Below are 144,179 nucleotides of genomic sequence, written 5' to 3' on the forward strand. Positions count from 1 at the left end.
TGGAGATTAAGAAGGAAATTGAATTTAATAGGTAAAAAGGATTTGAATACAATCCTATATATGTATATGGCATATATATAGTGATTATAAATTGAATAACTTGAGTTCATACGATGAAGGTGTCTATCTGGACAGCAACCATTTGAACCAAATCGATGTATCTTGAATAAACCATTGCCCTCATGAGTGAGTGTTAAAATGTCATTGTGCTCGAGGTAATTGTCATAGACGAAGTCGGCCAAATTTCGTTCAAAATACCAACATCCTCCGGATCTTGTCAACCCTACAGTCCACGACAAGCCATTTATCATCTCCAAGGTGCATTCATGGGCTAATTCGTTCCCATAGAGCGCCACCCATTCAGCTGGTAACACCTACAAGCAGATGCCAGAAAATTTTCAAGAATGTTTGCTATATTACATAACAGAAATACCTAGAAACCATATAAATGTAAAATCTCTAAGAATTCGTTATTGGAGTTTGATATGTGAAGTACACTTACAAATCCGTTGTAACTCTAATTGGGCACGAAAACCTTGCCGAACACTGGCCGGACATTCATGTGAAGAACACGTCAGGTACATTAAGAGTTGTATAAATCTGGTCGAGCTAAATTAGTGATGATTTTTAAGCGACACCCGGGTAGCAAGTCCATGGAACGCTGCAGATTTCTATCCCTTCGTTCTACTTGTGCTTTTGATTCTTGCAAGTGACCTACTAATTCATATATGTAAACGCAAATGCGTCGTTGCTTTAGTTGTTTTTACTATTAATTACTACATCATTTAACTATTGACCAAGTTACTTTTTTGTCAAAAAAAAAAGAATCTATTGATAGTGTACTACTTTTTTTGCACAGCCTGCATACATACGGGAACATATTTCTCACCCGTAATCTGAATTAATTGCCTTGTGAAGCGAATATGCATGATTGATGGAGGAGGGTCAGTGTATCGGTAACACCCCGACTATTTCTACTTTTTTTTATGTTCTTGAAAGGACCGTGAATCAAACTAATCTAATTAAATCTTTTCCTAGTTGACTTGGTCACCAAATATTCCTTAGTTCAAATTTTAAATAAAGATTCTGCAGAGATTTTCGTACTCCGTAATCTGCAAATAAAATATCAAAACAAATCCAAATTTATCAGAATCACGTTCAAAAAAAAGAGAGAAAATCGAATTCCACGCCTTTCTCCACGTTGAAAACCGCCCCTCCTCACTCCATAAATCTCTCCCATATCTATCAACCACCTTCCCTCTATAATATTCCTATCACAAAATCATTATCAACACGTAATCTTCACATCAAAATTCTCACAAATTCATCTCTTAAGATTATTCTATTCAATACAGTCCAAAACAATTAGCTTTCTATAATCTCAATTCCGATTCCAGGATATTCATCTTGATCGCTATCTCTCCATCTTCACTGTTCCAACCTAAATAAAAATGGAATATCTCAGATTTTATGCTCACGTCAGCACTCCAGCGGCTGACTTTCCGGTCACTCGCAGGGCCGTGCTCGCTCCGAACCGGGACGGCTTCAGAGTATCAATCGATAAAATATTTAGGACGTTGTCCTTATTTAAAAGAAATACCCCACCTCAATTGCTTAAAATCTCAAGTACTCTCTTCCCTTTGGTCTCACGATTCACTTGCGATGATTCACTTTTAACATTTAGATAATACATATATCAACATAATTTCCAATTAAATCAATAAAATGCATGCACTCTACTTGAAGTCTTTTATCTTGTTCTCTCAATTTTTCGCTTATTCGGCCGCTTACGCCAATAATCGCTCCGATGGCTCCTCGTAATTTTCTTCAAAATGTAGAGATAAAACCTAATATTTAAGCTCGTAATTAAACCCCCCCCCCAATTATTTCTCTTCGAATTAACTATTTCCGACTTAAGATAAAGTTATTCCCTATTTGAATTATTGTGGAAATTAATTAAATATTTCTCACCATTAAAGTTATTCATTGGCCTAAGTATTTAAATTAATTCCCAGCCCACTATTAGTCTTCAATTTAATTGGTGAGCCCAATTAGTAGCCCAGATCTTTAAAAAAAAAAAGGAAGGCCCTTAAATAAAACTAAGAGGCCCAATTTCACCTCTTACCATCTCCACGCCACCTCTTATTCTTTCTCCCTATTCTCTTTCTCTCTCCCGTCGAAATAATCAGAGCTCTCCACCTTCGAAATTTTCTGTCGTTCTTCTCCGATCTGGCGTCGCCTTCCACCTCCGCCGTCGGCCGCTGCTCTTCGCACGTCGTTGTACCGTCGGGAAGAGCAGCTTCCGACCGCGCCGCTGAACCGACGCCATCGCTGCTGTGCGGTTCAACCTTCGCCGCGAGGGGTGCCGCCATTGGTCGGCCCCAGTGGCGATTCGCCCACCGTCGTCGCCGTCGGAGTGGAGGGCTCTGCCGCCGCTGCCGTCATCCAATTCATCCACCGTTCATCACCGAACCAACCCCGAACAAATACCGCGCAGCCCCGACTAACTCCGAAAGATAAGTTCTCATTCAAAGTATGTTTCTTTTCGTTCTTAATTTGATTTTGATTCTCAGAAAGGTTCGATTGGTTTTGATTGAGCGATTGTTATTGATTAGTCCTTTGTTTGGGAGATTGATGCGGCGTATATGATATGAATGCAGAATGCGAAAATTCTTGTTTCAAATCTGTGTATGAAATTACCTCCGTGAATTGAGAAATCAAAACAGCAAGGATCTGAAAAGATTGGTTCTTGAAGCTGGAGAATTTTGATTACTGCCAATAGCAACAATTTGATGTTAGATTCTGGAGCAGGAGAAAGTTTAGATACAAATCGATAGGACTTAGTTTACCTTGAGTAGAAGTTTTGAAGAATTCCTCTGTTTGCTGCAGGGATGAGAGGAAAGAAAATAAGGTAGCAATATTATAGAGGAGTAGGAATTTAGAGGATGAAGATTTGGTTGAGAAGTTGGAGAGATTTGTGGGATAGATGGGAGCGGTTTCAACGTGGGATTAGGGAGTAGATTTTCGAATTCTACATCTTTTTTTTTGTTGAACTTGATTTAGTCAGAATTAAATTTATTTTTGGTATTCTATTTGCAGATTACGGAAGAGGAATATCTATTTGCAGAATCTTTAATTAAAATTGGAATCATAGATATTTTATTTTAATTAATTTAGTTTAATTCATAGCCCATTGTATTTTATTTTAATTTATGCAGTACACAATTTATTTATCACGGACTGGACTTTCATTTTATTTATTTAATTTATCGGATCCAACACAGAATTGAGTCCAATAAATATTCCTCACGGAAAGGAAACTATTTAAATTCGCATTGTAAATTATTTCATAATTTCTACCTCTCATAACAATTAATCGATTATTCAAACCTTTAATTTATCCCCGCATTCAATTATTCAAGCAGCCACGTCACATATTCGACAATGTTGACCCAGTCAAAATTCCAACTCAAAATTAGGTCACGAAAGGTATCAAAAGCATTTATTCGCGGAACTCGCGATATCAAAAGCATTAAATACATGTACTTTACGGTTCGAAAATTAGGGTTCAAAAAGTGGGGCTTTACATCCTACCACCCTTAAAGGAAATTTCGTCCCAAAATTTGCTACCCTCAAGTAAAGAGTTCTGGGTACAATTCCATCATTTTATCCTCATTCTCCCACGTGGCTTCTTCATGCCCATGATTTTCCCATATTACTTTCACACAAGCAACTTGTTTATTCCTCACATTCTGGACCTTTCTGTCTAAAATGGATTGGGGTCTCTCCTCATAGCTCAAGTCTGGATTCAACGTGACTTCCTCAAAACGGATCACGTGCTTTGGGTCGAACATGTATTTTCGTAACTGCGACACATGGAAAACGTTGTGCACATTTCCAAGGTTTGGTGGTAGCGCCAATCGATATGCAACGGGGCCCACTCTTTCGAGAATTTCGTAAGGTCCGATAAATCGCGGCTTCAATTTGCCCTTGACGCCAAATCGTGTTATCCCTTTTGACGGAGATACCTTCAAGAAGACTTTATCGCCAGCTTGAAATTGTAAGTCGGTTCGTCGGACATCCGTGTATGATTTCTGTCTGTCTTGAGCTTCTTTTATCCTCTCACGAATTTGTCGAACGATTCCCACCATCTCTTCAACTGCATCAGGTCCGAGTATTCTTCTCTCGCCAACTTCATCCCAGTAGAGCGGCGATCTACACTTTCTTCCATATAATGCCTCGTACGGTGCCATGTTTATCGTTGCCTGAAAACTGTTGTTGTAGGCGAACTCGATCAGTGGTAGTGCTGCCTCCCAACTTCCTCCTCGGTCGAGTACCAGGGCTCTCAACATATCCTCGATGGTTTGGATCGTTCTTTCGGATTGTCCATCGGTTTGCGGGTGAAACGTTGTACTGAAATTCAATTTGGTTCCAAGCTCTTTCTGTAGACTCATCCAAAATCTTGAGGTGAATTTTGGGTCACGGTCGGACGTGATATTCAATGGGACTCCATGCAATCGAACTATCTCCCTTATGTAGATTTGAGCCAGTTTGTTGGACCCATAGCTTACAAGAATCGGAATGAAATGCGCGCTCTTAGTGAGTCGGTCTATAATTACCCAAATGGCGGTGTTCCCTCTCAGAGTCCTTGGCAATCCCGTCACAAAATCCATGGCGATGTGCTCCCATTTCCATTCAGGAATCTCTAGTGGTTGCAACTTCCCATACGGTCGTTGATGTAGAATCTTCACTTGCTGGCAGACTAGGCATCTTTCGACAAATGATGCTATGTCCCTCTTCATACCATTCCACCAAAAGGATTTCTTCAAATCTTGATACATTTTCGTACTTCCTGGGTGGGCGGTGTAAGGAGTTTCATGCGCTTCACTCATAACCTCATTTTTGAGCTCCTCGCTATTCGGCATGCATAATCTTCCTTCAAAAGTAAGGGCATTGTCGCCTTCTTCACTAAAATTCCCAGATTCACCGGTTCGCACTTCTACACGAATCTCCTCCAACTTTGCATCCATCCGTTGTGCTGCAATAATTCTCGACTTCAGATCCGGTTCAACGGCTAAAGTGGCGATTCGTGCTTCCACTGTTTTAGGTGCTCGTACCACTTCCAAACACATCTTGCTGAACTCGCGAATCAGGCTTTCTTCCTTGGTGATAAAAGTAGCCAGCTGGGAAGGATCTTTCCGGCTCAAAGCATCCGCCACTACATTTGCTTTGTCGGGGTGATAATTGATGCCACAATCGTAGTCTTTCACCAACTCGAGCCATCTTCTTTGCTGCATATTCAAATCTTTCTGCTCGAAGAAATACTTCAGGCTTTTGTGGTCTGTAAAGATCTCACATCGAACTCCGTAGAGATGATGTCTCCAAATCTTTAAGGCGTGAACTACCGCTGCTAACTCCAAGTCGTGAGTTGGATAGTTCAACTCGTGTGGCTTCAATTGTCGGGATGCATAAGCAATCACCTTGTTGTTTTGCATCAATACACATCCAAGTCCCACCTTTGAAGCATCCGTGTACACTATGTAGTTCACTCCAGGCTCTGGCACAGCTAGAATCGGTGCACTAGTTAGCTTCTCCTTCAATAGTTGAAAACTTGCCTCACACTCGGGGGTCCAATTGACTTTCACCCCCTTCTTGAGTTGTTGAGTCATGGGTCTCGCTATCTTGGAGAACCCCTCAATAAACCTTCGGTAGTATCCTGCCAAGCCTAGGAAACTCCGAATCTCGTTTGGTGTTGTAGGTGCTTTCCACCATTGTACCGCCTCAACCTTAGCAGGATCCACTCGAATACCTTCTGCCGTCACGATATGACCAAGGAAATTTACTTCCTTAAGCCAAAATTCGCACTTGCTGAATTTAGCATACAATTTCTCACTCCTCAACGTCTCCAAGGTAATTTACAGGTGCTCTTCGTGTTCCTTCTCATTCCTCGAGTAAACGAGTACATCTTCTATGAATACCAAAACGAATTTATCCAAGTATGGATGGAATACTCGGTTCATCAAATCCATGAATACGACAGGTGCATTCATCAATCCAAATGGCATTACCACGAACTCATAGTGACCATATCTTGTGCGAAAAACAGTCTTCGGTAGTCCTCTCCTCGGACCCTCAATTGATGGTATCCGGACCTCAAGTCCATCTTTGAGAACACACCGGCTCCCCGAAGTTGATCGAATAAGTCATCTATTCTCGGCAGTGGATATTTGTTCTTGAGAGTCATCTTGTTCAATTCTCTATAATCGATGCACATTCTCATCGATCCATCTTTCTTCTTCACAAAAAGCACGGGCGCGCCCCACGGTGACACACTGGGTCTAATGAAACCTAAATCCATTAGCTCTTGAAGTTGTATCTTGAGTTCCTCTAACTCTTTAGGTGCCATTCGATATGGAGCCTTAGACACTGGTGCCGACCCTGGCTCTAGGTCGATCGTGAACTCCAATTGTGGATCTGGAAATTCTCGTACCACCGCGACATCCTCCACTTTCCTTTCTTCCTTCTCATCTCCTTGTAGATAGACCAGATAGGCAGGACACCCTTTCCTCAACATCGTAACGGCTTGAAGTGCGGAGATGATAGATGTTTTTCTGTTCATCGTGATCCCATGGTACACGATTGGTTCCTTTCCAGGGGCTTGTAATGTTATTTGCCTCTCCTTACATCGTATCGTCGCAAAATTCGCAGCCAACCAATCAATTCCTAAGATTACGTCGACATCCTTCATGGCCATAACTCGTAAGTTGTGTGCGACTAGCCTAAGTTCTCCCATGGAAATTTCTACGTTCGAGCATGTCCGTGAAATCTCTATTACCCCTCCCACTGATGAGGTCACCATCATCTTATGTTCAGATTTATAAGCAGGCAAACTTAATGTGTCCACACATAGTTCTGATATGAAAGAATGCGATGCACCCGTATCAAACAACACAACAATAGGTGTATCGAGGAGTTCGCCCATACCTGCCAAATTTCCACTCTCGTGATTCTCTTGTTCAGTCTTGGGTTGTCTATAACTCAGCGCATATGCTCTAGCCTGGGAGGGTAGTCTCGGACGGTGAGGTTGTTGTCGCGGAGGTTGATCACGATTCATCCTTGGTCCCGCCGGTGGTGCCCTCGTTTGCGGACGAAATCCTTGGTTGTTCGGCCTTTAACCCATCCCCACGTTCTTGCTCAGGCACTCTCTAGAGAAGTGACCATTTCCACCACAGTTGAAGCACTTGGTGGTGTTCTGCATCCTACACTTTCCGAAATGGTACTTGGAGCACACATTGCATTGGGGTGGTCTGGGTCGGAAGTCACCCCTTTGGCTAGCGAAATTCTGTCTGCCTCCATACTGTGGTCGGTTTTGAGTAGGTTGGTATCTCTTGTTGTCATAGTGGGTCCTGTTCCCATCCCACTTCCTCTTCTCCCAGGAATGATGTGATTGAGTTAAAGCCAGTGTAGTGTTCTCCGTCACCCTCTCCTTAGACATAGCTGCCTCAACATCTAGCGCGAGGGCCAACGCCTCCGCATATGTAAGTCTTCCACGGCTAGCCAAAGCCATCTTTATCTCATGCCTTAAACCTTCACAGAATTTTTCTGCCAGTTTCTCATTCGTGTCAACTTGTTCGGGTGCATACTGGGTCATATCACAGAGTGCGCGATCATATTCAGTCACTGACATGCACCCTTGAGTTAAGTTGTAAAACTCAGCTGCCTTAGCCTTTCGATAGCTCTTTGGCACGTACTTGTTATATATCGCCTCCTTGAAATTCTCCCAGGTCATTCCATTCACTTGATCTCGTGGCGTGGTCTTCATCTTGGTATCCCACCAGAAGTCAGCTGACCCAGTCAACTGATAGGTCACACAAAGAATTGTAAAAATGCGCTCCAATGCGCGTATCCAACTCTCAGCCTTTTCCGGCTCTCCCATTCCATCGAAGACAGGTGGTTTCTGTTTCAAAAACAACTTCACAATTTCTCGGTCCACTTGAGGTGGAGGTGGTGGTGGTGGTGGTGGTTGTGGGGTTGGTTGTGCCACACTCTCGACTTCCGTCGTCTGAGGTGTAGGCGCCCGGTTCGCATTTCTTACATTACGTCTTGGCGGCATTCTGCTTTATTACCAATCAAACGGGTTATTATCGCACTTATCCAAATCAATCAATAGTCATGTTGTATAGTTGAAAAGGTCATGTAATATGTCACAAGTGGGGATCAAGGGACAATTGTACAAAAAAACAAAATATAATTGTATCATGGATAGAGTAAGACCATTGTACCATGGAGAAGCAAAAGATGTTCGCACAATAGGATAACAAAAGATGTTTGCACGATAGAATAGAGCGAAACAATTGTACCATGGATTAACAAAAGACATTTGCATAATAAGTTGGCACAAGGTAGTCGCACAATGGGATAGAGAAAGACGATTGTTCCATGGTTAGTAATAGGTGTTTGCACAACAGAATAATAAAGGACGATACCAAAATCGAATAGCAAGATCAATTGCACAATAGGATGTCAAAAGATCAAGGTAGCAAAAATATAAGTTTCCATAGCCGTCAAAATGTTGCCTCCAAGAGGTCTTAGTATCAATCACAGCAAACGAAGTAGGAAAATAGAATGTGGAGATAAAACAATAAATAGTCTTAGCAAAAAAACGGTATCAAAACAAAAGGAAACTAAAATGAAACAAACTAAACCATGACTATTAATCCCGAATTTCTCCTTCCTCCCACTCCTCCTCCTCCTCGGCCTCACCATCAGTCTCCATATGCGAGTTCTCTTCCTCCTCGAGGGGTTCCTCTTCTTTCTCCTCGTCTTCTACTTCAATGCAAACTGGGGAAGGAACTGTCGTGATTATTTTCTCGACCTCCCTCTCTATTCTTAAAGGGGCCGAAGTGCGCATCCCGAGCCTTGTTCTTCGGGGCACACGTGAGACATGTGGCTCACTATCAGATCGAAACTTCCTTGCATGTGCTTGCTCCGGCGGATAAATCTGTGGTGGTGGAGAACGTGGTGGACCGTCAGCTGCCCTTATTAAGGCCGGAAGTAGTACTTCCAGAAGACCGGGCAAGTCCCCACGCGGCGTGTATTCGGGTAGGCTATACCACGTAAACGATTCTGCCGCTTGAGCTACCCACTGACTCCAGAGGAGCGGTAGAGTGTGAATAAGCTTTGTGATTCCAGCATGGTGGGTGGCTCCCCCGAACGCATAGGCGTCCATCCAAAGATTCCAAAATTCAGTGACGTAACCCATGAGGTCAGTCCTTCCATCCCATTCATAATCCATATATCTCTCCACGGGAAAATTTCTATTTTTGGCGTATCTATTACGCATCTGGGCAAAATATGATCCAGCCATCTACATAGAAGGAAAATCTCAACATCAGCTCAAGATGGGAAAGAACAAATAAGATATATGGCTCTGAATGATGTTGAGAGTATGAAATGGGTACGTATAGATGTGTATACAAGATAAGGGTATGCTGATTGCATCATGCCAAGAATAAACTTGGGTGCTCAAAGTGGATGGTTCACTCATTCTGTTTGTTTTCGCATTTCATCATGTCACAGTATGTCAACTTTTATTTCCCATAGGCTACTTGCCTCGTATTTCGTACTTCCACATTTATTTTCGTCGTGAAATTATATATTACGTATTCTATAGGTACGTATGGTTACACGCAAGAAGTTAATCGTCATAGGCATTGTAGTTCGTATCTCTATCTTAGTATCTATCAAAATCAATACTTCTTACTCGGCGTTTAATGACTCTCAAAACCACATAAAATTCCACCACATATAGGTAAGATACGAATTAAATTCATCCAACACTCGTGAAAGTTCAACATTTAATCATATATTTTCCTCAATTAGACTTATACAGTTTCTCATGCTTGACAATATTCATGGTACTTAGCAAAATCATGCTTCACAATCAAATAGTAACATCCTTATATATATATCATACTACATTTTTGAAGTATATGCAATTTTTTTCCAAAACTAACGTATTGACTTCCATCACCAAAATCAAAATTTTCCATTGCAACTGTCAATACTCAATAATCCAATCCCATAGTCACCAAAATACTTTTACCTCTTTCTTCACGGTTGGGCGTGACGAGTCGTGGTGTTTGTTGAGCATAAAAGTGAAGAATGACTGTCAAATGTCTAGAATATGTTGTGTCTTCATACATAGCATTATTCTACTCTCGAAATGCTTCCGCTAAATATTGTTCCTTTTGAGTTCGTGTATTGTTGAGATATTTTCATTTGGAGTTGTTGAGTGTTGAGATACTCTGATTTTATTCGAGCCATTCACATTTGTTTCGAGCTATGGTCGAGTTGTGTTGTTTTTCCCCTTTCTTTCCCGCTTCTTTAATCCCCCCTAGTCGCGATCAACCGTGTTTTCTATCCTTAGAAAATGCGGGCGTGACAGTATCCGTGGATAGCTGAATACATTATTCTTTAGCACAACCACCGATCTACCAGTTGTCACCTTCCTGGGAGAACTTATTTCTCACATGTGATCTGAATTGATTGGCTCATCAAGTGAATCTGGATGAATGGAGGAAGAGGGTCAGTGTTTCTGTAGATAAGTGAATAATTTATTCTTTTGCACAACCACCTACCAGCTGTTGCGGCTCCTTCATGGGAGAGCTTATTGTTCACATGTGATCTGAATTGATTGGCTAGTCAAGTGAATCTGGATGAATGATGGAAGAGGTGCAGTTAATCTCTAAGCACGCTACGCTACCATCTACAAGGAGTCACGGGCACAAAAGAAAAATTAACTTATGCGACTAGATAATGAAAATAAGTATGCAATTTATATTCATAATTGAGCTAATGGTGTCCATATAAAGTGATTTCATTTGTAGAATTGTTCAGTGCATTTTCTATCTCTCTCCTCAATGGCTTCGTCTAATCCAAGTCAGGGTGCATTCTTTTACAGAAGACATTGGACACGTGAAGTCGATGCCATTATGGTCAATATAATTGTGAAGGCAAAGCAAACATTTAATTGAGAGGGGATTCTCATCCCAATTACATTCCTCATCTAGTCCTCTGAAGTTATTGAGGCTGATAGCGGTCTGCAATTCACAGTGGTTGAGTTAAATGAGAGGTTTCAATTCTTTGAACATCGATACCATGCGTTTAAGGAAGTCACTAGAGCTCCCGGGTTTTGAATGTCAACTCCAACATCGTCATAGGCACAAAGCCAGTTTGGGAAGAACTTTTACAGGTAAAATTTGATCCATATATTCGTATTGTTGTATTTTTTATGTATAACCGACATTGTGTCTAAGTATATACTTCATCCGTTCCACCTCAAGTGATCAACTTTCCATTTCGGGTCGTCCCATTTCAAGTGATTAATTTCTTTTTTTAGCTAAAAATAAAACTTCAATCATCTCTTACTTTATTCCATCTCTCTTACTTTATTCTCTCTTTCTTATTTTATTCTCTCTTTATCTCTCTTACTTTTTCCTCTCTCATACTTTACTCTCTCCACTTTAACCAATACATATCATTTTCTTAATTTCCGTGCCGAAAAGAAATCCATCACACGAGATGGGACGGAGGGAATATGATTTTTCTCTTTCTTTCTAGAAAGACAAGCTTATTGCTGCCTATTACTATTTTGGTGAACCTGAGTTTAATAACTTGGAGATTTTGATTGTTACAACCGAAATAAAGAAGGAGACTAGCAAGACCGTGCTCGTAATCTCTGACACGACGATCCCTCTTGATGACCTCATTGATAGTGGGTTACTAAAGGTAAGGGCTGAAACTGTGGAAGGTGAAGCAAGCGATTCAGTTAACTCACTAATTTTAGCCCCGAGTGCGAAGCTACGTCACAAACTATTCGATGAAGATGGAGAGAACGAAGAGGATGAGTGCAAGACAATCCTAATTCCCACTACTATATATGTGCAAGGATTCGATGGAAAGATGCGACCGAAGATGGCAAAGCCCCGTCTACCAACGCAGAAGAACTTAGGCGTTGGCCCATCAGCGTCGCCACACGGGAGCTCTGTTGGCTCGACAATCCCCAACATATGGAGGATGAACCATTTAAAATGAGGCGTGGGTTTGAAATAGTAGTTGTGCATTGTCACATGCATTGGTGGTATGAAACATTTGGTTTGTGGTGTAGTATTTGATAGTAGTAGTAGTAGTAGTTTCTGTGAAATTTGGTTCTTCCTTCGACCAAAATAATATGTAGGGTACTCATCCTTCATTTATTTTCATGCCTCTATGTACTTTATCGAATTTCTATCAATATTTCCCCTCAATGCAATGTATTGTAATTGCTAATTGCTCTGTTTTTTATGTCCAAGATGAATTAGTTATCAAAATGAAACAACACAAACACATAAGATATGAAGAAAACACAGCATAGCATAACCCTCTCACATAAAGTTTAGAAGTCAATGACTTCACATTAACCCCTAGAAACATTCAAGTCCGCATGCTTATATTACACAATCCAGAAGTTCTATACAAACTTAGACAAAAGCATAAAGCATACTGCATATAGTTTGATGCATCAAAAGACAATTAATTACATAGCAGCATATATACAAGAGCTGCCACAAAAAAGGCTCAAGTTTAGTCAGCTTCAGATGGGCTTCCCTTCATCAAGACGTACTTCATTACTTGCCCTACTTCTCCAGCGCGTGCTCAACATAACCAAGTCGACCGTCTTCAAGTATGCCAAAGAAAAAGTCCAAACGTTCCACTTTTTCGAGTATGACATCGCCAGCCTCATACCTCTAATACGCCCCAACACCGCGAAAACTTGCTTACGGGCCTTGCTCAGGTCGTACTCTTACCCTACTGGGGTTTGGTGCCCCTTGCACAACATAAGACTTGTTCCCAAACTGTATTTTGATATCAGAGTGGGCTGATCTTATCAAAATAATAGTTTTTTAATAAAGAAGAGACAGAAATCCCACATATTGTGGGAATGGAAAATCATGTCGCCCAAAGAGAGAAAGGGGACGGTTTTTCTCTGTGTGTTCAGCATATACATACTGTCTTTCATTTATTCTCCTATTTATTAAGTTACATAGTGGGCCCAGTTAGGGATTTATGGAGGTTTGGAAGCAGACCACACCCATTTGGCTTAAATTAAACCCTAATTTAATTTAAACACAAATTGGAATATTATTATCAGCCACACTACATTAATAATACTGAATCACCTATCCAAATCCAAAATTACAAGTAATCCGAGTTTTCACTTTTAAATAATTATTTTCCGCGCTTAAGATATAAATGTCCATTAATTAATTAACGCCTGCTATGGACTTAGTATTTATGTCAAATCGGTAACCCTAAACCGTAGTATTTACTCCAAGTGTGGAGGGAGTATATTATTTACTCCAATTGTGGACTCAGCAAGAAACGATTATTCATTATTCATAGAATAAAATTCAAACTGACCAGTTTCTGAATAATAAAACTTTGTTTCGAGCTCCTCTTGAGGACATTATCAAATGGTCAAACCATACTCACCAGTCGTGCAATTCAACATAATAGCAATCCTAGCACTGCTAGATATTAATTACCACTACCCAAGATATCGGGATTATTGAGTTGCGAAAAACCCGCACTATTTGGTAAGTCAAAGTAATGCATAATTAATAACTTACGCTCAAATCTAAAAATTGATTAAGAAATGGTAGTTTATCACAACCTAGTGTTTCAATAAATAACTTAAAGACACGTCTGGCTGTTAGATCCATTCAGTGTTATACCACACCAATGTCATCTTATTTCAGTAAGGCTTAGAAATATGTGGACTGACATTGGAACCTTTCGCGATAGGTAGTCAAAGCCTATCTAAGTTGTGAAATACTGTTTTTCCTTTGTTTAGAACTGACCGTGTTACCTTAAAGTAAACGACGCCCAAAACCGGTCTACTAAAATAAAGACTTGGACTTGTTTGCTTCTTATACATATAAATGATGGAAAAACATCTTATAAATGCACAAGCATACGCAATGTAATAATAATACTGATTCTTTTCTTGCGAAACTGCTCGAATAATACTGAATCGGGTTAAAAGTGGATAGTAGAGTTTTTGTATATCTGAACAAACCTGAACCCGACCCGAACCCGACGCGAACCCGCTACCCTCAAATCTGTAAATCTGAACACGAACCCGACCTGCTACCCTCAAACCTGAACACGGCCCGAACCCGACCCGAACCCGTTAACGACACTATATAATATGGGTTGACATGACACGATAACGACCCGAATCCGATATTACACAATTAAAACCTGATATTACATGATTAAACATAATGTAAACAAATAAACCTAATTTTTAAACTTGATTTACATGATAAAAAATCATTTTCCACGATTTACCTGATCTACAAGAAATTAAATAACTAAAGTAAAACATTATTTTTTTAAAAACAATAAAAATAATATTATTAATACTTAATGGGTTATCCGTATCTAACCTGCATCCAATCCGAACCCAACCTGAAATTTTTGGGTTCTTAATGGGTCGACCCAATAAGGACACGAACCCAATAAGGCTGGACACAAACCCATTATTTTCGCGCATATTCTTGTGTCGGGTCAAAAATTGTCAGCCCTACATGATGCAAGTGCAGACAATATATTTGCATTAATGCCTAGAATAGAACAATCATAGTAAAATACATATATTAGCATCATACACCTTCAGATGTGGTTGTAAAACAAAACCATCTAACCACAAAATACATGCCATTGTATGCACACTGTGGCATTAATAACGAAACCGTGAAACTACCATATGACGACGACTACCCAAATAAAACGAAGAACAAAATATGGAAATGGTTGAACAAGAAACCGGAGAAGCACTTGCAATTTTCTCTCTGGTTTGTTCAAGGCGACGAGAACAAGAATGAGAGAATTCCCTCTTATATTTTGACTGCTAGGGCTTGAAAGGTTATAAGCGTCATTTCCTGAATTGATAGAGGACAAATTCGTCATTGTAATAATTTATCAGTTATTAAATATGTCAAACCAAACAGCTTACCCAGAAAATGAAACAATAGTTTTGTCAAATGCTTTTATGGCTATTGTCTTAACTTATGATTGGGTTTCACTGAAACCAAACGACTCCTAGATATGACATCTTTTATGGGATAAACTAAAAAGGAAAGTGTGACATCTATATTGGACGGAGAGTATACATAGTTAAACTTATTCCTTTTCTTTTAATTTTTTTTCTCAACATTTTTTCTTCTACTTGTCTCTTACAACTGAATCAGTTTGATGCAAAAATAAATTTATTTTACATTGTGATTTATAATATAGAGTTTGAAACATCACATTAAACTTTTGTATCGTCATCGAAGAGGTCAAGGAGGAGCTTCTAGTTGTGCCAATGGTAGAAGAGATTTTCGTTTGTGGCAATGGTAGAAGAGATTTTCGTTTGTTCTTTTATCATGAATCTCTTAGAGGTTGTGTAATGTACAAACTCATACTCCAAATCACTCCATCACAATGAAGGAACATCGTCTTTATATCCATCTGATGTAACAATAGATTTATACAACTATCATATTTATGACTAGACGAGTAGCCGTCAATTTCATAACATAAGTGAGGACTTTTGTATAATCAATACTGTCTCGTTGCTTAAATCCCTTAACAACCAGCCTAGTCTCATAATACTTGCTACCATCAACTTTACCCTTTGTTTCGATTGATCCACTTCCAATGTAATGTTTTCTATTTTCTTTTTTGGAAGTTCCACAAACTCCTAAGTGTCATTTAAAAAAAGAAAGAATAACTTATCGTCCATGACAATTTTCCATCTTAGAGCATCCACAATGGGACACCCGATGGCACGCCCGATGCGTGCCATCGTCCGCGGGAGCCATCGTCTGCCCTATTGTGGGTGCCCGCCATCGTCCGCGCCCTACACCCACGCCCGATGCATCGTCCGCGGTTGAAGCGCGGACGATGGCCTATCGTCCGCGCCATTGTGGGCTCGGCGGACGATGGGCGCGGACTATCGGCCATCGTCCGCGCCATCAGGCGCCCCATTGCGGGATCGGAGGACGATGGTCGCGGACGATGCCACGAGTTTTTGATTTTTTTTCTATTTAAACCTCGTTTCTCATTCACTTGTTCATACGAACATCTCGCCTCTCTCGTTTCGCTCCTCTCTCACATTTCTACCTATCTCACATACCAAAATGAACCACGACGATGATACCACTAGTTCTAGCTCCTCGGAGTCGGGTAGTTCGCACTCGGAGACCTCAGCAGCCTTAGATGCAGCCGTTGAAGAGGCCATGGCGGAATGCTTACTCGAACTACAGCGCGAGGAGGCGGCGGCAGCGGAGTAGATCCCCAGGCCTATTCGACGTCAACCACGCGGCAGCTCACCAACGTCTGGTTGAAGACTATTTTGCCGATCAACCACGGTGGGGACCGACTGTTTTCTGCCGGCGGTTTAGAATGCCGCGTTACCTATTTCTCAGCATTGTTCGGACGTTGTCGTCACGTGATGAATACTTCACGTATCGGGAAGACGGCATCGGCAGACCCGGCCTTACACCGTTGCAAAAGTGCATGGCTGCACTCCGTCAGTTGGCCTACGGCACCACGGTGGACATTTTCGACGAGTACCTCCACGTCGGGGAGACAACAGGCCGGAAGTGCTTGAAGAGATTTTGTAGGGGAGTTGTGGAGGCCTACGGCGACACATATTTGCTCAAGCCGACTGTCGCTGATTGCCTGGGCCTGATGAAGATGCACGAGACGGCGCACGGCTTTCCTGGGATGCTAGGGAGCATCGACTGTATGCACTGAGAGTGGAAGAATTGTTCGAAGGCGTGGAGAGGCCAATTCACTAGTGGATACAAGGGCAGCCACCCGACTTTGATCCTCGAAGCTGTCGCTGACCATCGGCTCTGGATCTGGCATGCGTACTTCGGCTTAGCCGGGTCGAACAACGACATCAACGTCCTCAACTCCTCCACCCTCTTCGCCGAGCAATGCAACGGCAACGGCAACGGCCCGGCCACATAGTTCACTACCAACAGGCGCCGATACCACATGGGGTACTACTTAGCCGATGGCATATACCCACGGTGGCCTGTTTTTCTGAAGACGATCAGCTGCCCAATGGGTGAGCAGAGGGTTTTATTTGCGCAAAAGCAGGAGGTGGCGCGGAAGGATGTCGAAAGGGCATTTGGTGTGCTCCAAGCACGGTGGGCAATTGTGAAAGGGTCGGCTCATCTCTGGTTCAAGGAAATCATCGCCGACGTCATGTATGCGTGCATTATCATGCACAACATGATAGTCGAGCATGAAGGTGGGAGCATCACCGAGTGGAACGATGATGACGGTGCATCTAGCTCGTCCAGCACGGCGACCGAGCCCCCCGCTAGAGGATTGCCGTCAGGCTTCGACGAGGTTCTAGCTAGACAGGCCTCAATGCACAACCAACAAGACCATGCGCAACTCATGAACGACATGATTGAAGAAGTGTGGGCCCATAACCGCCGTCGTTGAATTTGCGTATTTTTTTTAATTCATATTGTAATGTATTAATTTTTATATATAAAATGAAGTTTTTTCCTAATTTTTTGTTATTTAAATATTCAAAAAATATTAAATGCCGCCCCATTGCAGGTGGGAGGGTAGGATGATAAAACTGCTGATGTGGGGCGTCATAGGGCGCGCCATAAGGCGCCCCATTGTGGATGCTCTTATATTAGTATCTTCTTCTGCTACTACATATACTTACCATAACCATGATTAAATGTTTGGTTAACCGCTGAAATGAAATTTATTGACGTGACAATTGGAATACTGAATTGAAAAGTTCAATCAACAAATTTTATAATCTCTATTAACCCCGTACTTAGAGCATCTCCAATGGCGGACGTCCGGTCGGACATCCGCGACGGGCGACCGGGACGTCCGCCATTGTAACGAAGCAACTCGGATATGGACGTCCCGTAAGGACGTCGGATGTCCTCGGACGTCCGGGCGGGCGGACATCCGCCATTGTGGAGTGGGTCGGACGTCCGGGTCGGACGTCCGGTATTAATTTTTTTTTAAAACTCTATATATACGGCTCGTTGAACGCGGAGGGGTTGACGTTGATGTGATTAATTTTTTTTGTTTTATTACTATGTAATTTTTTTTCGAATCATGTATGTTTTTTTTAATGAAGTTGTTAATTTTTCCCTCGTATTCGTGTTGAAATTTTATTTCCGTAAACGTAAATTGCTTTATTTGTGAATTTGTGATTTTTTTTTTGCGGGAAGTCTTAGTGGGAAGGGCGATGGGAAGAGCGGATTGTGCAGGGAAAGTCCTAGTGACGTGGCAGTGGGATGGGAAGTCCTAGTGGCGTGGCAGGAGGTGTTTTTCGGAAGTTCTAATGGATGTCCGAGTGGGACATCCGTGCATTGGAGATGCTCTTACAGCATCTCCAATGGCGGACGTCCGGTCGGACGTCGCGACGGGCGACCGGGACGTCCGCCATTGTGGCGTTTAGGTCGGATACGGACGTCCCGTGAGGACGTCGGGTGTCCTCGGACGTCCCGGCGACGGGCGGGCGGACGTCCGCCACTGTGGCAAGGGTCGGACGTCATGGTCGGACGTCCGGAAATTATTATTTTTTTTTAAAAAAAAAACTCTGTATATACGGCTCGTTGAACTTCATTTCAACGCGGAGTGGGCCGGGGATGTTGGATTATGTAGAGGTTTAGGATGAAACGTTGCATCCCTTCATTTCACAACCGAAAATAACTGATTGTTGGCAGGTTATAAAATTGCAATTTGGTCCTTCAATTATCGAAAATTCCATTTCCGGATGAAGATTTCTGCACAGTAACTTTAATGGAAATAAAAAAATTCCTGGACCCCGCTCTCGGGGGCGCTGCCCCCGAACCCCCGTCTAATCATAACGAATTCAAATAAGTGTGCACTCCGCACTTCCAACTTATTTGATGTCTCGTTATAATTATATTGATCAATCAAGTTAATCCAATTACACTAAAATATCCAACAGATTATGTATTTTTCTTTTTTCGAATGACTATGTATTTTGCTTTTTTCTAACTATGTGTTTTTTATGTTTTATGAATATGTATTTTTGCCCGTATTTTGCTTTCCCGTATTCCGTGTCAAAATTATATTTCCGTTTTTACGTGATTAAATTATTGTGATTTTTTTTTATTGCCGGATGTCCTAATGGGAAGGGCGGATTGTGCAGGGGATGTCCTAGTGACGTGGCAGTGGGATGGGAAGTCCTAGTGACGTGGCAGGAGGTGTTTTGGGATGTCCTAGTGGATGTCCTAGTGGGATGTCCGCCCACTGGAGATGCTCTTACATAGGGATGTCAATGTAACCCGAACCCGCGGGCTGACCCGAATAACCCGATAAAAATACAGGGTTAGGGTTGTAATTTCGCAGCCCGAATATAAAATCGGGCCATTCGGGCTGACCCGTTCGGGTTACGGGTCGGCCCGTCGGGTTGAAGGCTTCTGCACAACGAGCAGTTTTTGTAACGATCATAACTTTCTCTACAAAGCTCCGATTGAGGCGTGCAATATATCCACGCGAAGCTCTTTCGAAGACGAAGAGAATGATATGTATTAGAGGTTTATCAGACTTCAAAATCGTGAGAAACATTGACTCAAACAAGGCTGCTGCACATCCACATATTTTGTGTACAATTTCTAATCCATTTTCTATCATTTCTCAACAAACATGTAAACATACCAAAATATAGAAATATAATCAAAATAATCCAAGACAACCCTCTAAAACCATGCAAAATCCAAATACGTCAACCGTCTATATAAGATCACAAAAAAAATCATTATGTGGTTCATGGATTCATAAATACTCGTATATAAAAGCTTTCTTTTAGTATATTTCCAATATAATAGTGCAAAGTGTTTTGACGCTGCTTCGTCATTGAATTATGCGTACTTTGATGATTCTTAAAACAAAGATAAATTATTATTTGACTTATTTACAGCTGGAATAAATTAAATTTGACCAATCATAATTCAAGAAAACTTAGAGTTATTCCAATTAGCTAGCATCTTGATAATTCACTCTTTAACAATTCAAAATATTTTTGTTACATCTACGATGCACCTCTCACGTTATGAAAATTTTATTTAATATTTTACGAATTGATTTATGTTTGAATTTTGAAACAAAGTGTTGATTTATGTTTTAAATACATAAACATAAACATACTATTGATAGATATTTTGTAAGTAATTATGTAATGAATAAGTTATTTAAATTTAAATAACTTAATCTTTTTTAAAAATATTAAAGAAAATTAAAAATATGTATTTCATTGTTGAATGATTAATTAAAAATATGTATATAATTAAAGAAAATTTAAAATACGTATTATTTTTTAAAAATATTAAAAGAATTAAAAATACGCATTGGCCCAAATAACTCGGTGGGTTAGCCTGAAACCCGAAGGGTTAGGGTTAGGGTCGGACTTTTATAACCCGAAAAAATCATAACCCGAATAGCCCGTACCCGAATGGCCCGACAACCCGAACGGGTTGGCCCGATTGACATCCCTACTCTTACATAAATTTGAAATTTGACGTCACTTGATCAATAGTTTAACATGCAAACAAATAAAAAAAGAATGGGATGTTCTTGTTTGACTGCCATTAAAGTATGCGTTAAATTAAATAGAATTCCCTTTCCCAAAGCATATGTAAGACACAAAACACGAGCTCAAAACACAAAACACGAGCTCAAAATCTCTCTCCTCCGATCCGATCCGATCCGATCCAATCCAATCCAATCCAATGGCCGCCGCCTCCTCTTTCACCATTGCAGCGCCACTCGCCTCAAATCCAACCGCGAAACTCACCTCTCTCTCCTCCTCCACCCCAGTATTCTTCAGCAACAATCTCAACAACCGGGCCGGGCTCGGGCTCGCTCTGGATCGCCCCTCGAGACCCCAAAAACGCGGATTCTCCTGTAACTGCATATTCGGGCTTGGAGTGCCGGAGATCGTCGTGATTGTCGGCGTCTCCGCACTCGTTTTTGGCCCCAAAGCACTGCCCGAAGTCGGCCGCGGCATTGGCAAGACTGTCAAGGGCTTTCAACAGGTCTTTTTACTTCTTTCCCCATTTTATCTTTTGTTTTTCTATTTATGTTCAAACTTATTTTTAGAAACAACTAAATGAATAAAAATCTGATCTTTACGTTTTTAGTGAATCGAATTTGAGCAGAGCTTCAAAGTCTTTGGAATTAAAAAATGTGTTCAAAATGACAAAATTTGAATAAATAACTGATCTTTAAGTTTTTAGTGAATCGAATTTGAGTAGAGCTTCAAGGTCTTTGGAATGTATTTGTAAAACAAATAAATGATGTGATTGAATGACAGATTTGAACTTAAATAAGCGAATGTTTTAACCTGTATCTGTTTTGGATCAACAATATTTTTACTTCTAGTTATCAAGAGCTGTGGATTTTGGGGAAACATTAGTACTTGACATCTGATCAAAAGTAGAAAAGCATTTTTACATCGGGAACGTCTCCGTTTGGTACTCTTTAAAAACTTAGAGCATCCACTACGCGTCGCGCCGGCGTCCCGCGATCCGTCCCGGAGACACAGGTCCGTCGCGCGACGCGTTGCAGCTCGCCGTCCAGTCCCGTCCAGTCCCGCGTCCCGTGTCGCCGAGACAAGCGACGGGCCGTCTCGCCACGCGCCTAGGCGACGTGGCGAGACCCGACGTCGTGCGTGACGCCCACTCGTCGGCCCGCGAGTGGGCGTCGTCACGCTGACGCAATAATTCAATTTTTTTAAAAAAATCGAATTTTAAAAAAAAACTTTTTATTTATAAAAATTGTTTTTATATTTAAAAATAATTTTTACAAATAAATAAATACAAGAAATTCATAATAGCCCACATATATTTGTTGGGCTTGCAAATTTATGAAACTCATTCTTGGTTGCTTCTCTTTTATAGAGACAACCTTGAATGTTTTATGTTCCACTTTCGATGTGGGACAAAGTCATTCTTGGTTGCTTCTCTTTTATAGAGACAACCTTGAATGTTTTATGTTCCACTTTTGATGTGGGACAAAGTAATTGTTGGTTGCTTCTCTTTTATAGAGACAACCTTGATTGTTTTATGTTTCACTTTCAATGTGGGACAAAGTCATTCTTGGTTGCTTCTCTTTTATAGAGACAGCCTTGAATGTTTTATGTTCCACTTTCGATGTGGGACAAAATCATTCTGGGTTGTTTCTCTTTTATAGAGACATCCAAGAATGATTTTGTCCCATATCGAAAGTGAAACATAAAACATTCAAGGATATCCATATAAAATTGTATTTTAAATTATATCATTTTTATTTTTTTAAGATTTTAATTATGTTTTTTTTTTAATTTTAAGTTGTATTTTTATTTTATGCTGTAATGTTATTTTAATTTTAAGAGTAAAGGCCAAAATTGGTCCTGAACATATAGCCATTTTACGATTTTGGTCCTAAACATTATCTTTTGGATTTTTTGGTCCTGCACATATGGACATTTGATCATTTTGGTCCTGCACATATGGAAATTTGATCATTTTGGTCCTCCGTCAATATTTTCGTTAAAAACTAACGGTCAACATTATTTTTTGGATTTTTTGGTCCTGCACATATGGATATTTGATCATTTTGGTCCTGCACATATGGAATTTTGATCATTTTGGTCCTCCGTCAATATTTTCGTTAAAAACTAACGGTCAACGGCCGATTTTTGACTAAAACAATGGGTTGGGTCGGGTCGTGTTTGGGTTACACGTTAAGAAAAAAAATAATTATTTTTTATTAATTAAAAAATTATAAAACTTTAATTTTTAGTTATTTTTGTTGATTATAAATATTATAACGACTAAAACATGATGTTATTATACGATTTAAACATGATATTACACGATAAAATAAAAAAAAATTACCAAATTAAAATAATCATTTTTTAATCAAAATAATAAAATTAAAGTATACTAATATTAAATCTATATAATAAAATTAAATAATTAAAAATTATTTTTAATAAAATCTATACTTTAATTTTATTAATTAAAAAATATTAATTAATTTTTTAAGAATATTATGCTTAGATTTTAACGAAAATATTATGCTTAGATTTTAAGAAAATATTATTTTTTTCTTAACGTGTAACCCAAACCCGACCCAAACACGACCCGACTCAACCCATTGTTTTAGTCAAAAATCGGCCGTTGACCGTTAGTTTTTAACGAAAATGTTGACGGAGGACCAAAACGATCAAAATTCCATATGTGCAGGACCAAAATGATCAAATGTCCATATGTGCAGGACCAAAAAATCCAAAAGATAATGTTGACCGTTAGTTTTTAACGGAAATATTGACGGAGGACCAAAATGATCAAATGTCCATATGTGCAGGACCAAAAAATCCAAAAGATAATGTTTAGGACCAAAATCGTAAAATGGCTATATGTTCAGGACCAATTTTGGCCTTTACTCTAATTTTAATGAAGTGTGTTTGTTTTAATTGAATTGTGTTGGAAAAAAAATAAAAAATGAAATTGAATGAATAGTAATTTAAGGGACGGAGCGTTGCAGGTTCCGTCCCTTAGTTGAGGGATGGAGGAATAAAGTACAGTGGGATCCTCAAATAGTAGTTTAAGGGACGGTGTGGGACAGCGTAGTGGATGGCTCTTAGGCTTGTGCCTTCTTTTGAATTTTCAAATGATCCGTCATACGTTGTGCATATTGTAATTTGCATAATATAGCAATCGATTTTTTTCTTCCCAAATTGTCGTTAAGATGCCCAAACGGCATTAGCAGATTTAATGTTGTTCTATCGAGAAGAAAGAAAGGGTCGTCTCGCACATGCATTAACTTGCAGCTAGAGGTTTCCCGATGAATCAGAATTACATATTTTTCCTTTCATCAAAGTCTAGCATTTAAGTTGATCGAGCTGTTCCTACTATATTTGGAATAAAATGTTGGCTTGGGCCAATGTTTAGATTGCTAACACGACCTCCGTTCATGCTAGTCATGTGTGGTAGCAGAAGTACTCTCCTTTTGTCTATTTGCTGAAATGAACCCGGACTGGTGGGCTATGATAGGATATGATTGATGATACGTAGATTAGCAAAAAGTTTTTGATGCACCCCTTTTAAAACTTGAAAAGAGTAATGGAAATATACTGAAAATAAATATACTTTCGAGTGTATAGCATAGTAGAAAACTGAAGAATAAGTTTGAAGGTAAAAATGAAACCTATACTAATTCTTGTCATAGGCTTTTAAGTGAACCTTATGAACCAGTTGATTCGGTGATATGCAATGCTGAAAAAGCTGTGAGCCGAAAATTTGGATAAGTTAGTCTTCTCCATGACCTCATTCTTATATTTTATTTGCATCTCCTGTCTCTTGGAATTCTGCAAAGTTTATTTTGGTTAATAAACTGCTACAAGAGAAAATTTGCATCATTGTATGATTATACTTCTACAAATGCAGCCCACTTCATTTTATGTATAGTTTCTCATACATAAATGCAACGTGATATGGTTTTTCCTCATCACTATAGTCCCTCTATCACTACGCTTCTTAGTTTCTCATACATAACTGCATGTCATTGTTTAAATCTGAAGAAAATTTTTTGTGTATGCTAAGGAAACTTTTGCTTATTCTTGAATATATATTTGAGCTAGTTTCTCGAGGCTTTCTCGAATCCTAGGTTCCATCCAAAAACAGCATAAATTTGCAATCACTGGAACATTTCTGCCCTGTCTACTGGATACATGCTAGTGATACCTTTTTCTTGATTGCTTCTCAAACTTACCCCTCGCCTATTAATAAGTGTTGCATTCCATAACGTGTGGCCTTGACAAGAGTTGTTCGATTAAGAATGACACTGTCTCTTTATCATGCTAAATTTGAAACATTTGAACTGTAGGCGGCCAAGGAGTTTGAGACCGAACTGAGGAAGGATCTCGAGGCTTCAGAAGAGGCTTCTGACGAGAAGCTTGAGACAGTGAAGGAAGGGCAGAAGATAGAAGCTTAAGTTTCCAGCACAAAAATGAGGTCGTTCAGTTTGAAGTTATAGCATAGCAGCTTCATTACTTACTTTAACTACAGTTTGATGTTTTTAACACAGATTAGAAAGGCTATGAGTTGTGTTGGATTATATACTGAATTTACAAGTATTTAGCTCCCTTTTAAATTCATTTCTTTTCTGTTTCTTGATTTTTCAGCATAGCATCATTCCATTACCAAAACTATGCTAATATACATGCGTAGCAGGTAGAATTAGAGATTTCTATTTGATTTGGTGTTAACTTCTTATACAATTTGCGTGTAATATGATTGCTAGAAACAAATCAATGCCACCAAATGATAGAGACATGTGAAAGTGCTTTGCCTTCAATCATTAAAATTAACATCATGCCTTTAATAAAATTATACTCTCGGTTACATGCTATTCTCATTTTTTGCCCATTAACTCTAAACAAAAAGGATTTCTTTTGTCTTTTTTTTTCTCACTTTTGTCTCTTTTTTTCTCCCACAACTTTTTCTCCCTCTCTCTTCTCTTTTTACATGCAATACTATTGGCTGAACAACGTCATTTAACACAATCTTAAACCTCAAATTATACTTACTCTGATATATAAACATAAAAAAATCTATTTTATTCTATTTTTCTGAAAAAGGAAACTTTTCATTTTAGAAAACTTCTCTCATTCTCAATAAGGTGAGATTAGTAACGGAGCTAGAATTTTGATTATGGGAAAGATTATTATTCTCTCTGTTCCATGTTAATAAAGGCATATCTTTTTGCCATAGAGATTAAGAAAGTAGATATTTAATAGTACGTGGGTTGAGGAGAATAAAGTAATAGAGATAAAAAAGTATGAGAGAGAGTGTATATTGCTTTTTACCTAATATAGAAATGACTCTATTGTGTTGGAATGTCTCAAAAAAGAATACGACTCTATTAATATGGAACGGAAGGAGTATTAAATTTTGTTGAGTTGTTCAATGTTGAGTTGTTGAGTATCTACGATATGGAATCAACTCGAACATCAGTAATAACTAATAGAGGGATGCACGCCGAGAGATGTATAGTGAGCTAATTAGAGGATCATAATACAAATTAGAGATACAATGATAATGTCAACGTCAAAATAATTAAAGAATATATATTTTTATTATAATAAAAAGCATGACATCGAAATAATTAAAGAATAGGTACAACAAAAAGCATGTGTTAAATTTATTTTTGCTAATATTAGTACTTAATTTATGAAATAAAAGAACTACGAGTATTTTCTAGTAGATTTTTAATAACAAAGAGCATATCATTAAAATTTATGTGAAATAATACTCCTTTCTTCCCACTCAAAATATCCATATTCTTAAGTGGTATGAGATTTTAGGAGTTGTTAAATAGAGTAAATAGAGAGAAAAATGTAGTTGAATATTTACACTTAAAATATTTACTCATTCTATCCCATAAAAATATATGAGCATTTGAAATGAAATGAAATTAATGCACAATTAGTAAAGTAAAAGCGATGAGGAGAAGGATAGTTATTTACACTAAAAATCAATTCCAAAATTCCAACATAAAATGAAAAGTGTGAGTAACATGAAGCGGATGGAGTACAAATTGAGTGAGAAATAAATAATAAGATAAAAAAAATAATATATACATCTGTCACGATCGCCCTTACTAAGAGCATCTCTGAAATTTGTCTCCCCGTGATCCGTGGTGTGCCTTCCCTTCTATCTCTTTTGCATTTCTTCTGTCGTTGTGAACTGCTCAAGTTAGAGTGTCAACTTGAGCCAGGTAGCCAAAGGTATGCCTTCTACCTGCGAATACCGGGGAGTGGATCCAGTGGAAGTTCAAACTGGTCAACTTGACTCAATCCGACTTGAGTGAGATGGATGGGGGGACTCGGGGCATTTCGAAACCTTAACCCACAATATTATTAACTAGTATAGGGAAGTAAAGATTGATCTCATAGAGATGATGTGTTCTACATTGGTTGCGGACAAAATGGGGTTGGCTGCTGCCACTCTTCACTGCAGTGGGTTAAGTTGAGATTGCTAAGGGCGTGACAAACTGAGAGATTCACTAAGCTAAACTGATCAACTCATTTTGATATATGAACGTGTACGATGGTTTCCTGAAATAGCCAAACAGCATAAAAGTAACCGGTGTCAGGAATCTGTAAAGTGTACGATAAAGCAAAATTTAACTAACAAACTCATCTTCTCCAACAACCAAATCAAGGAACAGAGTAAAACAAATCTGCAGAGGCTTTCATCAAAACAAACTTGGCAAGAAGGCACAAACTTATAAATCTAACGCATAACTCTGAATCAAGCTGAGAGCAACTACTTTGAAGACGTAAACAAACTGACCTACTCATACTCATGCAAATAATAACATGAAACTTCAGATCTACGACTACCGAAACGAATCAAACGCGATCGCATCTTCGATCAACGCAAACATACTCAGATCTATACTCTCATGTTGCCAATTAGCAGATCTAAACGTCCTAACGCATCCCATCCATGATTACTTCATAACTGAGCAAGATTCATAGACAACGCAGCAGATCCAACAGAATAAACAGCAACAAAACATTTGAGCTAAGATGCACGGTAAACAACTTCCACAAAACATTGGTCGTTAAACTAAATTCACTGAGTCAACACATCCAAAGTCTGAAACGTCTAGCATAAACTAAAAGTGAACAATACTAAGAGTACAAATTGTTTCATCGCTTCTTCTCGAAGCGGAATTACAGAACCAAAAGATAGAATTGATAAAACCAACACCAATACCCTCCTGACTAAACTAAACTTAGAACTAAGTGTGCATGTGTGACAGAAGTTAAGTATGTGAAGTAGGATGAGCTCTCATTTCAGCTCTAGAAGAGAACTGAATTCTAAGATGTATCTTGTGTACCCCTCTTTCCGTCCTCCTCCTACTCGCGTTAGGCTTTCTATATATAGAGAGGCGTAGGGCTCAAATCCCTAGGGTACCGTCCTCTCGAAAATTCGCTTTTGCCCTTGGCTTTTGGGGTCTTCGGGTTATGCTCAATCTTCCATGTGGAGAAGACTCCAGCTGGCTCCACTTAATTTTGACTTGATCAACTCAGCACAGCAGTTTCTACTTCACTCCTCTTGTTCTGTCTTTCCGCCCAGTTGATCCATTCGTTCTCTGGCTATGGCAGAATTCACACACACCTGACTCACATTTACATGTTAGATTACAGAATTGGGTGTAGTTTTGTCACAAAACACATGCATGAAACGAACCTTATCAATCTCCAGCCATTTAAACTAAACTCAAACTCATTTTAATGTAAATGTCACATCAAATATGATTTCACTCCAACCATTTACACTAAACTCAAACTTAAAAGAATATTCTTTATATTATGTTTTTTTACTCATAAAATTTTAAAAACTTTTGAGTTTGGGAAAACAACGACATAAATCACTAAAAAGTCTTCATATTAATTCAAAGCCTCAAGAAGGAACATTAGGGAAATGAATCAATATAGTGGAATCAATATAGTGGAATCAATGTCTTATATGAGGAAGTAAAGTATGAAGACTATTTTTTTTTTGAATATCTCAAAATGATAAAAATGAGATTAGTTGGACGGATGTAGTACTACATTTGTCGTACAAATGTACCTTTGTTATTCTTTGGGATTCTTTCGATGCGTTCCTTTTTTTTTATTCCTATAGTTACAATTCCAGAATGTGTTTTAATCTATATTGAAATTATTTTAATTATAAAATTATTATTTACTTTCTTTATTTTAGTATAAGATTTGGATAATGACATAGAATTTGGATAATTACATAAGATTTTAAGAGATACATTTTATAAGTTAAATATAGAAAGAAAATATTCCCTCCGTTCCATAGTAGTGGAGTCATTTTGCCATTTTGGTACATTCCATAGTAGTGGAGTCATTTCCCTTTTTAGTAAAAGTTAACACATTTCTTCTCACTTACTTTACTCTCTCTTACTTTATTCTCTCTTCATCTCTCTAATTTCTTAATCTCCGTGCCGAAAAGAAATGCCCCCACTACTATGGAATGGAGGGAGTAATATATTTGTATAATATAAGAGAGAATATTTTCCTAAAAAGAAAATATTACTATGTTAAACTTGACTGTTATTTTTCACAGTTAGTTCTTCATCTAAATTCTTTCTTTCCATTCTTGAGAGAGAGAGGGGGAGGGGGAGGGGGAGGGGGAGAGGGAGAGGGGGAGGGAGAGGGGAGAGATGAGGAGAGATTTCGGAAAAAAGGGTTAAATTCGTTGACATTTCGAAATTTGACATTCAATTCGCTGTCCTTTCAGAATATGGAATCGGGCATGCGAATTTTTTAGAATAAGAGATTTTTGTATTTTTGTATTTTTTCTATGCTTTTATCTTATTATATCTCTTATAACATTTATGAATTGACCAAATTACCCATATGAAAATTGAATCTCATTGGGAAACTCCTTGGGAAATTTGTCGCGCCGCTACAAACGATCCCCCTTCTCCTCCTCTTTCATCCATTGCTCCGCCGCTCCTCCGTCTTCACTCGATTATCAAATCCTCGATAAAATATCCTCCAATTCGAACTCGAAACCAGCTTCAACTTATTCCAATTAGACTTTAAATATTCGAATCACGATACAGTGACACTCAATGCGGAGCTAGCTGGATTAACCGATCCCGATTCTTGAGCAGTTAGCTATCAACAAAAATGGAGATGGCTTCGTTAGGATCAAGATCTACAATACACCAATCGAAGGACAAAAATGAATTAAAAAAACCTCTGCAGTTAATTGGCATTATGCGCCTGAATATTACATATTATGAGGAATGTTGATATTCTCGTGATTGTATCAGCTTCTTCAGGCCTTCAGATATAATCGCACTCAGGTCACCCTCCCACTCTCTATATATATGTAGTACTCCCTCCGTCCCGAGCTACTCGCTCATTTCCTTTTCGGCTCGGAGATTAAGGAATGAGTGTATAGGAAAGTCAAAAATGACGGCTGTAAGTGAAATTTTTTACTAAAAATGGAAAGAGTGCAAGTAACTTGGGACGCCTAAAAAGGAAATAAGTGCGAGTAGTGCGGGACGGAGGGAGTATATCGAAAACTATGTGAGTAACTGAATGCTCTAATTATGTATAAGTATATTCCTTTAGATTTATCTCTTTAACTGTAGAATCTGGCCTTCTGCCGGTGTAGTTTCTGTTGAGTTTGGTGGTGGCCTACGTGTCTGCTATAAGAGAGAGGGTGGAGAGAGATGAATTATTTTCCGAAATTTGGAATTACTATGATCTGGCATTTAGAATTTGGAATTTAAATTTTACGTGGGTAATTTGGCCAATTCATAAATGTTATAAGAGATATAAGGGTGTCCACTATAAGGCGGACACGCCCAATAGCCCTCCCCAGTTTTTATCCATAGCCCCAATTTTGTTGTCCATAGCCCCAAAATTCTATTTCCGCCACTATAGTGGACAACTCCAATAGCCCCCAAATTTTATAATCAATTTTCATTTTTAAATATTTTTTAGTTTCAATCAAGTGTAATTTAAATAATCGCAGTGTAAATAACTAGAATACGAGGTAATTAGGGCCGAATATTAGGGTGATTCGTCGTCTCCTCGGTGCATTTTTTAGAGAGTGGTTGTGTAGACAGTGAGTGGATGGATTTTGTGAAAATGGTGAAAAATAGATGGTGGGAAGTGGTATTTATAGAGGAAAAAAGAAAAAAAAAATTTAGTTCACGCCGCATGCGCCGCGGCGAAACTTCTCATCACTATAATCGTCGCGCCTATAGGCGCAGCTATAGCCTCCCCCGCCGCATCCTCGCCCCGCACCCGGCGATTCCTCGTCCGAAGCCCCTCCCCCCAGCCGCCGCGTCCACCCCCGCGGCGGACACCCTTCCCACTATAAGCCGCCCCGCTTCCGCCCCAAACGCGGCTATAGCCGCGTCCTCATTATAGTAGACGCTCTAATAAGATAAAAGCATAGAAAAAGATAAAAATACAAAAATCCCTCATTCTAAAAAATTCGCATGTCCCGATCCCATATTCTAAAAGGGCAATGAGTTGAATGTCATATTTCGAAAGGTTAGCGAATTTAACCCCTTTTTTTCCGAAATTTCTTGAGAGATGAGAGAGATGGAAAGCGTTTTCTCAGTGGATGACATATCCGATGGATTCTGGTCGCCCCACGCGCCTCCCGTTTTCCTTCAGGACGATGCCGACGCACATCACCCGACTTCCTCCGCCGCCGCCGGGATGAATCGCAGCCCATCGGAATGGGCATTCCAGCGCTTCCTTCAGGAGGCCACCTCACCCGATCACAGCATCACCACCTCCTTCCCCACCGACGACGTTGTTAAGACCAAAGCCAGCCATCACCATCGAATTGATAATCACCAGCCGGCGCCGGCGCCGGAAGCGCCGCCGAATATTCCGATCGATTCACAGGAGTACCAGGCACTCCTGAAAAGCCGCCTCGATTTGGCTTGTGCCGCCGTCGCTTTGACTTGGGTAATTTTCATCAATTGATTTTGTCCTTATCGTTTGAGTCCACTTTTTTAGGGAAACAGTAAATTACTTGAGTTTTCTATGTGCAATTAGGTTTTAGCTAATCTCTTACTGTTTATTAGCTGATAGATTGTGCCTTTGTCGAAATTTCATACTTCTTCCCTCTTAGATAATGTTTTGTTAGTATAATTTAGGTTATTTATTCTGTTTCTGCACTAGTTGAGCGAGTATCATATGCAGTACTGAGATTTAGGCATTTTGAGTTGCTTATGTATTGCTTATATATTGTTAGGAAACTAATGGCAAGGCTCCGGGATCTAATGCATCGGCTCCAGCTGTGGCTGACCTTGGATCTCAGGTTTCCAATTTGTCTTCTTCTAAAGGTTATTGAAAATTCTATTGTGCTTCTTATTGAAATTTGATCAAGTTCTTTTCACATGAACATAAAATATTCTCTTGATGCGTTGACGTGCGCAAAGTGTGACATGATTTATGTCATTGATTGTGTCATGCATGTGATAGTAGGTAGACCTGAAATATAGTGGGAAAAGGGGAATGAGGAAATTACAGTAGTAGTATGCTTAACATTACATACGCCCCTGCTTCCTCTGTGTTACTACTGTTAACGATCTTAACATTAATTGGTTATTAAATTTTAAGTACTTCTATGTTCCTGCCTATTCAATACTCCTGTTAAGCTAGCTATTTTCAAGTTTCAACAATAAGGCACGCCTCACTTTTGTAAGCATGCTAGTAGTCTATCTCTTGAACATCATATGAGAAAGACTGAAGTTTGCTACCCGCAAGGGTCAGAGCGAGATTCATGAAAAGTAGTTTTAAAGAATAAGAATCTGAACTCAAAACTCAAACATCTTTAACTGACTAGATACGATGAAGTGCTTATTCCTTATCAACCGCAAGTTTATCGTTTGTGGTACTTTGGTTCCAATAATTCAGCTCTTGTTTATAGATGCAATGGTGTTCAGTTATCTGCCACTGCAAGAAGTATTTCATGCTAAATAGTCGAATCAATTACATGCAATGATTAAGTCAACTCCTTTCTGGGTCATACTATAAGTTATTCTCTCTTTTCTTTGCTTCTCTCTAGATTTCAACAGTCATCTATTGTTTTTAGATGCATCATCCATCTATTTATGCATGATGCAAATGGGAAAGGTATTATTGTTCTTGTATAAAATGGTAACTTTAACAGTTGGTGACTTCTTGATTGATATTCCGAAGTTCACATGCCTGAGGGTGGTAGAAGGGTTCATTACCAGACAGCGTAGTTCATGCAGTGTGGTTTACTCCTGTTTTTGTTCTCCTACTTTTCTCAAAATAGTGAAAGGATACCTTCATATATAAAACATATGCTAAACTGAAATAACACCATATATCTACTGCTGCAGATGTACTATGCAGTATGGAATGCTTGGTTTGTGAGTAGGCTGCTGAGGAGTTAATGGAATAGTAATTGAAAAAAATTACTTTAATATTTGAAAAACTGAACCTATATGTAACATAATCTTTGTTGTTTTTACTCTCTTTAGCAAGCGGAATGGATTTATCAAAGACACAAGTTGAGGATTTTAGTGAAATGGTTGGTGTACCACCCCTTCTTTCAAGCTCAACCAAATCTGTTGCTCAAGTTAGATCCACCTCAAGTGGTTCTTCTGGGGATCAGTCTGATGACGATGAAGCAGAAACTGAGGCTAGTCAGAATATGGACCCTGCTGACGCTAAACGCATGAGAAGGTATGCTTTTTTATCCTCTGTTTATTGCATGATTACATCATTATCAAGCAGTAAGGAGTATATATTATTCCCTCCGTCCCCAAAGAGTATGAACTTTGGGTTCGGCACGGGTTTTAATGCATTATTGGTAAAGTAAGATAGAGATAGATAGAGAAAGTTTTTTAAGTATTGTTAGTGGAGAATGGGTCCCACCTCATTAGAGAGAAGAGAGTTTCCAAAATTGGAATGTTCATACTCTTTGGGGAAAGACGAAAAAGGAAATAGTTCATACTCTTCAGGGACGGAGGGAGTAATGTATTATCCCCAAAATAATACTCCCTCCGTCCCATAAGAGTATGCAAGTTTGATTGAGCCTGAGTTTTAATGCACAATTGGTAAAGTAAGAGAGAGGTAGAAAGAAAAAGTAATTAAAATATTGTTTGTAGAAAATGGGTCCCACCTTATTAGAGAAAAAGAGTCCAAAATTAGAAAGTGCATACTCTTGTGGGACGGACTAAAAAGGAAAGAGATCATACTCTTGTGGGACAGAGGGAGTAGTGCATTTAAGCTTGAAGTTGTTGATTATCCCAATCGTATATATCTTACAAAGTTTTCATTTAATGAAATCTTATATTAAGAGTGGATGCAGATTGTTGTTAAACATGCAAGGTACAGAGAAGTTTGAAAAGAAGAAATATCTAATGGGGAAAGGGGATGCTGGGGTACATATTTGTCATAATATATACTCCATATAAATGATAGTGACAATGGGAAAAGTTAAAATGTAATGTTAGCGGATTAACTTTGTAGGACCTGCCAAAACCACTGAGTTCTCTGAGAATATAATATACATATGTTGTTAGAATAAGAATGTGCTTTCTTTTTCTGTTTAATCTTTAGGATAATTGAGAATATCACTTCTGGTTTTCACCTATACCTTGGAAATAATCAAATCTCCGTTATACTAATCACTGGCCTTTGAGCTGATAGCATCTAATTATGTGTGACAGTCTTCTATAGTACAAAAGTTTACAACATTTATAAGCACACATGACCGTACTTTCTTTTTCTCTTTTTAAGCTTTGAGATGATTGGGAATAGCTCTGGTGGTTTGAGCTACATATTGTACTTGATGAACTGTAATGTTAAATACACTATCCTAGCAGCCAATAATGGCCCACCCACATGATCTACCCACCTGTATTTGAAAAAAATATGTGATATAATAGGGATTCTCTGCACTATGCTGTAAGAACAGAATTGTCATAGCCTGTTTTTAATATTTTATGAGAAGTTTCTGATCAATAAGTCAATATATATCTTTAAAATATCTGAATAAGGATAAAGTAAGTTTTTTACTCAAATGACACTGTCAGGATGGTGTGAAAATATCCAGCATAATAATATATACAGCTTATGTTATAGTTCCAAATAAATTCTGTTATCTATAGCTTCAAATAATTCGTGTTATCTAATAGTACTAATACAGTAATATTGTTGAGTATTTTCAGAATGATTTCAAATAGAGAATCAGCTCGTCGCTCAAGAAGGAGGAAGCAGGCCCATATGTCTGAGCGTGAGACACAGGTACAAGCTCTATTCATCATTTTCGTTTAGAAAGTCATTCCACTAAAGGTCTAATCATATCTTGGCCTTTCTTCTCCCCAGGTCTCTCAATTAAGAGTTGAAAATGCCACATTAGTCAAGCGCTTTACAGACATAAATCAGAAATACAACGAATCAGCTGTTGACAATAGAGTTTTGAAGGCTGACGTTGAAACCCTGAGAGCTAAGGTACGTTAGATCATTGGATAGCTGAAGTGCTGTATTGTTTGAAATGGAAGATTTCAAGCGACCCATTTAAGATGCTAAGACACTCCGCCTACTTTCCCTGGATTATTGTTTTATTACACATTTTTTAATCTTTTCCATCACTCACTATTAACTTTGTTAATTAAAACTGAAGTCCTACACTTTTTATCTATATTAGATTCGTGCTTTTCAGTACGATAACTCTACTCTATTATGTAAGAATTGGATATTTTGGCCACTGATTGTAGCTCGTTAGTCGTGAGCTTAGCTGGAAAGTTCTAAATTAATCGTCACTTGCCTCTGTCATCCATCTTTCTGTGTTCCTTCTATGTGCATGTTCCTAAGAGTTGGAAAACTCATATATTACATGAGTTTTGGGTGAAGGATCCGTTGCATCTCTTTTTGTGAGCCTTAGTACATGTGGTTTTACTAAAAATGAGTATTTTCTTCTCAAACAGGTGAAAATGGCGGAAGAAAGTGTGAAAAGAGTAACTGGTTTGAACTCAATATTCCACGCTATGTCTGAATTATCCACGACAGGCATGCAATCCTTCGGTCGCAGTCCTTCTAAAACATCAGCAGATGCTGCTGTACCATTACAAGATCAGCGTTACTATCTGTCATCTTCTCATAATCACTTAACTAACCTTGGAATTCAAAACGATTTGGTCGATATTCCACCAGTGGATAATGTACCATCAAACACGACTGCTGCCATTGGGGGTAACAAGATTGGAAGAAGTGTCCCTATGCAGAGACATGCTAACTTGGAACATATGCAGAACCACAGCTGTGAAGGAATGGGTTCTTCTGGCACTCGAGGTGCTGGAGAACTGTAAGGCTTCACCGAAAGATCGTGCATAAGACTTTGTTGTTTCATTGTACGGAAGATGACTCATTATTGCCTTCATTTTTATGTGTGAAAGTTGCTGGTGCAATTGGTTAATAATTCTAAGTTTCTGAACAATGAAGTCTATGTCATGTGATTTTGCGAATGTTATATTATATAAATGTATTTCGTAGGGATGCATCATTTTATTCTTTTGACACTTTTTTGAAATTTTTAGGCAAATGCCAAATGTAATGTGGAGCAAAGGTGCACAATGTATTTGAATAAAGATCTGAATGACGAATATTAAATCAAACCATCAACTCTCCTCTTTCGAGGCCACATAAAACTTCCGAGCAGAATGATCTCGGCCTTCCTTTGGTGCTTGATCGGTATTGACTACGTTCGTTCTACCCCTTGTGTAGACCCGCCACAAACGATCGATATCAATTGCCTCGTTGATTGAAACAGCCTTGCCCACAAGGCTAAAGTTGGGAAACCTCCCATTATATCTTTGACATCAACCCATGCTTCCTCCTTTGGTAATCATGCCCACTGAATAAGGAATTGTAAATGTAGCACCGTAACATTATCGCGTTAAACTGAACGAGAATCAAGACTTGGTTCGGTAAGTAAGGTGGTTCCACACGTATAACTTATAGATCCATTGGTATTTGTAGGCGATATGCCACTGGACTCACTCGAGCTACGATTTCAAGTGGCCCAAAGTAGCATGGTGCATGCTTGCGGCTCTGAGCTTGGAACATGGTGGATTGGTGATATGGGTGAAACTTAAGATAGACCAAATCACCTACTTGAACTCAATGTGGCATCAGTTTTCGTTTGCAGCTTGAAGCATTTTCATTAGTGCTCGTTCAAGGTGATACCGAAAATGGGCCAACATGTCAATCCTATTTCCCCGGCAACAATGGAATGTGCCGCCATCGGAGTACAATAGAGAAAGTTATAATCATTCTAAAAAAAACTGTGAGGGTTTATAAGTAATTAAATTTAATGTTATTTTGATTGCTTTTTTAACTTAGATAGTACTTTGACTATGTGATAGATGGTTGAATGATTTAATATTCAAGATCTGATTTAACTTTTCTATTCTTGTTTCTAATGCTTTTGATTATTAATCAGACCAAGAATTGTATTCCATCCCATCCATGCCTAAAGATAGCCACATTTGCCATTTTAAGATTTTCCTTAAAATTAGACCAATTCTATTTAAAAAAAAACTTTTTTCCTGTCTCATTCTTTACTAATAATATTCCAATCATTTTTCTTTCTATCTTTCTCCTACTTTATCAATTGCGCATTAAAACTCATGTCGTTTCAAATGTTGTCTATTTTTTGGGACGGAAGGAGTATAAGACATTAGAATTAGGATTAAAATTAGGATAGAGAGATCTCATGAGTTGTTAGGAGTTACAGCCCTCATGATTCCTCTCTATACTTGAACTTCTACCTATTAAATTTATGCTATTTATTTGTTACTCCAGTTAATCAATTCAAATAAGATTGTTTAGTTTTAGAGTTGCTAAATAACCAAAATATGGACAATCACACAAGGACAAATTAATAAATTTTTATGTTAATTAATAGATAAAATATTGATTGTAGTTAGTGAACAAGTTAAAATTACTCTTTATCTCTTTCTTATCCTTTTAAAGCTTGGTCTATTAAGCTTTGACTTCTTGGGCAGCTATTATGTAGGAGACTTTTTTTTTTAATTGTATTTTAAGGTTGTGATCTTGGAGATAAATTAGCTCACTGGAATGAGCTTGATGTTGGAATCTTGTTTTAAGATGTCCGGTCAATTAAGTTTGACCAATAATAAATATGACGAGACATTTAATTTTAGAGAATTAAATGATATAGCGTCGATCTACGTTCCGCGTAGATGACCGTAGTATATTCACTTTTCTTAAATCCGATTCCCGGTGAGTAAGAAATAGTGGATTAAAGTGGGTCACATTGTAGCTTTTAATAAAGCTAGGAGTTGAAAGTGTAGGGAGTAATTAACTAGTGTTAATTATCCCACATAGGAGATGAGACACATCTTTAAATGTGTATTTATTAAGTGACTAATTACACTTAGTAATTATCGTGGACTAAGATGGGTGAAAGAGCCCACACGCGCGCCGAGCCGAGCCGCGCCCGTGCCCTTATCCTTGCCCTTGGTCTTGGTCTTGGACTTGGACTTAGATCTTGACAATTGGTCTTTGAGCTTGGTTCTTGGTTCTTGGGCTTGTCCCTGGATCCAGACTTAATGTTTTGGACCACCTAAGTTTTGGGCAACAGCCTGATCAACTTGACATGTTGCGCCTTGATCAGCAGTTTGATCAACTCGGCCTGCTGCGCCTTGAGCGATGGCTTCAGTAGCCTGATCAACTCGACCTGCTGCGCCTTGAGCGATGGCTTGATCAGCGTCTTGATCAAGTCGAAGTCCACATGTGACGGTTGAACTAGGGCGTGTACAGTGTCTAGATTCAAAGTCGACCACTCCAGCTTTCAAACTCGTAACGGTCGGCGGTTACAACCCCGCCATAATGAGCCATGATGACAGCCTTGATGGCTGTGTTGACCCCCTGCAGTGGACTAGGCCTATAAATAGGCTAGTCATTCCTTGCATTAGGAACACTCATACATACACACACAAGCATCATACTCTCTGCATTGTCTTTTTTTCCGAAGCTCTGCCCTCTCCTCCATTCAGTTCACCGGAGCTCTGTTGATTACGGTGCTACTTCATCAGAGACGTAGCCGTTTTATCTTTGGGGATGACACGCCAAACCGAGAGCACTACCGGGGCGTATCTCGTCTTGCGGAAAAAGGACTCCTCGACTCGGCTAAATGCTTTTACGGTTTTACAGTTTTGATTTTATTGTAATTTTCAGTTTTAGTTCTTCCTTCTTGGGTTGTATTACGCCCGGTATTGTTTATCTCTTGTAATTCCAGCATTATCCCCAACAATCGCAAGACGAGATATACTTGCCGTTGAAGGTTTCAGACCTAAACTAAACTTAAAACTATCGAAACTTAATACCTTTGCTGGAGATGTCAACCAACGCCAACACTTCCGCTGCCACTACTCCGGCAACTGCCGCCGCAACTGTTCAGGCCGCCGCCGCCACCACTGCTGATGCTCACTCATCAGCCTTGATGGGTCAAGGCACTCCCACTCCTGCCTCAACTGCCCCTTGGGTATGGGACAACCCCTTTGGGGCGTCCACTGGATCCACCTTCGGATCCTTTAATGGATCGAGTGTTGGGGTCTTCGGGTCTCACACGAATGCTGGGGCCTTCGGGTCTCATGCGGGTGCTAGTTCCTTCGGGGCTGGTACGACCATGGCAGGCTCCATGCCCAACATGAATGGTGGGGGCTCTATGCCCAACCATGTTGTTGGCTCCTTCGGGGGCAACGAAATTGGTTCCTTCCATGGACCAAGTACGGTACCTTTGGCACCAAGAATGATGTCACCTGCCGAGAAGCCACCAAAGTTTGGAGGATTTGACTTCAAAAGGTGGTACCAGAAAATGTTGTTCTACTTGACAACATTGGGGGTCGTGCACTTCCTCAAGGAAGATGAGCCACCCAGGCCAAGCGATCAAGAGACAAGACTTTAGGTCTTCTCCGACTACGACACATGGCAAAAAGGAGATTATCTTTGTAAAAATTTCATTCTAAGTGCTTTAGATGATAGTTTGTACAATGTATACTCCGTTGTAACCACATCAAAAGAGATGTGGGAAAGCCTAGAAAGAAAGTATAGCATAGATAATGCTGCAGACACTGAACAAGTTGTAGCATCCAAATTTATGGACTACAAGATGGTCGACTCTCGACCCATTCATGGAGCAAGTTCAAGAGCTCCAAATGATCATCCACGCACTAGTGGCTAAAGGGATGACCTTGCCCGACGAATTCTTAAGGTGCACGATCATTGACAAGCTTCCTCCTAGTTGGAAGGACTTCAAGAGCTATCTCAAGCATAAGCGAAAGCAGATGACTCTTGAAGACTTGATCGTGAAATTGGGCATTGAGGCCGATGTGCGCAAAAGCGACCAAAAGGCTAAGGGCATTAGCCCACTTGAAGCCAAGGCCAATCTGTTGAAGCGGGGCGGTCTCTCCAACAAACGCCCTCGCCCAAGTCAAAAGGATAAAGGGAAAGGGAAGCAGACTGCAAAGAAATTTGAAGGTGAATGCTTCAAATATGGCAAAACTGGCCACTTTGCCAACGACTGCCGCAGCAAGAAGAAGAAGCCGACAGCCCACGTCTTTGAGAAGGAGTTCAAAGACTGGGATGAAAGCGACCTCATTGCTGTGGTCATTGAAGAAGCCAACTCGATTGAAAACAAAGGAGGCTGATACATTGACACTGGAGCAACTGCTCATGTTTGTGCCGATAGGAGTAAGTTTTCAACTTACAGCCATGTTGATGGGAGGAAGATCAACATGGGGAATCAAGCATCCTCCGAAGTCCTTGGCATCGAAAATGTGATCCTCATGATGACGTCTGACGTCACAATAACGCTGAAGGATGTGCTGCATGTCCCGGACATCCGCAAGAACCTAGTGTCAGGATCAATACTAGTTAATAATGGGTTTAAACTTGTATTTGAGTCTGATATGTTTGTATTGTACATGTTTGGAAAGTCACTTGGAAAAGGCTATGTAACCGATGGGTTTTTCAAGCTTAGTGTGGCAACTCGCAGTGTTGCAAAGCCGTTGGCTAATAATAATAAAACATCTACTTCCTCTTATTTGATTGAGTGTTCAAATTTGTGGCATTGTAGATTGGGACATGTAAATTCAAAAGCCATTAAAAGATTAGTGAATTCAGATTTACTAAAGGCTAATGAAGTGGATACCCAAGATAAATGTAAAATTTGTCTTGAAGCAAAAATGACTAAGTTGTCGTTTCACTCGGTGGAACGAAGCACAAAACCCCTTGAATTAATTCACACGGACGTAGGTGATTTAAAGATGGTGCAAACTAGATGTGGTAAAAAGTACTTTATCACTTTCATAGATGACTGCACATGGTATTGCTACATTTATCTTTTAAGAAGTAAAGATAAAGCAATAGAAGCGTTCAAAAATTATAAGAACGAAGTTGAGAATCAACTTGGTTGTAAAATCAAAACGATTCGAAGCGATAGAGGAGGCGAATATGTAGCCCCGTTTGAGGAATTATGCAACGCAAGTGGTATAATCCATCAAACGACTGCACCATATTCACCACAATCTAATGGTGTTGCAGAACGCAAAAACTGAACTTTAAAAGAGATGATGAATGCATTGCTTCTGACTTCAGGATTACCACATAACATGTGGGGGGAAGCTGTTTTGACAGCCAACTATATCTTGAATAAGATCTCTCTCAAAGGAAAAGATATTACTCCTTATGAGTTGTGGAAGGGAAGAAAGCTATCCTACAAATACCTCAAAGTGTGGGGGTGTTTGGCAAAGGTGATGGTTCCTCCGCCCAAAGAAGTACCTAAAACGGTTGATTGTTGCATCTTCATTGGATATGCACTTAATAGTAGCGGATATCGATTTGTTGTCCACAAGTCTGAAATACCGACTGTGACCGTAGGAACAACAATTGAGTCAAGAAACGCGGTATTTCTTGAAAGTACATTTCCTTGTAAAAGGAAGGAAAACGTAGCATCCAATTCTGAGAGAAGAATTGAGGATGAAACCACCAGTTCTAAATCAGCGGATGAGGAACCTGAATCGCGCAAGTGTACAAGGCCCGATCCAAAGGACACAGTACTAAGACGTGGTAGTAGGGTCAGAACACCAAATACATTTGGTCCTGACTACATTGCTTTTATGTTAGATGAAGAACCGATATCTATAAAAGTAGCCTTCGATGGCCCAGACGGGTTACATTGGAGAGAAGCTGTTCAAAGCGAAATTGATTCAATTTTGCTAAACCGCACTTGGGTGTTGGTAGATCCACCTGAAGGTGCGAAACCTCTAGGTTGCAAATGGGTACTTAAAAGGAAATTTAAGGCCGATGGAACAGTGGATAAGTATAAAGCCCGACTAGTAGTAAAGGGTTTTAAACAAAAGGAAGGACATGACTTCTTCGATACCTATTCACCTGTAACAAGGATTACATCTATCCGAGTGCTTCTCGCTATTGCTGCATTGCACAATCTTGAGATTCATCAAATGGATGTAAAGACCGCGTTTCTAAATGGTGAACTAGAAGATGAAATCTATATGAAACAACCCGAAGGGTTTATAGTACCTGGACAAGAGAAAAAGGTATGCAAACTGGTTAAATCCCTCTATGGATTGAAACAAGCGCCTTTGCAATGGCACTTGAAGTTTGATAATGTGATGTTATCAAATGAGTTTAAAATCAACGAGTGCGACAAATGTGTCTACATCAAGAGCACTAATAACGACCATGTTATAGTGTGCCTATACGTTGATGATATGTTAATCTTGGGTAGCAACACTCAAGTAATTAACGATACAAAGGCCATGTTAAAGAGAAACTTTGACATGAAAGACATGGGTCTAGCCGATGTAATTCTTGGAATGAAGATTCTAAGAACGTCTGATGGAATCATCTTAACACAATCACATTATGTTGAGAAGATATTGAATAAATTCAAAGCCTATGATGGCGCACCGGTTAAGACTCCAATTGAACTCAGCGTTCACTTGAGCAAGAACAAAGGCGAGCTCGTTGCACAAGAAGAGTATGCACGGGTCATCGGGTGCATTATGTACTTGACTAATTGCACTCGACCTGACATTGCTTGTGCCGTGAACAAGTTGAGTCATTACACGGGCAATCCAAGCAAGAGCATTGGAGAGCTCTTGTGAGGGTTTTGAGATATTTAAAACATACTCAAGATCATGCGCTACGCTTCTCGAGATACCCTCGGTACTTGAAGGGTACTTTGATGTAAATTGGATATCCGACAATAGAGACTCACTCTCAACAAGTGGATACGTCTTTACTATTGGGGGTGGTGCTGTATCGTGGAAATCCACAAAACAGACATGTATAGCCCGATCAATAATGGAATCGGAGTTCATTGCCTTAGATAAGGCTGGTGAGGAAGCCGAGTGGCTTAAGAACTTCCATGAAGATATTCCATGTTGGTCTAAGCTAGTGCCACCAGTGCTGATCCACTGCGATAGCCAAACGGCTATTGGAAGGGCAAACAATGGCTTCTATAACGGTAAGTCTCGACATATACGTCGACGACACAATACCGTGAGGCACTTGATCACAACTAGCGTGATTACAATTGACTATGTGAAGTCAATAGATAATCTAGCGGATCCGCTAACCAAAGGGTTAAACCGTGATCTAATGAATAAGTTGCTAGAGGGAATGAGTTTGAAATCCACAAACTAAAGAATTATCATAGTGGTAACCCAACCATGATGACTGGAGATCCCAAGAACTTGGTTCAAAGGGACAACTAAGCTATGAGAGTTCATGAGAAACACTCAACTATATCTATTCCCTAGAGAGCAATAGAGTGTTGGAGAACTTGCCTAGTGGTAAAGGATAAGTCTATGAATTTTAATGGTTCTTAAGGATCTCAAAGAGATGGAGTTCTCAAAGAGACCAAGTATGGCAAGGTACTTGACTAAGAATCACCTATGTAAGTGCGAAGTGTGGTCGCTTCATAAAACACACTTATGAATCTAAAGTGGTGTCCAAGACCGCAATGGACACAAAACGTGAGAACGGATGAGGTTGAGGTGTTTAAGCGTTAACACCATTGTCTCGGTGCATGCCGTGGGGGATTAGTTCAAAGCATCGCGCTACTAAGCCGTCTGTATATCCGATGGTGTCGACTATGGAGGGTTCAAAGCCAACAACTACCTATCCTTATGCTTATATACCTCGTGAAGGTTGAGCTTGTGTCTGCATGCATATGCATTTGGCTATTTCCACTCATGTGGGGGATTGTTGGAATCTTGTTTTAAGATGTCCGGTCAATGAAGTTTGACCAATAATAAATATGACGAGACATTTAACTTTGGAGAATTAAATGATATAGCGTCGATCTACGTTCCGCGTAGATGACCGTAGTATATTCACTTTTCTTAAATCCGATTCCCGGTGAGTAAGAAATAGTGGATTAAAGTTGGTCACATTGTAGCTTTTAATAAAGCTAGGAGTTGAAAGTGTAGGGGGTAATTAACTAGTGTTAATTATCCCACATATGAGATGAGACACATCTTTAAATGTGTATTTATTAAGTGACTAATTACACTTAGTAATTATCGTGGACTAAGATGGGAGAAAGAGCCCACGCGCGTGCCGAGCTGAGCCGCGCTCGTGCCCTTGTCCTTGCCCTTGGTCTTGGTATTGGACTTGGACTTGGGCTTGGGCTTGGACTTGGATCTTGGCAATTGGTCTTTGGGCTTGGTTCTTGGGCTTGTCCCTGGATTCAGACTTAATGTTTTGGACCACCTAAGTTTTGGGCAGCAGCCTGATCAACTTGACATGCTACGCCTTGATCAGCAGTTTGATCAACTCGGCCTGCTGCGCCTTGAGCGATGGCTTCAGTAGCCTGATCAACTCGACCTGCTGCGCCTTGAGCGATGGCTTGATCAGCGTCTTGATCAAGTCGAAGTCCACATGTGACGGTTGAACTAGGGCGTGTACAGCGTCTAGATTCAAAGTCGACCACTCCAACTTTCAAACTCGTAACGGTCGGCGGTTACATCCCCGCCATAATGAGCCATGATGACAGCCTTGATGGCTGTGTTGACCCCCTGCAGTGGACTAGGCCTATAAATAGGCTTGTCATTCCTTGCATTAGGAACACACATACATACGAACATACACACAAGCATCATACTCTCTGCATAGTCTTTCTTTCCGAAGCTCTGCCCTCTCCTCCATCCAGTTCGCCGGAGCTCTGTTGATTGCGGTGCTGCTTCATCAGAGACGTAGCCGTTTTATCTTTGGGGACGACACGCCAAACCGAGAGCACTACCGGGGTGTATCTCGTCTTGCGGAAAGAGGACTCCTCGACTCGGCTAAACGTTTTTACGGTTTTATAGTTTCGATTTCATTGTAATTTTCAGTTTTAGTTCTTCCTTCTTGGGTTGTATTACGCCCGGTATTGTTCATCTGTTGTATATTAGTGTGTTACCTTGCTTGGTAATTCCTCTCGATTGTGGCTATTGCTTGCTGCCACTACTTGCTTGCTCCCACTCTTTTCTCCTCTTCCTACTTTCACTCCTTCTCGGTTATATGGTGGTGAAAAGGATTTGTGTATCCAGAGAAACAAATTAGAGTTGTGCACCTAGATATACTGAATTCTGTTGGAAAATTGGCAGATAAACATGTCACTCCTTTTTGGTGTTGTAGGGTGTACAAAGGAGGAGTGTTACGGTCAGTGTTGTTAAAATCGCGCTCAGGGCGCGCCCGGGGCGCGGATCGCCAGGGTCGAGGCCGGTGATCGGGGCGCGCCTGGGGCGGTAGTGGCGAGTGGAGCGACAAAGGGGGCGACGAAGGGGAGCGATTCCTTTCTCTGTAAAGAGAGAAGCTGAAATCTTTTCTTTTTATTAGTATTTTAATACTATGAAGTCCTTCTTTTGATAAAACCTAGGCACCCACCACCGCCTCTTTTTACCTCTAATCATTCAATTTTTTACTTTTTCACTTTTCTATAATATTAATTTATTATTACTGCCAACTTTTCATCTTTCCTCAAAATGAATTAATTATAAAATTCATTTTAATTATCAAAACAAGTAAATAGACTATAATTCTTTCAATAATTATTTTCTACCCAAGGTAAAGATTGAAATTTAAAAATAATTTCTTCATGTTATGTAAGTATAAGTATTTATATATTAGTGAATTATATTTAATCATTATTATTACTAATATATAAATGATAAATAATTTTGCACCCCGATTCGTGGGCGTGAGAAGAGCAGGCACCCACCAGCCGCAGCGCCCCGGACCGACCCGCGACCCTAACAACACTGGCTACGGTTGATGGGAGTGAGAGGAGAGAGGAGGCGGTCCATTTATTCAACATACTCTTTATTGAGTTGCTTAACTTGTTACTAATTCTCGCTATCACTTCAACTAATGATTATTGATAAATCTCTCATTTATTCAACATACTCTTTCTAATTCTACTTGTTATTGCATAGCCATTATTAGGATGATCCATAGGGAGGTACTAGTTTGGACTATGACAACCAGGATATGAAAAGCCACCAGAACTTGCCCTGAGATGCTCACCAGCAGTCACAGAATATAGAATATTGAGAGAGATAAGAGGTAAAAGGCTATATTTTATTTCATTGGTTGGTTATTGAAAAGAATTACATTGCTATTTATAGATGAGATTGCACAACTGTTAATCTTCTAGACTTAACTCCTCTAAACCATTCTAGTATAATCACTTCATTTCCAGCCGTTGATCATCTTCCACTTATCATAATCGTCCATCATCTTTCTTCGTTGTATAGTCATGTACTCCCTTCGTCAGTGAAATGTTTTCTAGTTTTTCCATTTTGGTCTGTCCGTGCCACTTTGCTTTTTTTTTCTTTTCTTTTTCTTTTTTTTTTCTATTTTTGGTTAATGGACCATACTTTCCACCAACTCTTTACACTCACATTCTATTATAAAACTAATATATAAATGTGGGGCCGTCATTCCACTAACTTTTTCAATTCACTTTTATTCACATTTTTTAAAACTCGTGCCGAGTCAAAATTGGACAATATTTCATGGACGGAGAAAGTATCATGTTTCAAGTGGTCCATGCCTATCGGTCTCCGGCTAAGGGGTAGAGTGTGTGCAAGGTTCTGAAATATGTGGGGATGGTTAGACAGTGTGATCGAATCGGTCTCCATGTCGCACACTCTGGCTGGCAATAATAAAATGAGTTGGCTCCAATGTTTTAAAAATCGGACCGGCAAGCGAACCAGTAAGGCTATCGGTTCACGGTTCAACTGTTCGGACCTGTCGAACCACTGGTTGAACCGAAATACTGTAGCAATAATATATTTATTACATAAAAATATATATAACTCAAAATAAAGAATTCAAAATATTTATCTTAGCGTAATCCTATGTAATACTACTAATTGAATATAAAAGCATGCCTCTAGTATAATTTTAATAAAATAGAATATAAATTAAATGCTTCCCACCCACCCATACATCACGTAACCACTTTTGTTAAATACCCAAATCCTATTTTCAATCCCCATACCCGTCGCCTTTCAGAAAATCGCCCTCCCCCTCCATCTCCATTATGAAACCCCTCACTTCCTTCGTGGTTTGAGATATTCTTGTGCCAAGTCTTTTTTAATTCTCTTATTTTGTCACTCAATCTTGTGAGGTTCACTGCTTTACATCTGCATATTTTTAATCTATTGGAGTAGGGGAAGAAATAATGCACAGGGCAAGTGAATCTCATAGTAGCTGCACGGGATATTCTCTACGATTTGCAGAAATATTTCAAAAAAACGATTCAACCAGCCGCCGGTTTCCGGTCCGACCGGCCGGTTTGTCCGATCTAAAAAGGCTCAACTAGCTCACGGTTTAAATGACCAAACCGGACTTGAGAACCTGCCGGTTCGCGGATGAACCGGTCGAACCGGCCAGTCTGGTCCGATTTTTTAAACACTGGTTGGCTCTGATGCCATCTGATATTATTTGGAGTCAACTAAAATTAGGCTAAAATATAACAATTAGCAAACAATTAAAAACGCCGAGACTTGATCTGCTATTCAATCAAACATTCTGTTATGATGTTGGTGTGGGAGGTTTCAATAATGACTCCTCATTTACCCAAGCTCGAACCATTGACCTATTGGGTTTAGGCCTAGAGAAAACGTCTAAAATCGGCTTCATCATCATCAAAATATAATCACTGGTAGGATATTTCTATAAATCACATGGATTAAGAATACAGTATCATGTTGTATACATAATGGGAGGAAGAAATAGGATAAACCCACCAAGTGCATTCAGCGCAAGAGTATATAATTCAGGCTTCTTCCAGCTGTGAGAGCTGAATATCATACAAAATCGGGTTGGCTTCGAGCTTCTCTGCAATTTTCTCAAGGATTTTCTTCAGAAACACCACTGAACTGTCTCTGCCTGATTCAGCTGCATCATTCTCACTCTCTACCTCTGTAAATATTTCATCAAAGAGAGCCGTCATTTCAGGCAGTTGTGAAGGTGGTAAACCGAAATCATCCTCATGGTTCTTGAGGTAAGACTTGATTTGCGTGGCTCGTGACTGGTCACCATTGCATTCGAACTTTTCCTCAGTGATCTTCTTCACAGCATCATCAAGAAGCCTCTCCTTGAACAGAAACTGTAGAAACAGTGAAAGCAGCACTCAAAGATATGCAATTAACCTCCTAGAACAAACTAAACACTCAAAAAATCTGCAATTAAATACTCAAATGATCTGTAAAAATCTGAAACATCTATACCAACTAATAATAGTATCACCAAATGTTAGAATTTCATCACTGTGACAGGAAACCTTTTCTAGCAAGTATAAATATTGATCCTCTCTATTAACTACCCAAACTTATGTAGCAATTGAAATTTTTGACAGTATGACCATGGCATGTACCAAAAGTTTTGAATCCTGGAATTTAAGGAAGCAAATCAGGAAAAGTAAGTTACCTTTCTAAGCTTAGAACCATTCGCCAATTTTATACTCCTTAAAACGACGACAACAGATTTCTTTTCAAGACTATCAGCGAGTTCCTGTAGCACATGTTGCAGGAGTTGAGCAAATTGTGCTTGTCCCAGTTCTTCTTTTTCAGCTGCTCCGTGTTTCTTTAATATATCATTCAACTGTGGATATTCTGTTAAACAGCAATAAGTGCTCAGAATTACAAGTAGTGCAATTGATTTGATGACGCAGTCATGAAGATATTCAAAAAATTTATGATTTGTCAGGATTTAGGCCAGTTTATTAAGGAGAGTCTAAATTTATCCATCTTGTACAATGCTAACAATGACAAATAGAGTGACACAGCACAAATACTACTAATATAACTCTTCATATTATATCAGCAACTAAAAAGTACTACTACTAACTACACAGAGCATCATATCATATCTTCTTTCTTTCTGTTTTTCCTTTATGATTATAACTAGCTATTTCAGGTTATATCCGAATTGGAACCTAACCAGCTTCTGAATAAAAAATGCATATGGAAAAAACAAAAATCTCATCAAACTTTTCTGCATATCATAGTGTCTGACTGAAATGGACAAACAAATAGCACAGATTTTTAAAAAGGGGGCAGAATTAGTTCAAAATGGAGTGTTTAAAGACAAGACTAGTTCAAAATCACCTACTTGAATTGATGTAATCAATCATAAACACTTAAATTGAAAGAGTAAGATTATGTTCAACTATAAATGTTCATGATCTTCCAAAACCTCATATTGTATGGCAGAGAGAGTGAGAGTATACCTGATACTGAAGGAACACCGGATTCGATGCCCATATGAGCCAGAGCACTCTGTATCTCACCCTTACTGATTTTTCCTGTATCTTCTACGTCTAAATCAGTGAAAAGATTCTCTGCTAGCATTGCGAAATCATCTTCATCTTCCAAGAACATATTGAGAGATCCGCCGTCCAATATTGTCACAGCAATAGGATCATCTGAATTGAAACAGAAACAACCACACATTCATACTATAATTAACTTTTCCTTGTGAAATTCCATCGCAGCAATCTCTCTCAACATCACAAATTGATCGCAATTATAAATTTCTAGGTTTCATCAACAAAAAGGAAATAACTTATCGATATAGTGTTCGACTAAAACTACTGATTGAATGAGTCAGAATTGAAGTCAACAAACGCAAAACTGACCTTTGAGTTCATCGGCAATGGCGGAAATATAATTTCGAAGATGTGTGCAGGCATCGGTGTGATCGAGCTTCTTAGAGAGGAATCCGGCGGTATCAGAGACGCCGATCCGGCGAATAGCGGAAGAGTTGAGAGTTTCCGGCAATACGAAACCGAGAAGGGAGAGGGAGGCCCTAGTTTCAGCCAGCTCTAGGACCTCTGCGCCTGTGATCGGAGTGTCGACAGGTGGAGGAGGCAGTGAAACATCGACATCTGAGAGGTGAGATCCGTCGAAGATCGTCAGTCCTGCTTCCGCCATTGATAGAAATTTGGTAAGGACTAGTGTGAGAAAGAGAGACAGAGAGAGTTGAATGTTTCAAGAGGAAAGGAGTGAGACCAAGGAAAAGAAAACCGCGTGGCGCGTACTTGAAGTTTGGAAAATTCAATTTTGCAATTAGACTATGGTAGAATATGTTATGTTAGAGCCTCCACACTATGAATAGTCCGGCCATAACCTAGCCACAAACTTCTCCTGCCACATCACATCATCAAGACAAGCAAATAGCTCAGTCATAGCTCAGCCATAGCCTAGCCACGTCACTCAAAATTATATAAAACAAATAATTAACAATCACACAACATACAGAATTAACAATCACACAACATACGGAATTAACAATCAAACAAGATAGCCTAGCGACCCCCCTCGCCTCCCGTTGCGCCCGCTTTTGCCCAGCCGGGCGAGGTCGGCGAGCGAGTGAACGAGGGGTGGGGATCACCTGGGCCGTCTCGGGGAGGTAGTGGGAACCACCGCTGCTGCCGTTGAAATCACCGGTGTAGTTCAGTCGTTGCTTCTTCAGCCAGCCATCGTCGACACCTGCTCGAAACTTCTCGGATTCCTTCAACACCACAAAGCAGTTCCAGTAGGTGAAATCTTTATACAACCCGGGCTGTGGGAAGGCTTTCTCCTCTATCCTCCTACAGTCATCCTCCGTTTGGCCACTGCTCTGCATGCAAAGGGCGTTGGTGTACAAGCCTGAAAATCGGGATACCGCAGCCCTGATTCGGTCCCACGCCTTCCGGCAATCCTCCCCGGTGCGTGGCCTCCCCTCCGGGCAAAATGTCTTGTAGGCTGCTGCTATTTTAGCCCACAAGTTGACGATCCTCTTATTGTTCAAAGTGAGGGGATCATCGCAAACACTCACCCACGCCTTGGACAGCGTGACGTTCTCCGCATCCGTCCACCTCCTCCGTACTGAGCAGTCGTCTTCACCCGGCTGCGACGACTCGCCGACCCTCTTCCCCTTGCCCTTCTTCTTTAGGACGGCACGACCCCGCACTGCTCTCCCCGTTTGAACGGGAGTATCCGAAACTCCGAGAATATCAAACCCCAACTCCTCTAAGGAAAAAGTCTCAAATTGCGTGAACTGCGCCTCCGTTGGGGTTGATGTGTGCGAAGAAGCAGTCGAAAAATTAAAACTAGGGCGATAGACGTTTTCCTCCTCCGGCATCATCTGCATCCCGGGCACCTACCCCGGCATCATCTGCATACCGGGTTGCATCCCCGGTACCCCCTGCCACGCCGGCATACTCCCCCCAGCTGCCATCCCGGGCATATTCCCCCGGCTGCCATCCCGGGCATCATCCCCTGCCACGGGTACATGTTCTAGTACCCTGGCATCGGACCCCATCCACCTCCCACGGGTACCAGGGGAGTTTGAGACCCGCTCGTCACTGGAGTACCTTCGTTGTTGTTCTCCATTTCGCGTTGTTGCTCTTGTACAGAAATTAAGATAGAGAGAAAACTCGTTAAAACAAGTGGTGTGAATGAAAATGACGTGCAAAGCGCGTATATATAGTGTTTCGAAAATTTAAAAAAAAATTCACTGGGCGATGCGCTCGGCGATCCGGACCATGCAATGGCGCCGAGCGGATCGCCCAGCGCATCGCCGAGCGCCCGTATATCGCCTAGCGCTAGGCGATTTTTTTTTCGGAAAACCGCTAGGCGGTTGCAATGGTTCGCCAAGCGCACTGCCTAGCGCCGGGGCTCAGCTAGGCGGTGCGCTAGGCGCCATTGTGGATGCTCTTAGAGATTTCGGAGAAAAAGGAATTAAATTCCCTAGCCTTTCGAAACGAGAGATTAAATTCGCTGACCTTTCGAAATATGGGTCTGAGGCATGCAAATTTTTCAGAATAAGGGATTTCAGATTTTTTATGCATTTTCTCTTCCTTTTAATGATTATTTTGTTCCTAACATTTATTAATTAACAAAATAACCCTCCATAAATTTTAACACAATTTATAAAAAAATCATCCAACCCCCCACCCCCACCTCCAAACTACACGCCTCTTTCCACGAACCTGCCCCACCATGTTCTCTTCTTCATGGCAGCGTCTCTATAAGGGACCAAAAATACATAGATATACAAACTTTTGAGAGCTCAAATCGATAAAGCTTCCGCCTTTGAGAGCTCCAATTTCTTCTCCTCAATCTCGCTCCAGCCAATCTCCAGAAACTCCACCACCACCGTTAAATCTGTCCCGCTCCTCAGAAATTCCAGCCCGATCTCTGGCCAAATTGAGCGTAGATTCCTCTCCGGCCTGATCGAGAGGAATTTCATCTCTGGCCCCTCGGAGAATCAGTAAGATCAACAGCGGCAGAGGTACAAGCCCAAATCAAACAAATGGGCTTTAATCAAGAATTTCAAGGGAATTGTGTCCTATTCTTTCAAGGGTTTCTCTAAAGAATTGAGAAGTAATCTGTTGCAATCACAAATTATCATCATAAATGCAATGAGCAAGCTGAGGTGGAGAGGAATAAGCCACGTCGACAAGTGAGTGTAATTGTCTAATATGAGCTGGCGGGATTGAGCTGACTCAATGGAGTGTGCAGCTATAAATAGAAGGCAAAGGGCAGTAGTTAGGGGTCATGAAAATTGTGTGCGTTGAGCGCTTGGGCTAGGATCGTAGATCCGATGCATTTACCTTGGTTACTTCTTCTATCTTGTTTATCGTTATCAATTCCTATTGTATCGTCATTTCTTATCGTTGATTATCACTTCAATATCATTCAGTTTCTGCATTTTGTCTTTGTAAATTGTTGTTTTGGTGTGCTCTTTGGTTGTGGTGTGAAGTGTGGGAGAAGTGTTGCATTTCAGCTGAGATTGAGCTGAAATCGCAACAAGTGGTATCCAGAGCTATTCATCCTTGGACATAACGGCGACGCAAGCTACGGAGGTGAAATCGTAGGGCGATGGAGGCTGGGAGGAAAATTGGGGAAAGGTTGATCGATGAGGCTGAGAGGCGAATTGGGAAAAGGTTGATTGAGTTGGTCCAACGGCAGGAGAAGATCAGTGCTCGATGTGACGAGATGTTGAAGACAAATCACGGTTATTAAAGATCGATTACAGGGGAGCGGTGGGGCAACTGCCATGGTAGATGTTGAATCCAACCGTGAATCACTTAAGGAAGAAGATGATCCGATTGTTCAATTGCGGAGTCTAAAACAGGTATCACATGTTCGAAGTTATATCGAAGAATTTGCTACATTAAACTCTAAGGTTGGTATACAAGAGGATCAAGCATTGAGTTTATTTTTGTCGGGGTTAGTAGATGAAATACGGGTACCGGTTTGTTTGTTTAAACCAAAAACATTAGATGAGGCTTATGTCCTATCTAAGCTTCAAGAGCTTACATTAACTGGTGTATTTTGGTGTGACCGTGAGGAGAGTAATCCTTAGAGAAATGAGAAATTGGATGTGAACTCTAAGGTCGAAGGACTTAATTATGAGTTTGATGAGTCCAGTGAGTTTGCAGATACAATGGAGACTGATAAGGAAGTTTCTGAAGGGGTTTCAAGTGGTTCCGATGAGGGTGGTGATGCCTTGTCGATTTTGGCAATTCTTTGAATTTTTTCTTGCATTGTTATGTTGACGTGAAGGATAGGAAGAGGCTCAATCATGACAAGATGAAGGAAACTGAGTTAGGGCAATATGTTGCTGATTTTTCAGAGTATAATACCATTTCACAAGAAAATAAACTCAAGGAAGCTGAATGTGTGCCAAGTGTTCGACAAATTACCACAGTGAAGGATATTGCTGTCACTTTGAATGTGGTGAGTAATTTGACGAGGCAGCCAGTTCGCTTTCCTAAACCCTTGGTGAAGATGAAGTTCACGGTTCAACATGATGAAGAGATGGGTGGTGAGGACAATGCGCAATGGGTATCGGTTAAGGCAGGGGATGACCGAATTTATGTGGTAATCTTGAAGGAGTTAGGTTGGTCATGTGATGGAGATTATGGTGCTTATGCTCTCTCTAATCTTCAAGAGCTTACAGTGACCGGTGTTCTAGGCTGTGATCGTGATACACAAAGTAGTTTTGTGAGAATGGAAGAATGGGAAAATGATAAATATGAAATGAAATTAGGAATTGCTAAGGATAGTGTTGATGATCTAATTGTCCACTGGAAGACATTGCCAAATTTGAGAGATGATTCTAGGGAGTTGGTGCAATTTGGGCAGAGAATTGGTGGATTTTTCACAAGTAGTGTGCATGCAAAGTCTGGGACTCCACAAGTTCGAGATATGTCAATTTGTTTTGATGTTGGGAGGTTTTTGAAGGTGACATGGGAACTCGTTACAGATGTAGGGGTGGATGCTTTCAAGTTTGCGGATGACATGAAGGAGCAAGGCTTATCACTTGAGTTCATTTATCCAATTTATGCGACTATGCTGACGGACCCTATTGTCATTGCTTCGGGCCAGGCGCATGATGATAGCAACAACAAGCAGTGGCTGGATGGAAGCTGCAAAGAATGCCCTGTGACTGTCGCTGAGGTTGAGGATGTTGTTGTTGTGGCTGCGACAATTGCAACTGGAATTGAGATTGTTGTTGTGGTTGTTGTTCGGGTTGGAATAGCGAGGGTTGTTAAGGAGACTCGAATAGTGATTGTTGCCGCGACGGATGAGAAAACTGCTGGAAATGGTACCATACATTGGCTGTATTATGTTCCTATACCTACTATAAGGATGAAACTTTTGCAAATTATAACTAATAGGGTCTTCGACGGTGGTGGCATGGATGGACCATTCATATGTGTGATCCACATGGGGATCTTTTGTTATATGCTACTCCACACTCCAAGTGTAGCTTGTATAAGTTCACAATCGTGCAACGATGCAACATGGCATAGGCAGGTGCTTCGGAGGAATTCACAGACGAGATCAGCACTCGATGTTCATTGTTCCTTGAGGACAAGGAATTTTATGGGGGAGTATTGGTAGCAACTAGCTGGAAGATGCATGGGAATCTTATGGGGAGAGTATGGCTGTGGAGGGGGAGCCGATTATGCCTGTGAAGGATGCTCTTGCAATTTATGAAAAGGAGTTTGGCAATTCTAGGAATTTTTTATTGCAATTTGGTGTTGATGCAAGGGCTGGGGAGAGGCTATATCATGGCAAGGTGAATGGAATTGAATATGTGCAGTACATTGTTGCAGTTTCATATTACAAAACTTGTTCACAAGCAAAGGAGCTGACTACCATTATGAGTGTGATAAGGAATTTGAAGCGGTTTTCAGTTAGATTTCCTAAGCTAATGGTGAAGATGAAGTTAGAATTATTTTTGTTATGGGAGTTGTTGAGAGAAGCCGATATGTTGGGGGTTTTGAAGAGAAAAGTTGTATGCCAAGGTGCTCATGCTTGGAGTTTGGAGCAAGAACTTCTAGTGATGGAATTGATGACATTTAACTTCTCAATACTGGCCATTGATCACCTTAGTTATTCTGCTGGTGAGATTAACCACTGGAACTTGTCTCTGTATTCCTTGAGGACAAGGAATCTTAAGGGGGATGGATTGTTGCAATCACAAATTATCATCATAAATGCAATGAGCAAGCTGAAGTGGAGAGGAATAAGCCACGTCGACAAGTGAGTATAATTGTCTATTATAAGTTGGCAGGATTGAGCTGACTCAATGGAGTGTACAGCTATAAATAGAAGGCAAAGGGCAGTAGTTAGGGGTCATGAAAATTGTGTGTTGTGTGCGCTGAGCGCTTGGGCTAGGATCGTAGATCCGATGCATTTACCTTGGTTACTTCTTCTATCTTGTTTATCGTTATCAATTCCTATTGTATCGTCATTTCTTATCGGTAGATTATCACTTCAATATCATTCAATTTCTGCATTTTGTCTTTGTAAATTGCTGTTTTGGTGTGCTCTTTGGTTGTGGTGTGAAGTGTGGGAGAAGTGTTGCATTTCCAGCTGAGATTGAGCTGAAATCGCAACATAATCACAATCAGGAAAGTCACGATCATCAAATATAGAGCCCCAAATCACATTCAATCAAGTAGTAGTAATAGCGGGAACAACAGCACGATCACGAGCCACAATTTGAGCACAGATATGAGCTTGATCGATGAAAACGAAGATGCTGGGTATGAGAGTGGAGGATAAAAACTGATTTTTTTATAAATTGTGTAAAAAATTTATGGAGGGTAATTTGGTCAATTAATATATGCTATGAACGAAATAATCATTAAAAAGAAGAGAAAATGTATAAAAAATAAAAAAATCCCTTATTTTGAAAAATTCGCATGCCTCGGACCCATATTCGAAAGGTCAGCAAAATTAATCCCTCATTTCAAAAGGTCAGCGAATTTAATCCCTTTTTCCGAAATTTATCGATCGGTTTTGATATTGGAAGGATAAATTGTTGACATAGAACTTAGTAATAACGACCTAAGTCGGAGTCAAATCACAAAGTCATTAGTAGAATAAAGTCTTTGCCCCAACGGTGTGAACACTTTGAGTTGAAGGGATCAACACAATTAGATAAATAACTAAATAATGTAAATAATATTTATGATGTAAATTGCCTATTTTTCAGACATCATGAAATTGGTATGGATTCATAAATAAATGGGTTGTATCTAAATAATGGAAATAATAGTATTTGGTGATAAATGAACTTTTATTTTATTTCTTCGAAAAATATTTTCCAACTATGACGGTGTTTGAAAAGGAAAAAATTATGTAAAATTATAAAGTTACAAAACCCAACAAAAAAATAGAAACCAAGATAAATTTTACATGATCTTTTAATTCATTGGGTGAGGCAACTATAAAGAAAAGGAGAGTAATAAAAGTTGGATTGAAGAGAGTGAAAGTAGGAGGAGCAGCAGCAGCAGCAGATATAAGATGTGATCCAACATCATAAACATTCCCTGTTGCTTCATCTCTCACTTTGATACTTGATGAACCTGCAATTAATTATTAACACAATCAAAATTAATTGCTTCATTGAAATAGCAACTAACAAAATGAAGATATAATAATACTCACAGTTATATTCTTTCCATCCAATGGTCTGATTTTCCAGATCATACACAACCAGCTTATTTGATAATACTATGTCTGCATATTCAAATACACAATCACTTTATAAAGATTCATTCTTTATCAAGGCAAGAACCTTATGTAAAAGTGTACCTCCCAACAGAAATATGTCTCTTTCATCACTTGGCAGTGTGCCACTACTGTTTTGCCAACCTATACAGTATTCGTTACCCTGCGAAATCACATCTATGCGTTACTCGATGTCGGGATATTTTACGCGAGTTTCTTATCCAAATCTCTCTATTTGTAATGCTCCGACCAAAATGACTTACTTGGAATACGAAAAGGTAACTGTGGGGATGAACTGGCAAACTGAGAGTTTTCAAAATGAAAATTTACGATTGGGAATCCATCATCAACACTGCAATAAATACGTGAAACGCCACGTTAGTATGAGGGATACACGCTCACGAGCGAATGTTGAACATTCTTCAACAGTCACAAAACTTACGTTCCATTGTACTCAAAACATGTGAATCCTTGCTCTATACGAGTCTGCAGATCTGGATGCTGCGACATCATCTAGTTACAGATGGACAAATAATCAGGGACTCGAGGAGAAAGAGAGGCAGGAATCAAGATAGTCATAAATGCAAACGAGAAGAAAATAATTCTATTTAAATTTCACATCGAGGGTGAAGACATAATAGCATACCTTTTCCAAAACCTGTTGATAAACCTCAGATGGAAGATACGCCAATGATGCACCACTATCAATTATAGTCCTTCTACTAGATCCCGTCCCAGACAAGTTTGTCGAGAGGTTTAAGAATCGGCCACCTACCTCGAGCGACTTCAGAGTTACGCTGTAATGTGACCTAAGATGGTACAAAATGTAATAAATTTTAGTAAGATTAGTGTAACTCCAATTTCGTCCAAGAAAGGAGGACATTGCACGAAACAAAGAAATCGCGTACTCGTTTGGGACTAAAGGCGTTCGATTGACTTTTGGCTCCATTACTTCTCCAATAGCGAAAATACCACCTCCCCTGTTTCCGTCCAAGCAATGTGAAAAGACCCTTTTCACCTTTCCTGAGGAAGCAAGTTATGAAACGATGGTTTCATTTGCTCGTCCAAGGCCAACTATTAGGGTCTTCAGACATTGAGCACCTATGAAGATTAGAAACAAAAGGTCGAAAGAGTGAAACAAAAACTCCACAGAGACATAAGACTGACTAAAAGATCAAACATGAATAGCTACCCAAATGCTATGTTGCCATCCATTGTTGAGGTTTGGAGGTTTCCGGTCACTTGGTTAAATCTAAAATTATCTCTGACGAAGTATCCCCTGGTTGTGCCCCCATCTGCATACGCAACAGAATATTCACATTGTCTTCCAGTTCCAGCTGGGCAATTTTTATTTGAGCTGCTTGATGCAGCATCACAAAACTCCTCGTCACAAGTGACATTCTTCCCAGTGGAAGAGGTTGCCAAGTCATACCGATTGAATTCTACCTGGTGGATTAAACATAGTAACGAGGAAAATACTTGGTGTCAAAGGGGGCTCGTCGGATTGAGATTTTTGAAAGCAGTATCTTGAGATTTCATTTAGGAAACGGAAAGAAAGAAACAAGGAAAGGAAATATGAAAGGAACATACACCAAATTTACTTTTCTTGGGACAACTTTCACAGTCGTGGCAATTCACCCATAAAGTATTACTTCCTGTATCGACCTGGACATGATAGTCAACCGGAGGAGTCCCAATAGTGATATTGGTGAAATAGAGCCTGAATCATTGTATACAAATCGATATGAAACAAATACAGTGCTGCAATCATGGAAATTTTGGCGCAAAACTAACACGATAGCAATTTTGGTAGAGCCAAAGAAGTATCGAGATTCACATTACTGGAGACTAAAGCTTGCCATTGCATACAAAGCAATAGATAAGTGTCGATACAATCAAAGAAAAAGCTAGTCTTCTTTGATCAGAAGAATGCAGATTGCGAATCTACAAGGAGTATACACGAATTCAACCAAACATCAACCATGTGAGACTCAATTTAACACTACAAATGGATGCTGCAAGTCATACATTTTTTTTATCATCTCAACACAACAAGACAAATCAAACTCATCTCTTCTATGAATTCCTTTACCCTAGAGTGGCATTTCAACATCAAGAATGTGGGGAAAATTGTTGATTTAGTAACAGAAACAAAATCACTTACAGCACAAAACCAGCAAAAGAAACAACTTTTATTTTAGGTCAATTATTCCCAACAAATTCAAATTCGAAATTCAAATCCCAAGCTTGAAAAAAACAAATTAGTTTGACACATACGCATGTAAAGTGGGGGAATAATGGCCGCCTAGCTGAAAATCAATGGCTGCGAGGCTTCTGCGATGGCGCTGCAAATCATGGGCTCTCATAGCTCCCAACACCGCCTCTCCCTCGCCGTCGAACTTGTGATGAACTTCAAACACAAAATGCCCGATCGCACAACACATCAACTCTGCCAAAATCAACAAAACCAACCACATTTTCCCGCAATCCATTGCCACCGAAAACAATCACTAATTCAAAAACTGAAGGTGCTGTAAACATGTTAAGAGAGGCAGCGTATATGAACGAATCGCCATCTCGGGAGAAGACAAGAATTGGGGAGTGGGAATAGCAATAATACTCCATGTGAATGGCGGGCTTGAGAAAAAAAGGGAAAACGAGACAAACGAGATGGCGGGCTAAGGAATAAAGAACTCTCAATTATTTATACAAGTGTTGAAATCATTCTCTTCGTATCTAAAAAGATTTGATTTTTATGTGATAATAGTGTGTAAAGTTCTGGTTTTTTTTTTATCTTATGGTGGTGTGGAAAAGATCTTTCCTTCAAACTTGTGAGAAATGCGTGTATAGAAGTCATCATATTTAATGAGACACTACATAACAACTCGTTTATTCCTAAATGTGTTAAAATTTAAGGATGTTAGTGGCTTAAGTAATCTGTGGACTGTTGCTAAATTTTAGTTTAGATAATCTGATTAGCCTGCTATTGAAATAATTAGACTTTAAATTTTGTAAAACAAAATAATCTGATTAGCCTGCAATTGGAAGGAAGTAAGACTGGCACCTGATGATAGCCGGTAATAATACTGATTGTGGATCAGTTTTTGATGTTAGTAGTGTCAAGGCAAACCCATATTAATACGGTCATTTTCCTTTTTACTAAAGTCAACACATTTTTTTTTCATTTACTCTACTCTATCTTATATAGTACTATATTTTTTCATGATGATTAATTTACATCTACTTTTATTAAATTCTCATGCCTAGCTTAGTTTATAATTAATTAGAGTGTCGATCTCAGCGAGTTTGTTAGAATGAACTAAATTAAATTCGTTCACTTCCCATTTCAGCTTCCGATCCCAATTTCTCAGTTCAAATTTCTTCCAATTTTGCCTTGATTCGTGGCTATGCGTTTCAGATATCTCCACACCACCGTCGTACGCTCGTCTTGGAACAGATCAACAACTAATAATTCTTAAAGCTAATCATCGAGAGTTATGGAGTAGTTCATAGTGTATGAGAAGATAGGCTAAAGGAGAAGAAGATTGTATTATTTCTGTGTATGTATGTCACGGTTTCTACCCCCTTAAGTAGGAGAGCAGTACAAAGTATTTTAGGTAAAGCATCAACCTATTCTAGGACAATGTAATGAATATTAATTCTCAATCAATTACAAATCTTTCTCCTATAATTGTGTATTTCATTTAAGGAATGTTTTGACACTCCCCCTCAAGTTGAGCAATGGTATCTCCAATGCTTAACTTGGCCAATGTTTCCTTGAAGACTTTTGGCAGAACTGCTTTGGTGAGTATGTCCGCGAGTTGTTCTTCAGAACGGACAAATGGAAACTCAATGATACCACCGTCTAGTTTTTCTTTGATGAAGTGCCGATCTACCTCCACGTGCTTTGTTCGGTCGTGTTGCACTGGGTTTTCTGATATGCTTATGGCAGCCTTGTTGTCACAAAACAACTGACTCTTTCGGGTAGGTGGGAACCCTATTTCTGTGAGCAGTCTTCTTAGCCAGAGAATTTCCATGAGTCCACTCTTCATTCCACGGAACTCAGCTTCGGCACTAGATAGTGCCACAACCTTTTGTTTCTTACTTCTCCATGTCACCAAGTTCCCCCCTATGAAGGTAAAGTAGCCTCCCGTAGATTTTCTGTCCACCGGGTTGCTTGCCCAGTCGGCATTGGTGTATCCATCGATCTCCAAGTCTTCTCTCTTTGCTAGGAACACCCCATATCCTATAGTTCCTTTTAAATAACGTACAATCCTCAACGCAGCTTCCATGTGATTAGCCTGGGGTAGGTGCATGAACTGGCTTACAATACCCACGGCGTAGGCAATGTCGGGTCTGGTGTGTGAGAGATAGATGAGTTTTCCCACAAGCCGTTGGTATCTTTCTCTGTCTGCAAGCTCTGCTCCTTCTTCTATCTTCAAACCATGGTTAGGAACCATTGGAGTGTCTGCTGGTTTACAGTCTAGGAGACCTGTTTCAGCCAACAGATCTAGAACATACTTTTTCTGCCTTAGGAATATTCCGTGTCGGGATCGCAACACTTCTATCCCCAAGAAGTATTTCAGTGCTCCTAGATCTTTCATTGCGAATTCTTTGAACAAATTCTCCTTCAACCTCTGGATTTCCTCTACGTCATCTCCTGTGATAATCATATCGTCAACGTAGATAAGCAGACAAGTTACCTGGTTGCCTCTTTTTTTTGTGAAAAGAGTATGATCGGACTGGCTTTGTTGAAATCCGTGCTTGAGCATAGCTTGGCAGAACCTTCCAAACCAGACTCGTGGGGACTGCTTCAACCCATACAGAGTTTTCCGCAGTCGACATACTTCTCCGTCTCCAAATTCTTCAGAAAGACCTGGTGGGACCTCCATGTATACTTCTTTGTTTTCTTCGAGCTCTCCATGAAGGAAGGCGTTAGTCACATCGAATTGGTGTAGATTCCAGTCTTTGCATGCTGCAACAGATAGCAGTGTTCGCACAGTCTCCATTTTAGCCACAGGAGAGAATGTCTCTTCATAGTCTACCCCATACACTTGGGTGTACCCTTTCGCCACGAGTCTAGCTTTATATCTCTCTATTGATCCATCAGCTCTTCGTTTTATGGTATAAATCCACCGACATCCAACTGGTTTTTTTCCTTTTGGCAACGAACATTTCTCCCATGTGCCATTCTTGACTAGGGCATCAATCTCTTTCTTCATGGCTTCTCTCCAGTGTTTATGTTTATTTGCCTCAAGAAATGTCTGTGGAATGTCTTCTTCCTCATACAGGGCAGACTCGAAGGCCCGGGCCATTTCTGATAGGTGGCTTTGCGCAATATTGGATACCGCGTACTTTGCCTTTCTACCCTTCCAGTCTGGAGAGTATCGTCGAGGGGGTACTCCTCTTGTCCTCCTCGGAGGCAACTCGTATGAGTCATCATTTCTTCCAGTAGGTTCACTTTCCTCATTATTGTCCCTATCAATGTTAGTATCATCCAATTGTACATTATCACTTGGAACTGAATTAGTTACCTCATGGATCGAAGACGGGTCTGACGGTTGGTTCGTTACACCTTGCTCGACATTCTGTATTACCGGATCTGATTGCCCGGCGGTGGTGCTAGCTTCCTCAGGTGGACCAACGTCTGTGACAGGGCTTGGCTGTAACTCTCCCCCTGTCTGTGGTTCCCCATGTGCTTCTCCCCCTAGGTGATGGTTTTGAATATCGGGTAGCCAATCTAGAAGGTCATATTGTGTACTACTGTCTGAAGATTGTGTCTCCCCCTGACCGCTAGATTGGGCGTAGAAGTATTCCCCTTCCACAAAATCACAGTTCATGGTGGTGTGGATCCTTCGGGTCTTTGGGTCATAACATCGGTAACCTTTTTGATTCTTTCCATATCCTAGGAAAACACATTTCAGGGCGCATGGGTCAAATTTGGTACGTTCGTGTTTGGGAATGTGGACAAAGACTGAGCATCCAAAGATTCTGGGTTCAAGGGATAGGGAGGATGGGATTTCGAAATGCTGGGAGAAAGTATCTAAGGGTGTCTTAAAGTTAAGTATGCCGGTGGGTAGGCGATTAAGGAGATAGACAGCGGTGGCTATGGCTTCTGGCCAAAAGAATTTGGGTACTTTGGATTCAATCAAGAGGGCTCGAGTAACTTCGAGGATGTATCGGTTCTTTCGTTCGGCTACCCCATTTTGCTCTGGATTATAAGCACATGAGGTTTGGTGGATTAGGCCTTTAGTCCTAAAAAACTCTTGCATTTTATTATTGACAAACTCTCCTCCGTTGTCGGATCTAAGGATCTGGATGGTGGTTTTGTATTGGGTTTGAATAAGGTTGTAAAAATCTACGAACTTATCAAACACATCATTCTTATTTTTCAGAAAATAGATCCAAGTCATACGGGAATAGTCATCAATAAAAAGTACAAAATACCGAAAACCTTGACCCCCAGTGATAGGAGCAGGACCCCAAACATCAGAGTGTACTAAAGAAAAAGGAGATTTTACTCTCGTATTGTTCAACTTAAAAGAATGTCTATGGTTTTTAGCCAAAACACATGTATCACACTGAAAAAAGTTCAAAGATCTAGCTAGGTTTGGATAAAGAAGACGAAAATATCCCAAGGATGGATGCCCTAACCGACGATGCCAAAGCCAAGCCTGTCTGTCTGTCGGTCCTGGAGTTAGCATCATCGCAGCACTCTGTTGGGCAATCTCGTCCACGTAATACAGTCCGCCTCGCTCAGTGCCACGCCCAACTATCGTCCCCGTCTTGATATCCTGTAACATGCAAAAACGGGGCTGCATTAGTAACTTGCAGTGCAGTTCTTTGGTCACATGGCTAATGGATAACAACTTATGAGACAAAGACGGGAAAAAAAGACAATTAGAGAGACAGAGAGTTGGCGAAATATTGATTGTGCCTGCCCCCATTACTCTGGCTAGGTCCCCACTGGCGGTTTGGACATATGATTTCGTTGGTGGGGTAATGGATACAAAGTCTGAGGCCTCGAAGGAAATAGTGTCGGTGGCCCCACAATCAAAAATCCAGTGAGGATCCTTAGGGCCGGAGGTGGATATGGAGGAACAGGCGGAGGCTAAGGCATCGAAGGAGTTTTGACAGGGTATCATGGGCTGATGTGTGATGTTTTCGGAAGGTGTGGGTGTAATTTGAAGAGTTTTTGCAAGTTGGGGGTCAATTTTGTGAAGTGTAAGAGTTTGGGGCGGATTTTGTGAATACTTGGTTCGGTGGGGGTCGAATGGGAGTTTTACGGAAGATTTGGGGTCAATGTGAGGTAATCTTTTGGGGCGGGGGTCAATGTGGGATTTAGAGAAGTTTGGGGGTTGAAATTGGGAACAAATTATGGTAGTGGGGGGGTGTTCGAATTTAGTGGGTTTTGGCTCATTTGGGGCTTTTTGATCGAGCCCTAGCCGCCTCCCCCCTTCGTCTGTGGGAACCCTAGTCGCCTCCTCTCCACTTGTTCCGCCACTTCCGCTGGCGAGATAGCCGGCGAGGTCTCCATTTGGTGACTTATTACCTTCTGACCACGATCTTGCTATGGAGACGGAGGCGATTGGGGGCTTGTCCTCCTTTTTGATTTCTCCGTCGCTTCCAGCGATGCCGCTACCGCCGCTGCCACCCGTCGCATTGCCGGCGTAGGAGGCGTGGTCGAGAGCGACAGCGGCTGAGGCTCTACCGCCTCCCCTTCCGCCGCCGGGTCGACCTCCGTTTCTGGCTTGCCTCGCCTTCTTCATCTCATCCCACCATTCCGGGAACCCATGGATGTGGAAACACGTCTCTTTGGTGTGTTTCTTTCCTCCACAGTGATTGCATATTAACTTGCTCTTGTCTTCGTCTTTCTGATAATTAGGGTTTCTGGATGGATGGGGGTGATGTTGCGGCGTGGGTGCTCGGTTTCGATCATATACTGCGAGACCCATTCCGATTCCAAGTTCCTTCATTGCCGGGTTGAGCAATTTTTCATTTACGGACTCCCTTCTGACTAAACTGTACGCCTTCCTTGCGTTTGGAATAGGATCCATGTTTAGGATCTCCCTCTTGATCTTGCTATGTTGGTTGTCGTCGAGTGCCCACATGAATTGATATAATCGGTGTCTCTGTATATGTTGATTATACTTGTCGATGCTTGATGGGGTATCCATCGGATTTGGGTCCCTGGTATCGATAGATATCCAGAGATCTTGTAGTTTCTGCCATAGTTGTTCTAATGACAGATTTCCTTGCTTGATGCTGTATGCTTGCCTATGCAGGTCCGAAATCTGAAATTGATCGGCTCCGCTTCCATACGTTGTAGCCAGACTGTCCCATAAGTCGTAGGCTGTTTCGTACTGAGAAACCTCATTAACGAGGCTGTTTTCGATGTTGTTTATGATCCAATTAAAGCAGCAGTCGTCCCTTTGTTGCCATCGACTGTGGCTCGGATCTGTCGGAGGGGGAGGGTCTGGAACTCCAGTGATGTGAGATGCCAGGCCTTTCCCTCGTATCCCCCGACTCATCAGTTTCGCCCATAGTGGGTAGTTCTCACCGTTGAGCTTTTCGGCTAGGCGGACTTCGCCTAGTGATTCAGTGGATGAAGGCTGTTGGTTTTGGCTTTTCTGAGACAAGCTTAGTCTCATGAACTCAGCGAATTGTTCGGCTGAGAGAGTAATTGGTGGGTTGTTTTTCGGTGAATCTGACATGGTTGTTGGTTGTTTGTTTCAGGGTCTGCCGGTTTTGGCTTCTTGGTTCGAGATTGGTCCGAGACAGTGATGAGACTACTCTGAGTCTCACCCCTGCTTTGATACCATCTTAAAGCTAATCATCGAGAGTTATGGAGTAGTTCATAGTGTATGAGAAGATAGGCTAAAGGAGAAGAAGATTGTATTATTTCTGTGTATGTATGTCACGGTTTCTACCCCCTTAAGTAGGAGAGCAGTACAAAGTATTTTAGGTAAAGCATCAACCTATTCTAGGACAATGTAATGAATATTAATTCTCAATCAATTACAAATCTTTCTCCTATAATTGTGTATTTCATTTAAGGAATGTTTTGACAATAATGCCAAAATCAACAAATTTACAGACTCAGACATGGTGAAATGCACGATTGCTATCAGAAACCATTTGCGCAATGGCGATGTGACGCCGCGTTGCGTTTATTCAACTCCATGCCAAGCAAATGCGAGGTCGCCTGCGGCACTATGATATGTGGCTGCTTTTCCAGTGGCAATGTTAAACTGGCCAATCAGCTGTTCGATGAAATGCCTGTGAAGGATTTGGTGGCATGGAATATAATGATCAAGGGATATATTAAGAACAACAATATCAGAGCTTCCCGGCAGCTGTTTGATCAAATGCCTATCAAGGATGTTATCTCGTGGAATACAATGTTGTCTGGTTATGTGAAAAATGGGTCAATGGATGAGGCAACAAGAGTTTTTGATCGAATGCTGGTCAAAGATGTTGTCTCGTGGAACACGATAATATCTGGATATGTGCAGAATGGGTTAATGGATGAGGCTAGGAGAGATTTTAATCAAATGCCAATTAAGAATGTTGTCTCGTGGAACTTGATGGTGTCTGGGTATGTGCAAAATGGGTTAATCGACAAGGCTAGGAGAGTTTTTGATCGAATGCTAGTCAAGGATGTTTTCTCGTGGAACACAATGATGTCTGGTTATGTGAAAGATGGTTTAATGGATGAGGCCATGAGTGTTTTTGATCAAATGCCGGTGAAGAATGTTGTGTCATGGACCACATTGATGTCTGTTATGCGAAAAATGGGTTAATGGATGAGGCAAAAAGAGTTTTTGATCGAATGCCAGTCAAGGATGTTGTCTCGTGGAACACGATAATATCTGGATATGTGCAAAACGGGTTAATGGATGAGGCTAGGAGAGTTTTTGATCAAATGCCGGTCAAGGATATTTTGTTATTGAGGACAATGATGTCTGGTTATGCACATAATGGGTTAATGAACAAGGCTAGGAAAGTTTTTTATCAAATGCCACATAGAGATTGTATCACGTGGTCCTCTATTATAGCCGGGTACAATCAAAATGAAGATCACGAAGAGGCGTTGCTTATGTTTACTGAGGCAATGAATGATCGAGAAATGTTTAAGTGCATATGCATTTGCTAGTGTTATAAGTGTGTGGGCGGATATAGTTGCTTTTGAGCTTGGTAAGCAAATTCACGGGCATGTTATTAAAGGAGGATTCGCAAACTGCAATGTGGAAACCGCCCTTATTTCCATGTATTGCAAGTGTGGAAGCATCAATGAGGCATATGAGCTTTTCGAGAGGATTGAGGATAAGGATGTAATATCATGGACTACACTTATTGTTGGTTATGCAAGACATGGCTTAGGCCAAGAAGCTCTTCAACATTTTGAGTCAATGAAACTATCATCTGTAAAACCTAATGACATTACTATGGTAAATTTACATTGTATTTTATATTTGTTTTCTAAATACTTGTTTTGATCGAGTACTCACTTGTTTTGATGTAGGTTGGCGTTCTAATGGCTTGTAGTCATCGTGGCTTCGTAGAAAAAGGAAAACATTACTTCTATTCCATGACCAAAGATCATGGTATAGTGGCAAATCTAATGCACTATTCCTGCTTGATTGATCTTCTAGGTCGAGTTGGGCTTCTAGAAGAAGCTTACGACCTAATAAAAAGCATGCCTTTTGAGCCAAACGTGAAAATTTGGGGATCTCTCCTTGGTGCTAGCAAGACTCATGGAAATATAGAATTGGGAGAAAAAGCTGCTGAGATATTACTATATATTGATCCATGGAAATCTTCGGTGAATGTTCAACTTGCTCATATATATGGTGCTTCAGGTCGATGGGAAGATGCTGAGAGGATTGGATTAAAAAGGAGGGGTTTGGGTGTTGTAAAAACGATTGCGTATAGCTGGGTTAAAGTGTCAAACAACTCACAAATTTTTTGCTGGAGACTTCACTCATCCTGAGAGTGAAAGCATATGCTCTTTCTTGGAAGAGTTGTATGTTAGAATGAAAGAAAACGGATATGTTTCGTTGACTAAATTGTTCCGTGTAATGTGGAAGAAGAAGAAAAGCATCATTCAATCAAATATCATAGTGAAAGGTTAGCTGTTGCTTATGGGATTATGAAGACGCCAAGTGGAAGGCATGTTCGTGTTTTCAAGAACTTGCGCAGCTGTGAGGACTGCCACGTTGTGATGAAACTCATATCCAAGATCACGGGCAGATCGATCATCTTACGTGATAGTAATCGTTTTCACCACATTGAGGGTGGTGAATGTAATTGTGGAGACTATTGGTGAAATTTTCATATGCTTTGTTCCAAATTGGTTCAGCATCTACACACCGAAGTTACCGGGCATTCTTCTTGCTTATGGTCATAGAATGTAGTGTGTATAGAATTACAAGTTCGTTAACATGCTGTGTTTATGTATTTCACTTGCATAAAAGGAAGCAAATTGTACTAGAATTCAAAGAATGTGAAGGGAGAAGCTTTTACAGACTAAGTTGCTCAAGCTGTTGGATCGGCCATGATCTTTAAGTAGGTAGATTTTCAAATCAAATACTATCAAAAGATACGTTGAAGATTGAGAGAGATTTGGACGCGATCTGGGTGTGATTCAGATGCTCGAGGGCCCTATCAAGCTCCCCAGATTGATGAGCAAATCCCTGTCTCCTTCCGTGAAATTTGACGACGCTGCCCAGGACGAGGTTTGTTCAAACTTGCTCTATCTCTTTTGCTTTTGCGACTCACTTTACAGTTCGTGCAATTGTTATTTGAGCACTGCGCGTCGGCACAGTTGTATGATTTTTATGAAATTAAGAGAGCTCGTAAGTTGGATTCCTACAAGTGTTTTATGCTCATCAATTACTTTTGGCCACAGGTTTCCATGGGATAATGATAAGTATCTCAACCCCTTTCTACAAGATGATCTCCTATTATACGGTTTTGATGAAGATGATGATGTAGTTGGAGCAATTTTGAATGCGTTAAAATGTTCTTTCAATAAAGTAGACTCTAGGACAAGTCTTTTTTCAAGAAGAGCAGTATGATGCAGTTATAGAATATAAGACATGGAGGCTAAGAAAATTATATTTTGGTTTTTATTTATTTCCTAGTTAATAGAATTAGTAGAAAGAAAAATATTAGGAGTAATTGTTTTTCCTTCTACCAAATTAGGTTTTCTTATTTTGCTTATTTTCCTTTTAGTTTATTTTCCATAAATTTAGGATTTTCCTTTGCCTATAAAGGCCTCATTATTGATCTTAAAAGACAGACTTTGAATATATAATTTTACATTGAGTTTTTATACTCCGAAGTTCTCAATTAGTTGAGTTCTTTATTACCAATTCAGTCATTCTCCATACGTTTGTGCATTATTTTATGTTTAGTCTTTATATATCTTGTATTTAAATTTCTAATCCATAATTAATAGCTTGACGACATCACCAAATATTTTAAGTGCAACAATATACTCCCTCCGTTCCAACTAAGTTGGTACAAAACTTTTGGGCACGGAGATTAATAAATTGTGTTGAATAAATTAAATAAAAGTAAAATAAAATAGGAAATAGAAAAAAGTATGAGAGATAAAGAGAGAGTAAAGTACATGTAACATGATGAATAAAGTAAGAGTGATTGGATGTTTTGTTTTTTGTCAAAAAAGAGAAATGACTCAACTTTATTGAGATGTCTCACAAAGAAATACTGTACGACTCAACTTAGTTGGGATAGAGTGAGTATAATAGATACTACGGATTTGACACCTTAACTTATAAATTAATTTATAAGGACATGTTCACACGACATCCTTTTGTGGAATGTGAAACCCACTTTTTTGTATTAGTTTTATAATAAAATGCGAGTGAAGTGAGTTAATGGAATATGAGACCTACTTACCATTTATGGTCAAAATGAAGTGCGATAATTATTGGGTGGGACGGACCGAAATGGAAAAGAGTGACAATTATTGTGGGACAGAGGGAGTACTTTATTCTCTCTTCATCTCTCTGCATTTTTCATTTCCTACTTTATTTTTCCTTTACTTAACTCACTTAACACAATTTTTTTTAAATCCCGTGCCGAAAAGAAACGCATCCACTAAGAGAGTACAATATGTCTCCACACATACATACAGAGAACACCTACACTCATATCTAGCCCTTCACATTTGAATCTACCTTCTCAAAAACACACACGCACATGTAAGCATCTCGAATAATCGTATCCGAACTCTACTATAGTTATACTCCCTCCGTCCCGCACTACTCGCACCTTTCCTTTTGGGCACGGAGATTAAGGAATGAGTGATAGACAAAGTCAACAATTACGGCTGTAGGTATAAATTGTTACTAAAAATGAAAAGAGTGCAAATAACTTGGGACGCCCAGAAAGGAAATAAGTGCAAGTAGTGCGGGACGGAGGGAGTACTATATATCTAGTATTGTGTTGTTATTTATACAGAATGAATATTCTTGGTATGGTGTAATTGGTGAAAGAGGTGTTATTTCATTATTGATCCTATTTAATTTCACTAATATTTTAAAAATGTTATTCTCGTCTTACCATTGTCCCTAACGACTAGCGGTCAGGCTTATTACTACTTCCTCCGTCCCACAAGAATATGCACTTTTTTCTTTTTAATCCGTCACACAAGAATGTGTACTTTCTAATTTTGAAAAGTCTTTTCTCTTTAACGAGATGAGACTCATTCTCCACTAATAATACTTTAATTACTTTTTCTCTGTACATCTCTTTTACTTTACTAATTTTATATTAAAATTCGTGCCGAACCCAAAATGTATATTCATTGAGTACGGAAGGAATATTATCTTGTTTGATTATGTCCTTTACTTAAAATATTTGGCCCGTATAATATATCCCGATCCATCTATTTTTTGTTAAGACTAAAATGTGTAGAAAGAGAGAAAGATAGTGTAAAGTAATAGAGAAAATAAAATAAAAAAGATAAAATAAAAGAAATAAGTAAGTTAATTATTGCTAAAAAGAGTAACAAAGTTGAGACATCCTAAAATCCTAAAAAGAAATAATGTCTCACCCTACCTATAGGGGGCAAAGGAAGTGATTAAAATCAAATCATCACAAACTACTTAATTTTCCCAAAATTTCCAAAACTAGCTTAGATCCAAATATTTGACCTATGGAAAATGATTTTTAGACATAATGGCATTGCCATAATGTGATCTAATTAGTAATTTTGCATTACATTTTTTTTATATTTAAATTTATATTTTGCACGTGTACCTTATTACTCTTTGACCATGTTTAAGTTGACAAGGAAAATAATTCCTGGGAAAATGATTCCGGGGGAATATGGAAATAATGTCTCACCCTACCTATAGGGGGGCAAAGGAAGTGATTAAAATCAAATCATCACACACTACTTAATTTTCCCAAAAATGGTAGTTAAAATAGAGTTAGTGGATAGTGAGACCTACAATATTAAATTGATATAACTTTCCAAAAATGGAATGCACATATTTTTATGAGCCGGACAAAAATGGAAATTGCACATATTTTTATGGGACGGAGGGAGTATTATTTTTATTTATAAAAAAAATAATATAAAATTTTTAATAAATTATTAATTACAATTGATAATAATTATATTAGTATATTTATTAATTAAATATGGATTATCCATCATAATATATAATAATATAATTGTAATTATATTTACAGGGAGTATTATAATTATAAATGATTATAATAATAAATATGATTATTATAATTATAGGTGTAATATTTATGGATAATATAATTGAATAAATTTAGAATTTGAAATTTCACTATGGCTTTATTGATTAATTATAATTTATAATATTATTTTTATTATTTATTACTCCATCCGTCCCAAAAAAATATGCACTTTGGGGTCGGCATGAGTTTTAATGTAAAATTGGTAAAGTAAGAGAGATGTAGAGAGAAAAAAGTAATTAAAGTATTGTTAGTGGAGAATGGGTCCCACCTCATTAGAGATAAAAGAGTTTTCAAAATTATAAAGTGTATATTCTTGTGGGACAGACTAAAAAGGAAAGAGTGCATATTCTTGTGGGACGGAGGGAGTATTAGATAATTTATATTATATAATTATATTTTAATTATTTAATAAATTATTAATTATTATTAAATAAAATATTTATAAATATTATAATAATATAGTTATAATTATGTTAATATTGATTATAGTTATTTATTATATCGTAATTCAGTATGGTTTATAATTTTAAATTATTTTTAATGCATTGTAATTATTAATAATAATAATAATAATAATAATAATAATAATAATAATAATAATAATAATAATAAAATTATACTCATATTGCATTAAATATGTAAAAATCCTAAAACTAGGAAAAAGAATACCTAAAAAAAGTTAGGAATCAGAATCCTGGAAAGTTGTACTAACTTTCCTTGTCTCGGGATTCTGATTACTTTCCCAGTTTTATTAAAAACCGAAACAAACACAGGATTTTACAATTTAAGGAATCAGATTACTTTCCCAGATAGAATCTCGGCAACCAAACATGACCTTTATGTAATCTACCCTTTATGTAACGCTCATTTTGTATCAGGATTCTGATTACTTTCCCAGTTTAATTAAAAATCGAAACAAACACAGGATTTTACAATTTAAGGAATCAGATTACTTTCTCAGATAGAATCTCGGCAACCAAACATGGCCTTTATGTAATCTACCCTTTATGTAACGCTCATTTTGTCTCGGGATTCTGATTACTTTCCCAGTTTAATTAAAAACCGAAACAAACACAGGATTTTACAATTTAAGGAATCAGATTACTTTCCCAGATAGAATCTCGACAACCAAACATGGCCTTTATGTCTACCCTTTTGTAACTCTCATTTTGTGGAATTGTAGTATATAGGAGTATTAATTATTCCAACATCTTAAACAAGGATGACTTTGATTATGGAATATTATATGTGAGAGATATCGACGTAAATTATAAAATTATATGTGAGAGGGTGGGACCTACATTTGACCCACACATTGATTTATCACTTTATTTCCGTAAAATCCACATAAAATATCTTCTTATGTGCTTAAAAATTGGAGTAGTAAAAGAATGAAAAGCATTAGAAAAGGTTTATTAATTTCATCAATTTATTTTAAAATAAAAAATAACGAAAATATACAATTTTAAAAATACTAAAATTTTTAATGCTTTAATAAAATTATAGAAATATACTATTTCATTCATCCCAACTAGGTTGAGTCATATCTTTTAGGCACAGAGATTAAGAAATTGTGTTAAAAAATAGGAGAAAGGAATAAAGTAGGAAACATAAAAAGAGAGTAAAGTGGATACTGAAATGAGAATTATTGAATGTTTTGTTTTTTTGCTAAAAAAGGAAATAACTCAACTTTGTTGGGACATTCAAAATAGGAATAAGACTCAACTTAGTTGTGATCGGATGGAGTACTATAATATAATATTCTTTTTGTATGGAGTGTTCATTTTTGTCTATCCACTATTATAAATAGTACTAGTAATGTTTTGATTTGTGGGAATTTCTTTAAAAATTTACTTTTTTTCTCATTTACTTTATCCATTAATCCGTTAATTTTTGGAACATTACATCGAACGTCTATTAAAAAAATAATCACATTTTTTAACCCGTCTGTATAGTATTTTAAACCTATAAAATAAAAATAAAAAATCTTTTTTTCTTTCTAATTATTAGAGTTCTTAGCTTCATTCACTATAACATGCAACAAATTAAAATTTTGATGTACGATATATTGACATTAATCGAGCTTACGATTTTGATTTAAAGAATTTTGTAATTCTAATTTTAATTTATCTTCCAAATAATACTTCCTCGGTCACGAAAAATAGGACACATTGTGAATGACACGGGTTTTAATGTGAAATTAGTAAAGTAAGAGAGAATGGAAAAAAGTAAAAAAGAAATAGTGTTAGTGGAATGTGGGGTCCATATTAATAGTAAGAGAGAATGGAAAAAAGTAAGAGAGAAGTTGTTGAAAACTTTCCTTTTTTTAAATGTGCTCTACTTTTCGTGTACAACCAAAATGACAAATGTGCTCTATTTTTCATGGACGGAGGGAGTACTATTTTTTTAATTCTTAATTTTTTGAACAGTCAGACAAACCTTAATAAAAAATCACATGTTCTTATTAATATTTAATATTTTATCTTTTTAAACTATAAAAGATTGGAATTCTTAGCTCAATATATCCTACTTATTTAGTACTACCTCCGTCCCCTAAAATTCGTCCCGATTTCACCGGGCACGGGTTTTAAGAAGTGGTTTGACTTTGTATTAAATGAAGGAGTGTAGTGGAGTTTGAGTCCCACATGGATGTTAATTAAAGTTTTTTCATCCAATTTTTTTTGTGATTAACATGTATTCTTAACAAATTGGTTGTAATTAAAAATTTTATGCGAAGATGACTACAAAATTGATTAACTACAGTGGTTGAAAAGTGCAAAAAAAATTCAATGTATGAGTACACAACATAAAAACTGCCTCTGCATTTTCAAATTTAGGGGCTATCACCCTAAGCCATACATTTTGAGAGGGAATTCCCCAACTACCTACTACACGTAGGAGGGAAATCAATTGAACTAATGGAGGGAACCCCATTTCATACACACAACAATGGAGGGAAATTTAAGCTAAACCTATCTATAAAAGGACTAGCTCTAACTACAACATGAGATTTTTAGAACTAGTGCCCTCAGAAAAATTTCATCACTGGGCTATGGAGGAGGAGCCTGCTGGAAGAGACTCACGCATAATACCAAGCACCACAAAAAATCTGCTAGCTCAAAGTCTGCTGCAATCGAGCCAGGCATGAGAAGTGCCATATGGAGCTATTCAAAAGGCAGCAACAGAGTTTGGAGCATGCAGGAAGACAACCCAGAGAATATGGGCAGAAGCAAAACTCCAAATTCAGAGTGGAGTACCTGTCAACATAAGAGGCAGAGTTAAGAGATCTGTCAGTTCTTGAGAGATCTAACATCCGTAAGCTTGCTTTTAAACTTGATGTAAGCAAGAGCACAGTTGGTAGGTTTGTGAAAGAACATCATCTCAGGCCACAAACAAATGTCATAAAGCCTCTACTTACTGCCTCAAACAAAGTTGCCAGAATGAGATGAGGTCTAAGTCATATTCAACCACTCATAGTCAATGGTATGCTGAAATATCACACAATGCACAATGTAGTGCACATAGACGAAAAATGGTTTTACATGACTAAGACTTCAGATAGATACTACCTGCTGCCAGATGAGATTGAGCCATATAGATCATGTAAGTCAAAGCGGTTCATCACAAAGGTGATGTTTATGTGTGTTGTGTGTAGACCACATTTTGCAGAAAATGGAGAAGTGCTTTTTGATGTAAAACTAGGCATTTTTCCATTCACAACTATGGAGTCAGCAAAGAGGAGATCCAAGAACAGATCAGGAGGGACTATGGAGACAAAGCCCATTCAATCAGTGAACAAGGAAGTGATGAGAGAATGCCTAATTCAGAAGGTACACTTTTTGTTTTCCTTATGTATACAATCACATAGTAACAGATCATATATGTGTAGATCATACCAGCAATCAAGGCAAAATGGCCAGAGAATATAAGCAAAGAGATATTCATTCAACAAGACAATGCCAAGCCTCATATACACCACAATGATGCTGACTTTCTGTCAGTTGCTTCCACAGATGGGTTCAAGTTCCATATCAGGTGCCAACCACCACAATCCCCAGATTGCAATGTGTTGGATTTGGGATATTTCAGAGCAATCCAATCTCTACAGGATGATAAAGTGGCTAAGGGAGTGGATGACTTGTTGAGGAATGTGCATAGCTCCTTTGATGAGCTTAGCCCATACACATTCAACAATGTTTTCCTTACTCTACAAGGTTGTCTAACTGAGATACTTAAGGTGCAAGGGGGAAATGGCTACAAAACTCCACACATGAATAAATAGAGGTTAACAAGGATGGGGACACTGCCAGATGCATTAGAGGTTGAAGAAGGAATTGTGAAGGCTGTTGTGGCATACCTCCAACAGCCAGAACATGATGTAAGTACAAATTATGACATCTCAGGTGTCACATAAGCTGTTGGCTTCTAGTTCAGCATGTAGGAATCATACTTTTTGTCAGTTGGTTATGTAAGCCTCAGAATTAGGTGTGGTTTATGCTATTCAACTGTTTTTTTGTCATTTTGTAAAGCCTCCAAACCTGTGTAGGGGTGTCTTCTAAAATCCTAATCCCTCAGAAAAATTTCATCATAGGGCAGCCTCCAAACTTGTATAGGGGTGGCTTCAAAGGGTGCCTATCTTACATAACAGCCTCCTAACCATGTACAAGGGTGACTTGTAATGTGAAAGTATTTCCATCATGAATTTGTATGGTTTTTAAAGCCTAATCCCTCAGATAGCATGTTTAAATCATGGACAAATAAGCCTCCTAACCTAAGAACAGGGGTGGCTTATTAATAAGAACAACTCAGCAACAAGCAATACAAACATAATCATCACAGGGAACACACCAGTATCAGCAAACCATACAAAATCATCACAGGGAATACATCAGACACATCAAACCATACAAAAGCCTCACAGAGAACAAGTCAATATGAGCAACACAAGCATCATAAGCATTTATCACAACCACAACAGCAAGATAAAACAACAACCAAAGCCTCCAATCCCACATCAGCCAAACCCATCCACACCCACAGAGTACAGATCAACAACAACCGTGGCATCCAACCCCACAGCCTCCAAACCGATCCACACCCACAGCCTCCAGTGTAAACAACAACCAGAAACCATAAATCAACACAAACCCCCCAGCCTCCAAACCCATCAACACCCATAGCCTCCAGATTAAACAACCACCAGAAACCCTAAATCAACTCAAACCCCCCAGCCTCCAAACCCATCTACACCCACAGGTTCCAGATTAAACACCCACCACATACCCTAAATCAATCTAAACCCTCAGCCTCCAAACCCATCCACACCCACAGGCTCCAACCCACGAACAACCACAACCTCCAAACACAAATCATCTAAACTCGAAAGATAGGAATTTGAGGGACAACATACTTAGATTAGATCCAAAATCCCAGGCAGCAAGATCACAAATATTTCCCTCTCGGCAGCCGAATACACGATGGGGGGAAGTTTGAGGTAAGTTGACAGAGTTGGATGGTGGTGGTGGACCGTAGTAGGGTGGCTGATGGTGGTGGTGGACTGTAGTATGGGCTTTCAGAGCCAAAGTACTCAAACATCTCAGATGGGGGGAGGTTTTCAGGTTTCGTTTCAAAGACAACGGTGTCGGTAAAGGTTCCGACATGATAGGGGGTGACGATGGGGGGTATGACGGCCATAGATGCTCTGGCGTGTCTGGAACGGCGAGGTCGTCCAGATCGTCGGACGACAAACAAGGCCAGGAGTCGGGATCTCCAGCCATCCCACAAAATTAGGGTTTCTGTGTGAATATTGGACGGAGGCGAAAGGGCGACAAAATTAGAGTTTTCGGTCGGTGATATATGAGGTTGATGGTGGCTGAAATCAAATCGTGGAAGGAGGAGTTGCTCCACGACCTAGGGTTTCAGTGGAGTGAAGGAGGCGGTGGGTTGATGGGGGGATGGATTTTGCCCATTTAAATGAGGGAGGCGATGGAGGAAGGGGAGGCATTTAATGGAGAAGGTGGGTGGGTGGTTGAATGGCATTGATGGAGGCGGTGGGTGGTTGAATGGCATTGAAAGAGGCGGTGGGTGGTTGCACAACATTGAAGGAAGCGGTGGGTGTGTGGAGGGAGACGAAAGGATGGAGTAGCATTGAAGGAGGTGGTGGGTGTGTGGAGGGAGGCGAAAGGATGGAGTGAATAGGCATTGACCGATTGAGAATGAGATGGGGTCAAAGTGTAAATACCATGAATGTGGAGGGGTATTTTCAATGTCCATTTTTAGTAAGTTTGAAGTGGGACAAATTTTCAGGGACGGACCGAAATGGTAAACTAGGACAAATTTTCAGGGACGGAGGTAGTAATTGAGTTTATGCTTCGATTTTTTGGGAATTTCATAATTTTAATTTTAATTCTTTACTTTGAAAACAAAAAAAATTAAACACATGTTTTTCACTCGTCTATTTCATTTTTTTAAAGTTATAAAGCTAATATTTACTTTTTTGTTTTCTAGATATTAGAGTTCCTATCTGAATTAACTATGCGACAAATTAAAACTAAAGTATTATATTAACTAGTATCACGCCGGTGCTATATACAAATTAATATATTTTTAAGACATTAATTTTCAATTTTAAATAATTAAACAAATTAGAATCAATATTAACGATGAACAATAAGAGTAACAATTTTAGTTATATGAGAATAAAAAATCTATACAAATCAATATTGAAGCATAATAAATTTGAAACAAATTATATAATATAATGTTTAAACATTAAATCATGGAGTAGGAAGATAAAAATCTATCACAATAAAGAATTAAATACAATGGATAATTACTTATCATTTTTCAATAATCAATATGTATTAAAACGATCATCCGTAGAGCAAAGCATAAGATGTATGAGATCCATGAAAGTACACAATCGAAGAATTAACATCACAAAATTTTGTGGAGGCTACCCTAGCCATCCAAATCAAGAAGATAAAGCTATAGTGACTACAAACTAACATCAATCAAAGTGACAAATAGAGAATAAAAGTATTTATTTACCTGAGAATGGGAGAGTGAGGTGAATATGAATATATATAGCAAAAATGATTCTATGAATGTAACCAAAAGAAGCGTCAATAAGAAGCAAATCCAAAACTCAACCTGTTAATTTCACCAAAATCAAATATAAATATTGTAGTAATTGTATACTATCAAATTAAAGAAAAGAATATTAATTAGAAAGAGAATTAGAAGTACCCCATAGCCAAACTTGAGGAAAACACCGAGTGGAGGAAGAAGAATAGCCACGATAATGTCGATGAAAGTTATTGTTCCCATTTTTCTTTTCTCTCTTTTTTTTTAATTTCCAAGAAAAAGAAAATAGAAATGTAGAAACGTTTAGAAGAGAAATTGAAACAAATTATCTTTGCTAACCTCCCACTCACTCACGTATATATGAAACATGGGAAACTAATCTCCACTGATAAGAAGAAACGTGGGAAACCAACTAAGTAGGATTATATATTTATTAGAATTAATTTCTGAATTTTATATTAATTCATTTACATCCCTCAGCATAAAATGATTATTCAAAACTTCCCAAAACTCCCCTTTTATATATTGTATAGATATTATATATTAATACTAATATTAATTGAGTTGACCGTTCTAATTTTAATAATTTTATAATTTTGATTTTAATTATTGACTTTCATTTTTTTTTCTTTTTTTTTTGTTTTTGGAATGTTATGTCGAACCTTAATAAAAATATAATCACATGGTGTTAATTCATATCTTTAATTTTTTAAAGCTATATTGTTAATATTTTATTTGTTGTTTTAAAATTATTAAAGTTTTAAGCTCAATTGACAATTAGATATAATATGCAACAAATTAAAATTTCATATAGGATATATTGATACTAAATAAGTTTATGATTTTAATTTTAAAAATTTCATAATTTTAATATAAATTCTTTATCATTTAATATATTAATTTCAATAAATGAAACGATACAATTAAACCTTAATGAAAAGATTCTCACATGTTGATAAATTATCTATTCAATATTTTAAGGTAATATATTTAATATTCTATTTTTTATTAATAAAATATTAAAATTCTTAACTGAATCTTGTATATGATCTAGTAACAAATTAAAAATTGATACTTCATATATAATTTAATTATATTAATTGAGTTTACGCTTTTCGTTATAAAAATTTCAAATTTTTTATTTTAGTTTTTTACTTTTTAAAATTTTATTTTCTTTTAATTCTTAATATTTAGAATCGTACGTAGTAGGGCTGACAATTTTTGATACGACACGATAACACGACACGGACCGGCACGAAATTAACACGACACGAACACGCACGTTCAGAATTTGGGTCCTTATAGGGTCGACCCAATAATAACACGAAGATAACGGGTCGGGTCGGGTCGGGTTTGGGTTATACGTTTAAGAAAAAAAATTATTTTTATTAATTAAAAAATTATTAAACTTACTATACTTTAATTTTATTAATTAAAAAATATTAATTAAAAATTTTTAATTATTTAATTTTATTATATAGATTTAATATTACTATACTTTAATTTTATTATTTTGATTAAGAAAATAATTATTTTAATTTGGTAATTTTTTATTTTATCGTGTAATATCATGTTTAAATCGTATAATAACATCATGTTTTAGTCCTTATCGTGTCGTGTTAAACTAACTTACTATCATTAATAGAGAGTTGACTTTTTTTCTGGATACACGATAACACGCACGAACCCGTTGGGTTGGGACACGATAAGAACCCGATGATTTCGGGTTGGGTTGGGCTGGGACACGATTAGATTGGGTCGATAATGGGTTGACACGATAACGACCCAACCCGCACGATTTGACAGCCCTAGTACGTAGAACCTCAATAAAAACAGTAATTAGTTAATTACATATTTTTAACTAGCCTATTTAATATTTTAACGTTATATAATTAATTTTTTTTCTTTCCAAACTATTCACTATATCAAGAAGGGAGGAATTAAGATAGTAGTATTTGATAGTATTTCTCTAGTTTATTGTGTATATTATATGAAAGAGTATAATTTGATATGAGTTGACTTTTGATATGAATTTAGTAAAAGTAGTGTAGTAATTTTTTATTGATGTATATTTAGATAAAAGATATTAGTAATTAATATGAGTTGTCTTTCTTTTTATAATAAATTGATTCATATATATTTATTCAATTTTTTTATTTAATATAAGGGTATATTAGTCCATATTTAAATTAAGTTTATGGCAAAGAGATGTATGGGCATTATGACATACAAACATTATGTCTCTAAATCATTACCCCTTAACTTATTACTATAGATTTGTGGAACTTATTACTGCTCCCTCCGTCCTACTTTAGGTGACATATTTTCTCTTTTTAAATGATACATATCTAAATATAGAAATATCACTCTTTCTACTTTTTCTCTCTCTACTTAACTAATAAAATAGCACTATAAAATTTCGTGACGAAAAGAAAATGCCCCACTTAGAATAGGATGAATGGAGCATTACAGATCTACATCGTTATATATTTAAAATCGATAATGAGATTATTCTTCGACAAGTTTATTATATGGCAACCTATCTAAAGTATTATCTTTAGGCGTGTTGAATATATTGATATTATTAGTATTATTTTTTACTCCCCCTGTTCACCAATAAACTCTTCATTTTGTCATTTTTGTTCGTCCACCAATAAACTTCCCTTTATTTTTTTACCACTTTTGGTAATAGACCACATATTCCACTAACTTTATCTCACGCACATTTAATTATAAAACTAATATAACTCACATTCCATTAACTTTTTCAACTCAATTTCTACTACATTTCGTGTCGGGACAAAACTCCCCAGTATTGGTGGAAAGAGGAGTACGATTTAAGCAACGGGGAGTTTAAATTGTGATGGGACTACATATTTATTGCATGGAGGGAGGTAGGTTGGTTAGTTAGGCCATCCGCAACGCTGTCACTTATCCGTCCCTTAAATTACTATTCACAGGCCCCACTGTACTTTTTTACTCCATCTCTTAACCAAGGGACGGAACCTGCAACCCTCTGTCCCTTAACCGTCCCTTAAATTACTATTCATTCAATTTCATTTTTTATTTTTATTTCCAACCAAATTCAATTAATAAAAACACACTTCATTAAATAAAATAAACTTACAACATTAAAATTCGTTAAAAAGTATAATTTAATAATTTCCTAAAAAAATTAAAAATACATAATTTAATAATCTCCTCCTCCAAATTTTGCCCAAATGTGCTCCATTAGATCATCTTGGAGTTGGGCGTGGGCGGAAGAGTCACGAGTCCTTGCTCATATGGATCCATTAGATCAATTAAATTTGGAGGAAGAATAAAAGAGATGATTTGAGATGAAAATTGGAGAGGAAAGAGAGATGATTTGAGAGGTTTAGATGTGTGTTTGTGTGTGAAATGAGGATGAAATAGCAGTATTTATAGAGTATAAAAAATAAAAAATAAAAAGAAAACGGTTGAAAATGGTAATATTACAACTTTCGAATTTTTAATTAATTTTTTATTATTAAATTCGATTTTTTTAAAAAAAAAGAATTATTGCGTCAGCGTGATGAAACCCACTCGCGGGCGGGCGAGTGGGTGTCACGCATGGCCTGGGAGCGCGCCACGTAGCGGGAGCGCGTGGCGAGCCGTCTCGCGCCGCGTCTAGGCGTGCAGGCGATCCGGCGGGATGGTGACGGGACGAGACGCTGCAACGCGTCCCGCCACCATTCCGTCAAGGAGGAACGAAATTCGGGCCACCCGCGTAACGCGTTGCGGGTGGCCTTAGACAGTTGGGAGTAATAAATATATTTGGCGAACCTTTTAGTACTCCCTCCGTCCCGGACTACTTGCACTTATTTCCTTTCTGGGCGTCCCAAGTTATTTGCACTCTTTCCATTTTTAGTAAAAATTATCACCTACAGCCGCAATTGTTGACTTTGCTATACACTCATTCCTTAATCTCCGTGCCGAAAAGGAAATGTGCGAGTAGTCCGGGACGCAGTGAGTATTTAATTAAGGTTTCATCACATTTCAACACAAGCAAAAGGCAAAGACGATTACTACCATCTTCGATTACTGCCATATTCACCGGTGCAGCGACGCCACCCTCTAGATCCGCCATTCTCCTACAAGGTGACTCATTACATTGAGCATCTTCTTTTTTTTGTAGTGTATCTCTGTGTTTTCATGGGAATATGTTTTTGTTTTTCGATATTTCTTGGTGTTTTACTCGATGGCTGGCGTTCTAGTTTGAATATAGTACCCGCGTATTTTGTTTTTACCTTTTTGGGGTGTCCACCAAAATTAGACCATTTCTAAAATTTGAAATTTTTTATACAAATACTAACCCTACACATCATTCTAAATGTGGACCCCACAGTCCACTACCACTATTTACATCACTTCCCTCTTTTTTACTTAACAGTTATGCATTAAAATCCGTGTCATGTATAATTTTGTTTATTTTTTGTGGTAGCAATTATTTTTTTGCATAATGATTTACAAGGATTTAGGCATAAATTTAATTTTGTAATTACCACTGTACTTTGCTAGTGTGAAATGAAGATGACAGCAAAATCCGAAATAGGGGAAGACTTGTTTCTATATCCACCATCAGAAATCACATGATATCCTTTCACGGCTCGATGTTCGTACTGCTATGAGGGGCAACTGTGTTTGTAAGCCATGGCTCGATCTGCTCACTACCCCCGAGTTTGTCAAGTCCCGTCTTTCTACATCGGTCTCATGTCTCATTATAACTGAGCGTGTGTTCGATATAACTGATGAGGGTTGCATGAATTTAAATTCAGAGACGCATGATGGTTGGGCGAATTTTTGATGGTAGTAAATGCAGGTAATAAATATAGATCACGACACAAGGAATTACGTGGTTCGATTTACTGAGGTAAATCTACGTCCACGGGAAGAAAGGAGGGCAAGATTGTATTGCTTGATCTGGTTTACCAGCTTACAAATACAGACTTGCTATATGATATTTGATGTCTAGAGCGCTCTCTCTTTTTTTTCTAGTCTATCTGATCTAAGTTCTATTTATACATTGAACTAAGATCGTGGCTTGCATCACCACTAACTAGGTCGTGGCTTACATCATCACTAATTAGGTCGTGGCTTACATCACCACTAATTAGGTCGTGGCTTACATCACCACTAATTAGGTCGTGGCTTACATCATCAGTAATTAGATCGTGGATGTCGTGGAGGTCATGAGATCCTGCATGGGTCCACTATCTCTTTGTTTGGTCCGCTATCCTGCATGAGATCCTGTATGAGTTGACACCACTATCTCCCAGTTCGGTCGAATAATGAGACCGAACTGCTGAACTATTGCCGAGCAGCTTTTGCCGATCTGAGAGTAGAGCTTGATTGGTCGGCTTTTACCGAGCTGTAGGCTGGGGCCGAACTCTTTGGTAATGCCGAACTGATACTCTTCCTTGGGCTTTGGGCTGATGGGCCGTCACTGCTATTGGGCTTGTTTAGTACGTACCCCATCACTACCCCCCCCCGAAAAGCGAAGTGAATCACTTCTGCGAAGCGAGTCACTTCGGCATTCTGGATAAAGGTACGGGGGAGGCTGACGTCAGGGGACGTGCCTTGCGCGTGACTGCATTAAATGCGACAGTAAAATCCGGCCGTTGAATCCTGAAAAGGTGGGATTCGAAACGGTGCGATGATTTTGAAATCTTCTCCGAATCTGATAAATACGTCCTTTCTTCATCATTTGAACACTTTTGCTATTGCTTCTTCTGCATTCTCTCTCTTTTGCGTAAAAATTTCCTTCCGCTTTCAAGAATTTCTTCAGAATTTCTTCAGACTTTCAAAGAGTAAGAACTATGTCTTCTTCTTCTTCTTCTGAGTCAGGTAGCGGTAGGAAAGGGGATAAGGGGTCTTCTAGCCGGAAAGAATCCGGGGAGAAGACCGTAGAGTATTTTCACAGCATCTTGAGTAAGGATACTGTGATATCCCTACACGAAAAATATTTTTTTCCTGGGGGGAAGGTTGCGATTCCCGACGACCTTCATAGGGCTGACTCGCCGCCGGAGGGTTACGCCACCGTTTATGAAGCCGGCTTGGAATGTGGGCTTCGTTTCCCTCTTCCCCCTGCCTTTGTAGAGCTGCTTGATTTTTTTCAACTCCCTTTAGGTCAGGTGACTCCGAACTCTTGGAGGCACTTATCGGCCTTTGCTGCCGAACTGCGTAGGTTAGATAAGGATCTGTCTCTGAGGGCAATCCTTAATTTCTTCCAGTTTAAGAGAAAAGGATCTTGGTTTTACTTGATCCCTTTACAGCCTTTTAGGGCCTTCTGCAAAACCAAGTGGCCAAAGTGGCAACATCGCTTCTTTTTTTATAATAGGACAGCGGCTCCGGGCTTTCCCTGGAGAGGGCCGAAGTCCGTGATTCCTCATCCTCGGTTAGAACCGTTGGACGAGCTCGAGGGCGAGCTCAATAAGATTCCTATGATTAGGAAGCAGTACCTGGAGTCTGAGCTCGTCAAGGGCGACTTCGTGTTCGACTCCTCGTCTTCGGACGAAGAGACCGAGGGTGAGGAATTCTTTTTTGTGCCTTACTGCTTTTGTGGCGAAAACTAACCTTGCTTTCTTGCTTTTTGGCAGTGAACATGCTAAATAAGATTAGCCGCAAATCCTCCGAGCTTAAGGAGCCGGAGAAACAGAAGGCTACCAGCTCGGTGCCTGATGCCGAGAAGAATCCGAAGAGGCAGAAGACCTCTTCTTCGGATCCAAAAGAGCCGGAGTCCACTTCGGCAAAGAGGAAGGGGAAGACCCAGAAGCCCCCAAGAGCGCCGGAGAGAGACATCGTCTTGGCGCCCCCTTCGGAGCATGTCTGTGAGCCTTTTGCATGGCCAACGGACTTTGCCGAGGTAACTTCTCTTCTTGATTCTTTGGCTTTGCTTCTTTCCTATGTTTTTTTGGTGGCCCCTCTGTTGACTCTTTCCTTTTTCCATTTTCAGAGGAATAGCATGCTCAGCAAGCTCGTCGCGGTCGAACTCTCTAAAGCGTCCAGCGACTATGCTGAGATGCAGAGGAAGTTGGCGGCTGCTCGTCACCAGGCCGAACAGGCTAAGGCAGACTTTGAGAAGGCCAGAGCTGCTAGGATCTCGGCCCAGGATGAAGCCCAGTTTGCCAAAAACCAGCTCGTCATCCAGCGAGAGCAGACGAAACGGAGGGATGCTGCCGCCGAGGTTGCCCAAGGGGAGGTTCTCCGTGCTTTCGCGGAGAAACTCTTTCTGAGCAATCAATTTTCGGCCTTTGTCGGTGATCTGCTGAAACTGATGACCGATAATGCCGAGCAGGGGCCCGAAGTCGTCCTGCCGTTGTACGGCCGAGAGATAGCAGCTCGTCTCCAGAGTCTGCCGCTCCTTGAGGAGCTTGCTTCGTCCTCGGTCCTGCTTTCTGCTGACCGAGTTCGTAGTTGCCGAGCTGACCGGGACGAGAATATGGAGGCTATCTTTGCCTCCTTAGGGCCAGTTTCACCCGCTCCAATTTTCCACGGAGAGGGTGAGACCGAGCAGCTTGATCAGCAGACCGGAGACAGGCAGGCCGAGCAAGAGGTGCTGCTGATCGGTGATGGGGGCACCGAGCAGGCTGGGGGGAGCAGGGAGGCCGAGGCTGAAGCTGAGGCAGACAAGGAGAAGGAAGCTGAACCTCACCGAGGAGCCGGAGACGAAGCTGGCGGAGTATGATTTCGTCTCCCTTCTCTTAGTTTAGTTTCTTCCTTGTTGTAAAATGGCCTTGAAGCCCTCCTTGTGTAAAAATTTTTTTCTTATGAATGAAAAAATTCTTCTTTCTACACTTGTGTCTTCGTATAGCTTTTCGTACTCTCTTTTACTCCTGTTGTGGTTTACTACCTGCTCAGTAAACTGAAATGCCGAACTGACATAGCTGCTTTGTATTCTTAACTCTTAAGGAGCTGGAGGTACTTCACTGGAAGCGGCTGTACTCTTCCGCTTTAGACGAAGCTGAGAAAAAAGCCATAGCTGACCAGATGAAGAATGACGAACTCTTGGCTTGTTTAGTGAAGCTGGAGGCCGACAATAAGGACTTAGAGTCCGAAAAGAAAGATCTGGAGGCCGAGCTGAATACTGCCGTCGCTGAGAGGACTGCGTATGAGGATTTCATCTGCGGACGCGGGGGAATGAGCATATCTGAAGTTCAGAATCAAGTTGATGAACTGTGGGAGGAGCTTCATGTACTCCGGAGGAACAATGCGCTGGAGAGCTCGGCTTACCAACAAGTTGTGAAATCATTGCGGCGCTGGGCTTCTCGGTACGACATCGTTCTTTCCCGGCGTCCTTCAATCGAGAGATTCCTTAGGCATTTCCCGCCAACAGATGCTCACACTCCAGCTCAAACCTCTGATCCACTTGCTCAAAATTCTACTCCAAATCAGCAACGAACTCAGGAGCAACCGGAAACGTCAAGACGAGAACGGACTCAGGAGCAACCGGAAACTTCAAGACGAGAACGGACTGAAGTTCGTAGAGGAGCTGTGATTATGAGTGAGCAAGATCAACAAATGCTTCGTGAAGAGACTCTTCGCCGCCGAGGTGCCAGAACTTCCCGGACTCAAGGAAGAGGCGGTAGGTCGATCAGAGCATCTCGTCGACCTGCTTATTCTTCAGCTGCCCGGAACACCCGAACTCGGCTTCACGAGGATTTTTTGAATAGGTGGCTCAACTTTAGCAACCGTGGACAGTAGAATAGTCCTTTGTAATAGCGTAACGCCTTCTCGTAGGGCAGCGGAGTTGTATGCCGAACAAGTTTTAATAAATGAAATCTTCATTTCGCTTCTATCACTGCGTATTTACAGCTCAGCGAAAAAATTTCATCGTGCTCGTCCTCGGTCTTATGAAGTAAACTTCTTTGACCGGACTCGTCCTCGGACTTATGAAGTAAGCTTCTTTGACCGGACTCGTCTTTGGTCTTATGAAGTAAACTTCTTTGACCGGACTTGTCTTTGGTCATATGAAGTAAACTTCTTTGACCGGACTTGGTCCTCGGTCTTATGAAATAAACTTCTTTGACCGGACTCGTCTTTGGTCTTATGAAGTAAACTTCTTTGACCGGACTTGGTCCTCGGTCTTATGAAATAAACTTCTTTGACCGGACTCGTCTTTGGTCTTATGAAATAAACTTCTTTGACCGGACTCGTCTTTGGTCTTATGAAGTAAACTTCTTTGACCGGACTCGTCTTTGGTCTTATGAAGTAAACTTCTTTGACCGGACTCGTCTTTGGTCTTATGAAGTAAATTTCTTTGACCGGGCTAAGCTTGTGTCCTAATTTGGCGAGTTTTATCGCTCGGATCGGACTTTCCCTTGTCCTAATTTGGGGATCGGACTTTCCCTTGTCCTAATTCGGCGAGTTTTATCGCGTGGATCGGACTTTCCCTTGTCCTAATTCGGCGAGTTTTATCGCGTGGATCGGACTTTCCCTTTGTTGCAGTTCGTTTCAGACGAACTGCTTGTTTCTTAAGCTGAATTGTGGTCTTGTATCCTCCTTAGAAGCTTGGACTCACAATCGTTGGCTTATATATGTTCTAAAAAGGGGATCAGCCTTCGAAGAACAAGATACCTCAGTAACATTTGTAAGAGACGACACGCACATAGACAGATAAAACGCACATAGACAAACAAAACGCACATAGACAAACATGAAAAACAAGTAAAAAACAAAGAAAGCACATACCCCTAGGACCGAACTAGACACAAGACTGACTGACCGGACTGTCTCTTACAAATGGAACTTCTTGAGGTTGGAAATGTACCATGTTCGGGGTACTTGTTCTCCTGACATGTGAGTCAATTTATAAGACCCTTTGCCGAGGACTTCTGACACCCGATATGGACCTTCCCATGTGGGTTCGAGTTTGCCCAGCTTTTCTGCTCGGCTTACTTCGTTGTTTCTCAAGACGAGATCTCCCACTTGAAATTGCAGCTTTTTCACCCTTTGGTTATAATACCGGGCTACTTGCTCCTTGTACTTGGCTGCTTTTATGCAGGCCAATTCTCTTCTTTCTTCGGCCAGATCTAGTTCGGCTCTCAGTCCGTCATCATTCATTTCTGAGGAGAAATTTAGAGTTCGGGGACTGGGTACGCCGATCTCAACCGGAATCACGGCTTCAGTGCCGTACACCAGACTGTACGGAGTTTCACCGTTGGAGGTTTTGGGTGTAGTTCGGTAGGACCATAGGACTTGAGGGAGATTTTCTACCCATTGTCCTTTGGCTTGTTCTAACCGAGCTGAGCGGGCGGCTTCTCAGGATTGAGACGTGGCCCCAATCGGTCTTGCACCGGAGTCCTTTGAATCCTTTCAAAAGGAGTTCGGCGAGGATGTCCCTGATCGCCAAAAGGAGCTCGGCGAGGATGTCCCTGATCGCCAAAAGGAGTTCGGCGAGGATGTCCCTGATCGCTATGATCGGGCTTCCTCCTGTCTCCTCGGGATGAGCTGTCTAAAGACCGTTTGCGACGGTCTGCCTCATCGGCACGGGAGAACTGGTCCGCAATGTCCCACATCTCTTGAGCTGTTTGCGGACTGCATTCCACGAGCTTTCTGTAGAGAGCTCCGGGCAGGATTCCATTTTGGAATGCCGAAATGACAAGTAGATCATTGAGATCATCTACTTGTAGGCATTCCTTGTGGAATCTCGTCATAAAGTCGCTGATCTTTTCGTCGCGACCTTGACGTATAGAAAGCAGCTGAGCCGAAGTGATTCGGGCTTCCGCTTTCTGAAAGAACCTCCTGTGGAAAGCATCCATTAGATCTCGGTAAGATCTAATGCTGCCTTGGGGGAGGCTATCGAACCACCTTCTTGCGTTCCCGATAAGCAGCTCGGGAAACAGCTTGCACATATGGACCTCATTGAGACCCTGGTTCGCCATGTTATACTGATAGCGTCCCAGGAAGTCATGAGGATTCACTAACCCGTCATAAGTCATCGACGGAGTTCGGTAGTTCTGTGGCAAGGGAGTTCGGGTGATATCGTCCGAGAACGGAGTCTTCAATGCTCCGTACATGGCGAACCCGACATCTCTTCGGTATGGAGGAGATGGAGTTCTCCTGTGATTCCGGTACCGAGGATGAACAGGAACATGTCGGGGTTGAGGATTCTTCTTCCTGGAAGACACGGCACTACTGCGGTAGTGACTTTCATGTCTGGATGAGGAGGGAGAATCCACCGTTTTCGTCTCCGGCTTTTGGCCCTTTTGCAGGAAAATTAAGAACTCTTCATGCTTCTCGGCCAAAAACAACTTGACAGCCTCGTTCAAATCGGGCTGCTGGGAAGACTCGGTGCGATGAGTCTTTGAGCGGCTTGTTCCTTCTCCGTGAGAACTGGAAGTAGATTTCTCCCGAGGCTGTTTTCCAGACCTGCGGGCTGGACTAGCTTCCTCATGGTTATCACGGACGGAAGCACGGGTATTATGTGATCTGGTATGCATTTTTTTGGTGGAAGAGGATCAAAAACTCGCTTTTATCACAGATTTGGTTCTCTGTTTCCCACAGACGGCGCCAGTGATGGTTGGGCGAATTTTTGATGGTAGTAAATGCAGGTAATAAATATAGATCACGACACAAGGAATTACGTGGTTCGATTTACTGAGGTAAATCTACGTCCACGGGAAGAAAGGAGGGCAAGATTGTATTGCTTGATCTGGTTTACCAGCTTACAAATACAGACTTGCTATATGATATTTGATGTCTAGAGCGCTCTCTCTTTTTTTTCTAGTCTATCTGATCTAAGTTCTATTTATACATTGAACTAAGATCGTGGCTTGCATCACCACTAACTAGGTCGTGGCTTACATCATCACTAATTAGGTCGTGGCTTACATCACCACTAATTAGGTCGTGGCTTACATCACCACTAATTAGGTCGTGGCTTACATCATCAGTAATTAGATCGTGGATGTCGTGGAGGTCATGAGATCCTGCATGGGTCCACTATCTCTTTGTTTGGTCCGCTATCCTGCATGAGATCCTGTATGAGTTGACACCACTATCTCCCAGTTCGGTCGAATAATGAGACCGAACTGCTGAACTATTGCCGAGCAGCTTTTGCCGATCTGAGAGTAGAGCTTGATTGGTCGGCTTTTACCGAGCTGTAGGCTGGGGCCGAACTCTTTGGTAATGCCGAACTGATACTCTTCCTTGGGCTTTGGGCTGATGGGCCGTCACTGCTATTGGGCTTGTTTAGTACGTACCCCATCAACGCACAAAATGGTAGATGAGCTCAATCTCAACTGTGATTGTCAAAGTTTGAATAAAGTCTTTAACTTGGACCTCCCTTTTCGCATGGCAATTCAAAGCTCAATCAATGGAATACACTCGCGATCGTATCATATGCAATCCAATCACTCGTGAATATATCAAGCTTCCTTGTCCTAGACAGCCTTCCACTGGGCTTACATTGGAGTTTTATGGATTTGGAGTGAGTAGAGTGAGTGTCCAATATAAGGTGGTTAGGATTTCTGCAGAAGGACCGCCACAAACACCTGTGCATTTATATTCTGGTGAAGCTGAGTGCCAAGTATACACTCTTGGAACTGGATCGTGGAGAAGAATCGGCCAATGTGGGCGGTGGGTACATCTTGCGGACAATTCAAGGTCTACGTCAATGTCATTCTTGTGCGGAAATCTTCATTGGTGGTGGAAAAGTACAGGCGCTTTAGCCCCTACACACATTTCTCGCCTTGATCTTGAAACAGAGTCTTTTTGTACCTTTTCCTGTCCTTGTGATGATAGTTTCAAAGAAAGGCACCTATCTAGGATGAAGCTAGAAGAGCAAGAAAGCTCAATGCTGCATCGTCATGTATACAAGGATAAAAAGGAATCTCAGCACGTGAACGAGACGTGTGTTGGTATGAGCATCGATCCAATGCATCGCAGTGAGCTGGCCTTAGTTTGTTGAGCACTTTTGTCATTTAGTGATTAAGAGTTTGTTCATATTTCTAGATCCTTCTGATCATAGCTATATATAGCTACTGTGGATGTATGTTGACTGAGAGGAGAAATACAGAATATTTCCAAATCCCTTTTCATGTCACTTTACTCAATTCCTGATACCTATGTGTATGCGAATCTGAGGATTGAAATATGGGTGATGAAGGAATACGGAGATGAGAAATCTTGGACAAAGGAGTTTAGCATTCTCAAAGAAAATACTCCTCTTTGGGATGGTTTAGAACAGCTTAACCCCATTGATGTTTTAAAAAATGGTGATATGCTCTTATCATGGAGACAGGGTAGGCCAATGTACTACTCCAGCAAGACTAAAACCATTCAAGGAGTTGATCTACATGACTCGGACGACGACATGCACTACCAGATAAGCCTTTACACGCCGAGCCTTCTTTCTCTAAAGACTTTTGCTACCAAAAACGTAACTTCGTTTTGATTTTGACTATGGACTTCTTAGAGAAAACCTACTTATATTATGTAATGAAAACCTATGTATTGATGGAGAATGGTGCAAGAGCATTTTGATTACTTGTAGTATGTAATGAAAACCTATGTATTGATGGAGAATGGTGCAAGAGCATTTTTATTATTAGTATTTATGTGTATTAATTAGTAATTATTTTAATCAGTATGCCTTTTATGTTTGTATGTTTTGTTGCTTCACTTGACTCATAGTCTATTTACTTTGTATAGTACTCGTGTCCATCAATACTTGTCTTAAGAAATCTTTTGTCCGTCAATACTTGTCTTAAGTTTCTCTTATTGTGCATTTTCACTCCGGACCCCGTCTCTTGTAGTGTTGGCTTGAGCCAATGGGAACATTGAATACAATTTGAAACACATTAACTATTCCACATGTTGGATTTTCAAAATTTTAAAGTACATTTTCTCATGATGGAAACCGAGTGGTTATATTAATTGATCATCATCTCTCTCATTGGATCTGGTATTACAAACAAAATTGTCTCGAGTGATCTCCTAATTAAACACGAGCACAAAGCCAGAAACCCTTTAAGAGGCGAGAACTCTCTCTCTCTATGCAATAAATATATCATATCAATGTTGAAGATGCTATTTTTTATTTCATTGTTATGGTGTATATCTCGTTACTCCAACAAATCATATACTAGCGTGGGATAATGTTAAAATGCTTATAGTACTCCGATTCGATTAAGGCCAATCCTACACTGTTAGATCTTAAAGTAAATGAATAAAATTAAAGCTCACAAAATTTTAATAAATTGTAGACAATAATATAATTATTTTTTAGAGAATTACAACATAAATACACGAAAATATCAACACAATTTTATTGATATTTTACATGCATTATATTGAAAAAGTTTGATGCATTTGTTAATATAAAACTGCTTATCAATATTTACAAAAAATTAAAATAAAACATTTAAAGTTCATCATCCGAACGTCATCCAAACATATACATTGAGATTTTGTTAGAATCCTTACAAAATCATCTTTAATTGGGAGAGTTATGTTAATTTAAAGTTTTGAGATGGTTTACAGGAGATTAGAAAATGATTTGTTTTGACTATTGCATATAAGAATTGGCAGTAATATCCTTTATAATTTATTTAATACAGAATAATTTTTAAAATTTGAAATGTATTAAGATTATTTAAATCATTAAATTTTCTAATTTAATGGCTAAGAAATAATTTTAGTTTGAAATTACTAATATATTTACATAAATAAAATCAATCTAACGTGCTTATCTAGGGAGTACTACTATAATGATTTACGGGCAACCACTAAATCACTTATGCGTGAACTTTTTTATTTTTATTTCTATTTTTATTTTTTCCGTAAACTTAAGGTCATCCACAACGCTGTTCCTATGTCGTTCCTATACCGTTACTTAAACCACTATTTGAGGGCCTCACTGTACTTTTTTACTCCATTCCTTAACTAAGGAACGGAACCTGCAACCCTCCGTTCCTTAACCGTTCCTTAACCGTTCCTTAAATTACTATTCATTCAATTTCATTTTTTTTATTTCCAACCCAATTCAATTTAAATAAACACACTTTATTAAAAAACAAACACACTTTATTAAAAAACACACAACATTAAAAAAATTTAAACTTTTAGAAAAATAAAAAGCACACAATTAAAATCCTAAAAAAATAAAAAGCACACAATTAAAATCCTAAAAAAAATAAAAGTACACAATTACCGTTGCAAAAACGGATATAAAAATAGGAGTATTTATAGAGTAAATAAATAAATAAAGTATTTATAGAGTATGAAATGAGTATGAAATAGGAGTATTTATAGAGTAAATAAATAAATAAAAAATAAAAAAAATACAAAACGGATATAAAAAAACGGTCACATTACCGTTGCAAATTTTTTTTTTTTTTATTAAATTCAAATTTTTAAAAAAAAATTGAATTATTGCGTCACCGGGACGAAGCCCACTCGCGGGGCAGCGAGTGGGCTTCACGCGTCGAATGGGAGGCCGCCACGTCGCCTCGGCGCGTGGCGGAACGTTTCGTTCCGCGTTCCTCCGGAACGGAACGCGGCACGGCATAGGAACGGCATGGGCACGGAATGGCGACGGAACGAAGCCCGTAACGCGTGCCGCCGCGGAACCGTTCCGCCGGAACGGCATAGGAACCGCAACGGCACAGCGTTGCGGGTGCCCTAATAAAACACTAAAGATTAAAAGTGTAGAAAAAAGAAAATAAGAAATTACAAATAGTTGATATTGAAATGATATGGAAAATTCTCAATATCAACTACTCCTCTATTCCATAAAAACAAGTGCACTTTTTTTTTCATCTGTTCTATAAAAATATGGGCATTTCTATATATAGAAAATTATCTCAATTTATTACTCATACACATCATGTTATTTACAACTTATACCACTATTAAAACTATAATTTCCTCCATCCCACAACAAGAGTCATATTTTACCATTTCAATTCATCTCACAGTAAGAGTCACATTTCACTTTTTACCATGAATAGTAAATAAGTCATACTCATACATTCCACTAACTCACTTCACATATTTTATTATAAAACCAATATAAAAAGTGGGTCTCATATTCCACTAACTTTTCCAACCCAATATTTTTTACATTTCTTAAAATACATGCCCACAACAAGAGTGACTTCTATTGTGGGACAGAGGAAGTACTAATTATGTGAGTGTCACTATCCACTAATACTATTTTAGCTACTCTTATCTCCATCTCTCTTACTTTACCAATTTTATCTTAATTCTCATGTCATATCATATGCCTATATTTTTATGGGATGGAGGGAGTATTTGTCTGTCTGCGAAATAATGTGCATATTTTTCATTTTGGTCCGCCCATATTTTTTTTAATTTTTGTTAAGTGAACACAACATTCTACTAACTCATTGCATTTCCATTCTATTTAAAAACCAATATATAAAAGTGGGATTTGCATTCCACTAACTTACTTCCTTATTTATGATATTTCTGTTTGCTTTTTTGTAAAAATTCAAATGTTTTAATAAATGAAAAAATTTCTTCAATTTGATTATAAATTATACTCTCTTCGTCCCATTAGAAATGAAACATTTATTTTTCGACAGAGGATTTTACGTAGTTTTGTTTTTTGAGTTAATGAATAAAGAATAAAGTAATAGAGATGATGTTGTTTCTATTTTAGGAAACGTTTCATTTTTAATGGGACAACTTAAAAAGAAAATATTTCATTTTTAATGGGACAAATGAAGTATTGTTCTTAGAATTAAAAATTGTTATTTTCGGATAATTTCATGCATTGCACAAATGTGATACTAGTTATTTAATTAAATCCCAATTTTAACATAACTTTTTATACCGTTAACTTTTTCGTTTCCTATATATTACTCCCTCCGCCCTAACTATGATAACTGTTAGAGTTTGTGTACTAGAAATCACCTTTCGAGTGATTGAATACTGTAAAAACTCTTATTTTATTTTCCAATGAATAAAATAGATTATTTTTGTCGTAATGTTGCTATGTTTTTACATTTAATGGATGTTTATAGCATATTTAAATGTATAAGAAACTTAACAAAGTCTAAGTCTTTGTTTTACTAGACCGGTTGTGGGCGCCGTCCACTTTAAGGTAACACGGTCAGTCCTGATCAAAGAAAAAGAAGAATTTCACAACCCAGATAGGCCTATCGTGAAAGGTTGCAATGTCAGTCTACATATTTCTAAGCCTTACTGAAATAAGATGATATTTGTGTGGTACAGCACTGAACGGATCTAACAGCGAGACAAGTCTTTATGCTATCTACTGAAAGACGAGGTTTTAATAAATATTTATTTCTTAATCGATATATGTTAGCGTTGAGCATACAGTATTGATTATGCACTACTTTGACTTATCAAATGGTGCAGGTTTTTCACAACCCAATAATCCTGATATATTGGGTAGTGGTGATTAATATCTAGCGGTGCTAGGATTGCTATTATATTGAATCGTGTGCGAGGTGAGTCTCGTTTGATAATGTCCTCAAGAGGAGCTCGAAACAAGATTTTATTATTCAGAACCTATCTAGTTGGAATTCAATTACTCTATAAATAATAAATAAGCGTTTCATGCTAAGTCCACTCTTGGAATTAATAAGATGTTAATTAATTAAGTCCATAGCATACATTAATTAATTAATGTGCATTTATATCTTAAGCGTGGGAAATGAAAGTCAAAACGGAAACCCGGATTACTTGTAATTTCAGATTTGGATGGGCAAGTCAATATTACTTCTGTAGTGGCTGCTCGTAATATTCCAATTTAAGCTTGTATTAAATTGTGGATTCAATTTAATTAGTAAAACACTAATTGGGGGAGGCCATCCAAAAGCTTCCATGGATCCCTGACTGAGCCTAATATGAAACTTAATATAAATAGAAGAATAAAGGAGACAGAAAATACACTTTATTTTTAATAAAATTCCCGCCCCCCCTCTCTGTTGGGGTTTGGTGCCCCTTGCACAGCGGAAGTCATGCATTTACAAATAAATCATACATATGGATCTATTTGACAGATTATGGGCTCAATTTATCACACATTAAAACAATCAATTGCATGCTAGAAAGCACATAAATTCATGCTTAAGGAAATTAAACCCTAATTCATGAATTTCTACAGTTTAGAATTACCGCTCTGATTCTTCAAAGAATCGTCGATTACTTGCGCCTTCTCCACGTGATGTTCTTCGTACTCAACCACGAATCTTCTAATCTGTATCCCGAACTCAGAATCTAACCTTTGGGTGGGTAAAGCTTGTCAGAATTGAAAAGGACTTGATTAGAAAGAAGACAGAATTTCAGATCTGGAGAGAACTGAAAAAAGTTCATTCTGGAGAGAGGAACGAAATTTTTGAATAAAAATTAATTAATTTGTCTTCTCCCTAATCTCCTTTATATATAGAGTTATGATGGGCCAGATTAGGGATCAATGGAGTCGGACTTGGGCCAAACCTGTTGGACTTTTACTAATTAAATTGAGCCCCAATTTAATACAAGTCCAACAGAATATTATTATCAGCCACTACAGTAAAATAATATTGACTGCCCATCCAATCCCAAATTACGAGTTATCCGGGCTTTACCTCTTTAATTTATTATTTCCCGTGTTTAAGATATAAATATCCATTAATTAATTTAAGTCTGCTAATTGACTTTAATTAATTAATATATTTTTCCAAGAGTTGTCTAGTTCAAAATCTTTATTTATTATTCTGGAATAAATTCCAACCGGCCGAGTTTCTGAATAATAAAACATTTTTCGAACACCTCTTGAGGATATTATCAAACTGGGCTCACCCAGCACACGATTCATTGCAATAACAATACTAGCACCTCTAGACATTAATCACCACTACCCAAGATATCAGGATTCTTGGATTGTGAAAAATCTGCACCATTTGATAAATCAAAGCAGTGTATAATCAATATCGTATGCTCAATGTTATATCAACAATGATTAAGAAATAACAATCACTGAGACCTCGTCTTTCAGTAAATAGCAAGAAAGACTTATCTCAACTGTTAGATCCTTCGGTGCTATACCACACTAGTGTCGTTTATTTCCTAATGTAAGGAAACATGCGGACTGACACTGCAACCTTTCACGATAGGTAGCCAAAGCCTATCTAGGTTGTGAAATTCTATTTCTCTTCTACAAAGGACCGACTGCGTCACCTTCTGTGAACGTCGTTCACGACCAGTCTACTATGCAGAAGAATTAGACTTATTTGCTTCTTATACATTTAAATGTTTGTGAAACATCTTATAAATGCATAAGCAAACACCAATGCGATAAAATTAATTCTTCTCGCCTTGGGTTAAAAGTGGATTGTAGAGTTTATTGTATACAAGCAATTCTATCCGTGCAACATGCTCGAAATATGCTTTTCAGTATACCAATCCTAACAATCTCCCACTTATACTCAAAATCATGCTTTCGAGTATACCCACTGCCAAAACTCTCCCACTTATACTCTAAGCAGGTCTCGTACCATGATACATCGAACTACCATACTTTTCACCTCATGTGTAAATCATGTTACCATATAGGCATTTTGTAAAAAGGTTGTTCTTTGATGATATCTTGGTACCCATAATATCTCGTTGCGCACTTTTCCTTAATTAATTTCATTCTTCCGCTATATGTGATTGTTTAGCTTCATCAGCTCGTGTTTCCCTTGAGTTAGACATATGACTAGAGTAATTATAACAAAATATAATACTCATACACATACTCGGAATCACGGTCAAAGCTATTAGGAAGTTACTGAGATTAACAACTACCTTAGTAGTTTCTAATGAAACCACACTTGTAATTTTCATGATAGAGTCTGTGATGTAATCACACTCCTTCATGACTCAGTTTTCAACGCCTAATGTTAACACATAGTCAGAGGATAACTAGATCATCAATCAATTATAAAATCGCGTCGATGTAACCTAAAGGACATAACATGGATGTCTGGTAAACTAAAGCATACCGTTTAGTCTTCTTCAAGTACTATAGTATATTCTTTACCCAATCCAATGTCCTTGGCCATGGTTAAAATGATATCATGCTACTATGCCAACGGCAAAGCTAATATCTAACTTAATACACATCATAGCATATATGAGACTTCCAATTATGGAACTTGTCTCATTCTTCTTGATCTCATTCAATGTCGAAAAACACTTGACTAGAGACAAAATAATCCCGTCTAGAAAAAGAAAAATCTTTTCTTGGAATTTTTAATGCTAAAGTGTCTAAGTATTATGTAGATGTAGGATTCTTTAAGAAAACATACATTCTTTTTCTAGCAATCTAATGACACAGATGCTTAGAATGTAACTAGATTATCTTAAATCCATCATCCTTAAACTGGGTAGACAATCAGTTTCCTACGCTAGATAACCCTCTTAGTTGTTTATCAACTTTTATAGATGTCATCATCGTAGAGTACCAAGAATACCAAATACAGTGCACCTTCAATTTTCTTGCCCTATATTACATAACCATTAAGATGTTCCATGTAGATGATCTCCTCAAGACTTCTACTTAAAGAAAACTGTCTTGACAATCATAGTACATACATTCTAATTTATGTAGGCTACAATAGACAATATACAGATCGACTAAGGTAAAAATGGCAGGCGAGAATATAATTCTCTCTGGGTATAACCCTTTGCCATTATTCTAGCCTTTTGAGATCCATGCTTACACTTGCAGGTCCACTAGCTCCCACTGACTGAAATAGTCTATGGGTAGTATCGCAAGTCTTGCAAACATTCTTGTCTATTTAAGATTGTTATTCAGAATCTATCATCTTATCAAGAATGATTATCTGATTAAGTCATTGCGTCCTTGTAGTTACAGGGATTATGTTCAAGTTGATCTAAGACTGAGTCTCAAGACTCTTTTAGACCCATGAACTTATTATGTTCGCAGAGAACGCTCCCACTACGGCACGACTCTTACAATCTTAGGTACAAACGTTGATTTTCTTAGTGCATAAGTTTCTAATGGTATGACTTCTTGGTTAAGATGGAAAATAGATATTCTCATTATCTTGAGAATTATCATGTTTGTTAGGCTTGTAGTTCTCCTCATAATCTTCATCAAAGAATCTAGTATTCGTGTAAACAAACACATATCTTGCAGTGAAGATTATAGAACCTGTACCTTTTCTATCTTTTGGGACAACCTTAAAACATACCTCAGTACACAACTTCAATTACTTGGATACCTTTTCCAAAACATGTGTTGGAATAACTCCACACCTTGTGATGTGCTGGACTAGACTTGCCTCTAGTCCACAACTCGCGTGTTGTAGAAGGTACTGATGTTATGGTAGTTTCTTTAAGGTATAACTCATTGTTTCCAACGTATATCCTATCAATGATAAGGTGTTATTGAGTAAAACTGTTCACTTATCGAACTTGTCTTCGAGAGACTTCGATATCTTCTTATATGACTATCTCATTCTTTAGAAGAATGCTTGGAGTAGTCAACTATGATTTAACTCCCACTACTGATCTTAACTCATTTGCTCGTCTCCTATGGTTTAAACCATTGAGACTTACTAGTCTTTCTATCTTGCATCTCTATAAGTATTCTGAATCCCTTGAACCACCAAATGATTCTAACTTATAGTGCATCAATCAGACTTACTTGACCTTTAAGCTATTTAACAAACAAGTTGTTAAAATCTTGATAGTCACTTGAGTTAGACAAAATTAGTTTGAACAATTACTAAGTATTTTCTTGGCCTTATGTTTAAGTACCATAAATACTTTATCATTCATTGTTTAAGAAGTTGAACTGTGGTGTTAAACTCAATCTTTTTGCAATTATATTGTTTAGATACTATGATGTATAATTTGTTTTTTATGGTACAATGATAGATATTCGATCCACGTTTCTCAATAATGCAAGCATTATAAAATGAAATTGAACATCGTAGAATCATAAATGAGTTTAGAAACTGAATATAAATTCATTCTAAACAAGACTGTACCAATAAAACAAAATCTCTAACATTAAAACAAAACAATAAAGTGAGCATAAATAAATAGCTCCCAGTGCAACAACTGCCCAACTGGATGTAGATCTCTCATTTAGAAGTTGCATTGTTATCTAAGCCATTGTCCTTCTATATAAGAGGTCAATCCGACTTACAATGCATCTTCTCTTTGCCTTTTCACCAAATTTTTCTTGCCTTTCTTGCTTTCAGCAGGCATTGATGACAATTAAGCTCTTCCTTCTTTCCATTGCTAGTCTTCTGTTCAATTGAACTAAGACATAGGAAAGATACAACCTTAATGAATTCGTCAAGTATCATGTTATCTTCCTCCAATAGTAATAAGGTGAATATAATGCCAAAGGTTTCCAACTTTTCAGTAACAACCTTCATATAATCACTTCCTATTACATTTGGCGATGAACTAAGTGTAGAAACTATTTGAGTATCTGAATCAGAAGATTCATCAAAACTTTCTATCTCTTTTGGATGTTCCAATAGAATCTGGACAACGTTCTCATTGGATATTCCTTTGTCATCTGTATAAACCAAGACTTGTCTCACTACTTAAAAGAAAGTAGTTTGACCTTCTTCCTCAAAGAACTTATCGAGTACATGCATAAAATGCATTCTCAAACTTTCTTTGTAGAATTTTGTCTAGGAAATGGATGACATGAATTAGTGAGTACAAACTTTAAGTTTTCAGCATTGAGAATCTTATCCATTTAATATTTCCAGTCTACATAATTTTGGCCTTCGAGTTTGATTTCTTTAAGGTTCGCAAACATTATTAAGAATTTGGCTGAGAAGAAATAAAACTATTTATCACATACTATGCTTAATACATAATCGCAAACAACCACAAAATAATTTATGTATCTCGCAACCGCGAAAACCAAAATAAGTACCCCTCTAGGGAGGTCATACAAATTCGGATTCCAACAATTTCCTGGTCACAACACCGACGGATAGTCCAGAGACCACTAAGGTGGCATGGCCGCCAAATATTGCTTAAGCATTTGCCATAAATATTTGCATCTAGGAATTTCATTTCTGTTTTGATACTCCTTCTAGGGAAGGTCGTACGCCACTAACAAAATTCCATAGCTATCTTATAAATATGCTTAAACATACGAACTTGCTATTTCGTAGGATTATTGCTCCCACTAAGGTGGGTCACGATATTATTAGAAACTGCTTTATATATAGACCAATTTATGGAGACCATATACAACACACTATTGTAATTATCGCTTAGTCATTTTAAATATGGCTTTTGCATAATTATCACATAAGTAGATAAAGGCAAATAATCCACTTAAAACATATTAACACCAAATAAATAGATAAATCTATTTAATTCATGATGATTAATCACACTGGATAATTATTGAAATTATTTAATAAATCTAGGGAGATTTAAATAAATAATTAATTCCTTATCTTATCCAAAATATGAATTTCGGATTTGATAAATTTATCTTGGATAATGACTATCCAAATTAATTTAGGATTTATCTAGATAGAGTTGAATCTATCTAAATCATTTTTGGGATTATTCTAGATTTTATAAGAATAAAATCAAATCCTTAAATTCAAGATAAGACTGATCTTGGATTATCATTATCAAAATCGTACTGGGATATTTCAGGATAGAAACAAATCTATCCAAATCCATAAGATAAAATCCAATCACTCTAAGATTTAAGAAAATCTTAAATTATTTAGAATAAGAAACTAGAATATATCATATCTATTAGGATTTATTCTAGATAAAATTAACTTTATCAATTTTCTAAATCTTCTAAGATATATTCTAGATAGATATAAATCTATCAATATCTTTAAGATATAGATACATTTAATTATCTAAATTTACTAGGATATTTTCTAAATAGAATTAATTCTATAAATATCCACAAGATAAAGATAAACATGGATTTTAATTATCCAAATCTACTAAGATATATTCTAGATAGATATAGATCTATCAATATCTACAAGATATGGATAAACTTAATTAATATTTATCTTAGTCAATCAAGGATTCAACAAGATAGAATAAAATCTATCTAAATCCATATGACATAAATAAATTTAATTACTCATCCAAATTTATATAGGATTTCTCTAGATATAATTAAATATATCTAAATCCATAAAATAAGGATAAAATCCAAATTTAATTAATTATTTATCTAGTCTATCTAGGATTCATTTTCATAAAATTAATTTATATAAATCCATAAGACAAAAGAAAATAAATTAATTGTTATTATCCAAGTTTATCTAGGATTTATCAGGATATCTATCCAAATCCATAAAATAAGGATAAATTTCAACTAATCCATAATTTAACTAAAATTAAATTTTTGATAATCCAATTAAATTGATATATTCAAAACTTATTCCAAATTATATCTTGAAATTAAATCTAAAATTAGTTCCAAGGGTTAGGAAACCCTAACTAATTTAGAATTTTTTTTCTCTCCAAATTAGTTCCAAGGATTAAAGAAACCCTAACTAAATTTGGAAAACTGAAGTCACGGGACGAGGACCCGCGCGAGCGTCACCGCTGTCACAACAGCCTGCTCTCACCTCCGTCGACCGTCTTTCAAGTCCGGGAACTGCCCACGAAGGGCTCCCACTTGCACAGCTGCTGTCCATGGACGAGGACTCCCAGCCAGCTCCAACCCCGGTTGACGGCGTCGTTTCTGCGGCTGCTGCTGCTGTGTTATTCGTCCAACTGCATCAGATGCATGTGCTACTCCGCCGCTGCATCGTGACCACCGTTCTCCAGGCGCTCCACCAGCATCATCGTGGTGTGTTCCCATGTCGCGATGAGTTCAAAGTTACGCATAGGCATTACGTACCAAATTTGAACAATCGGTTAAATCAATTTAAAACTTCAAAGAAGCCATTATTTTGACAAAATAACCAATCAAAAGTCGCGATCATATTTTGAATCAAAACCATAAGACTAGGTAATGATTACTAACCAAATATATTAGTTAATCAAAATACTAAATTCACGCAATCATTACGTGAATATGGAATCAGTTTCTTGGAGAAAATCTAGCAGCACACATTCTCCAATTCACGTACAGCAAGGAATAGAAGTAGAACGATTAAAAGTTGGATTTAACTTACCATTCTTCATTCGGTTTTCGCACTATGCAAATGATAAAACATATAACTAGCAACGAAAACACGTACACGTTCATGCAATTCACATAACATGAAATTAATCCACATTATCAGAGCCAAAAAATTGGCTCTGATACCAATTGTAGGGGTTTAGTGCCCCTTGCACAGCGGAAGTCAAGCATTCACAAATAAATCATATATATGGATCTATTTGACAGATTATGGGATCAATTTATCACATGTTAAAACAATCAATTGCATGCTAGAAAGCACATAAATTCATGCTTAAGGAAATTAAACCCTAATTCATGAATTTCTACAGTTTAGAATTACCGCTCTGATTCTTCAAAGAATCGTCGATTGCTTCCGCCTTCTCCACGTGATGTTCTTCGTAGTCAACCACGAATCTTCTAATTGTATCCCGAACTCAGAATCTAACCTTTGGGTGGGCAAAGCTTGTCAGAATTGAAAAGGGCTTGATTAGAAAGAAGACAGAATTTCATATCTTGAGAGAACTGAAAAAAAGTTCATTCTGGAGAGAGGAACGAAATTTTTGAATAAAAATTAATTAATTTATCTTCTCCCTTATCTTCTTTATATATAGAGTTATGATGGGCCAGATTAAGGATCAATGGTGGTCGGACTTGGGCCAAACCTGTTGGACTTTTACTAATTAAATTGAGCCCCAATTTAATACAATTCCAACAGAATATTACTATCAGCCACTACAGTAAAATAATATTGATTGCCCGTCCAATCCCAAATTACGAGTAATCCGGGCTTTACCTCTTTAATTTATTATTTCCCTTGTTTAAGATATAAATATCCATTAATTAATTTAAGGCTGCTAATTGACTTTAATTAATTAATATAATTTTCCAAGAGTTGTCTAGTTCAAAATCTTTATTTATTATTCTGGAATAAATTTCAACCGGCCGGGTTTCTAAATAATAAAACATTTTTCGAACACCTCTTGAGGATATTATCAAACTGGGCTCACCCAGCACACGATTCATTGCAATAACAATACTAGCACCTCTAGACATTAATCACCACTACCCAAGATATCAGGATTCTTGGATTGTGAAAAATCCGCACCATTTGATAAATCAAAGCAGTGTATAATCAATATCGTATGCTCAATGTTATATCAACAATTATTAAGAAATAACAATCACCGAGACCTCGTCTTTCAGTAAATAGCAAGAAAGAATTATCTCAACTGTTAGATCCTTCAGTGCTATACCACACTAGTGTCGTTTATTTCCTAAGGTAAGGAAACATGCGGACTGACACTGCAACCTTTCACGATAGGTAGCCAAAGCCTATCTAGGTTGTGAAATTCTATTTCTCTTCTACAAAGGACCGACTACGTCACCTTCTGTGAACGTCGTTCACGACCAGTCTACTATGCAGAAGAATTAGACTTATTTGCTTCTTATACATTTAAATGTTTGAGAAACATCTTATAAATGCATAAGCAAACACCAATGCGATAAAATTAATTCTTCTCGCCTTGGGTTAAAAGTGGATTGTAGAGTTTATTGTATACAAGCAATTCTATCCGTGCAACATGCTCGAAATATGTTTTTCAGTATACCAATCCTAACACTCCCTACATAGGAGTGGACGATTTTTCTTCAGCTCTCCTCCGTGAGATCGATTTCTGTCTTCTTTATTTAAGTCCTAGTGTTCTGGTGAGATCAGCCCACACTGATATCGGAATACAGTTCGGGAACCAGTCAGAAGATCCGTGGTCTAGTACTCGACATCTTCACGAGGAGAAGTTGCGAGCAATCTACGATTATTTGGAGAATCAACAAGGTATAATTCCTACTCTGTAGAAAAGCATGTTTTAGGTTTTAATTATACTTAAAGCATGTTTTAATTCAAGTTATGAGCATGATACATGTGATCGAAATTATGATGTGAATTATTTGTATGCGCTTTCAGTGCCAACCGCTTCAATAACAAACTTTCTTTTTTAGTTTGTTCCAAATAAGATAATATATTTCTATTTATGGTAACTTACTGAAAGTAGCTTAAAGTGCACGCGCTGAAATGAGAATATGAGTTTAATGCGCAAACGGACCAAACAGAATGACCGGACCAAACTGATCAGGTAGACTCCCTAGATCTATCAGCGTGTCGTCGGACGCGCGATCCTAAGCTATCTTCAGAACCTTAACCCATAAATATTATTAATTAGTATAGGGAAGTAAGGATCAAATCCCACAGAGATGGAGGTGCGGAGTAAGTATTTTGGACATTTCGGAAGGCTGCTGCCATGCAACTAAGTGGGTTAAGAATCTACTTGACTTGGCAGATAAAACAAGGATCACTACCTAACTGGTCAACTAGACATGCTACGTACGACACATGCATGGATAACTAAACTTGGAACGAACATTTAATTTTAGAATTAAACAACCAAGAGCACCTGCAACTACGAGATCACACTGGAACTTTCCAAAATTGGACAGACAAAATGCAATAGTAAAGTGGGACCATGTTTCCTAAACTAACTGGTTTGGCAGAAAAGCTGTTAAAAGTGTAAAGCATAAAGTAAACTGCAGATCTGATTCTCTAATTACCTCTACCTTATCTTCTTCATGTAACTAAGCTAAAACAGAGCATTTGATGATTGAACACGAAAGAGAACAGAGCATGCTTCAAACAAGATGTAAACGAAAGCTCTAAGCTAAGGACTACTGGATCTACGGTAACTGGTCAATTAGAACTATGGAATTGCTGAAACAAGCCATAATCATGCAGATTGGAAACAGAACATACTAGATCTATCAATTCAAACACCAACCATGCATGAATCTACGAAATTAGACACCAAACAAGCTAGATCTGATAGATCCTAATAACTACCAATTGCGAAAAGCATCCAACAAAACATAAACAAAGCTCAACACCATGAGATTCAACCAAAACTCCAACTGAAACATCCACAACGTCAACTTAAAACCAGATCCAATAAAACCCAACATCACTATTCAAAACCGGCAACAAAACAACTATGAGATCCAACAACTACGATGTTCAAACACTAGAAACACTTGAGAAATCAAACTGAAACGTAGCAAAAGAGAATTTAAAGATTGTATCTTCGCTCCTAGGAGCGGTGGAACCACGATTACAAACGAAGGAACAACCAGAACTAAGATTCTCTCCCCTCCGAGCTAGGAGGCAGAGAGCTTGAAACAGGAGTTGAGTGGATTTGCAGCTAAGAACTCAATCTAAAGATGATTGTGAGTGGAATGGTGAGCTCCCAGAGGTTGTGTGCTAGAAGAGCTCTAAAATGGGGGCTTTTTTATTCTTCATGTTGCTCCCTATTTATAGGACGGCTTGAGGCTCCAATCCCTAGGATATGCCTTCCATGATTTGACATTTGTACCCTTAAAAAAAGGGTGTTTTCGAGTTCTCTCTCCTCTGTTCCACTCCTTGCACTGCCTGCTCCTTCTGGTAATTCTCATTGGTCAATTAGGTGGCTTTTCGGCATTCTTACTCCATTTCTACTCAATCTGCATCTACTCGGTCAATTCACACGATCTACCTGATATACTGCTGGGTCAGTTAAATATAACCCACAGTCGCCGACCCGCTCTGATACCATGATAGAAATCCATGTGTTCAATCTTAAAACCAATTAGTAATAAGAGGAGAGGCCCATGAGACTTATATAGTGGATTATGCTCTTTGTGTACAACGATGTGGGATATTATTATATTCATTTTTATGTTTCAATTGCCAATAGATATGAAATGAGAATTAAGACAAAATTGGTAAAGTAAGAGAGATGAGGAGAATGATAGTTAAAATAGTGTTAGTGGATAGTCGGTCCTACATTATTAAATTGATATAACTTTTCAAAATGGAATGCACATATTTTTGTTGGACGGACGAAAATGGAAAGCGCACATATTTTTATGGAACGGGTGGAGTATTCAACTTTCCTTCTCTCTTCATTTAACGCTTACACCATTTTTTTTCTCTTCAATTAAACCCATTCATTGACCATTCTTAAAATCGCGTGCCGACTAAGAAATGTACAATTAGATAGAGGGACAAATCATATGGAGCAAGAAGAATAATTTAAACTTGCGATGTGGGTGGCTGTGTGGGGGAGGTGAAGACAAATCATGTCATTTTTAATTCATTTTTCTCGAGCAATAGCAATGGAAGAAGAAGAATACTTTAAAATTGGATTTTATTTCATAATATTTATATTAAAATTTACAATGAATATATGCAATTGGTTAAATAATAATATTCAATACTCTTTTCATCCAGAAGTATTACTCCATCCGTCCCATTCAAGATGTCCACTTTTCCTTTTTAGTTTGTCGGGGATAATGATGTCCACTTTCTATATTTGGAATTAAATCTCTCTCTCTCTCTCTCTCTCTCTTCTATTCTCATTAAAATATTCAATTACTTTTTCCACTCTACTTTATCACAAACAATCGTTCCACCTAAAATTCCATGTCACTCAAGAATGTGACCATCTTGAATGAGACGGAGGGAGTAGTATATTTTACCTGTATCATTTGACTTTATGAATAAAATAATCATAAAAAGTATGTTGAAATATTTTCCCTTTTAGATTCACATTCAAGTTTGCACCAATGAATTTTGTTATAATATCAAATTGCCGTCTTCATTGTTTAAAAATATTGTTGAACATCTAAAATTTGATGTAATGTTGTTAGAAGTGCAGGTGCTTAACATTATGTTTTGAATTAAATAGTCCCACACATTTGAAATCTAGCTGGACTCAGTCCATTTTGGACGATGCTGTGAAAAACAAATGGTCAATGACTGATTAGCCGATTTTGACTTATTTTTAAGCTACTAAGTGTGATTATTAGCCTTAATTATTTCCTTAATTTTTGTTAGAAAAATGGTTAAATTAAAATAATAAATTATAAAAAATTATAAAACAAAAAATCTATACCAAAACAAGACATATCCATTTCAGAATCAAAACACAATTGAATCTTCACTCTCACTTTGACGAAAATCTCAACAAACTTCTTCTCCGACGGCGAACGATCGATAGCCAGCTGGTGAACGAACGAAGGTTCTTCTCGTTGTTGAGCCCTAGTTCTAGACGACGACAAACGACTGGAAGTAAACCCTAGTTCTCGGCGAACGATCGAAGAAACCCTAATTCGAGATGAATTGGTATGTATACGATAGCTTTACCGTTGCTAAGACGACCCTGGTGATTTCTGGTACACGTTCGAGGGGAGGGGAGGAGGAAGGCTAAAAAAGCAATCCAGCTCCACCAGGTGAAAATGAAGGTCCTTCGACTCAAATTTAACAACACTGACTCAAAATCCACCGCCTCTGACACAAACTTCCCCGCCTCCGAACCAAATTACAGCGCCTCCGACTCAAACTACACCGTCTCCGACTTATAATCGTGAAGGTAAAATTTTGCGATAATTTTTAAATAAAACCAATAAAACCTCTTAATGCGACAATTTTTAAATAAAATGCCAATATGGTTGGACAATTTATATGAAGTGGTAAAACCAATAAAATGCGACAGTTTTAAATAAGAGTGAATTGCATTAAATATCCCTAACTTTTGCACTTCTTGCACCAGTGACCCCTAACAAAAAAAATAGCGTAAGAGGGGTCTAACAAAATATATAATCACCAACAAAATTTTTCACACCCTCAGGAACTTAAAGGGCATTCTTGTCAAATTATCCACAATGATGGTGCCACCCTACATGCAACTTGCAGCATGCTCTGTGACTGACACATCAACAAATGATATGACTAAATATTGTACTATTATTTAATATATTGTATTATAATATTAAATATAATATTACAATTCGTACTTAATTAAATAATTAATACTAATAATTTATATTAAATATAATTTTACAAATCACACAAAATAAATAATTAATACTAATAATTTATATAAAATAAAATAAATAGTATCAATTAACTTTTTGTACTAAATATTGATAAAACCATCCTAAAACAAATAAATACTCCGCATCCTTAAATTATACATGTTATAATTAATTAGCCTGTCTCAAATCCTAAAACAAATACATATGTTTAATTACAGCACATGTCATTAACTATATTAAAACCTAATTTTCTCTTTTTGCCAGCGTTGCTATCTTCTTCCCATTTTCTGTTTTTTTGTTTTCTCTTCTCCGCATCTTAAAATTTCCTTCACAAGTTCTTCGATCATCTACAACTCTCCATAATCAGGTTAGTTGTTGCTTCCACTCGAGAATACAAAGGATGAGGGAACCAAGTGAAATTTTCAGGAACTTCAAAAACTGAAATGCAACAGCTACAGTGCTACTGCCTCTTTGGTGTATCACTATTCAAAAAACGGAAAAAAGGACATTTGGATGCGATTTGCAGCATGGTTGGAGGTGAATTCTACCCCAAAGATGGGTTTTGCGTCATCGTTGGAGATGCCCTAATAACGAAAGAGGACGTAATGAGAGAAATGAATTGAATAGAGAGGACGAAATGAGAGAAATGAATTGAATTGAGAGAGATAAAGATTAATTCACAAAACTCATCAACTGCGTATCATAGGAAATCTGCACCAAATATAATTCAGTATGATTTGACAAAACTCTGTAGGTATGTGAAGATGCAGAGTAGGTGTGCAGGTTTGGCGGTCATCTGACAAAATTGCTCTTCAAGCCATTTGAGCAATTTCGTCCAAAAAATGGCTAAAAACACCTCGTTTGAGATTATTGGTGCAAGAAATGAAAAAGTTAGGGATATTTAATTCACTCTTTAAATAAAACCTCTGAAAGCGGTAAAAGTAAAAACTGATTGAAATGCGACAGTTGATTGGTAATAAATTCATTTGAATATATTTTCCTTTTTATATGAAGTATTTATAATTATCCATACACAGTTCGGATTTTGTCCGCCGTCATTCATTTTCTCAGTCACCCGCTGCACTTTACAGGTCGTCGGAAACAGGCAATGAAAGTCGGCGCTTTTTTCCGGCGCCGTCTCTTCCTGAAGTTCAGTGAGTAATTTCATCGAGCATTTGGCGGGCATACCGCGCAGCTGAGTCTTTGCCTCGCAATTGCACTTTCTTGAATCAGAGGGCGAATTTTGGTGAACAAATTTTAGCGGCGATGCTACTCCGTGTGGCGTCGGTCTCCCCCAAAACCTCTCTTCTTTTCTCCCACTTCTTCAAGAGCTCCAATTCCCTTCTTCAGCATTCAAAATGCTTCAGTTATCTCCGGCAGCGGCATACTTCTTCACTGAAGTCTAAAATTAACGCGAGGAACCAACCTAAAAGCCCCATTTCGATGAAAAGACAAGCAAGGCATTTTTCCTCCGATTCCGCTGAGGCTCTCCTCAGAAAAAAATCGACGGATTTGAGTAACCGAATGTCCCAAAAGGCGCGTCGAGAGGCCCCGGATATGGTTCTACGCGTGAAACTCGATCAATGCTCGAAAAACGGAGACTTGGCCGAGGCCCTTCGCCTCTACGAGGAGGCGAAGGCCAATGGCGTGGAGCTCAATCAGCATCATTACAATGTGTTGCTTTACTTGTGCTCATTAAATCCTGAGGAGGGTGGAGAGAATCTTGAGAGATTTGATAAAGGGTTTGAGATTTTTAAGCAAATGGGAGCTGATAATGTGGCCCCAAATGAGGCAACATTCACAAACATCTCTAGGTTGGCTGCTTCAAAAGAGGATCCTGAATTGGCTTTTAGTTTAGTTAAAAAGATGAAGGACAGTGGAAATGCCCCCAAATTGAGGTCGTATGGGCCGGCGTTGTTTGGATTCTGCAAGAAGGGGATGGCAGATAAGGCTTATGAGGTGGATTCTCATATGTTGGAGAGTGGCGTAGCTGCTGAGGAGGCGGAGCTCTCTGCGCTCCTCAGGGTTAGCTCTGAGGCCGAGAGGGACGGGAAGGTGTATGAAATGATGCATAGGTTGAGGGCGGCAGTGAGGCAGGTGTCTGAGGAGACTACAGCTGTGGTGGAGGAGTGGTTTAGTTCAAGAAAGGCTGCTGAGGTTGGAGCTGGGAAATGGGATGTTGGGAGCGTGAAGAGAGGGGTTTTGGAGGGAGGGGGCGGATGGCACGGCCAAGGATGGTTGGGGAAGGATGAGTGGAGAGTGGTGAGGACTAGGATGAACGAGGCTGGGGTATGCCAATCGTGCGGAGAGAAGCTGGTTTGCATTGATATTGATCCACAGGAGACGGAGAATTTTGGCAAGTCGCTTGCTAAATTAGCCGCTGAGAAGGAAGTTAAGAGCAACTTTACACAATTTCAGGTGGTTTTCTGTTTTTGCTTTCATCATCCCTTGCATTTATAGAACTAAATGTTATCTTGTTTATGCTATATAAAGAAAAATAGTTGAGGTGTTGTTTTAAATATGAATACTTTGTGATGCTATAAGTGCTTATTCAGGAGTGGCTTCAACGGCATGGTCCATTTGATGCTGTGGTAGATGGTGCAAACTTGGGTCTGGCTAATCAACGCACGTTCAATTTTGGTCAGGTAAATATTGCCTCTGTAGCTTTCCTCTCAATGAGAATGCGATAAACTGAGAAAAAGAAACTGGCTATGGATATTGTTGAATCATACAATTATTACTCATGTTGGTGCATTCCTGTTTGAAGATTAAGAGAGTTGTGCATCAGTTGCGCCAAATGAGTCCGTCAAAGAAATTACCCCTCGTTGTTCTACACCAAGCACGAGTCAGAGGTGGTCCGGCTCTGCAGCCGAACAACAAGAAATTGTTGGAAAGCTGGAAAAACGCTGGCGCACTTTATGCTACACCTCAGGGTTCAAATGATGATTGGTACTTGACCATATTTTTCTCTATTCTCTAGCATTCATGTTTAGGTGTTTACAATATTGAAATTATAACAATCGATTTAATCTTCAGTTAGGACTGGTGTATATGTTAGCTTAGTTTCTTCAGTTTCTGTGAAGGGTCACGCTACCATCTGAATATGTATTTGTGTCGAGTAATACTGAGCATTCAGTGCTGTTTTTAGTGTACACGACTATAGCATATCCTCTAGCTTCGATTTTGTTCATGCCGTATTGTTACTTCAAGAAGATCAAGAAAATGTATATACTTGCATTACTAAAAAAAGGGGATACGCAATATGTATCCTGGGATTTCAAGACATATTAATTGAAGCTACGCTGTTCGTTTTTTTATATATTTTCTTGCTTTCCTTAGGTATTGGCTGTATGCTGCTGTGAGTTCAAGGTGTTTGCTTGTGACAAATGATGAGATGAGAGATCATTTGTTCAACCTTTTAGGCAATAGCTTCTTCCCTAGATGGAAAGAAAAGCACCAGGTACTTTCTCTTCTATGCTTTTCGGGTTTATTTTTCACTAGTTTTTGGTTACAATTTGAGGTCCTGTTCTAGGTGATCTCAGATAATGCAAATTTGAACTATTTTATTTTCTAAATTATGATCAGGTCCGTTTAAAATATGCCACTGAACACGGGCTTACATTGCACATGCCACCACCATATTCAATCGTTATCCAGGTTGGTTAGTTTAGTTCAGACTCATCTTTGATGAAAACGTCCTTGTGGTACATCTCGGGTTTCACTCAAATTCCACTAACATGATATCAGGAGTCGGAACGAGGCCAATGGCACATACCTACTGTGACTGGAGATGATCTTGAGGCCACCAGACAATGGATTTGTGCTACAAGGGCAAGACGGGACGCATAGCTAGGTTCCATTACCAACATCCTTCATTTTTTCAGCAATAAAACTATGCTCTTTCCTCTTAGATATACAAAGTTTTTCGATATTGTAATTGCGTATAATACATTGTGTTATTTCTTATAGTTAATTTCACACTCAACTAGCATAATGGCAGATTCATTTATGAATGAGCACAGTTGTCTTTGATCTATTAACATTATATTACAATCTAATGATCTAACTGGATCTTACAGCATCAATTGCAACAATTAAATTGTCAATTTTGGCTCCTGTTACTTCTTTAACAATCTTGCTATCCTTCAAAATCTTGAAGGTAGGAACCACCTTGATCCCCAGCTCTTTTGCAAGTGGCTGCAAATGAAATATATACAGATGAGATCAAACCCCCCTCACACACACACACACACACACACACACACACACATATATATATATATATATATATATGTCTAGCGAAAGAGATTAATATAAATTGTTACTTCACTAACTCTGTTTTCATTGTTGCAGTCGAGCTTCAAGAACACAACATCGTTGTATTTTTCAGACAGTTCCTGATATCTTGGCGCGATTACCTTACAAGGTCCGCACCTGCACAAATCATATGTGAATTATTATTTCACAACTGCATATACAAAGTCTTGGCATTGAATTGAATGTTTATCTCTGACATTTACATCAAGTTGATACCAAAAAACATGAACTAGGTAATTTCTTGGTTGGTGATTTAATAGTTAAAATAGAATACAAAAATATAGGCTAATCTGTTCTTTATTAAGATTGGGTTGGAACAATGGATTGAGCTAACTGTGTTTGACTCATTAAACTGTTAGGATTGGAGAAATTGTAGTGACTAGGATTAAAATCTTAACCACAAATCTTATGAAAAATGAAAAGTAATTGCCCACAAAAATGTGCCTACTTTCCCTACTCAAGATTATGGTGTGAGTTAGCTTATAGAAAACCATTAGTTTCACTTCATTGAATCCATTTCCTTTTATCCATCATTCATATCTAAGTTGAAGAATGCAAATCTGCTAAAAAATTGCAGCACAAGGCCCTAACTCAACAATTTGTAGTATAAAAAAAAACCTCGGTCCACTAAAAATACGCATAGTTGTGTATGACACGAGTTTTAATGTGCAATTCGTAAATTAAGAGAAATGGTGATAGTAAATTGCGAGATCCATATTATTAGTAAAATTTTAATGTTTAAAACTTTAGACAACCAAAAAAGGTAAAATTGGTCTATTTTTTTTTAAAGGCAGTAATAAAAAAAAATTTGGATACGATAAGCTCACCACTGAGTGTACATATCCACAACAACAGTCTTATCACCGGCGGCTTTGACGATGGGCCAAAAGGTATCGTTCGTAACAGCCGTCACCGTCCCCACCTCCGCCACGACCTCCACCTCGGCCGGCTCCACAGCCGCGTCCAAGCTGCACCTCACCCCCACGCTCAAGCTCAGCCTCCTCTTCACCAGCTGGGGGCAATCGCCCCGTACAAATAGCTGCTTCGCCGCAACTCCATGCACCCATGAATTCTGCATCATTGAACTCCTCGGAACTGCACTGTATAATTGCAACGCCATTATATTTGACTGTGTGAAAAAAAAGTGTGTGCAAAGGGAGAGAGAGACAGATAGATAAAGAGTGAGAATTGAAGAGAGGAATATATTTGGGGGAGCAATGAAACTGGGCCGTTAATTTCTTGGAATGACGAAAAAGCTCTCAGGATCTTTTTGTTTGTCCGAATATGCCCTAATTTTTGTGGCAATAACGTCTGCAGATCTAAGTTCTTAAATCAGGAGTTTGTGAGAGTAGATTTGCTGCCATAGAATTCGAGTCGAAAAATCAAAGATTTGCTTTTGGATACATTACCATCTCAACTTACCACTTGTGTTTTAGTTTACTCGCTAGCCCCTCCTACTTAGAAATACTATCTCCGTCTCTGATAAATATGAATATTTGGCAAAATACTATCTCTGTCTCTGATAAATATGAATATTTGGTTTGCCATGTGTAGGAAAAACATGGGAAATGTGGGGAAAAAGAGAGGCTTTTGGCCTTTCATGTGGCTAAGTCCTTTGGCCTTTCAACCCCATTTTCTTTATGTCTTGTCTTGATTGCAAGACCTTTCACTTGTTTTTCTAGCCTATAAATAGGCTTTGATCTTGAAGTAGAACACACCAACAACACCACAAAATATTCTCTCTACTCTCTAGTCTCTACATCATAGTATGCATCTTAGGAGCATTGTCTAGCTCGATTCTCGGAACTCCATCAAGTTCGCCGGTGCCTAGCGGGTTTGAGGTGCTTCTACACGCTAGGAGGAAGTCGTTTTATCTTTGGGGGCAATACGCCATTCCGTGAGCACTAGTCGGGGCGTAATTTGTCTTGCGGAAAGAGGGCTTTCCTCGACTCGACTTATAAATTTGGTTTGCTTTATTTTCGTTGTAATTTTCATTCCTCTATTTGCTGCAAGTTTCCTTTTGATTGTAATAGTTAGAGTACCGCTTGTACACGGCTTGAGAATTTCTTCCCATTATTTCTAACAATCGCAAGACAAATTAGTGTACTCTTCTAGGACAGGATTATACCAATTGAAGTTGGAGGAAACATGAGCACCAAAGCTGGAATGAAGAAACGAACAGTACCAATGTTCATGAGCTACGAAATGGTTAATTCCTTGAGATCTATTCTCTTGAGAATTGTGTTTATCGTTTGTCAGTTGACAAGCAAGACCAATTTTGACTTGGTAGTAATAATTTGGATGCATGGGTTGTTGAATATACCAATGCACATATGGTTCAATATAATTGTGTACTTATTGTTGGAGACAATATTGTGCAAATTATTTGAACGTGTTGTTATAAACAACAAAGATCACGAGGTGATCGCAATGGTCTCCGATGTGAACCATGGTAACAATCCAAATGAATGGTTTGTTGATACAGGTGCCACATGTCATGTGTGCTCCGAAAGAAGCGTTTTTTCTACCTACAAATCTGTTGGAGGTAGAAAAGTACGTATGGGAAACCAAGCATCTTCTAAGGTGGTTGGTGTGGGTAATGTGTTCCTAAAATTAGGATCTGGAAAAGTTCTTACCCTTAGGGATGTACTGCATGTCCCAGACATCCGAAATAATTTGGTGTCAGGCTCACTTCTAGTAAATCATGGATTTTCACTAGAATTTGAGTGTGAAAAGGTTATATTGACCAAGTATGAAAAGTTCATAGGTGAAGGTCACCTAGTGAATGGGCTTTTTGAACTGAATGTTACGGTCATTCACCGTGGAAAAGGAATAAGCAATAAGGAAAATGACACATCCTCTTATTTGCTTGAAAGCTATGACTTATGGCACAATAGATTGGGACATGTAAATCTAAATGCTATAAAAAGATTAGTAAATCTTAATTTACTAAAAGTAGATAAGTTTAACTCACAAGAAAGATGTGAAGTGTGTGTTGAAGCCAAAATGGCTAAACTGCCGTTCCATTCGGTAGAGCGAAGCACAAAACCTCTTGAATTGATCCATACAGACGTATGTGATTTGAAATTTGTGCAAACAAGAGGTGGTAAAAAGTACTTCATCACATTTATAGATGATTGCACAAGGTATTGTTACCTTTACTTATTAAGAAGTAAAGATGAGGCAATTGAAGCGTTTAAAGACTTCAAAAATGAAGCCGAAAATCAACTTAATTGTCGAATTAAGTGTGTTCGAAGTGATAGAGGTGGTGAGTATGTAGCTCCGTTTGCAGAATTATGTCATGCAAGTGGTATAATTCACCAAACCACAGCTCCATATTCTCCTCAATCAAATGGTGTTGCTGAACGCAAAAATCGAACACTAAAAGAGATGATGAATGCTTTGTTGATTAATTCAGGATTACCCCAGAACATGTGGGGGGAGGCTGTGTTAACAGCGAATCATATCCTGAACAAAATTCCACCAAAAAAATAGGGATGTAACTCCTTATGAGTTGTGGAAAGGGAAGAAACCTTCGTATTCATACCTCAAAGTGTGGGGGTGTTTAGCGAAGGTAGAAGTGCCACCTCCGAAACAAGTTGCAATAGGCCCTAAAACAGTCGATTGCATCTTTATTGGCCATGCACTTAATAGTAGTGCCTATCGTTTCCTAGTCCATAGGTCAGCTGTGCCTGGCATGGCTGAAGGAACAACGATTGAGTCAAGGAATGCTATATTCTTTGAGAATGTTTACCCTTGTAAGAGGCAAGAGGATCGTTCTTGTGAAAGAATGATGGATGAATCCACTAGTTCTAATCCTCCAAAAAGGACGAGGTCAAGTCCTGAGGATGTTGAACCAAGACGTGGTAAAAGAGTTAAAGTTGCTAAGACATTTGGTCCCGACTTCATAACTTTTATGTTGGATGACGAACCAAAGTCAGTGGCGGAAGCTTTGTCTGGCCCAGACGCAGCGTGGTGGCAAGAAGCTATCAACAGTGAGATTGAATCCATCATGAGAAATAACACCTGGGTGTTAGTAGACTTGCCTGAAGGCTGTAAGACTTTAGGGTGCAAGTGGATTCTGAAAAGGAAATATAAGCCCGATGGTACTATAGATAAGTACAAAGCTCGCCTAGTTGTCCAAGGCTTTAAGCAGAAAGAAGGGCATGACTTTTTTGATACCTATTCACCTGTTACGAGAATCACTTCCATTCGGGTGCTTCTTGCGATTGCTGCTTTGCACAATCTTGAGATTCACCAAATGGATGTGAAAACTGCGTTTCTGAATGGTGATCTGGAAGAAGAAATATATATGGAACAACCCGAAGGGTTTGTTGTGCCTGGGCAAGAGCGTAAAGTATGCAAACTGGTAAAGTCATTATATGGGTTGAAGCAAGCACCATTACAATGGCATTTAAAATTTGACAACGTGATGTTGGCAAATGGTTTCACTATCAATGAGTGCGATAAGTGTGTTTACATTAAGAACACAGATAACGGTTTCGTTATTGTGTGTCTTTATGTAGATGATATGTTGATTACGGGCAGCAATAGTGCCATTATCAATGAAACCAAAAACATGTTGAAGAGAAATTTCGACATGAAAGATATGGGTTTAGCTGATGTGATTCTCGGAATCAAAATTAAAAGGAATCATGAGGGAATTGCTCTGACACAATCTCATTATATTGAGAAAGTGCTAAAGAAATTTCACTCATTCGATTGTGAGCCAGCTAAGACTCCATTGGAACCCAACGTGCATTTGAGTAAGCACACGGGTGAGCCTGTAGCTCAAGAAGAATATGCAAGGATCATAGGGAGTTTGATGTTTATCACAAACTGCACCCGACCAGATCTTGCGTGTACGGTGAATAAGCTGAGCCGATTTATGAGCAACCCAAGCAAGGAACATTGGAAAGCTCTGCGTAGGGTTTTGAGATACTTGAAGTATACTCTTAACTTTGAGCTGCTGTACACAAGATATCCCCAAGTACTTGAAGGGTATTGTGATGCAATTTGGATCTCTGATTCAAAAGACTCGTTCTCGATGAGTGGTTATGTGTTCATTGTTGGGGGTGGTGCTGTTTCGTGGAAATCAACGAAACAGACGTGTATTGCTCGTTCCACCATGGAATCTGAGTTTATTGCATTGGATAAAGCAGGGGAAGAAGCCGAGTGGCTCAGAAATTTCCTAGAATGTATTCCATGTTGGAAGAAGCCAGTGCCGACAGTAGTGATATACTGTGATAGCCAAGCAGCTATAGGGAGAGCACATAGTGGCTTATACAACGGTAAGTCTCGACATATTCGTCGGCGACATAATACCATCAGGCAATTGATCACAAGTGGTGTTATCACAGTTGACTATGTAAGGTCAGTTGATAACTTAGCGGATCCGTTAACAAAAGGTTTAAACCGTGATCAAATGCATAAATTGCTAAAAGGAATGGGACTGAAAACCACATCTTAAAAGATGATTATAGTGGTAACCCAACCATACGATTGGAGATCCCATGGGCTTGGTTCAATGGGAAAACGAAGCTATATGAATCTAGTTGTAACACTCGGAAGATTTTTTATCTTCGCCCATTCTTTAGAAAGCATTGAGTGTTGTAACCTGCTTGTGGTAAGAGGCTAAGTTTTGACTTTTAATGATTCTTAGAAACCTCGAGGAGGTGGGTATTGCAGGATACCTAGAAAAGAATCACCTATGTAAGTGAAGAAGTGTGGGCCGCTTCAAAATGTGAATCACTTATGAATCCAAAGTGGTGTTCCATGGCCAGTAAAGGACACAAACGTGAGAACTGATGAGTTTGTAAATAATATTGTGTCAATATTATTGTCTCGGTATACACCAAGGACGAATGGTTCAAGGCATCACGTCCACCAGGCCGTCGGTATGCCCGATAGTGTTGACTATGGAAAGTTCAAAGCCCCAAGCTACTATTCCAAATGCAATATTGTTTCTCGAGAATTGAGCAAAGGGTCTGCATACATGCATTCATGTCTTGTGTTGGTTTGAGCTGGCAGAGCTCTAACCAATGTGGGGGATTGTAGGAAAAACATGGGAAATGTGGGGAAAAAGAGAGGCTTTTGGCCTTTCATGTGGCTAAGTCCTTTGGCCTTTCAACCCCATTTTCTTTATGTCTTGTCTTGATTGCAAGACCTTTCACTTGTTTTTCTAGCCTATAAATAGGCTTTGATCTTGAAGTAGAAGACACCAACAACACCACAAAATATTCTCTCTACTCTCTAGTCTCTACATCATAGTATGCATCTTAGGAGCATTGTGTAGCTCGATTCTCGGAACTCCATCAAGTTCGCCGGTGCCTAGCGGGTTTGAGGTGCTTCTACACGCTAGGAGGAAGTCGTTTTATCTTTGGGGGCAATACGCCATTCCGTGAGCACTAGCCGGGGCGTAATTTGTCTTGCGGAAAGAGGGCTTTCCTCGACTCGACTTATAAATTTGGTTTGCTTTATTTTCGTTGTAATTTTCATTCCTCTATTTGCTGCAAGTTTCCTTTTGATTGTAATAGTTAGAGTACCGCTTGTACACGGCTTGAGAATTTCTTCCCATTATTTCTAACACCATGTATTTGAATGTATAATTGGTAATATAAGAGAGACAGAAATAAAAGGTAGTTTAAGTGATGTTAGTGGAGAGTGGACTCCACATTATTAATAGTACTGTATAGACCTGCTCAAGGTTCATGAACCGGCGGTTTCGGTTCGGAACCAGAACCGAACCATGAGGTTGTTTCACGGTTTCGGTTTCGGTTTCGGTTCGAAAACCGGTTGTTTCTGTTTCGGTTCCGAACCGCCGGTTTTTGAACGGTTCGTAGCGGTTTAGGTTCGGTTTCGTGGTTTCGCAGTTTTTTTCCTTAACTTTTTTTGCCATATAGTTGAAATTATAAAATAAATTGGAACAAGGAAATAGATAGTTTAAATTGAATTAAGACGAGTAAGGTGAAAATGATATCAAATTTACAATTTACATATACAAATTACAAGAATGGGGTGAGTGTAAGTGAGAATAGAGGGGAGTATTTATAGATAAAAATAGGGGAAAATGGTATCCAATTTGAATTTAAAATAAGAATTTAAAAAAAATAAATAAAAAATAAAAGAAATGATGTTTTATGCAATCAATTTTGAATAGTGCAGCCATCACCCACCGCCAACCAATCAATTTTGAAGACTTAACTAATAAATTTTGAAGACTACATATTCATTAATCAGTGTTAATTAGAGTATTATGCTTTATTTAAAGTAATCAATTCTTCTAAGTTTTATTAAATAATGTTGATAAATATTTATTAATAATGATCCACTCCATACGTAAAAAATTATGTTAATTAATAAAATAAGAAATAGAATTATAAAGTTATTACCATAATGAAGTATAGTTTTAATATAAGGATTAACTATGTTTAAATTTATCATTGCATTGGCGGTTCGGAACCGTTACCGCTAACCGACGGTTCGGAACCGGCGGTTCGGTCGCGGTTTCGGTTCGAAAAATTTGGAACCTGAACCGAACCGCGGTTCTAAAATTCACGGTTTCGGTTCAGAATATTTCTCGCGGTTTCGGTTCGGAACCGTAACCGACGGTTACGGTTTTGGTTTTAACCACCGGTTCGGTAAACCTTGGTCAGCTCTAGTACTGTAGTGAAATGGTATAAGTTGTAAATAAAATTATGTGTAGGGATAATGTACTTTTTAGCTATTCCTAAATTAGAATGTTCGTACTTTTTAGTGACGGACTAATAAGGAAATAGTTCATACTTTTAAAGGAAGGAGTGAGTATAAAAAATGTGAATTAAAAGGAAGGAGGAAGTATAAAAAATGTGAATTTAAAAAGATTATAACTCTCATTTTTATATAATTTCATAATCCTCCATCCCACAAGAATATATACTACATTTTTTGTTGGACACAAGTTTTGATGCACAATAAGTAAAGTAAGAGAGAAGGAAAGAAAAAATAATTAAAATATTGTTAGTGAAGAATGTGTCATACTTCATTAGAGATAAAATAGTTTCCAAATTTAGAAAGTATAGTATTGTTTTAGGACGGATTGAAAAAGAAATAATGCATATTCTTGGGAGACGAAAGGAGTAATAAATATGAGTAAAATCAATTAATGAAAAGTGAGGCACACTTACCATTCGCAGTAAACTAAAATGGAATTTTTATTGAAGGACGACTCAGAAATGAAAAAAACGGTTCTCCTATTGTCGGATGAAGGCTCTTATGCACAGTGAACTCGAGTCAAACAAGACCTAGCTCTTAGTTTGACCCGACCTGAACCAACACATTTTCATTTCATTTTAAAAAATAAAAAGTATTGAACCCAAATCTCAAACCGATGTAGTTTCCATTTGGAACATTTTTCACCAAATTATTATAGGTGTTGGAAGGTGGCAACAGTAAAGAAAAAGGGATGAGACGACGATGTAGAGTAGGAAAAGACGATGGGGATGGAGGTGTGGACGAGGCGGTGGTAGTGGACGAAGGAGAGGAGATGACGGCGACCGTGGTACAAGAGGAAATGGGAGATAATGACACTAAGAGAGGAGGAAAGATAAGAGAACTTGAGAAGCAGATGTTTACTTGCATACACAAGTGTTTATTATTTATTTTATTTTTGGTAAGCATTATTGAACAAACTTGTCAAATATGACTAATCCGGGTCCTAAACATTATACTCCTCTCGTCCATAAAAAATAGACAAAAGTTGTAAATGACATGAATTTTAATACATAATTGATAAAGTAAGAGAGAGGGAGCGAAAATATGGTGGAAGTATAGTTAGTGGATGTGAGATCAACATTTAAAATGATGTGTATGATTAGTATGGTTTAAAACTTTCTATTTTTAAAATTAGTGTAATTTTGGTGGAGGCCCAAAATGATAAAATCTACTAGTATTTCTTTTGGACGGAAGGAGTATATTTATTCGAACGTTGCCAGGAATTGACAGAGCTGCTAAATTTTTACAATGTTATAGTTACATTCACAATGTGTATTGCGATGATACCAACCCAAATTTTAGTCAATATCAACGGTTAAGGGCAACGAAACATTAGGGTTTTAAGGTTCAATATCCAAAATTTCAAATTTCAAATTTATTTTTATTTCTTGTAAAATAAAAAATACAAAAGAATAAGTAATAATGTTTAAGTGTTTATTAATAATGTCCTTAATCACATGTAGGAACTCATGCGCTAGCTTCGCCTACAAAGTGCGCCGCGGACGTACGATTTGATAGTCAGACATCAAACGATTTTGAAACTTGTAAAATGAGCTCTATGACACATAAGGTTTTGCAGTCATTTGTCATCGATATAGATATTAAAATATTCTCCATTGCTTGGGTGGCATTTCAGTCCAAAAAAATGAAAAAATGCAAAAGCATAAAAAAAACGTCCAAACATCGAAGTCTATGGACCGCTAATGATATTTTTAAAAGTCCATGGACTATTTTGTAGTATTCCCTTCATCCTATAAGACCATGTTTATCGGTCTCTCAGGTCGACCGCCACGTCACTAATGTATTTAAAAAATATATATATCAATCCATGGGTCTCTCTCTATCTCCTTGACACAGGTCGGCCAATTGATTTAAACAGACCGAAAGGTCTCTCCTCCCCTTTCACCACTCACCCAATGAGATTGTGCCAAATGGCACAATTTCTTTGGCTGATATTATTATTTTTAATAATTTATATATCTTTAATATATTATATTAAAAAATTATAAAAATTATACCAAAATTCATAATTTTCTTCCTCTATAAATAGAGACCACATTTGCTATAGTTTTGCATACAAAAAAATATCATATTTTCTCCTCCTAAAATCCTTATTGTTTAATAGAATTTCATATTTTTTAGTTTCCTTTGTTGCTAACTATGGGGGATGATGAGAATAATATATTCTCCGATTTTCCAAATTTCTATCATTCCCAAAACTTCAACCCTTCCCAAAATTTTAATCCTTCTCAAGATTATTTCCCCAACTTTGATGATTTTCCGAATTCTGGACAATTTCAAAGTTCATTTCAAAATCAATATTCAAGCCAAGACATATCACAAACCAACATGAGTGCTTTAACACTCCACATGGTTGGAGTGAGTAAGAAGACATGGCATTAATGTCTGCTTGGTGTTTCGTGAGCACGAATGCAGTTGTTGGCACCAACCAAACTAGTATCCATCTATGGCAAAATTTCCTTAAACTATATGAGCAGACAAGAAAAGAAAATCCAAGAATTGGTGAACAAAGAAGTTTGGAGTCATTGAAACAGCGCTACAAACGACTCAACGCAAATGTCACAAAATGGGTTGGTGCATACAAAAAAGCGCATGATCGAACTACGAGTGGCTAGTCTAAAGAGGACATTGAGAAAGTCGCTCAACAACTATATCGTAAGAGCAAATTTACTCACCATAAGGTGTTTGAGGAGGTGATGAGACTCAATCCCAAGTGGGAATTGAAATTGAATAGCACTGGTTCAACGCGTTTCCAGCCAGATGAAGATAGTCTTGAAGAAAGTCGTGGGAGCTCAATAAGGTCGGGGACTAGTGAGGAAGGAGGACCTCAAATCGACTCCACTCATGAGAGTCGTTCTTCAACATTGCAACGTCCTATTGGAAGAGGTCAAGCTAAGGCTAAGGCTAAAAGAAAAGGCAAAGAAGTTGCAACACCATCATATACAATTCCTAATGATTTCACTGCAGCACTGCGTGAAATGAGAGTCACGCGTGAAAGGGAATGTGATATTCAGGAACGGAAGATCAAAGCAGCTAGTGATATTCAGGAACGGAACATCAAGACAGCTATCATTACTCCGTTGATGGCTAGGAGGGACTTAACTCCAGAAGAAGAAGATCTGAAACGCAATCTCATTGCAGAATTGTTTGGGAAGTGATCGTAGTTTATCTGTTTTTAATGTATGTGTCTTAGTATGTAACTTTCAACTTCTGTTGCTTAGTATGTAATCTTCAATTTCGGTTGCTTATTATGTAATCTTTAATGTCTGTTGCTTATGTAACTTCCAGTTTATGTGATAAGCCCTTCAATTAAAGCATGAATAGATGAATTGTGCTCACAAGTGGTGGAAGAATCCAATGATAACCCATGTGATCATGAAAATCAAAGTATGACTACATGACAAGTAATTTTCTATCACAAGTGGTGGTGGAATCCAAGGACAACCCATGTGATCACGAAAATCAAAGTATGACTACATGACAAGTCATTTCTATCACAAGTGGTGGTGGAATACAATGACAACCCATGTGATCACGAAAATCAAAGTATGACTACATGACAAGTCATTTTCTATCACAAGTGGTGGTGGAATCCAAGAACAACCCATGTGATCACGAAAATCAAAGTACGACTACATGGCAAGTCATTTTCTATCACAAGTGGTGGTGGTGGAATCTAATGACATCCCATGTGATTATGGAAATCAAAGAATGACTACATAACATGTTTTTTTTTTCACAAGTGGTGGTGGAATCCAAAGTTACGCCATGTGCTCACAAATGGTAGCAGTGGAATCCTATGCACAACAAATTGCTTCTATATATTTACCTATATGCTTCAAGAAAATTACACACAAATCTTCTCACAATTATTGAGCCAACTCTCCCTAAAAAATGTCATCAAGTTTTAATTTTGAAGCTTTCAATCTTCTTGAAGACAATGAATGGGAAGAAAAAATTGTTGAACAAAATCAGCAATTAGATCAACTAATCGAGGATATAGCTATTTGGCCAGCAACCTTGCCTTCACCACCTGCAACCCAGACGGCTAGAGCTAAAAGGAGATACATTGAAAGGAAACGTGAAGAGGGTCATCATACTATTTTCGAGCAGTACTTTGCTGAAGATCCAATCTATCCTCCAGATTTTTTTCGAACAAAGTATCGCATGCGAAAACCTTTGTTCGAAAAAATAATGAATAAGCTCATCGACACCGACAACATTTTTGTGCCAAAGCGTGATGCTACTAGTCAACTTGGTATGTCTGCAATTCAGAAATGTACAGCAGCGATGAGGATGTTGGCCTACGGGGCAGCGGCCGACTTGCACGACGAATATTTGAGAATGAGCTCACAACTCATTCGCAAATCTCTCATCAAGTTCGTTGAAGGTGTAATTTCTAACTTCGGCGATGAGTACTTGCGAACGCCCAATGAAGAAGACTTGACAAGACTTCTGCATATTGGAGAACAACGTGGGTTTCCAGGCATGTTGGGTAGTATTGACTGCATGCATTGGGAATGGAAGAATTGTCCCACTTCATGGGCTGGACAATATGCCGGAAGAAGCGGGAGTCCGACAATCATCTTGGAAGCAGTAGCATCTCAAGATCTGTAGATATGGCATGCTTTTTTTGGAACTCCAGGTTCGAGAAATGATATTAACGTGCTTGATCAATCTCCTATTTTTTATGATATTTTGGAAGGTCGAGCACCGAAGGTCAATTATATAGCAAATGGCCACGAAAAAAATATGGGATATTATCTCACTGATGGCATATATCCTCAATGGGCGGCATTTGTCAAATCTATCCCAGGTCCACAAATGATGAAGCACAAGTTGTTTGCTCAACATCAAGAGTCCGCGTGAAAAGATGTTGAGCGAGCTTTTGGTGTTTTGCAAGCTCGTTTTGCTTTATCAAATGTCCATGTCTTATTTGGGATCGTGATATTATGGGGAAAATAATGATTGCTTGCATAATCTTGTGATCCAGCAGAATTTATGATAGTGGAAGACGAAAGAAGCACATATTCAAACTATTGTGATCCAGCAGAATTTATTCAAGATCGACTTGGACAAAGTAGTCGTGAGAATGAAGATGGAGATGCGAATACTGATTTCATATATTCTACGAATAGGATTGCGAGTCTAGCTTCTTACATGAAAAATAAATCCCAACTTCTCACAAAGCTCGTTTTGCTTTTAGGAATGACACGAAATTTAGAAGATATTATTTTGTGTGTTAAATAGAGAGAAAAGATTATAACTATACAAATATAAAGTGTCAGTTTTTTGGCCTGCCATGTGGCACTATTTTTTTGGGGGGGGGGGGGATGAGGTTGTTTCATTTTTATTTTTATTTTATTTTATTTTTCTTTGGCTTTTTTCATGCATTTTTGTTACTATTTTTGGTATTCTACATTTGTACTTCGAAAATTGCTGTCATTAATGATGTTGTCTTGAAAATATGTGTGTTGATGGTGTTGTCTTGAAAATATGTATGTTGCCTTTTTCCAATGCTGGTATTTATATTTTTCTCTTTCTTCGGCAGCTTCAATCTGAAAATATAAATATATTTTACAATAAGTTAGTAATATAATCACAACCATAGAATGAGATACTTACTTAATAAAGTTGATGAAGCTAATGAATTTCACTTAGATTTACGAAGTTGCTATACAGAAATGGAATTTAGAAACCTAAAGTTTAGAGTTAATTATTCAGTCTATTTCCTATTTTCGAACTGATTATAATATTTTACTTTATGTTTATGAATATGCTATAACATTAATTTAGGTTTGAGTAGGTGCTATATATGTGTGATTAATAGAAACTGAATTAATATTTTTTATTAATGAAAGAATATTATACCTTTTGTGTTTATCTAAGGAGATCTTCCAATATTTGTTGATGAGATGGAGTTGCGCTCCAACTTCCCACGCATTCCATGTGACATGTATTCTCTTTATAACGATTGTGTGCCATGCTTTTTATTTTGATCATCTTCACTCTTTTTTGCTGCAGAAAGTGGCTCTTCTTTTTTGCATAGGGTGGCGGCTAATACCTGTAAAACAGTTTATAAATGGATTTTATTTTTTTGTCTTTGTTATTTGGAAGGTCTTTCTCATCATTGTGTCTTTTTTGGAACAATAATTGTTTTTTAGACTGCATGCTTACAACTTTTAGTCCTATAAATACCTTAACTTGCATACAGATTTGTATCATCATTTGTAGATATCCTCATTCTACACAATCAACATCTTGAGCAAGTGAAATTTGAGTTCTTATCATCTTCTTAACAGAATTCTGAAGATCAAAGATGTCACCTTTCATTAGATTGCTTGATAACCTTCATCCTAGATTCTCCAACTCTATCCTATCATTAAGGTCCGTTGTGTCCTGGTTTTTGAGTCAAATCCCGCAGATAAATCTGATAACAGTTACTACAGTATGTTTTGAATGAGAAAACATGTTATTGTGTTTAAATTTCTTTTCTGATTATCAGAATACTTTATGTTCATTTCAGTTTGTTGAGAATTTTTGTGTAGAAACCTAGGATAAATGTTTATTTAATCTTATCTGATATCCATTTTGGTGTATTGGTTTTAGTCTAATTTAGGAATCATGTTTTGATTTATTTAGTAATCTGTTAGTGAAGCATTTTTCTCAATGTACTAATCATTGTTCAGCGGTTTATTCAAATCTGATTAGCTATAGCCTATATCTTTGGAATCATGTTATCCATTTAGGAATCATGTTCTGTATTTTCTCCATATACTAATCATTTATGTTTTGCAATTTTGTCAGTTTCAAGTTAAATAAAGGGATTTGGATCCCCTATTGTGTTGTACTCCACAGCAGGGGCTGTTGTTCCATACAGCTTAATACAGCTAAATCTTTAGAAGATATTCACTACCTAGAGGTTTAAATTTCAGATTTTGAATGTGTTATTATATTTTTCTATATTTTCAATCAGAAGTGAGTTCTTTACATTGTGAATTTTACTGAAGAAGTATTATTATTCACAGAATTGCTCTCATTGGGTATTTGCGAGGATTGAGGCTGTGGAATGTCATTATGGTCACTGGTATTATAATGCATCCAAGATTAGTTATAAAAAAGTGAAAGAATTTGCTCCTGAGAAATACAAGTGTGATTAGTGTAAGAAAGACTACTGATATGTATATAAGAGGTATTTGAATTTTCTTTATAAGATATTTTGTCGATTAGTTATGCTATTTTTTAATTTCAGTTTGATATTTTCAAATTATTGGGTTTATAGGTGCAGATTTGTTATAGAGATTGCCAGCTAATTGGGGGAGAGTCTTAGAAGTTGTGATGGCTAAGAGTGATGTATAAAACTGTAGAATTATGTTTTATTGATTAGAGTAAATGTCATATTTTTGGCAGGCTAATCAACAAGATGTTATACCTAAGGAGATTGATAAAAAATTTAGGGACAGAAGAATTTGTTGAAAGTACAACTAAGAGATAGTTTGGAATTTTGTACGATCTATCTATACACTGTTAATAAAGTATGCAACATTCCAGAAACTGTGGACAAGTATTTGCCTGAAGATATGGAATCACATTGTTCCTTTCATTTTTACAGATGTCTCGAGCAAGCTTTGTTACACCTAATTTGACATCAATTACCAATGATACTCATGCTGAATGGATAGTTGAAGGAACTATCAAAAGGTGTTAAAGAGTTTGATTCATGTGATGATGTCAATATGTTCAGTCTAACGAGAAGAAAGAGATTGTGGATAACCAATGTGATATTTTGTGTTTCAGTCAATATTTTTATTTCTATTAATTGTTAGCTTTATGTTTTGTACTTATGAATATGATTTTTTTATATTTGATGTTGTTAGTTTAGACTTCTTTTTTATTGTTATGTTGAATTTAACATCATCACACAACTTTGTTAGACTCTAAATTATATTCTGTTGTTGCACTTGAATAAAACATATCAGTCTAATCATAATTTTATCATCAACAATAGCAGGCAATACATTTTTGCTAATAAGTTAAAAAGCTCATTACCTTGATTGACATCAGTTGAATTTATGAGAAGTTGGTGTTTGAGAATATCCTTCTGTTTCCTGGCATTTTACACCAAACCATTATTTAAGTTAATTTCATGTTGTGAATTATCAATTGTGAAAGAGTTGAAGTAAATTTCTTCCAGTCATATAGCTGAAAAAGTAATATGAATTATAGTATTTACCTTCTAAGTTATAGGACTGCTTTTTTCTTAGCTCAATTAGCACAATTATTTCTATTTAAAGTTCAATGGCTGAATTTATATCTTTTGCAGAAAAAGATAAATTTCAAAACAGATACATGATACAAATAAAGCTAATAATAATGTTTAGAACTTACTTAGAAAGATACTTATAAAATGTTAAATGTCTGTATATACTATTCAAACTCTTTCTCAAAGCAAATAGCACCATTACTGCTCTTTAGTATATATGCTGAATTTAAACCTCTCACATGTTAGAGAAAGATCAGAACAACATATGTTGAATTAGTTGGTAATATTTAGTCATATTTAGCAAAGAAATCTTAATACTATGAGTTTTTATATAACTTCAATTCTGTAACTTATTTTAAAGCATCCTTAATCTGAGAGGGTTAATTTATGAGGTCTTTTTCAGAGCATGATGTATGAGGATTTATTGGCTAACATATATGTAATAGAATAGTAATTATATCTGTAGTGCTAAAAAATCATGAGTGTGTCTATTTCGAAATCAGTATTAAATGTTTATCTAATCTAAATTGTTTTTATGTTAAATGAAGCATCTGCTTGGTTTGTGTGATGTATGTAGTTTTATTGGAGAGCTCAAGAGTCAAAATTTCTAGAGATAAAAATATGGCACAGGATCTATGATTTCATATTCAAAACTGCAGTATAAAGAAGTTCAAAAAATTATCCATTATTAAGGGTATTCAATCACAGCATACACTAGCTACTACAGGTGAGTTATTTATCTAATATTCATGTGATATTTAGCCACACCTAGATGTTTTGATACTTATTTATCTAATATTCAATCACAGGTGAATTGTTGGGCTAACCAAATGCCACTATAACAGTTTTTTTCTGCAAAATGGCAATCAGTTAGACATAATATAAAGTTATACACTATATGAAAACAAATATTTTTATTTAACTTTAGTACTAGTTTACTTATCTTCTTTATGGTCACCTTATCTGAAACTAAGAAGAAAATGACTATTACTAGACCAAATCTTATGAAAAGGTTTGTAAAAGTTTATGCATGTCAATCGTTGTTTGAAATTCTCTTCATATTAACATATTAAATTAAAATCAATAGTTTTGTGTAAAATTTGTACCTTATGTGGGTGAAGTTTGTACCAGTTTTGGCCGATTTCTTCGCCGGACATAGTTTCAGCCAATCGGAGTTAGGATTTTCAAGATGTATGCCGGCTTGGATGTTTTAGACGAAACGGTGTTGGATTTCCTTCGATCTGTATTTTTTGTATTGTTGCGTATTTCGTCGCTGCGTTGTTGCCGCCGTGAAAAATTGGAACAACCGCAGTCAGCAGTTTGACGATTACTCGGTGTCGCCATTTATTCAAGCGGTGGAGACTTTGTCTTCGTAATCACCGGCTGCGCTCGGATTAGGTTTTGATTGGTTAGGGTTTGGAAACGGTGGTTGAGTGGCAGTGTGTTTGGGAAGTAGATAAGCTTATGTGCCTTTAATTAGTGATGTTAATTATAGTTAAATTTTTTATTTTGTGATTTAGTTAATTAGTTAATCAGCTTTCATTAGGAATTGGGCTTATGCTAGTTTTAAATTTTATTTGAGAGTTGGGCTTATGGTATTTGCTTTTGGGCTGAGTTTCAATTCAGGATTCGAGCCATGTTATTTTTGTGGCCCAATGTGGTTTTATTTAGTTTGGCCCAGTTCATATTTACTTAATCAGGTTGTACATTTTGTTTGTACATGTTTTAGTTATTAAATTATCAGATTATTTTTTTTATAGTTGGGTGTTATTTTTTATTACATGATTTTTTATGTTTTATACATTTATTTTTAAATTTATCCATTTATTTTTGTTTGCAGAATTTTGGGTATTGGCGATCCATCTTTTACGTGTTTAATTCTAAGTTTTGTACCTGGTTTTGAAAATATTTTTTTTAGTCCCCAGAACTAATGAACTTTTTTATTTTTAGAAATATATGATTTTGTTCGGTTTTTGTTTCTATTATTTATATCTATTTTTCAAGAATTTTATTCGACAATGCATATCACAGGTGTTATTAAAAACCTACTATAAAGTACTCCATCTATAGCTGTCAGAAACCTCCAACCAAAAAGTAAATCTTGATTCCAAATATCAAAAGCTTTTTCAAATCTGTGCAGATTGCCAAAAGCTCTTTCAAATATTGTGAAGATTGAGTCCCTTGAAATTCTTCAGCAAAAAGTAAATTTTGAGCAAAGCAAAGATAATTTATTGAAACTAAAATATTTCCTAAAAATGTAAATTAGACATGAAATATTTAAATTTTTTGAAACAATATAAAACAATGCTGGTGTAAATGACAAAATATATAAACTTATATAAATATTAGAGAGTGAATAAAGAATTAAAAAAGTAACGCAACACAACTGAAATAAAATTGAAATAAGAAATGCAACACAAAACATGCCAAAAAAACAAAAAAAAGATAGCACATAGGCAGCTTCTCAAAAGAAGTATCTGAAATGATTCAGATTTTGAAAATGAATTCAATTATTTAGTAAAAGAGTTGATTTTAAAAATTTGCAAAACCAATGTCAAAAGAAGTGTCAAGCCACTAAAACGGTTCAGAATTGTTTTAAAAATTAGCAAAAACAATGTCCATAACGACTTTCCAAGGAAGTGTTGGTTCGTTATAAATACCAATTACAAAGAAACATTAGTCGCATTCTACTGCGCAAATGAAAAAATCACCATCAAATAAATTCATTCACCAATCTGCGAAATCAGTATTCATGGACGAAAATCTGATTACATAAACTAAGTGTGGGATTGACTGGACAAGATATAGAGATGGAGCACCCATTACCTGATGCTTGTTGGCCAGTGGCGGCAAAAAGTTTTTGAAAACATCTTCTTGTTGTTGGAATCTTGGAGATGGCGAAGAAGGCAGACGGTGTAAGGAGGAGCTAGGCGGCGGGTTTGATGAGGATATTGAATTAGCCAATTCGGAAATTTAAAAGCCAAAGGGGCGAATCAACCTTCGCAGCAGGAGACGACAGAGTCACGGAGGCCGCTTGGAGCGTTACCTTTTTCACCCGGTTCCGACGGGGGATGTTATTTTTTCGATTTTGGCAGGGTTTGGAATGGAGGTTGTGTTATCCAGGTGGTAGTGTCCTCACCTTTTTGGAGTGGGATGGAGTTGTCGGCTAGCTGTTGTCGTTTCGGAGTAGGATGGAGCAGATAGAGAGCTAGGGTTTGACCAAATCGAAACAATGTTGCTCGCCGACTCATCCACCGTTTCGCCACCTTACCCATCGTGTCCCATATCGCGTCAGCGGCAACTGAGAGTGGTGAGGAGTCATCGTGTTGTCGTTTCGAACATTTGGTGAAGGTAGAGAGATTAGGGTTTTGTTGGTGGGCGGCGCACCGAATGAGAGAATTTAGTATTTATATGGTCTATTTTATATTTAACTATTCCTAATGTAATTTAATTATCAGATTTAATTAAGAGAAATAGTCTAGGTTATAAGTTAATCAGATTCATTTAATTGTTGTATTGAACTAATTTAAATCATCTTTTCATTGGGCTTACATTTATTTGATTAGGCAGTTTAATGGAGCCAACAAATTTGGAGGCCTGTATTAATATAAGTGTAGATTGAGCCAAATTTTCATTTTATTTGCAGCCCATTAATGTTATATCTAAAAAATTATATTCTTTGGTGACGTAATTTTGTCCACTATAATTGCTTTGCAATTTCTAATTCTCCCTATTTTCGATTTATTTCTATTATTATATCTAAATAATTATATTCTTCGGTGACGCAATTTTGTCCACTATAATTGCTTTGTAAATTTTTTATTTTCCCTATTTTCGATTAATTTCTATTATTTAAATATAATTAATATAATTATTTGCAATTTACTTCTATTCTATTAATATTAAGTTTTTATTTTGTTAGCTGATGTGGGTGGATTTGTTGAGAGTCCCCTAATTATTAGTGGAGACGTTGTTAAGTAACATAGTTCGTGTAATTTGAGTGAAAGTAATTTGGATTTGTCGAATTTGATCCAAGGTGAGGTATTTTTGCCCTTTTTCATTTTTATTTCAATGTTTAACTTATTTAATATTATATTTTCCATGGTGGCAGATTCCTTTGACTGTGTTGTATGCAGTGACGATTAATAAGAGTCAATTTCAAATGTTTTCTCATGTTGAACTGTTTCTGAGAAAACCAGTCTTTAGATATGGACAACTCTATATTGTTGTATCAAGAGTCACAAGTCGTGAAGGTTTTAAGATTTTAGTTTGTAAAGATAAAGTTGATGGTAGCAGCGGTAATTCTATTGTTAATGTTGTTTATAAAAAAAGTATTTCAAAACTTATGAATTGTTTGTTCATAGTTTTGCTTCTAAGTTTTGTTTGTATACTTATTAAAATGTACTATATTTTTGGTCTCTGAAACTTATGAACTATTTATTATTTGGAAGTTGTTTAAGTAACGTTTGTGTCTTTTTACAAATTACAATTGTATTAATTTTTGTTTCGATTTAGAATTTTTATTTTCTTATATTATCGATGCAAGTTCTTGGGTTGGATGGTGGCCATGAAGTGTTGATGCCTCAAATATCTTAATACCATCTGATCCAAGGTTTCCATTCAGATTCCAACGACGCCAATTTTCATTGGCTGTGTCATATGCAATGACCATTAATAAAAGTCAAGGTCAATCTTTGTCCCATGTTAGATTATTTTTGAAAAAATCGGTCTTCAGACATTGACAACTTTAAGTTACTATATCTAGAGTCACAAGTCGTGAATGTTTGAAGATTTTAGTTTATGTGGATGAAAATGAAAGTAGAAGTGATTCTACTCTTAATGTTATTTACAAAGAAGTATTTCAAAATGTATGAATTACTGGTCTCAAAGAGATGTTTGTAACGATTTTGTTAAGAAGATGTTTGAATTCTATGTTTTGTTGATCGAATTTATAATGAACTATTTATTTTTTCAAATAATTTTATTTATTTACTTTGGTATTTAGTATTTCTCAATCTTTTATTTGTATATCATATATAATTTCTATTTCTTTCCCACATATACTTTCGTTACGGTGGATTGATAGATTGATAGATGTAGAAATAGAAGTATGTTTCTTAAATCTTTATAATTTTATAAATACAATATTTAAATAGTTTCTATTCTTGATTTGCAATAATTTTTTACATTTTATCTATATATTCTTTATTTTGATTTAATTCATTTTAAATATATTTTCTTATTTTTTGAAAATCATTTGGTCTGTGCATAGCACGGGTGGTAACACTAGTTTATATTAATGTGAGAGAAAATTTTTTCTAAAAAATGAAATGTGACATCTTTTGTGACAAACTAAAAAGGAAAAGGTGACATCTGACGCCTGAGTTGTTTACTCTAAGCTAAATACTTTATTAATTGGAAAATCCCAACTTAGTTATCATACAAGTCCTTAAGATAAAAAAAAATAGACTAATTCATAATGTTAATGATCTGAAGCCATCAGACTTTCTAATCATATATTGATCAAGAATAAACTTTAATTAAAATACTATTAATATTAAAGACTCGAAGCTATCAAATTAATATTATTAACCAATCAAAAAATGATCACATATACCAAAAATAAACTTTAATCAAGACATTAATAGCAAAGTCTGTGGAAACTTAAAATATGATCCAACGTACCCATTTTAACTGGCTATTTATTCCGACTTAAATTTGTTCTCATATTATAAAACAATAATGTTTTGGAGACATAATGTCTAAGACATAATGAGGTTAAAGTAGTCATTTTAGATTGTTTTATATTTTTATTTAAATAAATATTTTGTATATATACCATACTACCCTTATGCATATAAAAACATTTATTTATATATAACAATTACTTGCTTAGGAAAGTTGTGTGTATTTATATGGATGACTTGATTTAAGCAAATTATACTCAAATTGTATGAAGTGTATTAAATACTCCAATGATGCTAAGTCACGAATTTTTTTTAAAAATATAATTTTAAATAATGAATTAAACTTTATTTAAATAGTACATTATACAATTATATTTTTTAAATTCTAAAATTATAGGTACTTAATAGATTTAATACTCAATCTTAATTTTATCATTACAAAACATTATTGAATCTAGAATTTATATGTATAAAATTAATAAATCAATTTAATTGCTTGAGTTCTTAGAGCATCAAAATTAAGATTTGAAATTTATACATGTTTTAATTTATTAATGGACAAAATGTTAGGGAACAACAATTTAAATCTGTATACTAGAATTAAATTGTGAGATGGTGTCAAAATAATTTAATTAAGTAATAATTTCTATAGCTAAAATAATTTAGCTATAGAAATTTAATAGTCATATTTCACAATTAAAAATTTTCATTTTTTATACACAACCCTTTCTTTCATGAGATTATAACAAGTAAAAAATTAAGTATATATACATACATCTATTTACTAAAAGTATTTTAAATTTAGAATTTGAAACATTATTAATAACAAAAAAAAATTGGACGTGAATGACTATTACTATTTCGTTGGACGATAACACTAAAAAAACTAAGTATATATATGCATGTAGTCATTTTTATGATTCAGAATTTAAATAATTATTTAATACTAATAACATAATTTGATGAGAATGACTATTACTATTTCGTTATACTAGTCTTTTACAATTTAGAACTTTAACGATTATTTAATAACAAAATACTTGGATGCGAATGAATATTCCTATTTCGCTGGGTAATAACACTAAGAAATTAAGTATATATACATGTAGTCATTTTATGACTTCAAATTTTAATAATTACTAATAAAACAATTTGATGCAAATGACTATTATCATTTCACTAGATGATAACAAGTAGAAATTAAGTCTATAACATATTTATACTACTACTATTTTACAATTTAGAATTTTACACATTATTCATAGAAAAAAATTATTGTATGTGAATGACTATTACTATTTCGCGACAACACTAAGAAATTAAGTATGTATATGCATGTAATCATTTTTACGATGCAGAATTTTAATAATTATTTAATACTAATAAAATAATTTGATGAGAATGACTATTACTATTTTGTTGGATAATAACAATTAGAAATTAAGTGCATATATACATGTAATTATTTTTATGACTTGGAATTTTAACAATTATTTAATATTACTAATAAAATAATTTGATGCGAATGACGATTACTATTTCGTTGGATGATAACACTAAGAAATTAAGTATGTATATGCATGTAGTCATTTTAATGACTTGGAATTTTAACAATGATTTAATATTACTAATAAAATAATTTGATGAGAATGACTATTACTATTTCGTTGGACGATAACACTAAGAAATTAAGTATGTATATGCATGTAGTCATTTTTATGACTTAGAATTTCAATAATTATTTAATACTAATAAAATAATTTGATGCAAATGATTTAATATAAAAATGATTAAATATATGAAGTATTAAAAATTTGTTATCTAATTTTAATAAAATGTAGGAGTAGTAAATAATATAAGATTTATAACATATGACAAAAAATTACTTTATTTGTAATTTTCAATATCGATAAACTTATTAATTTTGTCATTTTTAAACCGCAAGATTCTTTATACTGAATTCAATATATCATGAACCAATAATACTCACGATATAATGAATTGAGCTAAAAACTCTAATATTTTCTATAAAAAAGAAAATACTTATATAGCTATAAAATATTCGATAGATGAATTGAGAATATGTGATAACCGTTTTGATCGACGCTCAATTGTAATATTCCAAAATTGAAAATAAAGTAAAATATGTGAATGTAAAGAAATAAAATCTATACCACAAACTCAGTCAGTATTATTTTATATCAAATTATAATTTGTTAAATGTTATAAATAATGAACAAATAATTCTAATATTTTTATAAAGAAAAATAAAAAAAATTAACTTTATATTTTTTAAAAACAAAATCAGTATTGCAATCTCGACCATTATTATTATTATTATTATTATTATTATTATTATAAATTAATACTAATTAAGTTTATGAGTTTAGTTTTATGAATTTCATGATTTTGATTTGAATTCTGTTTACAAATTTAATTACTAATTTAATCATTTCTGTTTGAATTCTTTAATTTTCAAAATTTTAACTTGTGATGGGATGGAGGGAGTGCGTTTATAGTTTAGATTTTACGACTTTCATAATACTATTGTATTTATTTATTTGCTTTCCAAAATTTAATTTCTTTAAATTCTTAATTTTTGAAATGTTGTTTCAAACCTCGATAAATAATATTATATCATGTTTTTAACACATCTATTTAATATTTTAAGGATATATGATTAATATTTTTTTATTTTTTTATAAATACTATTATAATTCTTAGTTTATTCACTATAGCAAGCAACAAATAAGATTTGTTATATCATAGTAAATTAATATTATTTTACGGTTTTGATTTTGAAAATTTATATATTTTTATTTTAATTATTTACTTTACAAAAATTTTATTATTTAAATTCTTAATTTTGGGAATGTTATAGTCAAATCTTGATAAAATATAACTTGTAATACAAAATTGAAGAATATATACTCCTAGAGAAAAAATGAAAGAGAAAAAACGGAAAATAAAACTATTACTTCATATTTTTATAAATATTTTAACGATATTAATTTGTGACTAGAAGATTTTGGAGACATAACTTAAATTTAGCATATTTCATTGTATTACTCTTCACATTAAATCCTCTACATTAGAACTATCCTTAATTGCGTGCTACCAAAATAACATCAGGGCACATTAGTCCATATTTAAATTAAGTTTATGGCTAAGTGACATAGGAGCATTATGGCATAGAGACATTATGTCTCTAAATCACTATCCATATAAAATTGTGCTTGAGCAATTATTAGCTGTGCTGGATAGTACTCCATTTGTCTCCAAAGAATATGAACTTTTTAATTTAATAAAATTCAAACAACATACTACCCCTACACATCATTTTATTTACAACTTATAACCTTAATATTAACACTTGTACCATTATAATAATGTGGACCTCACTCTCCACTGACATTATTTCCAATACCCTTTCTCCCCCTCTCTCTTATTTTTTTCCCTTATTTATTAAAACTCGTGGTGAATCCAAAGTTTATATTCTTTGGAGACGGAGGGAGTAGTATATTGTTATTTTAGGGAGCGGTATATTGTTATTTTCCTGAAGTATATTTCCAGCATAAAAAAAATTGAGTGATTGTATAAAATAGTTTTCTATGTAATCCATATCATGTGGATACAATAAGAACTTCAGATTTGTAGTAGGGCCACACTTATAAGGTGCTTCACTTTCTCTCATTTAGTCAAGTTGCCTCTTTTATTTGGCGCTGTAATTTAATTTAATTTAATTTAATTTAATTCAATATATATTTTATTATTATTATTATTATCTTGTGATTCAAAGTACTTCTCTTATATATATTCCTAACAAAATCTATGTTAAAATAAAATACACTACTATTATTTAAATACACTATAGTATTAAATAAGATATACTATTATATATCATCATTGAAATATATATTACTCCTTCCGTCCCTTATAATTTGTCACCGTTTGACCCAACGCGGGGTTTAAGAAATGAAATAGAAAGTGAATTGAAAAAGTTAGTGGCACGTGGGTCCTACTTTTACATATTAGTTTTATAATAAAATGTGAGTGAGAATGAGTTAGTGGAATGTGAGGTCTGCAACAAAAATGGTAAAAGCGAAAGGTGCCAAATTTTTAGAGATTGACGAAAATGGAAATAAGTGACAAATTTTCAAGGACAGAGAGAGTATATATCACCGTTGAAGATTACTACTCCCTCCGTCCAGGCTTAGATGACACATTTCTTAGCCTGCACGGGATATTAAGACTTATTGGTTAATGTGATTAATTGGAGAGAATATGAGTGAGTGTAAGTGTTAACTGGAGAGAGAAAGAGAGTTGAATATTTAATTGGTGAGAGAAAAAAGTGGTTAAGTGTATTAATTGGATATAGAAAGTTACCAAAAATAGAAATGTGTCAATTTGGTTGGGACCAACTAAAAAGAAAAGTGTGTCATCTTAGTTGGGATGGAGGGAGTATTTTTTAAAACAACAAGAAAAACGTAAGATGTTGGTAGAAGATGACACATATAGGTGGAAAGAATTTGATACTCTCTCGTTTCCTTGTTAATAGAGACATTTTTTTCGACATGGAGTTTAAGAATATTACGTTAAATGGATGGTGAATAAAGTAAAAGAAAAAAGTAAGAGATATGAAGAAAGAATAAAGTAAAAGAGAGAGTTACTTTTTGACAAAAATAGAAATGACTCAATTAACTTGGAACTTCCCAAAACAGAAAAATTACTCTATTAATATGGAACGGATGGAGTACTTAATTATTTGAAAAATACATAAAATCATGGCATATTAAGATCGACGGACTCTGTGTCCCCGAATGTAGAGTATGGGGTCAAATGCGAATAAGGATATGCAAAAAATCTGAAAATCGAATATACAAACCGAACCAAACCAAACCGAAATTTAAAATTTGGTTAGGTTCGGAATTTTTTTTTGGATTTCTGATTTCATTTTTTTAGGAAAGTTCAATTTTGTGGTTAAATTTGTTTTTGTAAAAAATTGAACCGAAATATGAATGCTCACCCTTAGAGGCGAAGACTTTTGGTCTCTTCGAACCATCACTAGAAGCCTCAAAACCCCCCACATTAGGGTTGGCACTAAGAATTGTCTGGACCTTCTCATACTTGAACATTTTTTCGTTCATCGCCGAAGAAAGTCTCCTGTTGGCGAATAAGATAACAACTATGGTCGTTGGGCCACATCTAATAATTAGTAGTAGTGTCGACAAATATAGAGCTTCAGTAAAAGATCAACATCATTTTATACTTTGTGTTAGCCTTCTCCCATTGTTTGTCGTGGATCAGGTCTTCCAAGGTGACGATGAAGATGAGCGTGAACATCTTTGTCTCCTAAATCAAGTACTTTTTACTGCATCCCTGTGCAGCAGTGGAAACCGTCTTTTTCCCCTTTCTTTCTGCTACAGTGACCAAAGGTTCCATGTCAGAGACTTCGTTGTCTTCTACATTCACCTTGACTACTGAAAGGGGCTATCATTTTACCCAATGTTTTAAAAACCGGACCGGACCGGCCGGTTCGACCGGTCGGACCGCGAACCGGTAGGTAGTCCGGTCCGGTTCACCCCTTTAGACCACCATTGCATTGAACCGCCATTAACCGGTGGAACCGGCTGGTCGGACCGGTTGGACCGTGAACCGGAAACCGGTTTTTTATTTTTTTTTTCAAAATTTTTTAAAATTTGTTGTTGGTAGAGGTTGAACTCATGACCTCTCTTCTAGTTAAGAAGACCTCTACCACTCCACCACATGGGCTCATTGAACAATTTGAATATTAAATATTTTTATACATTAACCATTAATTTTATCTACAAAAACTAATAATTCATTTTAATTTTATTATTCTTTAATATAATTGTTAATTATAATATATATAATTATCATCCTTTATATTTTAATGATGCTCTACTTACCACCTATATTATTATTAGTACCATATTAGATTCATTATTTACTATAAATAAAATTTTTATATTACATACTTAATTTATATACCCTAGCTATTGACATTAATGAATAATCTTATCTAAACTAATTACTAAGTACTTAATTCATATTTAATTATATATTATTTTACAAAATAAATTTTCTTAAATTAATATAAATATTATCTATTTTAATACATGAAATATTAAATTTTTTATCTAGACTAACTAATATTAAATATATATCTGAATATATTTACTAAATTTTAATATTATTTATATTTATACATCACTAATTATCTATAAGGTTTAATGTTTTGTGATATATTATTAATTATAAATCATTTACTAAATTTAATATATTTTTATATATATTTGCAACAGTAAAACGGTTAGACCGGTGGTTCGACCGGTTGGACCGGTTGAACCGTGAACCAGTAACGTCGCCGGTTCGCTTGCCGGTCCGGTTTTTAAAATAATTGATTTTACCACATCAACGAGTAAGACAAAATATTATTTGTCTCAATGTTCCAACTCCCCGGTCTAGTAGTATCCCAGTTCCTTTGACGACATAATTGTTGGCACGTAATTGTGTATTTGAGTCGAGATTGATTTAAGATAAAAGCCTTGAAGAATGAAGTCGAGTATGTTTAAGATGAAATTAAAAATAAATAATGCAGGTATATAATATAAGTGTAAATTAAAAAAATCAACAAATTCACATCCCGAACCCCACCCACTTGCAGTGTGGTCTAGCGGGCTGCAATGCAGCTAATGATTACTCTGGACTACCACCAAGGTGCGGTCTAGACCTCCATCGCAGCTCTACATCTGGTTCTATTCCCCACGCGCTTACACGGGGCCTGGAGCGTAGCACTACTTTTGCAATCAATCACAATTGAGTTATCAATTGTGAATGTTGATTCTCAAAATTGACTAGTACACTTAATCGAGTTTTTATTGAAGCCATCCCTAGTGTATCAAGAGAATTCTAATACTATTTGTTTTGAAACATACTCTCATTTTATTATTATTATTTTATTTTAGTTTGTCTTATAAAATTAGTCTACTGAAGTGAGTTTGGGCCTGCCTCTCGACTCTAATGTCGAATGACTAGACTCAGGAGTAAGCAAGTGTGCACATATGAGAATTAATGCAAGGCTCGGTCCAGACACAACGCTCCTTAAATCCACTAGATCACTGGGTCCAGGAACTCAAGAGAACTACAATGTTTTTGTCGTTGGACACACTCGACTCCCCTTCAAAAAATAAATCCCTCAACCCGAATACTATGAATTAGTATAGGGAAGTGGGGTCGATCCCACAGAGATGGATTCGCAGGGTAGTGCTAAGAGACTATGGAAACAAACGGCTGCTGCCACGCAAAGGGGTTGAGATTTTAACTACCACTAGATCTAGGCAAGAAATGTAAACGCTAGACCTAGGACACAGAAAACTTACTGGAATCAGACATCAAATCCGAAAGACACAATCACTTCCTTGACTGAGTAAATAACTAACTGATTGAGACTAGGCAGAAAGAATAAAACAGCGGGGAACATGATTCCAATTATAGCAAGTACGGTAAAAAGCTGCAGATAACAGATCAGCTCCAGCTAGCTTCGCATGCAAAGTTCCTAACAGATTCAGAAACGCAAATGCAGAAAACAGAGCATACTCCCAGATTCGAACAGAATATAGAAATTGAGATGCCGGAAACTTGCTACGAATCGGAAATAAACCAGATCTACGTAAACTAGGCGGAATGAAATGTAAACACGTAAGCTAGGCATGAAATTTAAACACTCCTGCTCAGAATCACGTCGGACGCTTAATCCACTCCGGATCCAAGCAATCCAAACTCAACAATCAACTAAATCAACTCCATAACTCCGATTCTAACAGATCTGCTCCGATCACCGCCAAATTCAATCAATCAAGAACAATCTGCAAACAAATCACAAACTCCAGCAAAACCCAACCTCCGATTCATCCAAGAACAGAACCATTCTTCAGATCCAAACGAAAAATATCAGCAAATAATCAGAAACCAACTGCAAAAAAAA

The 144,179-nt window shown here is 37.6% G+C and overlaps 6 protein-coding genes, 3 long non-coding RNA genes and 2 pseudogenes across 11 annotated transcripts; 6 read left to right on the forward strand and 5 right to left on the reverse strand.

The window, feature by feature from the left end:
• The first annotated feature begins 1,687 nt into the window (after window positions 1–1,687).
• Window positions 1,688–3,087, forward strand: LOC121780702. The gene is made up of 2 exons (XR_006046078.1): window positions 1,688–2,533; window positions 2,661–3,087. It is a non-coding gene; the product is annotated as an uncharacterized LOC121780702 (long non-coding RNA).
• Window positions 3,088–20,733: 17,646 nt separating this feature from the next.
• On the forward strand, window positions 20,734–25,276 carry LOC121783063 (sec-independent protein translocase protein TATA, chloroplastic-like). The gene is made up of 2 exons (XM_042181112.1): window positions 20,734–21,149; window positions 24,985–25,276. The coding sequence occupies exons 1-2, from the start codon at window positions 20,844–20,846 to the stop codon at window positions 25,090–25,092; spliced, it is 414 nt and encodes a 137-aa protein (XP_042037046.1). The 5' UTR covers window positions 20,734–20,843; the 3' UTR covers window positions 25,093–25,276.
• Window positions 25,277–31,213: 5,937 nt separating this feature from the next.
• LOC121782910 (light-inducible protein CPRF2-like) lies at window positions 31,214–36,203 on the forward strand. Its single transcript, XM_042180909.1, has 6 exons — window positions 31,214–31,627; window positions 31,917–32,007; window positions 33,175–33,379; window positions 34,870–34,945; window positions 35,027–35,152; window positions 35,629–36,203. The coding sequence occupies exons 1-6, from the start codon at window positions 31,244–31,246 to the stop codon at window positions 36,007–36,009; spliced, it is 1,263 nt and encodes a 420-aa protein (XP_042036843.1). The 5' UTR covers window positions 31,214–31,243; the 3' UTR covers window positions 36,010–36,203.
• An 11,680-nt stretch (window positions 36,204–47,883) lies between these two features.
• LOC121780686 lies at window positions 47,884–50,274 on the reverse strand. The gene is made up of 4 exons (XM_042178317.1): window positions 49,884–50,274; window positions 49,476–49,670; window positions 48,674–48,858; window positions 47,884–48,353 (listed from the first exon to the last, which is right to left on the reverse strand). The coding sequence occupies exons 1-4, from the start codon at window positions 50,176–50,178 to the stop codon at window positions 48,021–48,023; spliced, it is 1,008 nt and encodes a 335-aa protein (XP_042034251.1). The 5' UTR covers window positions 50,179–50,274; the 3' UTR covers window positions 47,884–48,020.
• A 6,546-nt stretch (window positions 50,275–56,820) lies between these two features.
• LOC121780865 lies at window positions 56,821–60,072 on the reverse strand (annotated as a pseudogene).
• Window positions 60,073–65,976: 5,904 nt separating this feature from the next.
• LOC121781552 lies at window positions 65,977–69,225 on the forward strand (annotated as a pseudogene).
• A 5,581-nt stretch (window positions 69,226–74,806) lies between these two features.
• LOC121781872 lies at window positions 74,807–78,127 on the reverse strand. Its single transcript, XR_006046200.1, has 2 exons — window positions 77,423–78,127; window positions 74,807–75,269 (listed from the first exon to the last, which is right to left on the reverse strand). It is a non-coding gene; the product is annotated as an uncharacterized LOC121781872 (long non-coding RNA).
• Window positions 78,128–111,140: 33,013 nt separating this feature from the next.
• LOC121783056 (proteinaceous RNase P 1, chloroplastic/mitochondrial-like) lies at window positions 111,141–114,147 on the forward strand. Its single transcript, XM_042181101.1, has 6 exons — window positions 111,141–112,549; window positions 112,687–112,776; window positions 112,899–113,080; window positions 113,471–113,591; window positions 113,717–113,788; window positions 113,879–114,147. Exons 1-6 carry the CDS (start codon window positions 111,398–111,400, stop codon window positions 113,978–113,980), a joined length of 1,719 nt encoding a protein of 572 aa, XP_042037035.1. The 5' UTR covers window positions 111,141–111,397; the 3' UTR covers window positions 113,981–114,147.
• Window positions 114,118–115,856, reverse strand: LOC121783057 (thioredoxin F2, chloroplastic-like). Of its 2 annotated transcripts, none has more exons than XM_042181102.1 (3): window positions 115,276–115,856; window positions 114,457–114,565; window positions 114,118–114,328 (listed from the first exon to the last, which is right to left on the reverse strand). In XM_042181102.1, the coding sequence occupies exons 1-3, from the start codon at window positions 115,566–115,568 to the stop codon at window positions 114,194–114,196; spliced, it is 537 nt and encodes a 178-aa protein (XP_042037036.1). In that variant the 5' UTR covers window positions 115,569–115,856; the 3' UTR covers window positions 114,118–114,193. The 2 variants fall into 2 exon arrangements, with proteins under 2 accessions (XP_042037036.1, XP_042037037.1); XM_042181103.1 differs by having other exon boundaries at window positions 114,466–114,565; window positions 115,276–115,851.
• Window positions 115,857–126,115: 10,259 nt separating this feature from the next.
• On the forward strand, window positions 126,116–126,838 carry LOC121781554. Its single transcript, XM_042179277.1, has one exon. It carries the CDS (start codon window positions 126,116–126,118, stop codon window positions 126,836–126,838), a length of 723 nt encoding a protein of 240 aa, XP_042035211.1.
• Window positions 126,839–127,322: 484 nt separating this feature from the next.
• On the reverse strand, window positions 127,323–133,855 carry LOC121780863. 2 transcript variants are annotated; one of them, XR_006046108.1, is made up of 5 exons: window positions 133,311–133,855; window positions 131,591–132,673; window positions 130,271–130,329; window positions 128,093–128,285; window positions 127,323–127,779 (listed from the first exon to the last, which is right to left on the reverse strand). It is a non-coding gene; the product is annotated as an uncharacterized LOC121780863 (long non-coding RNA). The 2 variants fall into 2 exon arrangements; XR_006046107.1 differs by having other exon boundaries at window positions 131,591–133,855.
• Window positions 133,856–144,179: the final 10,324 nt, after the last annotated feature.

Source organism: Salvia splendens, chromosome 20 (genome assembly GCF_004379255.2).
Source record: "Salvia splendens isolate huo1 chromosome 20, SspV2, whole genome shotgun sequence".
In the NCBI taxonomy this organism is placed as follows: Eukaryota; Viridiplantae; Streptophyta; class Magnoliopsida; order Lamiales; family Lamiaceae; genus Salvia; species Salvia splendens.

Coding starts and splice junctions, on each gene's coding strand:
- LOC121783063 (XM_042181112.1), top strand. CDS start 20,844: ATGGCCGCCGCCTCCTCTTTCACCATTGCAGCGCCACTCGCCTCAAAT. Junction 21,150..24,984: donor CTGTCAAGGGCTTTCAACAG/GTCTTTTTACTT, acceptor TTTGAACTGTAG/GCGGCCAAGGAGTTTGAGAC.
- LOC121782910 (XM_042180909.1), top strand. CDS start 31,244: ATGAGAGAGATGGAAAGCGTTTTCTCAGTGGATGACATATCCGATGGA. Junction 31,628..31,916: donor CCGCCGTCGCTTTGACTTGG/GTAATTTTCATC, acceptor ATATATTGTTAG/GAAACTAATGGCAAGGCTCC. Junction 33,380..34,869: donor GACGCTAAACGCATGAGAAG/GTATGCTTTTTT, acceptor GAGTATTTTCAG/AATGATTTCAAATAGAGAAT.
- LOC121780686 (XM_042178317.1), bottom strand. CDS start 50,178: ATGGCGGAAGCAGGACTGACGATCTTCGACGGATCTCACCTCTCAGAT. Junction 49,671..49,883: donor CATTGCCGATGAACTCAAAG/GTCAGTTTTGCG, acceptor GTTTCAATTCAG/ATGATCCTATTGCTGTGACA. Junction 48,859..49,475: donor CGGTGTTCCTTCAGTATCAG/GTATACTCTCAC, acceptor GCTGTTTAACAG/AATATCCACAGTTGAATGAT.
- LOC121783056 (XM_042181101.1), top strand. CDS start 111,398: ATGCTACTCCGTGTGGCGTCGGTCTCCCCCAAAACCTCTCTTCTTTTC. Junction 113,592..113,716: donor GATGGAAAGAAAAGCACCAG/GTACTTTCTCTT, acceptor AATTATGATCAG/GTCCGTTTAAAATATGCCAC. Junction 113,789..113,878: donor CATATTCAATCGTTATCCAG/GTTGGTTAGTTT, acceptor ACATGATATCAG/GAGTCGGAACGAGGCCAATG.
- LOC121783057 (XM_042181102.1), bottom strand. CDS start 115,568: ATGGCGTTGCAATTATACAGTGCAGTTCCGAGGAGTTCAATGATGCAG. Junction 114,566..115,275: donor GTGGATATGTACACTCAGTG/GTGAGCTTATCG, acceptor TGATTTGTGCAG/GTGCGGACCTTGTAAGGTAA. Junction 114,329..114,456: donor ATGAAAACAGAGTTAGTGAA/GTAACAATTTAT, acceptor TTTCATTTGCAG/CCACTTGCAAAAGAGCTGGG.
- LOC121781554 (XM_042179277.1), top strand. CDS start 126,116: ATGTCATCAAGTTTTAATTTTGAAGCTTTCAATCTTCTTGAAGACAAT.